Genomic DNA, 128,992 nt, shown 5'->3' on the forward strand with positions numbered 1-128,992 from the left:
CCTTGTCTCTTTCCTCCAGGTAGGTGGTAGGCAGGCAGGCATACCAGGCTCTGTAGGTGGGACTGTAGGGGGAAGGCGATGGGCTGGGTAGATACAGCAGGCTGGAGCTGGCCTGGAGCTAGGCTGGTCTCAAAGCCCACCTCAGTACATGCCTGTCAGGCAGCTTACCCCTGTGTGGTAAAACAGCCTGGAAGAATTCCTCCTTGGTCCTCCCCTCTCCCCTGCCCGAAACAGATGCTTGCCTTTTGATGTGCGGCGGGCCAGAGCAGGATCATTTGATGAATGATATCCTCCTCTTCATATGTTCTAGTCTTCCCCCTCTGAGGTAATGGTCTCCCGTCCTGTCCCGTCTCACTCCGACACGACCAACAGACAGGATAACATAATAAACCGTAATGGATTTATCCCAGCCGAGATATAGTAATAACATGTCTTCAGTATCATATATCAACAGCGAGTAGATGAAGTAGCAAGGCTACACGATGTGTGTTTACATGGCAGCGGCCAATCATTTGTCGTTAACCCCCAGGCTGATGTTATCAAGTCTTTTCATAGAGATTTATGTCCACTTCAGATGACATCACCACACTAATTCATAATGGGAGCCAAAAAAAGTCGTAGGATCACATAGCGACGGTGTAAACACCGTGGTGACGATACTCCGATAAAGAGAAACGATCATTACGCAACCACCGCTGTCGCCACAACACCCCTTAATGGTACGCCAAGCTCCAAGACTTAGTATACTGTATTTAGCCTGGTTCCTGATCGTTGTCATGCAAATGACCATAGGAGTCAGCAGAAACTGATCTGGAACCAGGCTAGCCTACTGTACTATGCTGTTATTATATAGTCACCAGGATGCTATGGAGTCAGTATGGACTTGATCTGGGAACAGAGACATAAGGATGACAATCCTCCTGTCCTATTATGACAGGCTGGAGTTGGCTTTGATTCATCTGTCCAGAATCCCCAGACATCCTGGTGTATATACCATTGTATTGCATTTTGCAGAGAAGAAGAAGCCTGTTTTTATAATGGCTGGCTTTGAATGGGAACTAGAACCAGATGGGGGGAAATTGAAGTTAAATGCAGCTGGAATCCATGTAAGCGGCAGAACCTTTTGGCAATGGAGAGGGGGTGTGATGTCATCATATGTGCCACGCATGGGTCACTGTGCAGCTCTATGGACTGGAGTATCTCTGGGATCGCAGAGATATTGGTGGATGTGCTAGAGGAGAAACAGAGCATCAATCACAAGTGGCATTACAGTACATTAAGCTTGCTGTACTATGGCATCTTGTTGCATTGCCCATGAACACCTAGTTGATCAGCTGGCCACTACTAGTTGATCAGCTGGCCACTAGTTATATGTAAGTCCTTAGATGTTACTTGAGTTGCATTTTTCCTTATTGCATTTGCCTCCGTTCTAGTATATGCATTGCCATTTTCTAAACTGCTTTCAAAGTAGATATACCACAGTATAGCACCTCCAGTCAAGTCTAGCATTTCTGGCAATCTCAAACTATACATTAAACTGTCTGGAAACAGTTTCAGCAAAGTTGTTGTACAGTTTTAGCCAAGATGACAAAAAGTAAAATGGTGAGATTCTCCTGACGATGTGAGACTGTAATTCAAGTCAATATGAATAAGTGAGTAGACAGACAGGTGAGGAGAGGTGGGTAGACAGACAAGTTAGGTAAGTAGACAGACACGTGAGGAGAGGTGGGTAGACAGGTGAGCAAAGGTGAGTAGACAGACAGGTACATGGCACAGTAACATTAGTAGAAGCATTAACATCTTTCTAGTAGTATATTTTGGGCTGGCAGCCAGCCATGTTGTAAAGGAATACTCTTTGGCAAATTTGATGAAATCAGAGATGACAAAAGTTCAAAGTCACATCTGATTAAAGGTAGAGCTATCTGAAAAATTGTCTCGATTCTTCATACAGATGAAAAGGAGTGATAGATGGTATAATCACTTTAATACAATGCGTGTGATCCATCTAAAACATCACAAGGGTTGAAGGGAATCTGCAGTATAACTCTGCACACCTGAAACCCCCCCCCCCAAAGAGAACTACACCCCCTCATTCCCTCAGAGAAAGTTAAAAGGACAACCAAAATGTAAGGCAAGCTTCCCAATCCCTACAGCATTCCTTCATTTACAGCTAAAAAAACAACAGCACTCCTTTGAAGAGGTATCGAGGTCCGAGCTTGATTACCATTTGAGATTGAACAAGGTCTGGCAACGCGGTGTAGAGAAATGACTGCTGGCAGCCAGGTCTATTGGTTACGGAGGTTAATGAGGTGGATTAGATGGAATATCCAGGGTCCTCCTGTCTGAGAGGGGCGACTTAAGGCCATGCATTAACCCTGTGTGTTCCACTTTCACAGAGCCCACGCATCTGGGCCACAGCTGGGATTTGGGACGGTGTGTGTGTGTGTGTGTGTGTGTGTGTGTGTGTGTGTGTGTGTGTGGAATGTGTGACAGAAACAGAGACGGAGGGAGAGACAGAAGGAGAGAGACGGAGCATGAGGGGGTCTGTCCTTTCCAGTATACAGTTGACTGACCTGTACCGTGATTGAGCAGTGAGCACAATGTACCGGGTCTGAGAATATTAAAAACAAATGGAAATTCCTATATAAAACGTGTGGACATGAGGCACTGAGACGTACAACAGGACCAGTTGAAACATTACAGGTTGTCACACATACGTCAGCACTATATGTGCCTGATGGGAGATGGCGGGGTATTTTAACGGTATACATTGGGAATGAGATCACCTACTCTGGTTTAAGTCAGTAAAAGCTCATCAATAGTAGTTATTTTTGAAGCAAATTAGACTTTGTTCTGAGTTAAACATGAATTCTTTGACACAGTATATTTGAGAGTCTGGAACCATTTTATTTATATGTAGCCATCGTGGCCTGTGGCTAACCAACAAAACATGAAACAAAATGTATCCATTTGCTAAAAATGGTTTATTGGAGAACATGGACAACAATATATAAACCGATATCTTTTCTTCCGGCCATACTGGCAGAGCAGACCCATGTTTGTACAGTAGTAACCAAATGGAAAATATTATAACTCAGTACAAAGAATATTAAAACAAGCAAACAAACTAAAATATATTGTGACAGACCACAGGGGGCTGCTGAGGGGAGGACAGCTCATAGCTGGAACAGAACTGGAATACCATTCCACCTATCCTGCTCCAGTCACTACCACCAGCCTGTCCTCCCCAAGTAAGATGCCACCAACCTCCTGTGTGATAAACATCAACTAAAAAAATAAATACTTATAGTTAACTAAAACAGTCATTGGTGGTGAACACTTCACTACATGCTACATACATCAAGGTAAAAAGATAAACGATGTTATCAGTATGGAGAAATAAAGCTAATGGTAAAACAGGAAGTATTTCTAAAGGTTAGTCATTAGTTCCGGTCTCATCTGCTTTGCAGATTGTTTCCTGGATCTATTGGACCGCTTTAACGTAACAGAGAGGCAAGTGGGAGAACGAACAGGTGTGTGTGTGTGCGGGAATACAATGTCTCTGTGTGAGAACGATTGACAAAAGACAAGGCACTCAACTTGACCTCAAACTCCAATTCAAACCACAGTTCCAGTCAGGCCAACAACCTCAGATGAGTTACCCACATACTGCAGCGACACAGTGATGGCTTGTTTTAAGATCACTAAATGAGTCTACGCTTTCCAGTAACTTATTTGAAGTGTGCATGGGGACAAAGGGACAAAGCCAAACACTCAAAAGAATCAATATGATCACATTAGCCATGGACACGGTAACAGTTCTAGGGTACATTACTAAGAGGGGCATTGACTTCCTACATGCATCATGTTTTCATCCTCAACTAAACCACATATTGTTACATAATGAGGAAACTTTTCGCATCATTCTCTAAAAAATAATCTTTGCCTCTTCACACCTTTTAAAATGAACATTTGAACCCACTTCCAGTTTAAAAACACATTTAAAAATACTGATAGTTGCACAATTAGAGAAACCAATTTCTAATGGTGAGTTTAAATAAAAGTACATACTCAGTGTGGTAAGACTGAAGACCAGTGGCAGTAGCAGCAGAATGAGAGAGAGGAGGAGAGGAAAGTAGGAGAATACAGAAGGGGAGAATAGAGGAGAGAATAGAGGAGAGGTGTGTGCGTTGGAGGTTGGACAGGGACATCTGGAGGCGAGCCACAGCGCAGGGAAGGAACGATAGCTATAGCTGTTGAGTGGTCCTTGTATTAATCTTTTAACTGTTTTAGAGGAGATAGCTGTGTCGTATTCATTAGGCACCAAACAGAGGGAAACAGACTGAAGCAGGGAGGGACTCTCTGGACTTGTCCAATGACAACCGCTTGTTTTCGTTTTTCTTGGTGACAAACGTTTGAAAAAGTTTTGCTATGGTGTGCCCTAATGAATACGACCCTGATGTTCCCCATTTTGACCTTTGACCACATTTGACCTTAGGTAGCCTTCTCCAGGGACTGATAGTACTCCACCAGTACAGCCCAGGCTTTGGGGGCCATGAAGCCTTCCGGAGGGTTCTGTCCTTCGCGAGCCATCTTACGCATCCGTGTCCCTGAGATGAAGTCATAGTCTTGATGGCTGAAAAAAGAAATGAAGAAAAGGCACCGTCTCATTTCAACAGCCTGACCCTGAAATGTTGTTTGGTAAGTGAGGAACGATCTTCTAACTTACTGTGTGGATGAATGGCATGACCAACTACATTCAAGGACACTTTAGGAAGAGTTCATTGAGGGAACTTCACAAAACGCACTTCATATGCTTGAAAAAAAGGCTGTGTATTTCGGTAATTGAACACGCACTCGAGCCCCCTTATGCTAGGGGACTTGGCACATCAAAAGAACCTCAGACACTTGAAACAGCAGTACATAGAGACGCTGCTTCAAGCCAGCGGCAAAAAAAGAAAGAAAGAGCGCAACCTAAACGTCAGACCTTCGCCATCAAATTCAAACCTTCTGTTAGACTTCTCAGTTTAAACAACTGGTTCAAAAATAAACACTGGCAAAACAAATGTCTAAACACAGCTAATTAGTCTCAAACCAAAATGAGAAAATTCCTGAAAAAAAAAAAACAGACTAGTCTAAATACAATCTTCCACGACTCCGCCACACACAAGTAGGGGATAAATGAAATATTTGTCAATGATTGGATTAATTAGATACTACTGTAGATTCCTTCACTTAGACAAAAGGGGGTAACATTCAAGCACATTCCTTCTCTCGCCACCGCTACAATGCACTTTCCTCATAATAATCACATTTGTCAAATGTGGTTTCGTTTCTCAGCGGTTCGCGGTCATGTGGACTGATGTGCGCAGCGGAGTGTCTTGTATGGATTTGTACTGTTAGCGCCGCAGCGTTTCCACACATTAAACCTTATCACGGATTCCTGACCAGCAGAGTTCCAGTAGGATGTAAACTCCAGTACCAAATGTTGTGCAGTGTCCTTTCCCGTCTACCTCACTCCTGAAACTATATATTGAAGCCAACAGACAATTTAAGGGTTGGTTTGGGGTTCATTTTCATTCAGACAATTTCACTTTTTCCCCTCCATTCTTGAATTGGACTTTAAATTAGTCAATGAATCTCATTCTTAAGGACTCTGTAGGTTCTGGGTTATCTATTCTTTGAACCCATTTGCTGATGTATATCAGCTGTTAGCTAAATCTGGTTCAATGTATCATTTGTCAAGTGTCCTGAAACATGTTTTTGTAGTACATGGTCCCTGTTCAAATCAACTGAATAGATCAATTAAATAAACTCCCCAATTCCTCCCCTAGTAGCTGAGTTATCCTCATGTTATTGTCCTCTGCCCAACAGTGAGTCCTGAGCCTGCAGTACAGTACAATGCAGACCAGACTGACAGCCAGGTGGCAGAACCCAGATCGTGTCTGACACTCCAGGTGTGCCAACGAGTCAGCTCCCGTTTCTCCATCTCCATAGGCAGTAATGGGATCACCTTCCTCCTGACCTCCGTAATGCAAACCCACTGTTGAACACATCTACTACTGTATTCTCCCCATACATTAGTGACTTTTGTACTGGATAGTCACACCTTTTTATCATATTGTCCTATTTTCGAATCAGATTTATAGCTCGGGCCATGGGGCTAACACTTGCTGGGAAGAAATACAAATTCTAGAATTGCCATCCAGTGAACCTGTTCTACTGTATACTACGCTCAATGTGTTCTGGTCCTAAAACTTTGATCTCTGATAGTGGAGGACTTATATTCATTACAATAGGTGGAAATGACAGGGCAGAGAGAGAGATACACACACACAGAGAGAGAGAGCGAGAGACACAGCAAGAGCAACACAGAGAGACACACACAGAGAAAGAGCACAAACTCCAAACTCGGTGGAGGAGGAACACTTAATATGTGGTCAAATGAGAAACAGCTTGCGCTGATTTTAGCCATTACACTATAGAGGCAGACTTTAAGGGGCGATCGCTGGCAATTAGGCCCAGCATCTATATTCCTCTCACATTTGGCAGCGCCGGCCGGCACAATGTGCACAAGGAGTGGCCGAGAACAGATGGAATGCCATACATTTCAGAAGGCGCCAACCAGAGCCTTTGAAATTGTGATTTACCCCCTTCCTCTCAGCTCTCCCTAGCTGCTAGCCTAGCACTGATACGGTCAGAAAGAGCCAGTCAGTGTGGCTTTGACATTTTCTGGCGTAGCTCTTTTCGGGTCTTCAGGTTTCATATTAATAAAAACAACACAATTGAGCTGAAATGAAGTCGCCTGTTATATAATGTTATTGTGACAGTCAGAAAACGGACAATTACTTTGCTGGAAGGAGTAGAATATAACGTGGTTAAGGTTCTTAACAAGCCAGACTGCTGACTCGGCAGTTTGTTGAGAATAGCACAAGGAGAATTCTAGTAGTGGTGACATAGTAACCACTATAGACCTTTGTCCCATTACTCTTACATTTCCACTGAGTCACACTGCAGAATTGTGTCACGCTTTAGCAGGAAGATTTAGTGCTATCCAAACGGTCTTATCCAACTGTAAAACTAGTCCAAAAACACTGGATAATGGATAGTTCAGCCACTCGAAGTAGAAGACAAGTTGATAAAGGAACAATCAATGAGTATTTCTCTATGACATACCAAATGGTTTTGACGTGAGCCTTTAATCAACATACTTGACTACTGGTATGGAAAGCCAGATTACAAAGAATATAAACAGTCTTGTCAGTTGTGGCTCTTGTCGAGTAATTCTCCTACTTTCAATCCATGAAGGAAATATCTCTGTGCTCCATTTCTAAATCCCATGCCTAGGTGAAACCTAACTAGGTGTGGGGAAATATTTCCTTTCAGACTAGTTCTCCTGGCGATTGTGGTATTCCCCCCCCCCCATATACAAAATCTTGTCAACTCAATTGATTCTGATATGGGGAAAAAAGGGTGTACTCCACCTTCTGATCAATCAGTTCCTACTTTTTAAGTCATCCTATTCCTTTAAATCAGTCAGATCAGTTCTCAGTCATGATAGTCTAAGCCAAACATGGCTATAAAGCGATAGCGTGGACGGTATTAAAGCCCATAGCACACAGAGGTTGCACGATTTTCGTTAGTCATCGGCTGCAGTATCCGTATACAGACTTTAATTAATAGCAGTTCTCGGTGATTTCCGAGCGACTTCAAAAGCTCTGAGAAAAGCCACAAAACTTTGTAAAGAGCATAAGAAAGCAAAGAAGTTCCTGTTATTCTTGGCTTTGCCGTAGATAAGAAAAACACATGGGAGGTTTCAGTGGAGAAGCTTAATGAATGATCAATTTGGGTTATTGGAGTTAGGCATGATAATGTTTACAGGCTGTGGAACAACATTCCTGCCACCGATGGGAAAAAACCAAGAACCACTCATTTGTTTTCCGTTGCGAAACGTTTTATGTTGTATGTTTATGAACACACCCTGCTTACCCACGTCAAGACTGTACGGCAGAATATACACGTTGATAGTATTTTCATATCTAGGTAAAAGTGTGACTAAATGTTGACTAATTCTGATTGGTTGAGAAAGGTCACCATGACCAGGACTCATCATCATGATGCTAACTTAGAAACATCTTAAAACCTTCAAGAATGTAACATTTAGACTTCATTACATCCGTTGTTGAAGAACACTGGTATTATGAGTGACATCCACTGATTACATTCTTCGAACCTTGAGAATAAAGATTTGTTTATAAAGACACTCATTATGGGGCAGCAGGTAGCCTAGTCGTTAGAGCATTGGACTTGTAACCGAAAGGTTGCTAGATCGAATCCCCAAGCTGACATGGTAAAAATCTGTCGTTCTGCCCCTGAACAAGGCAGTTAACCCACTGTTCCTAGGCCGTCATTGTAAATAAGAATTTGTTCTTAACTGACTTGCCTAGTTAAGGTTAAATACAAATAAATAAATTCCACTGGGACTAATCATCCTGTCCTTCACGCAAACACAACACACAAAATGGATAATAATCCATCTACCCCCTAAAAATAAAACACAGTAAAGAGATGGGACGGAGACTGAAAAACAAACGATGAGTGACATGGCTTACTTCTTGGGGTCGTAGAAGTCCATGGCCCTCTTGGCTTTGTTGTAGGCGGCCACCTTGAAGGGTACAATCTCCAGGGTGATGAGTCCAGGCGCCATGGTGAGGACCTTAGCCCCATGGGTTGGCTCGTACAGGTCCTTGCCCGTGGCTGGGTGGGGCATGCCCGCCGGATCGCGACCCACGATGTAGAAGTTGGCGCCGGCCACCATTCGGGCTCGGCAGTGCCACTGCACCTGTGGTTTTATGGTAAAACAAAAGACATTCGTTTTGAGTAACTAAGGCAAACGCTAAATGTTGGCATTTCAAATGGGTAAAAATACTAGGTGGTAATTCTGATTTAGCGCTAATGCTACCTTTTAGCATTTCCAATGGGAAAACCCCCTGGTCACTCAGAGAATGACAACATTTAGAATGTTTTAATCGGAAGCCAGGAGAAGGGGAAGCGGTTGGGCAGCTCTTTCAGTGGGTTGGAGAAACAAGGAAGCCTTGGCACAACAGGCACGTTGTGGTGAGACCGATGGGAAGGGAAAAACAGCACTTGATTACCTTGACTGATTCGTAATCACGTATGGTGGAGCACAATTACCCTAAATACGAGTGGACATTGCTCTCGCTGCTACCGCCGATGGACATGGAAGCAAGCCCCCTATAATTACATTACAAAGCACTTTCTTCAATAATAAACAGCCAATTACGGTAATGACGTTTGGACAGGAGTGCTCAAATCCCCCCCGAACGTAGCGCCCACCGTCGACATGCGAGAATCCGGTTTTACAACACATTACAGAAACAACAATAAACTGAGCTCTTTAGTGGAAGTTTCAAATGACTAAAGAAAACAAGACTTCATTCTTTTGGCCTATCCTACGATTTAACCACCCATACGCTCCCATCCTACTTTTAAAATTGGAAGTCAACCTTAAAACGCTAGTCTTAAACTAAAAGACCTTGATGAGAGAACAAAGGCAGTTAGGAGAAGAAAAAACGACAGTTAAACTCTGTAGGCAGTCTGGAGACGGAGGGAGGGATGGAGTGCATTGTTTTGTTAGCTGGTTGCCAGGTTGGAAGCGAGTCTTAAGATGGACACTCAGGGCCATGTGAACCCACTCCCTCCAACCTGGCAGCCATTCTATTTTTATGCCCCTCCCCGGCACATGTGTACATAGCCTACTGTGCCTTCCCTGTATTTATATTCCTGCTAAATGTACTAAACGTTTTATTACATTATTCTTAACTTGCTTCCTCTTAACCTTATCATGTGGCATCATGGATAGGGAACCTGTAAGCAAGCATGTCATTGTACTGCGTACCATGTGTATCCTGTGCATTAAGTGCCTTCAGAAAGTATTCACACCCCTTGACTTTTTCCAGATTTTGTTGTTATTACCTGAATTTAAAATGTATTAAATTGAGATTGTGTCACTGGCCTACACACAACACCCCATAATGTCAAGGTGGAATTATGTTTATTTGACTAACTAATAAGAAATGAAAAGCTGAAATGTCTTAGGTCAATAAGTATTCAACCCTTTTGTTACGGCAAGCCTAAATAGGTTCAGGAGTAACACGTCACATAATAAGTTGCATGGACTCACTGTGTGCAATAGTGTTTAACATGATTTTTAATGACTCATCTCTGTACCTCCACACATACAGATAATTGTAAGGTCCCTCAGTCGAGCAGTGAATTTCAAACAGATTCAACCACAAAGACCAGGGAGGTTTTTCAATGCCTTGCAAAGAAGGGCACCAATTGGAGGTTGGGTAAAAAGAGAAAAAAAACAGACACTGAATATCCGTTTGAGCATGGTGAAGTTATTAATTACACTTTGGATGGTGTATCAATACACCCAGTCACTACAAAGATATGAAGGACGCTTCTAACTCAGAAACCGCTCTGGGATTTCACCATGAGGCCTATGGGGACTTTAAAACAGTTAGAGTTTAATGGCTGTTATAGGAGAAAACTAAAGATGGATCAACAACATTTTAGTTACTCCACAACACTAACCTAACTGACAGAGTGAAAAGGAAGCTGTACAGAATAAAAATATTCCAAAACTTACATCCTGTTTGCAACAAAGCACAAAAGAAATACTGAAAAAAATGTGGCAAAGCAAATAATTTGTCCTGAATATGTTTGGGGCACATCCAAGACAAGAGGTAACAGAGTGCCACACTCCATATTTTCAAGCATAGTAGTAGCTGCATCATATTATGGTTACCCTTGTAATCGTTAAGGACTGGGGAGTTTGAGGATCAAAAATAAACCTAAGGGCTCTAAATACAGAGGGAAACCTGGTTCAGTCTGCTTTCTACCAGACACTGGGTGATTAATTACCTTTCAGCAGGACAATAACCTAAAACACAAGGCCAAATCTACACTGGACTTGCTTACCAAGAAGACAGTGAATGTTCCGGAGTGGCCGAGTTACAGTTTTGACTTTAATCTGCTTGAAAAATCTGTGGCAAGACCTGAAAAAGGTTGTCAAGCAATGATCAACAACCAATTTGACAGAGCTTGAAGAATTTTGAACAAAATAATGGGCACATATTGTACAATCCAGATGTGTAAAGCTCTTAGAGAATTACCCAGAAAAGCTCACAGCTTTAATCACTGCCAAAGGTGATTCTAACATGCATTGACTCAGGGGTGTGAATACTTATGTTAATGAGGTATTCCTGTATTTAATTAAAACATTTGCAAACATGTCAAAAAACACATTTTCGTGTGTGTAGATTGGTGAGAAAAAAAACATTTTTAATCCATTTTGAATTCAGGCTGTAACAACAAAAACGTGGAATAAGTCAAGAGGTATGAATACTTTCTGAAGGCACTGTATGACAAATAAACTTGACTTATGATGGATGGGAATATAACATACGTAGTCAAACGCACATAACATTTCATAGGGTGTTAGATGAGGCCGGAAAATCGTACATTTTCTCCTAAATGTATGGACCTGGACTGATCTTAAGCCTGTTGTATTATTTCGGGCAGGGCAAGTCTTTATAGTGTATGGGTGAAGTCCATCTGCTGAGAAAGGATCACTACCTCACTATCCAACAAAGGTGCACAAATTACAGAGAACATGCAGCAACTCTTGGAGGACAATGGAATTTCATTAAAACGTTTATTATTCTCAGAAGGCTCCAAAAAAGCAGAAATGGGTTGGTTCTACTTTTAACAATAAGGATGCTTTTGATGTCAAGCTGTAAGATCCCACAGACAGATGATGGGCCTTTTCAGGCTGCATCGTGTTCCCCAGAACAGAGCTCAGTCTGGTCCCAATGATCGTCTCCTCATAACCCTGACTACATGATTAAAGTTCAGCAGGAGACTTCAAACAGCTAGACAGGCGTCAAGTAAGGACAATACATAGTAGAGGTCAACCGATTATGATTTTTCAACGCCGATACCGATTATTGGAGGACCAAGAAAAGCCGATGCCGATTAAAAATCGGCATTTTTATTTATTTATATGTAATAATGACAATTACAACAATACATCAATAAAATGAATTTAGCCTCAAATAAATAATGAAACACGTTCAATTTGGTTTAAATAATGCAAAAACAAAGTGTTGGAGAAGAAAGTAAAAGTGCAATGTGCCATGTAAAAAAGCTAACGTTTAAGTTCCTTGCTCAGAACGTGAGAACATATGAAAGCTGGTGGTTCCTTTTAACATGAGTCTTCAATATTCCCAGGTAAGATGTTTTAGGTTGTAGTTATTATAGGACTATTTCTCTCTATACGATTTGTATTTCATATACCTTTGACTATTGGACGTTCTTATAGGCACTTTAGTATTGCCAGTGTAACAGTATAGCTTCCGTCCCTTTCCTCGCTCCTACCTGGGCTCGAACCAGGAACACATCGACAACAGCCACCCTCGAAGCAGCATTACCCATGCAGAGCAAGGGAAACAACTACTCCAAGTCTCAGAGCGAGTGACGTTTGAAACGCTATTAGTGCGCACCCGGCTAACTAGCTAGCCATTTCACATCGGTTACACCAGCCTAATCTTGGGAGTTGACAGGCTTGAAGTCATAAACAGCGCAATGCATTGTGAAGAGCTGCTGGCAAAACGCACGAAAGTGCTATTTTGAATGAATGCTTACGAGCCTGCTGGTGCCTACCACTGCTCAGTCAGACTGCTCTATCAAATCATAGACTTAATTATAACATAATAACACACAGAAATACAAGCCTTAGGTCATTAATATGGTCGAATCCGGAAACTATCATCTCGAAAACAAAACGTTATTCCTGTTACATTCCACAACCTTCAATGTTATGTCATAATTACGTAAAATTCTGGCAAATTAGTTCGCAACGAGCCAGGCGGCCCAAACTGTTGCATATACCCTGACTGCGTGCAATGAACGCAAAATGACAATTTCACCTGGTTAATATTGCCTGCTAACCTGGATTTCTTTTAGCTAAATATGCAGGTTTAAAAAGATATACTTCTGTGTATTGATTTTAAGAAAGGCATTGATGTTTATGGTTAGGTACAGTCGTGCAACGATTGTGCTTTTTTCGCAAATGCACTTTTGTTAAATCATCTCCCGTTTGGCGAAGTCGGCTGTCTTTGTTAGGAAGAAATAGTCTTCACAGTTGCAACAAGCCAGGCGGCCCAAACTGCTGCATATACCCTGACTCTGTTTGCAAGAAAAGTGACACATTTTCCCTAGTTAAAAGAAATTCATGTTAGCGGGCAATATTAACTAAATATGCAGGTTTAAAAATATATACTTGTGTATTGATTTTAAGAAAGGCATTGATGTTTATGGTTGGAGCAACGTGTACCTAAGCGATTATATGCAACGCAGGACAGGCTAGATAAACTAGTAATATCATCAACCATGTGTAGTTAACTAGTGATTATGATTGATTGATTGTTTTTTTATAAGATAAGTTTAATGCTAGCTAGCAACTTACCTTGGCTTCTTACTGCATTCGTGTAAGAGGCAGGCTCCTCGTGGAGTGCAATGTAAAGCAGGTGGTTAGAGCGTTGGACTAGTTAACCGTAAGGTTGCAAGATTGAATCCCTGAGCTGACAAGGTAAAAATCTGTCGTTCTGCCCCTGAACAAGGCAGTTAACCCGCCATTCCTAGGCCGTCATTGAAAATAAGAATGTGTTCTTAACTGACTTGCCTAGTTAAATAAAGGTCTAAAAATTAAAAACATTTTTTTTTTAAATACCGATTTACGATTGTTATGAAAACTTGAAATCGGCCCTAATTAAACCGGCCATTCCAATTAATCGGTCGACCTCTAATACAAAGTGACAGAGATTATATTGAATTTTCTAATTCTGAATGTAAATTGCCATCCATGTTAGATTAAGCTGATTTCATAAGTCACGTGTTGACTGTCCCATCATATTACATCACAGTGACAGTCAGGCAATTTAAGTATCCTCCAGTTCTTGAAGTGTACTCCCAAGTGTACTCATTACTTTGGCTTGTGTTACAGACTTTGTCAGGTCCATAGAAATAGAATCCATAGAACGGACTTGGCTGCCAGTCCTCCCATTATTTCAACCACTGACTTGAATAGGGAAGCCTGTTCTATGGGTTCTATGGTCAGGTTACTGCTAAGCTTACCTCAGTGGGGCCGGCGTACATCATGGGCGACGGGAAGATGGCCACGATGGTGTTTTCGGGTTTCAGTACGCCCTCGTCCAGCACGGCGGCATGCTGCTTCATGCGCCACTCCAACGGCACGTCATCGTCCTTGGTCCAGCCGCCCAGCGGGTGCAGCAGTAGGACGGGCCGGCGGTAGCCCCGTTCGATCAGACGCTTGTGGGTGTCCTGCATGAGGAGGGCGTGGCCGTTGTGCACCGGGTTACGCAGCTGGAAGGCAAACACCGCGTCTGGAGGGAGAGAGAGGTCAGAGAAAGACTGATTTAGATGCTGCATCTTTATTGAGACATCCTGGTTTTCTTCAACAGAGAGCGAAAGAGAGAGAGCAAAAGCGAGAGAGAGAGATCTAACTCTCTGTACCGTTACCTGCATTCATCTCCTTGAACTTGTGTTTGAGCTCAGTGGGGGTGAGTCTGTACTGGTCCAGGCCGTCATTCCAGCTGATCTTGTCCAGGACCTGCAGGTCTCCTCCTACCAGCCAGTCTCCACTCTCCATTACCATCTGGACCAGACAGAGAGACAACACTCTCCCATTAGCATCATACAATACTACACCCACTTCATTGTGACCCATATATTTCCCAGGGTTCCCACTTTTCGAAAAATATTTTCCCAGGACATTTCAATGACCTTTTTACCATAACTTATTTCAACCCGGGTATTGTGCAGATCTGAAAAGTCTGGATAGGTGTAAGCAATATGGTGAACATTTCAAATAGCCTATTAATGAAGAGAGGTGCAGTAATGACCATATTGCTTATAACTATCCAATCCTGTCAGAGGTACATGAAGAGCCTGCGGCTATGGGATAATTTGAAATTGATGCTAAACAAGTGGCTTCTCTAACTCCTCTACCATGTTCATACTGCAGTTATGACAGCCATCAAGGACTGTTTCAAACAGTAAACTTTCCCAATCTGGCAACCGCAGCAAGAGGGGCGGGATTATGGATAAATCAATAACACCCCCCAAACAACTTGAAATACAACATCTAAAAAAGTTGAGACTCCTACAAATTGGAACCCAGTAAGAATGAAGAATCCCTTTTGCTTTATGCCTTCGACCGCATCGCTCTCGACTTTAGCGAGAAAAAAAACTCACAAGGAACACAAAATATGATGTGTAATGTAATCCACAATGAGACACCATCCATGATGAACTCATGGACCGCATTGAAGCGATTTTTCCCCTTACAAGATTGTTCTAATGTCCCCAAAGTACTGCTAAACCCAGGCAAAGCCAGCTTTGTTTCAGGCTATAACTCTTGGTCTGCCTTTCTGGGCATTTACTACTGGTGCCTGTGCTGTAACCACTGGGCTCTTTATGGAGTACACTCTTTAGGGTAGGTACTAAAGCCATTAAAGCATCAGAACTATGGCAGGACCAGGGGGTGTCCAGAAGCATATACACAACTGTGTCTTATAGAGATGGCTATTCAATATTACTCAAGGAGTTGAAGTTAGAAAACAATACCAGCCTACTAGTGAGCAGTTCTGATGTCCCATATAAAAATGGTCACAGTGGCATGTCATGGTTTGGATTTAAAGGTGATGGGTTCCTATGGATGAAACTGTATGGGGGCTGAGTCTTAGATTTCACGCACTATAATCTATATTCCGAGGAGGATTCCACAGTAGCAATGAATGTTTGACAGACGTTGGTAGTGCATTTGGCCCAAGTCTTTGTAAGTTGTAGTGGGACGTCTTTCACAACAGATATGGAGCATGTATTATCCACAACATTATATACACACACACACACACTGCATATATCGTCGGTGTTCAATAAAACAATGAGAGAACCGAAGGCTGCTAAAACTCTGCCCTCTTGTTGTTATCAATAAGCCAGAGAGGAAGGATGGATGGAGTTCAGTGTAACGGTGTGAAGAGGTGCCTTTCATTCTACTTGATCCAACTAGTCGGATCTACTGGCTCCAGATCAGTGGCAAAGCAGATGAATAACCCTTACTTTGGAGACTGAGACAGAAAAGACCTGAGAAAAAAACGGTTTCAATTCAAAATCCCAAACACACAGTAGATCTTTTAAAACATTCTAAGATGGAACATGATAGTAGTATGCTAGCTCAGGGGTAACCCAAAGCTGCATTTACACGATAATACACACACTGTGATTTAGATATAAGGGGGACTCAAGCTAAATTAAACAATTCAGCATGCTGTAGTTTCCGACGTGAAGGCTCCCGTCTCCCTGGCGGCCCGGCCAGGAGTAAACAGGAAACGTGGATTGACCGCGAAGTAATACGGAGCAGGTTATTCCTAGTCTCAGAGAGAGACGGAGACGGGATGAGGGGCTGCCGCCTGCGAGGGGTGTGTTGACGGATCGGCTGCAGCGCAGGGAGTTAAAAATGTGTGTGTTAAACGAGTGACACCTTAATCATAGCAAGCTGTACACACACACACACACACACACAGCGGAGACAGGACAGGAGGCACCGCTGGAGAAACAGAGTGAGTGACAGGTCTGGGAGAACCCACTACCCAGCATGCATTGCCTGCAGCAGGGCCAGAGCAGCCAGACACAGACGCGCTAGAGGATTATGGGTAGCTGATGGACAGCCAACCACGCTGCTTTCTTGGTAAACTGACAGTGCCTACAACTGAACACCAACCCAGAATGGATAACAGATAGTGTTGACTGTTCAACTTTGTTGACTTGAAGAGCACTTTGGAGTGAAACAGGATATGCCTGGCGTCCAAATTCACAGCATCTCACCCAGCCAATGACTCAACAGGGCAGGGCTTTAAAATGAGCCACCGTGGTTGGTGTGTGTGTGTGGGTTTAAAATCATCAGACCGAGTTGGGCTGAAGACAATATATCACCACTCCAGCTCCCTCTGTCTGTGTGTGTGTGTGTGTGTGTGCAAACCCACACTAATCCATAATAACAATGGGAGCCCAAATTGTCCCGAGACAGACGGCAAAAATAACCCTAGCCCGGATCCTGAACCATCAGTCCTGAAGATAGGGTTTCAAAAATGCAATTTCACAATTGTCCTCCCCGGTTAAAGATCTCCAGTCCTGTTGTGTGACGTGGCGGCGTGTGTGACACTGCACTTGTGTGTGCGTATGTGTGATACAGCTTTCCCAGGTCTGATCCCTCGCCACGGCTCGGCTGGCGCCTGTAGTTTTTTTAGCAGGGGGTTGGGATCATTTCAGGACGCCATGAAGTCTACCTGAGCGCCCACTGATATAATAACAGTCCATATGAGACAGATGGAAACCATTGTTGCCATCTTTGCTCAGGTATATTTGGAATGGACGAGGTGGGTGGCTGCTGGCGAGGGGGGTAACGTGTTCAGCAGGGCCAGCTCCAAGTCCAGGACAGCTGTACTAAAAGTCCTGTGTAAATAAAAGCCAGCTTGAAGGGGCCAGATGGAGAGAGGGGGCCGAGAAAGCCTGCGATCCAAATAAAACACATGTGCGAATTGAGGGCGATGGAGCGATTACACAAGCACTTCTGACAGGGGAAGGAGAGCAGCAGCAGCTCACTGCTTTACGACACTACTCCACTTTATTCAGTCCTTCCATAAGCAGCACTGAGGAAAAGGGTCACCTAGAATCTGTCTTCTATTAGAATGAAAGTGTGTGTGTGTGTGTGTACGTACAAGGCCAAGGCGAGAGTTGGTTGGGTTGGTCATGGGGAGGGTTAAGGGTAACCCTCTCAGGGGTCATGCCTGCATTGTTCAGCATTATCACCAGGGTTCCATTTCATAATAACCCTCAGTGGGACATTCTAAACAGCTCTGGAGACTGGCGCTGTAACAGAAGGTATGGGTGTATGATAATAAACGTGGCGGAGAGAGGTGTGAGAACTCCAAGGCTCCTCCCTGTCACATGACATAAACTGTCACCTGAAGCTGTCACAAGCAAAGGTTTGAGCCAAACAAAGATAAACACTCATAGGAAAACAAACATTGTTGTTTTGACATGTTACATGACAGTTTTCAATAGTGACAGCTTTCGTCAGTGAGTCAAGACACCCCTTGCTGCGCAGTGGAACGGTCCGAAGCCCCCCTGCTCGTTTATGTGATCGGGTCTCTGGAACTAACCACTGACCTTGACGTAGGAGTGTTACTCAACAGTTTTCAACATTGACAGCTTTTGCTGGCACAACACCCCTCGCGGTGCAGTGGACCGGGCCGTGGCTGCCCTGCCTGTCTATGTGGTAGGGGTATCTGGAACTAACCACTGACCTTGATGTAGGGGTGGTCCTTGCAGGTAGTGCCCCACTGGCGGGCGCAGCGCTCCTCCTTGCGGTGCTCGTAGAACTCGGGGTTGCGGAGGATGGCCACGCGGCGGCCCTCGTACACCAGGGCCATGGCCGTGACGCCGTCCAGACGCTCCTTGTCCGCCCCCGACACCGGCAACACCACCGGCACAGACAGGTTGATGACGCCACCTATGGGACGGGAGGGGAACAGGTGGGTTGGTTCATGGGGGGGGGGTCAGAGGTTGAATAAAGGAAAGGAGACATGGAAGGTAGCCATGTTAGTGCTTTGAGACACAATAAATCAACGTCATACTGCTGACAGAGGAAGTTGATTGGCTTCCGACCTGACCGCCCCATCAGCAAAACTGCAGCATCACTTTAACTGTCTCTCTTAAGATAACTTCAAGTACAGCCCATCTACTATGCCAGGGAATATATAGATATTTTACATATGAGGTGATTAGGGAACAAACACCATCCAGTCTTGTGCATTCAGGTGGTTTCTGACCATTGCAGAAAGAAAGCAAAAAAGAAATGGAGAGAAAAAAGAAAGAGAGAGAGAGAGAGAGGCCCTGTGTTGTCATGACGTTGGCAGATTCATTTAGTCCTACACCTTGATTAAACCAACATGACCAGCTTTTCACATCCTATTGGATCATCCCATTGGATCAGATGGTGTGTTGCTGGATGGGATGCCATGGCTGCCAACCACCCCGCCACCACTCCTTCATCCTCTGTCACAGAGTTAGCACACACAGCTGGTTTCAATAAGACACGTGAACACACACATGCCCGCTGGCCCAGCCTGGCCCATGCCAAACCAGGAGCTGGCACAAACACATAACACAGTCATCTACCAGGGAAATGCTGGTGTCCTTGTCAATCCTACTAACTGGGACTCCAAATCAGGGACGGATTACAATGAAGTGGGTAGTGTTGCAAAATTCCGGTAACTTCCTCAGAATTCCCTGGTTAACCAGAAATCCTGGTTGGAGGATTCCCATATATTCCTGCTTATTTCCAGGAATCTTCCAACCAGAATTTCTGGAAAACCAGGGAGTTTTGGGAAAGTTAGCAGAATTTTGCAACCTTAAGTGAAAGTGCGGGTAAAAAGGGTCATTTAACTACAAATGATCTGAATTCTATCCAGTCACGTTTGGTTCAGTTGTGATTGTGTGGAACGGAAGCTCCTCCAGCTCTGTAAGGGTCATCCACTGTAAAATCCCTAGAAGGAACTGGAAACAGACAAATGATAGTTTGTGGAGGCAATCAATATTGAGGCTTCATCCTTTTCCTCCGCTCACATTTCCCTCGCTAGGACAAACAAGCGAAACCCGAGTGAGGGCATTGCACACGGACACGTCATTCAGCGTTCTCTACCAAGTACACAGGCCCAGTTCCGTTTATCTGCCACAGCATAGAGTCACCATTAGCTCTGGTCCAAAACATATTGAAATCATATCTAAAAGAAAAACCAAACAAGAACTGATCCAAAAATGACTCGTTGGTGCTGTGAAGAATAGAGAGTTGTTGCTGTAAGGAACACCTGTGATATCAGACAGCTAATGAAACACTGGCTTGGTTATCATTTCTGTTGTTTAACACATTTTTATGCTGCGTGTGTGCGCGCGCGCGCCAGTATGTACTGGCAACACATCACACACGTCGCCTTAAGGGTCAGTGTTATGTGGGCAATAAAAGCAAATTGACTCTTTTTTGGAAATTCAAACGCTGTGTAGGAAATTGGTGTAATTACACAGTTTCACCAATACCAAGACTGGGCCCCGCGGTGTTCCTTCAGCCCAACTCAAAAGGTACCGGTTCTATTTGTTTCCAGAGAATTAAAAAAAGTCTTGAGCCTGAAGTGTAAAAGGATCACGATGACTCAACACAATAGCATGGTAAGATTATCCCTCTGATTCCTTCATCTAAAATCAGACTTACTTTTGATTAACTAAATGTATTCGGTCATTTTGAGGTAATGAGCTAATCAAGACCACTTGTAAAGTTCCAACTCTACCTGCATGTACATATTACCTCGACACATTGACTCTGTTCCTGTACATAGCCTCGGTACTGTTATTTTACTGCTGCTCTTTAACTTTGTTATTTTTAACTTGTCTATTTTTTACTTAACACTTTTTTTTTTTTAACTGCGTTGTTGGTTAAGGACTTGGAAGTAATTTCACTGTAAGGTCTACACCTGTGACAAATAACATTTGATTTGATCTGAACATGTCCTTTTGAGAGCTTTCATCTCCCTCTAGTGGTCATTATAGAGCATAACATCCATCAATTGATTTGACTTCACGGAGAAATACACATGTATTTATCACTTCACCTCCTTCTCAAAATGTCAGTGGGAAGTGAGGAGAGGATTAAGGCAGGCAGACATTTTAAGAAGTAGGCAAGGAAAGGCCTCCAAGGCAGACATTTTGAGGAGAGGACAAGAGGAAAACATGAGGGATCAAGGAAAGATGATTGAGAAAGGGCCATGGTGCCGTCTTACCGTCCAGCAGACAGTCAAAGTGGAGACACTGCAGGAACGCCCTCTCCCTCATGAAGCCGTTCAGAGGGGTGGCCCAGCCCTCAGCAAGCACCTGAACCCACTGCATGTCCACCTGGGGTCAAACGGTCAATCAGAACTCAAATAATGGTTCAACAGCATTCAAAGTGTGGTCGAACATGGATCACACTTTCAGAAATGTTCCCTTATCACTTTCACATAGGCCTTTAGAATCTATCCATCCCCCGTAGACTCTCGGAAAATATCAGTAGGTGTTAGTAAAAATGGTATTTGAAGAGAACGGTTACCTTTCCAATCTGCACAGCAGGTAGTGTTTCAGCATCCGTCTTGGCCAGGTCCAGCTTGTTCTCCACTACGTACAGCTCCTTCACTTCATAGGAAGCATCCACCGGCACTATATCCTACAAATATTCATTCATTATACCAGTGAAAATGCACAAAACATAATGGCAAAACGAGAACATCCAAGAGGTTGATTGCGTTGGATAACAACTCAGGGGTGTGAAAGTGGGGGTTATTCAGCTGTGGGGCCTTAGTATTTTGGAAATGTGAATCCCAATCTGAAAGTGTGAAGACACTGCCCTCTAGTGGTGGAAATTAAATGTGACAGCATGCTTCCATGTTACAGGTTTCAATTCATCTGTTTATATCAAACCTCACCAATGGATGGATGAATGAATGGATGGATGAAAGAGGAGGTTGTTTCTCTCACCTTCTCATGTAGCAGGTCAATGAGCTGCTGTATAGACTCGTTGACACTGCAGGAGTCGGTCTTCAGCACCAGCTCTGGGGCCTCTGGTTTCTCATACTCCGAGTCTATCCCAGTGAAACCTGACACATGGAGAAAACAGTCACAATTCATTCAGAAAATAGATGAACTCAGTCCCTCAATTGGCATGAATAACAATAGCTGAATATGAAACATGTAATTTGCTAATGTCCAGAAAGGTTGTGACTTCATTAACGTTGCAGGGAAGGTAATATCTATCCACTGAGTCAGTGGTTCACAAACGTAATGTTATTGTACTGTATTGTGCTCTTCCCAGAGTACCCCTGAAGTACCCCCTCATGTGCATTTGAACAGCAACCCTATTGTCTCATGAGTCTTCTCAAGTACCCATGTGGATAGACCAAGTAACCCCAGGGGCCCTAGTACCTCTGGTTGGAACCACTGCACAAGTCACACAAATTAACTGAAATCTAGACAGGCTTCTTTTTTTACATGGTTCACACGGCTTATTATCCAGATTGGCTTGACTTGAAGAGACAAGATTCTTAATAGTGCGGTCTGAGGACGCACTCGAACTGGGCTGAATCCCACGCCATTCAATTAGTCACTCTACTACCTGACATATGGCACCTGGTAGATCAGGTCTTGACCAGTTGGACAGCTTAACTTGGCTTCACAGTATATTGTCTCATGCCTACAGCTCAGAGCTTAGCATGAAGGAACCTGCAAGTAAGCATTTCATTGGACTGTGCACACCATGTGGATACTGTGCACACCATGTGGATACTGTGCACACCATGTGGATACTGTGCACACCATGTGGATACTGTGCACACCATGTGGATACTGTGCACACCATGTGGATACTGTGCACACCATGTGGATACTGTGCACACCATGTGGATACTGTGCACACCATGTGGATACTGTGCACACCATGTGGATACTGTGCACACCATGTGGATACTGTGCACATGACAAATAAACTCGAACTCCGAGCTCAGCATGGTGCACTAGACTAGATGAAGATCTTGTCCCAGCAGCGTCCTTAGCTTGTGACTCACTGTTTCACTAAGCGATAAACGACACGGCACTTCCTCTGGTAACAACAGCCAAAGACATGAGATCTCATGTTCCTGCTGGTCAAAACCAACACACTTTACATACTTTCTCTAGAGACTTCTCTCTTCAACTTTTTCATACTTACTAATGCTATAAGAGTTATGGTAAAATGCCTATATGTATAAGCATGTGTTATTTATCTTGCCTTACCTCTGATCTCTCCAGCCCTGGCTCTCTTGTAGAGGCCCTTGACATCTCTCTGTTCACACACGTCAAGCGGCGCGTCCACAAACACCTCGAAGAAGGGCAAGCCTGCAGCCTCGTGGATCTTCCTGGCGTTCACACGATCCTGGACGATGAGACAAACAACGGGGTAGTTAACTCCTGACGATATGATGATAGTGTATTTGAAATCGTCAACTGGGAAATTACAGGCAAAACACAAGTAGCAGCACATTAACTCGCTCCATCTTTCTTTTTGCTCTCTTTCATCCTCCCTTTCTCATGACTTGTCACCTCTTCCCCTGTCTTCCTATATCCCCTTCTATTCTGTCTCTACCTTCCTCTCCTCTTTCTCTCACTTGTTCCCCCCCCCCACTCCCCCTCACCCGTCCGTAGGGAGAGATGAAGCTGGCGATGCAGACGAGCCCTGCGTCGGCGAACAGGCGGGCCACCTCGGCTATACGCCTGACGTTCTCCTCGCGGTCCTCAGGGCTGAAGCCCAGGTTCTTGTTCAAGCCCTGGCGGATGTTGTCTCCGTCCAGCGAGTAGCAGGGGATGCCGTGGCACACCAGGTACTCCTCCAGGGCCATGCTCACCGTGGTCTTCCCAGCCCCAGACAGACCTGGGTGGGAGAGAGTGGCGACGAATAGGGGTTGATGGTGGTTGGTCAATATTAGTATTGAGTGTAGCCAACTAGCAATACCCCATTTTAGCATTGCGTCAATATTAGCATTGAATGAATGACGAAAATGGTGGCCGTCAATATTAGCTTTGGATGCATGATAACAAACGGTGCCTGACAATATTAGCATTGAAGGCAGAGCGTGGATGAATGTGATGCATTCTTTAGAAATGCTACTGTTGATTGAATGCTAATATTGTATTTTGGTAGTACTTGAAACTTAAATGCATCAGTAAACCTTGTTCAATGGTGAGTTAGTGTGAGTGAATATAAAGTGACTGAAAGGCTTGATAAAACATTTGTATTTCTTTGAAGACTAACTGACAATAGCCTGGTCCCAGATCTGTTTGTGCCGTCTTGCCAACTGCTATGGTCAGTCTCACAACAACCAATGACCCTAGGAGTTGACAACACAGCCCAAACAGATCTGGGACCAGGCGAACTGAACTTTAGTCCTTCTGTATACCTGTGAGCCAGACAGTGCATCCACGGAAGCCCCCTCTCGTCCCCACCACCTGACCACGCTTGTTCCTGCTGACATGATGAGCCTGGTAGGTCACATTAGTCGCCCTCTGCATTCCCTGCAATCACAATATCGTTCTGTCCTTTAGTTTCATATCAAATTACACTGACTTAGCTGCAAATGCAAAGGAACAAATGGGACTAACACTGACTATGACTTTGCAACATACAGAAGCCACACTGACTTGCACTGAGTCCAGGTCAGGCACATTTCTTACTCATGAAGCAAAAGGTCATCAGCAATATTATGACAAAAACGTTGAAGGACTGGTTTGCACCTAATGTACAGTAAGGTGACATAGGCCTACATTCCAATGCATGTGCTCTGTCACTAGGCTCCTGCTGAGTAGATTAGCAAGAAACATTTTGAGAGTCACACAAAAATGTACATCAAGGGACACGGGTCATCATGATGACGACAGATCATTTTTGCAGCAGATACAGGATCTTATAGTTAGCTAGGTAACTGCAGTTGCTATATAGGCAGAACAGCTTGCTTTTGGAATGTCGTGCAAGCTATAGCTTGCTACAAATGGCTGTCTGTCTGGCATTTGGTGGCAAGACTAAGAAGCTAACTAGTTGCATTTCTCCAATCATAGGAACACGGCCATTCCGCGCAGCTAAGAAAGTATTGCGTCATTTAATTAATTATCGCAGTAAATGCTTTACTGGGAAAAGAAATTTCAGAAACAAGAGACAACATTGATAGTTTAGCAGCATATTGTTGACGTGGCAGCGGTCGCCGGGGTAGGAATGAATACAACTCACCCAATTCTCGCTGGACGCGTTGCTCAGCTTCGGTTTCTTGTGAGAGTTTCCGGAAGTCTCCATAACGGTCTATAATGAAAGCTTTCGTCACCAGTTACGGTATATGCGACCTACTAAATCAATTACTAACGCGTTATCTTTTTACAGACAGTTATCTCTTTGAATGGAGGAACCTCAAACAGGAACCGAGGAGGACGCCCTACGTCATCAGAATCGGAAGTGATGTCTATCGGCTGGTGAACCGTCTGTTTTTGGAAACTGATTTGGAATCAGTTTTATCCGCGCAAGTCTCAAACGACACCGTGATGACATCTATGGATGACATAGCTAGATTACATAACATATCCTGGACCAGTTATTAATTACCTGTGGTGTGCATCGCAGAGATAAATACGGAATGCACATTGGATAAACACATATTCATATTAGACATTTGAGTTTGTTGGCTCCAGTTCGATTTTTTTCCAATTCAGTTATATGATTGGAAATAACTTATTTAAATAACTATATCACGTACTGTGGCAAATCCTACTCATAAAAAAAATACATACAAAATATTATCCGACATTTAAAACAATTATCGTAAAGACAGACTTGATTAGAAAACATTAAATGCAATCTATGAAGAATTGCACTGTAAACTTAAACTTGGAGCCAACTAAATGTTGCATATGGTTGGCCCTGTAGTTTGCGTCTTTGGAAAACGCCTAACCCCACACCAAAGAAAGAAGTGTGATGATAGGCTATGCACTTATCCAATGTCCTCATTACAGGACAGGCCTGGGAATAAATAGCCAATTTTTGTTCATCATCATGTAGGCCTAGTTGGCTAAGACTAGGCTTTACCTCTTTTGAAGCGTGAACAATCTGGCTTAAATAGAGCATGTTTATTTTGTAGATGTTTTGTATGAGAGTTAAAAATATAAATATTTTTAAAAATAAATTGAATTGCAATCAAATATCCAGTTGTATACATTGTAGTCCTAATTCATTATTGAAACTTAGAAAAAGATTGAAATGCATATCTTGCATTTCAAAATGCTATGCAAGAAATCTTTGAATGGGTGGGTATTGGAAGGTTGCTTTATCATGTCTATCACCTCTGGTCAGGTGAAACAATTGTATGCTTGCTATTAAATAATCTTTCTACAAAGGAGTGGGCAGGTACGTAAATAAGTGATGTTTTTGGCGACAGTTTCTGCAGCTGACTGTAGGCTAGGCTGTACAGTAATACAGAGAGGGGTTGGACCACTGTATGTTGCGTATGGGAGGAGCGCACGCTCAAAGACAGAGTTCATTCCAGCCATGTAAACATTAGGAGTTTGGACGCTGAAAGAACAAGGCGCACAGCTGGAGAGGATCCCAAGCAAGACAGGTAGGTTGATAAACGATATGCTCTATATAAAATGAATTATAACCAAATGCACGTATGCTAGGCTACTAAATAGCCTAGAGTGAATTGCATTATATGGAATGAATATTACAACCTGTGAAGATAATTATTGTGATCTAGGTTGGTATCGCCAATATGTTATGTTGCCAGTAGGTCACGTCATTGTAGTTCGGCAACAAAATACGTTTTTCTTTCATTCACTGTGTAGCCTATAGTCATGGACAGTTCCAAATAGCCTAGTTTCCAAATTCAAACATGATCTTTCCCAATATTAAATAAGCAAGCAAAGATGCCTCCGTGGTGAAAGAATACTAGCCTAATACTGTGCACGAAATGATGATGTCATGTGAAGATACTTTATTAGGGCCAAGATAACAGGTTCGTTTTCATTCATTGGCAGCATGACGCGGGACAGGAAATACTGTAGACATGGCACACTTCTACAGGTGATATGTTATTTCTGAACGTCTAAACTATGCTAACTATACAGTATTTGAATAGAATACGTTTAATGTACAAGCCAATGATGTAGGCTACAGTAGATGTTCAAATGTTTCTTTGTCTAATTACATTACATTAATCCAATACCGCCCCACTTCCAATTGCAGCAGGTCTATGAAAGTCTGGAAATGGCCTTCCATTGAGTTACAAGAGACAGAACAGCTCATGGAACCCTTAGAATTAACCCTAACCCCTTTTAGAACATGGTGGTAAATGAAGGGGGGGGGGCTGTGTCCTACTAACTAACCAGGGCTGTTCCTGAAAAGTAAATGTTAAATGTGGAGACCTGCTGCTCAGCACACAGACACAACCCGCCCCGGCGCCCGCCCTGTAATCCTGGAGCCCTAGCAGTCTCCATACCCTGAAATTATCCACCAGGCACCCACCCATGTGTGGCTAAGCCACCAGGGTGTAACAGAGTGGTTTCAGCCGACCCGAGACCGGAGACCTGCCCATGTTGGTCTTCTAAGGGGAAAGGTTAAAGTTACTGCTATGTGCTGTTGGTGAATTATTTTTCCATGTAAAAGAGTAGGAACATGCACATGTTATTTGGTCCTATGTCTTGATGGAAGACAGGCTTGAACTTGTTTACAATGTTAATCAAATCAAGCTTTATTTGTCACATGCACCGATTACAACAAGTGTAGACCTTACCATGAAATGCTTACTTACAAGCCCTTAACCGACAGTGCAGTTCAAGAAGAGTTAAGAAAATGTTTACCAAATAGACTAAAGTAAAAAATAATAATTAAAAGTAACACAATAACAATAATGAGGCTGTATACAGGTGGTACCGGTACTGAGTCAGTGTGCGGGGGTACAGGTTAGTTGAGGTAATTTGTACATGTAGGTGGGGGTGAAGTGACTAGGCATAGATAATAAACAACGAGTAGTAGCAGTGTACAAAAGGGGGGGGTCAATGTAAATAGTCCAGTGGCAATTTAATTAATTGTTCAGAAGTTTTATGGCTTGGGGTAGAAGCTGTTGAGGAGCCTTTTGGTCCTAGACTTGGTGCTCTGGTACCGCTTGCCGTGAGGTAACAGAGAAAACAGTCTATAACTTGGGTGACTGGAGTCTCTGACAATTTTATGGGCTTTGCTCTGACACCACCTAGTATATAGGTCCTGGACAGTAGGAAGCTTGGCCCCAGTGATGTACTGGGCTGTATGCATTACCCTCTGTAGCGCCTTATGGCCACATAACGAGCAGTTTCCATACCAGGCAGTGATGCAACCCATCAGGATGCTCTCGATGGTGCATCTGTAGAACCTTTAGAGGATATGGGGACCCATGCCAAATCTTTTCAGTCTCCTGAGGGCGAAAAGGTTTTGTCGTGCCCTCTTCACGACTCTTTTGGTATGTTTGGACCATGATAGTTCGTTGGTGATGTGGACACCAAGGAACTTGAAACTCTTGACCTGCTCCACTACTGCCCCGTCAATGTTAATGGGGGGCCTGTTCGGCCCGCCTTTTCCTGTAGTCCACCATCAGCTCCTTTGTTTTGCTAACATTGAGGGAGAGGTTGTTGTCCTGGCACCACACTGCCAGTTCTCTGACCTCCTCCCTATAGGCCGTCTCGTCATTGTCGGTGATCAGGCCTACCACTGTTGTGTCGTCAGCAAACTTAATGGTGTTGGAGTTGTGTTTGGCCACGCAGTCGTGGGTGAACAGGGAGTACAGAAGGGGACTAAGTACACACCCCTGAGGGGCCCCAGTGTTAAGGATCAGCGTGGCATACATGTTGTTACCTACTCTACCACCCGGGGGCGGCCCGCCAGGAAGTCCAGAATCCAGTTGCAGAGGGAAGTGTTTAGTCCCAGAGTCCTTAGCTTAGTGATGAACTTCGTGGGCGCTATGGTGTTGAACGCTGAGCTGTAGTTAATGAATAGCATTCTCACATAGGTGTTCCTTTTGTCCAGGTGGGAAAGGGCAGTGTGGAGTGCAATTGAGATTGCGTCATCTGTGGATCTGTTGGGGCAGTATGCGAATTGGAGTGGCTCTAGGGTGTCCGGGAGGATGCTGTTGATGTGAGCCATGACCAGCCTTTCAAAGCACTTCATGGCTACGGACATGAGTTCTACTGGGCGGTAATCATTTAGGCAGGTTACCTTCGCTTCCTTAAACACAGGGACTATGGTGGTCTGCTTGAAACATGTAGGTATAACAAACTCGGTCAGGGAGAGGTTGAAAATGTCAGTGAAGACACTTGACAGTTGGTCTGCGCATGCTTTGAGTACACGTCCTGGTAATCCGTCTGGCCAGCAGCTTTGTGAATGTTGACCTGTTTAAAGGTTTTGTTCACATCGGCTCCCGAGAGCGTTATCACACAGTCATCCAGAACAGCTGGTGCTCTCTTGCATGCTTCTGTGTTGCTTGCCTCGAAGCGAGCATAAAAGGCATTTAGCTTGTCTAGTAGGCTCGCGTCACTGGGCAGCTCGCGTCTGGGTTTCCCTGTGTTGTCTGTAATAATAGATTTCAACCCCTGCCACAGCTGATTCAATCTAAATCCTGAATTGACGCTTTGCGTTTGATGTTTCGTCTGAGGGCATAGCGGGATTTCTTATGTACGGTCACTGTGGGAACGACGTTATCAATGGACGTATTGATGAAGCCGATGACTGAGGTGGGGAACTCCTCAATGTCATTGGATGAATCCCGGAACATATTCCAGTCTGTGCTAGCAAAACAGTCCTGTAGTGTAGCATCCTCATTATCTGATCCTTTCAGTATTGAGCGAGTCACTGGTACTTCCTGCTTTAGTTTTTGCTTGTAAGCGGGAATCAGGAGGATAGAATTATGGTAAGATTTGCCAAATGGAGGGCGGGGGAAGAGCTTTGTATGCATCTCTATGTGTGGAGTAAAGGTGGTCTAGGATTTTTTTCTCCTCTGGTTGCACGTGACATGCTGGTAAAAATTTGGTAAACTGATTTAAATCGTCCGACCTTCCAATGCTGTTACCGCTCCTTCTCACTCAACAAGAGGGGCATCGAAGAAAGAGAGCGATCTCTGTAATAAGAAGACTCAATGATAAAGAGCTAAAATCTAAGAAATATGAAGAAGGCAAAGTAAATGTGGACATTTGGAGTGTTTCTAAAAAGGTCTTATTAACAGACAACGATATGGCAATATTCCTCTGTTAGGCAGTACCTCATCTTGATTACTGTGCATTATCTATTCACTGACTGAACTTTATTTAAATCAAACGCATTGATTGGACAGTGGGAAAGGACATACACTGAATCCTGACCTATGTGATGGGACTTGCCATCATTCATTCCACTAATGTGTGCTGTGCCATAAAGCCTTCACAGTGTATGTAAACCACTGTCTAAAAATGCATAATTAACCGCTCTCACATAAACATACATCCATATTTTCGAAGCTGCATTTAGCATCATAGTCCACTTAGGGTTCCCCATAACATGTCTCCTCAAATATGATGCGATTGCTTTCCTAACATTTCTAAACTAAACTGCAAAGATCTTGAATAGTGTATGTTTTTTCTCTGTGGGAGCAGAAGCAGTGTGTGTGTGTGTGTGTGTATAAATATCCTCAAGTGGAGACATTTTGCCAGTCCCCACAAGGAAAAATGCTATTTTAGGGGTGGTTAGGGTTAGAATTAAGGTTAGTGTTAGGGGTTACGTTGAGGGTTAGGTATAGTTTTAGGGTTAGGGGTTAAGGGTTAAGGTTAGGGAAAATAGGATTTTGGATGGGACTCTTCACTATGATGAGCTCTGATCCGCCACAGGGCTGAGTCACTTCTGGTAGTGACTCTGCTTTATTTTAAACCCTCCCTTTGATGGTGAATCTGACAAAATAACTGGACAGCTAACATGTCATTATGTGGGCCCAAAATGGTGGCCGCAGTTTCACGACTCCTCTAGAGTAAAATACAGCTTTCATGGCAACTGGGGTGGCTCCTCTAGAAATAGCTAGCATTGCTAACATGGGGAGAGTGGAGTGCCATCCATTACTCAGTCTGTGGGATAGGTTTGGCTGCCAGTTTTCCCATCACCACCCATCCCTGTAGACTCAGAGAGAGAACTGGGTGCAGCAGTAGGGACTGGTGGATAAACAGGCTGTGTTGTGCACACAGCTGGGAGGACCAGGTGAAAGCCTCTCCACCAGGCTAGTTATCTGTTGACCTGCAGGTCATCTCCAATCTGATCTGAAAAATATTAGTTACAGTAAATACGAATTGAAAGAAATTATAGACTTGAAACTTATATTCACACCTTTACTTACTCATAGAAGCCCTGTAGCATATTTTAGCCCTTATGATGCTCTCTGCACTGTCTGTAACCTTGAGAGAGCATTGAGGTACCTGCCATTGATTGATAGCCTTGAGTGAAGCATGAAAACATTGAGTATTGGCCTAAGCGCTACAGAAGGAGAGGAGACGGAGAAGGCTTCTTGATAAGGACATGTTGCCTTTGATGTGCTTACTTGTCTATATAATTTACTGATATGGGATTCCTAATAGAGCTTTGTTCAGAGAGCAACAGTCAGGACCGTAGTTATTGGTTTACAGCCATCCTCTCAGAAGTTTGTTACATCAGAGAAAGCAAAACATCTGAGTCAGGAAGGTGGTGTTCTACCCGAAATGAGCTGATTGTGGTGACCCGTGGAATGTTGTCCCACGCCTCGTCAATGGCTGTGCGAAGTTGCTGGATATTGGCAGGAACTGGAACACGTTGTCGTACACGTCAATCCAGAGCATCCCAAACATGCTCAATGGGTGACATGTCTGGTGAGTATGTAGGCCATGGAAGAACAGGGACATTTTCAGCTTCCAGGAATTGTGTACAGATCCTTGCGACATGGGGCCGTGCATTATCATGCTGAAACATGAGGTGATGGCGGTAGATGAATGGCACGACAATGGGCCTCGTCACAGTATCTCTGCATTCAAATTACCATCTATAAAACGCAATTGTGTTCGTTGTCCGTAGCTTATGCATGTCTATACCATAACCCCACCGCCACCATGGGGCACTTTGTTCACAATGTTGACATCAGCAAACCGCTCGCCTATACGACGCCATACACATGGTCTGTGGTTGTGAGGCCGGTTGGACATACTGCCAAATTCTCTAAAATGGCATTGGAGGCGGCGACTTATGGTACAGAAATGAACATTCAATTATCTGGCAACAGCTCTGGTAGACATTCTTGCAGTCAGCATGCCAATTGCACACTCCCTCAAACCTTGATACATGTGTTGTGTGACAAAACTGCACATTTTAGAGTGACATTGTATTGTCCCCAGCATAAGGTGCACCTGTGTAATGTTTAATCAGCTTTGTGATATGCCACACCTGTCAGGTGGATGGATTATCTTGGCAAATAAGAAATGCTCACTAAGAACAGGGTTGAAATACAAATTTGTAGAAACATTTTTGAGAGAAATAAGCTTTTTGTGCGCATGTAACATTTCTGGGCTCTCGGGGCGGCAGGTAGTTTAGTGGTTAGAGCGTTGGACTAGTAACCGAAAGGTTGCAAGATCGAATCCCCGAGCTAACAAGGTAGAAATCTGCCGTTCTGCCCCTGAACAAGGCAGTTAACCCACTGTTCCTAGGCCATCATTGAAAATAAGAATTTGTTCTTAACTGACTTGACTAGTTAAATAAAGGTTAAGAAAAAAATCAGCTCAACACTTCACATGTTGCATTTATATTTTTGTTCAGTATAAGATGTATTTTGGAAGCCGGGGAAGCCGGAGATGCACTCGCACCTTTTAAAAGGCGGCAGAAGCTTTTGAAGTGCAGGAGAATAGAAAAAGGCCATTCCTGAAGTGCCCTCACATCATTAACTGAAAAGAGTACATTTTACTGGCTTTTTACTGGCATCCTTTTTGGTTCATGTCTCCTGTATTGGAATAGTGGAATACATGCTGTGTTGCGTTCTCTTTCTTTTTACTATACCACTCCGTGTTGCGTCGTGCCTAAGAACATCCCTTAGCCGTGGTATATTGCTCATATACCACTCCCCCTGTTCCTTTAACTTAAGAATAAACACAAACACAAGGTAAAATTATGAATTATTATTCCTCTATTTCCTGGATCTCCAAACATCCATGCAAGGTGGACGACACAAGCCAAGTGACATGGTGTACAGTGAGCAGCTTCTACACTGTAACTACTTGAAGCAGTCTTGCAGAACATATAGTCTATACATGTGAAGCCTGCATATCAATTCAGTTTCAATAAACAACTAAACTTGGAAACATGTTATAAACCAACCATTATTATCACCCCATTTGAGTCACTAAATCAATCCCAGATATATACACACTAGTTAGTAAGGACCAGGCACCAGGTTTAACACCTCAAACCTCATGGATGCTTTAAATGGGGGTCCCCTTCAACACAAAAGAAACAAGAAAAAAGGCTCAGTCCCAAATAAACTCATGGTCCTGTGTCCAAGAATCGGTGCTTTATTCTGGCGCGCGAATGGAAACCACTAGTCAACAGACCTGTGGCTTGAGGTAAGTCATGGTCCTTTGTTTTGGCTAGTTTGTCCACCTCTGGAAAGTTGACAGTAAACTATCTATTACTCCCACATCAAATTAACAATTCTTTATTTTTGTAGCTACAGTTGTTCACTTTTTGAGAGTTTAAGCATGTGGTTGCAATAACATTTTCTCTAATAAATAAAGACAACAGAGAAAAATGTACTTTGAATTTCAGAAGGGGACCCCTTGCTCTCAGTGTGTGTTTGTGCACCTGGAGGAATGTGATGCAGGAGAGGTGTCTGTCGACAGGTTTCAGTCAGTCTCAGGTTACACACACACACACACACACACACACTTTGCTCTTTGGCCGTGTGAATCTCGCAGGTACACTGAAGCCTCCCTATACTACGACTTTCATCTGTATCTGTGATAGAGGATACCAACTCCATGGTCTCAGTCATCCATCCACCCCCTGGCTGAAGATTTCATTTGTAGTAGGCCTTGGAGACAGAGGTTATACTTAGCTTAGGACTCAATCAAGCCAGATGCCCTCTCTTTGAAAGCTGGATAAGCAATGGATTGGGCTCTCTTTTCTTAGCTCAAAGAAACCTCAAAGTACAGTGCAGTCGGTGTAATGTGTCTATGTATTGTGTGTGTGTGTGTGTCAAATTACTAGCCCTGTGTGTCTTTTACCTGGATGGGCAGCTGGTACAATGGGATTGTGTGTTCTTGTGCATCAGGACAAAGCCCCTCTGATTGGTGTCCTCCCTTTATGAGACAGTCCATAGGTTCTAAGGCATTCCACAGACACCCCTCTCTCTCTTCTATCTCTCTCCTCCCATGTCTACCTCTCTCTACCTATTCTCTTTCCCTCTCTCCCTCTTTCCATCTGTGTCTACCTCCCTCTCTCTCCTTCCCTCTTCTCTCTTTGTTTACCTCCTCCTCTCTACCTATTATCTCTCTTCCTCTCCTCTCTCGTTCTTTTTTCCCCTCTTCCTCTCTAATTCTTCCCTCTCTCTCTGCTCTTTCAAGTCTCAGATCTAGCCTACAGTACAGTGACAGTCTGTCCGGCCAGCACACTTCATACAGCAACTACATACAGATGTACTACATGCATCTCCCAACCAATCTCCATTTCCTGTATCTCCAAACATCCATGCAAGGTGGACGACACAAGCCAAATGACATGGTGTACAGTTAGCAGCTTCTACACTGTAACTACTTGAGGCAGTCTTGCAGAACATATAGTCTATACATGTGAAGCCTGCATTTGGACCGCTCCTGGCTGGAATAGCTATAGTCAGACAAGAGGAGAGAAGAAGAGAGGAGGCTGGGGATATAAGCTCAGGCAGGGGAGGACAGAAAGAGAACTACATTGCCGTGGCGGAGCTACAAATGGTTTGATAAGCGTTCCAGATCCTCCTTGACAGAAAGAACACACTTGCAGTTCAAATAAAAGCACCAGGCCTGGGTTCAAATACTATTTGAAATCTTTCAAATACTTTTGAGTGTTTGCTCTAGTCTGCCTGGAATGCCAGGTGGGTGGGGTTTGCAGTTTTTGGACTATTCTATTGGTCCATTAAGCCATGCAAGCTCAATTAACCACAAATAAAGCAATAGTCTTTCAAATAGTATTTGAACTCAGGTCTGAGAAGTAGGCCGTTTGGTGCAATTGTCAGAGTCCCCAAAATAAGAGCCTTCAAATAGTAAATGAGCCAGTGCTTGTGGGAAATATCCAACTACAAAAGGTTCAAATAAACACTCACCCCAACACCCTAGAATAGCCTGCAGTTGTAAACACCACAAAGAACATTTTGATAAAAGGAACATTTAAGCTGATACAGCCAGGAACGACTAGTACAGTAAACGTCATCTCCTTAATTTGCTAATCCTAAATATAAAGAGTAGTGGAATCAAAGTAAACATCTTGAAGTTTCCACCACGTCCTTGCTTCTCGTTCATCCTAATCCTAAATATTAAGAGTAGTGGAATTAAAGTAACCATCTTGAAGTTTCCACCACCTCTCTGCTCATCATCATCCTAATCCTAAATCATCATTATGGAGCCATGACTTTTCATGTACTAATGTTCTATTGCATGAAAGCAAACCAGCAGCCTTGCTTAGGCTACATTACGAAAACCTTTGGGGAAGTGATTCCTATTTTGGTTCTGGCATCATCCCTGGACTACCTATTTTGAGAAACGACTATTTGTTTTTTTCCCCTGGAAGTTTGGCAGGTTTCTTGGGGAAAAAATGTAGTATTTAAACCCAAACTATTTAAATCACAGGACAGGAGCTGATAGTTGAAGAGTTAGTAATGAAAGGGACATACAGATATAGGATTTGCTAGTTTGATACAGCAGGAAGATAATCCTGCAGCAACTGGAAATTTGAATTATTATGTGGATTATATTTAATGGAAATGTTTAGGTTTTGATACATTTTTCGATAGGGAGAATCAAGTCTGAAATTTCAAATTGGAAATGACAAATTTCAGAAGCCATTTTAAACCTCAAATACACTACACATTTTAAATGTCCTGCATTGCAGGAAAGTTCTGCAACAGAGTGATCAGATTAAGATCCTACATCTGTAGCCTACTAACATTTCGCAATGATGACTTCCTTGACATCTGGTATTATTAATTAGTATCTCAGTTTACAACTGTCCTTTTGCTAATGTAATGGTGGTGGATATTAGTGTACTGTACGGCTGCTTGTTGTTAACTGAAGAATGAGAAGAGGTTGTCATGAGTTTCCAACAGACAGGTCTGTCTCCAGCCAAATTGAAGAAAATGAGGGAACATTAGCCAGTGATTACCCTCAGATAGGCATTCCATCCTTCCATTACGGCTCAAGTCTCTCCAGTGTCTCCTTTCTGTTTTCTCCTGCAGGAAACAAGCACACAGTAAACACCTTTTGAACCAAAATGAAACTGAAATCCTTACCTCTTGTTCTTCTTCAGGGGGAAGACATCTTTGCCTCAGTCAAACCAAATACAGGAGGCCCAACAACAAGGACTAATTCCTATTTATCCAGGGCCCTCAGAGGCACTAGCTAACTTTGGGTGAACCAGAGAGCTCTTCATTGGTGTGTGGACAGTAGACAGTGTTGGACCATGGCGCTCGTGGACCCGACTGCATCCCATCTGGACCCGGGCATGGATGGTGAGAGCGGGGTCCTCGCCAGTGTCTTTGGGGTCCTCCCCAACGCCAACTGCCCCAAACACGGGCAGAACACTCCGGAGGACACGAAACGATGCCTACGCAAGGTCATCGGGCACCACAGGGACTACGTCAAGATCTCGCTGCCCGACGCCAAGGGCAACCGGCTGCCCACAGAGTGGTGGAAGACAGCCATCGCGTTCTTCTACGCCATCTTCAACCTGGTACTGACCACCGTGGTCATCACGGTCGTCCACGAGAGGGTCCCGGAGAAGGAGAACAGCCCGCCACTGCCCGATAAGTTCTTTGACTACATTGACCGGGTGAAGTGGGCGTTCACAGTCACCGAGATCAACGGCATGCTCCTGGTGGGAATCTGGGTTATACAGTGGCTTTTCCTCAGATACAAGTAAGAGAACGATTATCTTGGGATATCTGTGTCAAAGGCTATCCCTGTGTATGTGAAATTCTAACCAGACTATACAACATTCAGGTTTAACAGTATAAGACAGTGATTGTAGGCTATATGAAGTGCTATGGTATGCTGAACATGACATTTTCATTATTATTATGTCACAGGAGGTTGGTGGCACGTTAATTGGGGAGGACGGGCTCGTGGTAATGGCTGGAGCGGAATAGGTGGAATGGTATCAAATACATCGAACACATGGTTGGATGCCATTCCATTGGCTCTGTTCCAGCCATAATTATGAGCCGTCCTCCCCTCAGCTTCCTCCACTGTTCTATGTCCAAGAGAAATGTTCCACAGCCCTTTTAACAGTGGCCTGTTTGATGACATCATTTATTTTCCCTTTGTGTGTTTGTTTCCAGGTCGATTGCAGGTCGGAGGTTCTTCTTCCTGATTGGCACCCTCTACCTGTACCGCTGCGTCACCATGTACATCACAACCCTTCCTGTACCCGGCAATCACTTCACCTGTGCCCCCAAGGTGTGTGTGTGTGTGTGTGTGTGTGTGTGTGTGTGTGTGTGTGTGTGTGTGTGTGTGTGTGTGTGTGTGTGTGTGTGTGTGTCTCAGCTGTGGCATGTGAACCAAGTCATGCCGTGATCTCATCCTGGCTCCCTCCAGAACTCATATCGATCTGCCTGCAATGCTCAATAGCTGCTCATAAAAAAAAGCCATTTTGGATTCGAACCCTGGAGACACAAACGTTATCACATCCGGTCTTGAGTTCGATCGGAAATATATGCCCCAGGGAATCGAGGTTCTGGGTATTGTGGTACAGTGATCTGATGGGAGAAAGATGACGACACTGGCAAGTTTAAATGCAATTTCATTGGATAGGTACAATTCTATCCATTAACACAGGCTCATATTAACACTTCCAAACATTTACAGTTGAAGTCGGAAGTTTACATACACCTTAGCCAAATACATTTAAACTCAGTTTTTCACAATTCCTTACATTTTAATCCTGGTAAGAATTCCCTGTTTTAGGTCAGTTAGGATCACCACTTTATTTTAAGAATGTGAAATGTCAGAATAATAGTAGAGAGAATGATTTATTGCAGCTTTTATTTCTTTCATCACATTCCCAGTGGGTCAGAAGTTTACATACACTCAATTAGTATTTGATAGCATTGCCTTTAAATTGTTTAACTTGGGTCAAACATTTCGGGTAGCCTTCCACAAGCTTCCCACAATAAGTTGGGTGAATTTTGACCCATTCCTCCTGACAGAGCTGGTGTAACTGAGTCAGGTTTGTAGGCCTCCTTGCTCGCACATGCTTTTTCAGTTCTGCCCACACATTTTCTATAGGATTGATGTCAGGGCTTTGTGATGTCCACTCCACTCCAATACCTTGACTTTGTTGTCCTTAAGCGATTTTGCCACAACTTTGGAAGTATGCTTGGGGTCATTGTCCATTTGGAAGACCCATTTGCAACCAAGCTTTAACTTCCTGACTGATGTCTTGAGATGTTGCTTCAATATATCCACATAATTTTCCACCCTCATGATGCCATCTATTTTGTGAAGTGCACCAGTCCCTCCTGCAGCAAAGCACCCCCACAACATGATGCTGCCACCCCCGTGCTTCAACATTGGGATGATGTTCTTCGGCTTGCAAGCCTCCCCCTTTTCCCTCCAAACATAACAATGGTCATTATGGCCAAACAGTTCTATTTTTGTTTCATCAGACCACAGGACATTTCTCCATAAAGTACAATCTTTGTCCCCATGTGCAGTTGCAAACCGTAGTCTGGCTTTTTTTATGGTGGTTTTGGAGCAGTGGCTTCTTCCTTGCTGAGCGGCCTTTCAGGTTATGTCGATAAAGAACTCGTTTTACTGTGGATATAGATACTTTTGTACTGGTTTCCTCCAGCATCTTCACAAGGTCCTTTGCTGTTGTTCTGGGATTGATTTGCACTTTTCGCACCAAAGTACGTTCATCTTTAGGAGACAGAACGCGTCTCCTTCCTGAGCGGTATGATAGCTGCGTGGTCCCATGGTGTTTATACTTGCGTACTATTGTTTGTACAGATGAACGTGGTACCTTCAGGCGTTTGGAAATTGCTCCCAAGGATGAACCAGACTTGTGGAGGTCTACAATTTTTTTTCTGAGGTCTTGGCTGATTTCTTTTGACTTTCCCATTATGTCAAGCAAAGAGGCACTGAGTTTGAAGGTAGGCCTCAATACATCCACAGGTACACCTCCAATTGACTCAAATGATGTCAATTAGCCTATCAGAAGCTTCTAAAGCCATGACATTTTCTGGAATTTTCCAAGCTGTTTAAAGGCACAGTCAACTTAGTGTATGTAAACTTCTGACCCACTGGAATTGTGATACAGTGAAATAATCTCTGTAAACAATTGTTGGAAAAATTACTTGTGACATGCACAAAGTAGATGTCCTAACCGACTTGCCGAAACTATAGTTTGTTAACAAGAAATTTGTGGAGTAGTTGAAAAACGAGTTTTAGTGACTCAAACCTAAGTGTATGTAAACTTCCCACTTCAACTGTACGTAATTTAGCAGATGTACTTGTCCAGAGCGATTTACGGTAGTGAGTCCATACTTTGTAATATTTTGTTTGTACTGGTCCCCCATGGGAATCAAACCCACAACCCTGGCATTGCAAGTGCCATGCTCTACCAACTGAGCCACATGGGAACATTGTTTGTTACTGTGATGTTACAATGATGTTTTGTACAATGTTCTTTACTCCTGTATCTGAAGCTGCTTGTATTGTCTGTCAAGCTGATCTCTCTCTCTCCTACCTCTTTCTCTCTCAACCCCCCCCCTCCTCTCTTTCTCTCTTTCTCCGTCCTCTCTCTCCCTTCATCTCTCTCTCTCAGCTGTATGGAGACTCTCACGCTAAGATGCAGCGTGTGCTGACGTTGATCTCCGGCGGCGGTCTGTCCATCACCGGCTCCCACCTCATGTGTGGTGACTTCCTCTACAGCGGACACACCGTCATGCTCACCCTCACATACCTGTTTATTAAAGAGTGTGAGTACTGGATAAAATATCACACACACACACATCTAAATACTGTTAATTATTGATAACTAACAAGTATATCATATTCTCATCTAGGTTAGATTATCTGTTAGGTCAAACAAGGTCCCATAGCTACGGCATCATGATCTCTGAACATTTTCTGGATTAGGTAGTAATGTTACCGGGCAGATATACATTTTGTTGATGGAGGGGGGACCCCACTCCCCCCCCCCACTCCAGACTCATGTGTTTATATGGCCGTCCACTTAACATTGACCAGGTTAATGAAATGAAAGAACCTCCTGTGTGTATTTTGTCTCGTCCAGACTCCCCGCGGACGTTCTGGTGGTACCACCTGATGTGCTGGCTGCTGGCTGCTGTGGGAGTGGTGTGTATTCTGGTGGCCCATGAACACTACAGTGTGGATGTGGTGGTGGCCTACTTCATCACCTCACGCCTCTTCTGGTGGTACCACACCATGGCCAACGTCCAGGTGACATGCTGATACTGTAGAATCTACAATGATGCTGATACTAGATATAGTAAAGGGGTGGCAGGTAGCCTAGGGGTTAAGAGGGGTAGGCCAGTAACTGAAAGGTTGCTGGTTGGAATACCCAATGTGAAAATCTGTCTGTGTCCTTAAACAAGCCATTTAACCCTAATTTGCTCCAGTGGCACCGTACTACTTTGGCTGACCCTGCAAAACAACACATTTCACTGCACCTATCTGGTGTATGTGACAGTGAAACATCTTAAAAATAAATGACACATTCTCTTCTGGTCATCCAGGTGAGATATTGATCAGTGGAGGCTGCTGAGGGGAGGACAGCTCATAATAATGGCTCGAACGGAACAAATGGAATCCCCTATTCTAGATCACCCATCCACCTATTCCGCTAAAGCCATTACCACGAGCCCGTCCTCCCTAATTAAGGTGCCACCAACCTCCTGTGATCTAGATAGAGTAATCGTTTCTCTTCTGGTGGTACCACACCATGGCCAACGTCCAGGTGACATGATACTGTCATGTAGTAGAAGCAGATAGATAATACAGCAGATGGACAGAGATGATAAAGTAGATTCTTGATGATACTGCAGATGGACTGATACTATCCAGCAGAAACTGCTTACCAGTCTTCAGAACCTTCAAACTCAACTCTGGACCTGGAAGCCAGCTCCACTAGCATTTTTTCATTGTTCCCCAAAAATCAGGGGCTGATTTAGACCTGGGACACCAGGTGTGTGCAATTAATTATCAGGTGGAACAGAAAACCAGGGGCTGATTTAGACCTGGGACACCAGGTGTGTGCAATTAATTATCAGGTGGAACAGAAAACCAGGGGCTGATTTAGACCTGGGACACCAGGTGTGTGCAATTAATTATCAGGTGGAACAGAAAACCAGCAGGCTCTGGGTCTCGTCGGGTCAGAGTTGAATACTGCTGCTTTAGAATCTTCTTTTATAAGATTAATTTAATTACACCCACCAGTGAGAATGAGACAAAGTACAAAAAGTGTCCCTTTTGACAAGCAGCTTGTTCAATCTCTACTGCTTTCTCTGCAGACCTCTTGGTGGATGTGCAAGAAAATACTGACAACACAGCAGTTTAAAAGGCCCAGTGCAGTCAAAAACTTGATTTACCTGTGTTTTAAATATATTGTGACACGAAGGTTGGAATAATATGTTAAATTGTGAGAATTATGATAATGCCATTGTAATGTAAGAGCTGTTTGAAATTTCAGGCAATTTTAGTGGGATGTAGTTTTGGCCTGCCTGATGAAATCACCAGGTGGTAAATTAGTTAATAGACCAATAAGAAATAGATCCAAACCAGAAGTCCCCACAAGAATGGTAAACAAGCAATAATTTGACCAACTGGTGACATGTTGTTAGTCCCCACGTGGTCAATTGCTATTTCTAGGGGGTTTAGGGTTAAGGTTCGAATTAGTGTTAGGGTTAGAATTACATTAAGGGTTTGGGTTAGTAGCTAGGGTTATGTGCTAGGTTTAGGGTAAGGGTTAGGGAAAATAGGATTTTGAATGGGACTGAATTGTGTGTCCCCACAAGGTTAGGTGTGTGTGTGTGTGTGCGCGTGCAATGCCAGAAGCACTCACACACACACTTCTGAACCACCTACCACAGTGTTTACACGACTCAGAGTACACCCTCATCCTCATCCATTAGGCCTAGCTAGGATCATGATGATAGATGGCTGTACCCACCCTGTGAGATTCACCTCAAGAGAAAACCGCTTTCTGCATGTTTACATAATGATTAACCTAATATTAACGTAAGGACATTCATGTTTCAGGGAAATGTTGTGTAAACCTCTCATAGTTCTGTGAATTACAAGTGTGAACGTTTGTTTGATAGCAGTGTCATCACAATGAGTAGATTATAGAAGTGGTATAATGTGTTGGCATGGTGTTACTCCCTCTGCTGGACAAAACTAAGACTGACATAATAGGGCCTGACATTTACTGTTACAGCTCCTTGTAGTTGTGTCAATTGCGTGACTGTCAACAATTTCATTGATTATTGAATTGCACAAAATGAGATGTTCTACATATCCATATTACTAGTATTGATAGATGCTTATGCCAAAGTTTACAATTGTTTTTGGCTGGGTAGTAGCCTAGCGGTTAAGAGGTTGGGCCAGTAACTGAAAGGTTGCTGGTTCCATTCCCCTAGCTGACTAGGTGAAATCTGTTGATGTGCCCTTGAGCAAGGCACTTAACCCTAATTGCTCATGTAAGTTGCTCTTAATAAAAGCATCTGCTAAAAGACAAAAAAATAAAAGAGGACTATTTATTCTTCAGTAAGGCTCTTCCTTGTCTTTGTTTGTTGTGCTAATGCTCCCGAGTGGTGCAGCGGTCTAAGGCACTGCATTTCGGTGCAAGAGATGTCACTACAGTCCCTGGTTCGATTCCAGGCTGTATCACATCCGGCTGTGATTTGGAGTCCCATAGGGCAGCGCACAATTGGCCCAATGTCATCCGGGTTTGGCCGGGGTAGGCCGTCATTGTAAATAAGAATTTGTTCTTAACTGACCACCACAGTCATCCTCTGCACCTCCATGATGGTGGCCTCCGTGAACGGCAGGCTGCCTTTATCAGTGAGAGACGGGACCCTGTCTGGGCCCACCACCGCTTCCATCTCCGCCTGCACCCTCTCTGTGGCGTAAACGGGTACAAATGACATGGAAAACATTATTACATTATTACGACCATGTAGAGGATCATCCACAGCACTGTCTTGGTGGTGGATTCAGTACCAGCGATGAAGAGGTCTCCTATGATGTAATGCTCACGTTTAAGTTGCCTGTTGTTTTTGTTGACAGGCCCTGCGGTGCTCACCCAACAACTACCTCACCAACACCTGGTGGAACCCCGTGTTCAACTTCTTTGAGAGGAACGTGCAGACCCAGGTGCCCTGCTCCTTCTGCTGGCCAATCACCTGGCCCCCTGCCTGCCTTAAGAACTCCTGTAAGAAGTACAGTGCAGTGCAGAGCCTGCGGGAGGAGTAGGGACTCCACCCCAGTTCAGGGTCGTGTTCGCCAGGCATTCACCGCCAGTGTTGCTTTGAACACCCCAACCTATTTTGTATTCATGCAGTATTTATTGTCTATTATGTGATTTTAAAGTATTATGTGAAGGATATTTCATTGTATGTGAGGAAATGGTCATATAGGGAAAGTATGTGAGAAGAATAACATAATCCACATTGGGTCCTTGTGCACTTCACCACTACAATGTATCTTATTTATGAGGTCAAGTTGCTCAGTTTATTTGAAAATGTTCTTTATTCTTGTGAATGTTACTGTAACAAACTCAACGGAGGTCAACATGTTGCGATGTCATGCAGCGCCTTGCCACTGGCTTGCAGCTTTACTCAAAACGCCAACCTAAAAATGGAATTGTATCGAGCTATACATTATTACGTTTACATCAATTTGATTTCATGAATATTAAATACTTTAAAAATATCTAATTTCCAAAATGTGCCTTTAAATACAAATGCATGCAATTTTAAATTGCAAACTTTAAGATGTTTGTTTTCAATGTTTTATATTAATTGTGTATTCATTTAATTTGCATTCAATGTGCATTTAGTCTTTAGTCTCATATGATGTGTGTCCTAATGTACCATAATTTATACCTTCATAATAAAAAAAGAACACGTTGACTTCAGTTTTGTCCAATCAAAGTGCCGATACTAGGAGAAGTATGAAGCTCGCTCGGGTCTACCCCTTTGCCTTCGTCGTCTATCAACGCACCAATCACACCACCCGTTCTCTCACCCACCAATAGGAAGCTAGGACTCGCCATGCGTCGTTTGCTTACACAAACAAATAAGATGGCAGACCCTTCTGAAAAGCATATTCTTTAAACTTTCAGAATATACTTCGAATATTTTGACGAGTCTAAATATTCTACTCGTTTCCAAGGATTACGAGGTATTTTTTTTGGTGCTTTGCAGCCGATATAAAACCCATGGTTATGGAATTATGGCACGAGCTCCCAGGCACTTCTGCGCTGTCCCATGTCTGCATTCTGGCCTTGACAGTATTCGTGGCCGTCTATTATATAATGCACACATTTCGCAAACACCAGGATTTCTCCAATATTCCTCCTGGTCCTAAACCATGGCCAATAGTTGGCAATTTCGGCGGGTTTCTGGTTCCCAATTTCATCTGGAGGAGGTTTGGAGGCTGGGGTGGGGAGGACGACCCAAAGTCAAAGACACGAGCTCTAATTTCGCCTCAAGTTATTATCACGGAACAAGCTAAAGTTTACGGTAACATCTACAGCATGTGGGTAGGGAGTCAGCTGGTAGTAGTACTGAACGGATATGAAGTGGTCAGGGATGCCCTCTCAAACCGGGCAGATGTGTTCTCCGACAGACCAGAGATTCCCACCGTTACCATCATGACAAAGCGGAAAGGTAAGTGCTGCTTCTAGACTCAACCTGTGCGTAATAACGCATGAAAGCACAATAGTCAATAGATTTTGCTGAGGTCGATTTTACTCATCGTATGAGCGGTCTTGGATGAGCGTTTTGCCCGGTGAATATTCTATTGTTCTATAAAACTAAAATAAGTTGATGCCGGATAGTAAACAATGCCGTAAAGCCTTTGTGCAAACGAACTTCCAGAAGTAATCAAGGCACTCTCATGTAACAGGAAAATGTAGACGCCTTCATTGTGGCTTACACCTACGTGTTGCGGCAATATCAGCCTTCATCAGGGTGGCAAAGAATAGTGGTGTACAAACAGGTGTATATCCCAACTCTCACAGGAAGTGACTCACTTTATTACCATATGTAATTGATAAAGTAAAAAAAAAAAAATGGAGGGGGAAACACATTCAAGATACCAAGATGAACAAAATAAACATGACATAACAAGAGAAAGAAATGCAATATCATAAAAGGACAAAACTGTGTACACATGAGCTCAATGTTACCAAACTTAAGAATGGAGAACCCAAAAAATAAACCACATATTTTACAGGAAGGGAAAATAATCTATTTCCTCATTTAGACATGGCAATACAGTGGCCCTTAGTTTAAATGGTACTGATACTTGTCGTTAGCAGTCATTATAGCACAGGCATGTTCAGACACCCTGTCCTTGGGCCTTCTCTTAGTACGTCCGAAGCACCCACCTGGGCAGGCGGTACACCACATAGGCAGCCCAAACTCTCTGAAAGCCATTGCCATTGAAGTGGTCCCCAGTACTCGCAGGGGTCTCAAACACCTCCTACAACGCAAAACGTTCTGGATCTTTAAACTAAGGGCCACTGTATTGCCAGGTCTAAATGAGGAAATGGATTATTCTCCTTTCCTGTAAAATATGTGGCTTATTTTTTAGTTTGGTAACATGAGCTCACGTGTACACAGTTAGACACAGTTTCCTTTTATGATATTGCATTTATTTTGTGGTGTTGCATTCTTGTTATTCCATGTCCATTTTGTTAATCTTCATATCATGAATGTGTTTTCTTTCTCCATGTTTCTTTACTTTATCAATTATATACAGTATGGTAATGAGTTGAGTCACTTCCTGTGAGAGTTGGGATATACACCTGTTCACCACTATTCTTTGTCACCTTGATGAAGGCTGTAGCCACAACACGTCTGTGTTTAAAATTTTTTATTGCCACGCATAAGCCGTAAAACATAAATGCTTTAAAAAGATTCCACGACATGAGAGTGCCTTGATTGGATGTTTTTTTGCACAAAGGCTGTTCTGGCATTGTTTACTATCCAGCATCAACTTCTTTTTGTTTTATAGTATTTCATCCCATGATCAAAGAGCACCTCACGGATTAACTATAAACCAAAGAAGCCCTCCTCTCCTTTGTCTCTATTCTATTGTTCGATCATATTGTTATATTCTATTCAATTGTTCTATTGTATTGTTCTATTGCTCTATTCTATTGTTCTGTTCTGTTGGTCTATTCTATTGTTCTCTTCTATTGCTCTATTCTATTGTTCTGTTCTATTGCTCTATTCTATTGTTCTCTTCTATTGGTCTATTCTATTGTTCTGTTCTGTTGGTCTATTCTATTGTTCTCTTCTATTGGTCTATTCTATTGCTCTGTTCTATTGCTCTATTCTATTGGTATTTTCTATTGTATTGTTCTATTGGTATTTTCTATTGTATTGTTCTATTCTCTTGGTATTTTCTATTGTAGTGTTCTATTCTATTGGTATTTTCTATTGTATTGTTCTATTTTATTGGTATTTTCTATTGTATTGTTCTATTGTATTGGTATTTTCTATTGTATTGTTCTGTTATATTGGTATTTTCTATTCTATTGTTCTATTGTTCTATTTTAGTGTTCTATTCTATTGGTCTGTTGTATTCTATTGTTCTATTATATTGTTATATTCTATTGTTATATTCTACTGTTATATTTTGTTGGTCTGTTCTATTTTTCTATTGTTCTATTTTAGTGTTCTATTCTATTGGTCTGTTATATTCTATTGTTCTATTCTATTGTTCTATTATATTCTATTGTTATATTCTATTGTTATATTATATTGGTCTGTTCTATTGTTCTATTCTATTATTCTCATCAAAAGTCTTCCAAGCAGAAAAGGAAAGAGAAATGTAAATAATTACATATGTGTACTAGTGCATAGTGACAGCATTATTAACCGTCCTCACCTCTTATCATTTCTCTGAACCTTAGGCATAGTTTTTGCACCTTATGGACCAGTATGGAGAAGGCAGCGCAAGTTCTGCCACACCACGCTACGGAACTTTGGCCTGGGCAAGTTGAGCCTGGAGCCTTGTATCCTTGAGGGGCTGGCTGTGGTCAAGTCTGAGCTGCTGCGTCTCAGCGAGGAAGATACTGAGGGTTCGGGAGTGGACCTGACTCCTCTGATAACTAACTCTGTGTCCAACGTTATCTCCTACATCGCCCTGGGCCAGCGCTTCCACCACGCTGACCGGGAGTTTGGCGCCCTGCTGGACCTGATGGCCCGCGGCCTAGAGATCATCGCCAACAGGTACCCTAGAGGTTAGAGATGTGGATCAGTAGCCGGAAGGTTGACTGGTTCAAAGACGTGGGAACTGAACTGGTAACTGGAGGGCTGCTGGTCTCTGATCTCAAGTAGAATTTCCTGCTGTGTGCCCTTAAGCGCTTAACACATTTCAGTTTCTCCCAGAAAACAGGCAGTAACGTATCTATTCTACTCTATTCTATTCTAACAGCGCGGCGGTCCTCATCAATGTCTTCCCCCTGCTCTACTACCTGCCCTTCGGTGTCTTCAGAGAGGTACGGCAAGTGGAAAGGGACATCACTGCCTTCCTGAAGCAGATCATCACCAGACACAGGGAGACGTTAGACCCAGCCAACCCCAGAGATCTCATAGACATGTACCTGGTAGAGATGCTGGCCCAGGAGGCCGCTGGGGAGACGGACAGTAGCTTCTCAGAGGACTATCTGTTCTACATCATAGGAGACCTCTTCATCGCTGGTACTGATACCACCACCAACACAGTGCTGTGGATGATCCTCTACATGGCCGTGTTTCCAGATATCCAAGGTACTACATCTTCAAACAGGGTTCCTGAAATGCAGGAAGAGGGGTGTGGAGGACCAGTTCAATGTGACCTAAAGAGAACTCCTTGTTGTAGCATGATGTAGTACAGTACCCAATCATAATGCTATGTGTAACATATCCAGTGTCCTGTTTCCCAATGCTCGTTGCTTTGTAATAATGTTTTCCATGTCATTTGTACCCGTTTACACCACAGAGAGGGTGCAGGCGGAGATGGATGCGGTGGTGGGCCCAGACAGGGTCCCGTCTCTCACTGATAAAGGCAGCCTGCCGTTCACGGAGGCCACCATCATGGAGGTGCAGAGGATGACTGTGGTGGTCCCCCTGGCCATCCCTCACATGGCCTCAGAGACCACAGGTGAGGAGAGAGAAACCCATACTAGTCATTCTAATTATATGGTAGAACCTGACTCTTCCATTATGCAGTCAGATCAATAAAGTTGTATTGAATTGCTTTCTCAACAACTTGGTCAGTCAGTTCCACCAGACCAACACTACAACAGGGACTGGGCTGCTGCAGCAGAAACAGGAAAGTACATTCGCTATGGTTCGTCTGTTGTTGTCTTGCAGAGTTCCGTGGCTATACGATCCCTAAGGGCACGGTGATCATCCCCAACCTGTGGTCTGTCCATAGGGATCCCACTGTGTGGGAGCAGCCAGACGACTTCAACCCCTCTCGTTTCCTAGACGACCAGGGGAATCTCCTGAGGAAAGAGTGCTTCATACCGTTCGGAATAGGTAGGTTGTAAGGCAGTCTCTCTCGACGGACGTATGTGGGTGTCCCATTAGCGACTTGCTCTACGATTGGCAAACGGGAGTGTAGTCACACGGTATACACTGAGAATGAAGCCTTTCTACTGTGGACATTTACAGTTAGGCTCCTGTAAAATCCACTGAAACAAGGTTGAAAAGGTTAGTTCACAATCTCACTGGATTGTTGAAGTCCCACACTGCCCCTACCTGAGTATGAAGCAGTTAGGCCACGACTGAACATTTCAATAATTTGATTTCACAGTCTTACTGGATTATTGGAATGCACGTAGTATGACCATGACTTAATGTGCATCTTACCAGTGTTCTCTCCCTCTCTTTCCCAGGACGCAGGGTGTGTATGGGCGAGCAGCTGGCTAAGATGGAGCTGTTCCTGATGTTCACCAGCCTGCTGCAGGCCTTCAGTTTCAGCCTGCCCGAGGGGCTGGCCCCTCCTCCCATGCACGGGCGCTTTGGCCTCACCCTGGCCCCCTGCCCATACACTGTGGCTGTGAGGCCCCGGCGGTGAGGCCACCAGACGAACAACACCCCCTGACGCCGTAATTAAGCCATAAGGCACAAGAGGCAGTGGTGTATCATGAATCCAGTCACAGGTAAACGGTGTTAGTTAGTCAACTCATTTGTCTGTGACTGTATTCATGATACTGCCTCGTGCCTTATTGCTTTTATAACACTGTTACTAAAATTACAATGAATTACATATTTTAATGAAAACATTATTTTGATAAGTCAATTCATACCATTTAATTCTTCCACCAGAAGATATAGTCCAGACAAAAATCAGGTTGTTAGTTCTTTTGGTCCTGTTGCTACAGACGCCACCCAGCCTTACATTTTTTTGTTGCAAAGTTGCTATGCAAAAGTACTGGGAGTCCATTCTAAACAAAATGGGTGCAATGCAGGGGGACCATGTCTGTTCCCAGGGCCCTATGTTCCCAGGGCCCTATGTTCCCTCTGCCCATTTTTTCCCTCTGCCCATTTTTTCCCTCTGCCTATGTTCACTCAACCTGTTTTTTCCTTCAGCTCTATCTTCTAAACAAGGCAACAGTAAATATTGAAGACAAAAACCTTCTGTTATGTGATAAAATATTTTACATAGCTTATATTTTTCTTACCCTATGGTATTTTGGTGTGTTAATCCACTGTTACTGATGCCCAGTGTTTCTGTTACATGTTTTTGAAATACGTATTTCAATTACTTGAGTATTTTGTCATTTGTATTTCACTGGCCTGAAATAAGTTTAAAAATCTAAAATTATTTTGATTGTCTATTGCATTATGGCAATAAAATAAATCAAATGATGATCTTGATGTGCTTTAATGCAACTGTTGCACACACTATTCTTGTCTTGTCAGTAGAAAGTGCTATTGCATCCTATCAAACTACAATGGTATTACTGACTCGTTCCTATATCAGAGCAGTAGTAGGAATCTCTAATAAAACGCACCACATCAAAACTGTGTGAAAGGTCATGGAATGGGCTAAATAGTCACGTGACCACTGCCACACAACGACCTTCCTACTTTACATGGTGTCTCTGAGTGTCAGTCTGACTACGTTCAGCCACAGCCAGCTCCTTCATTCTGGTGGGGTCCTCTCCGCCTTGCAAACCATGGCTTTCTTCACTCACCAAGTCATCAGAGGTCTCTCCTCTTCTGCAGTCCGAAATGCAGCGATAAAACACGTTACGATCATCGGGGGTGGACAGATGGGTGCAGGTATCGCACAGGTAGTTAACGTTAACTGTTAATGACAAGTTTGTTTGCTAATATTAGCTTGCTAGCTAGCTTGCTACAGAGGCTAGCTAGCTATCTTGTCAGCTAACGTTGCAAAACTAGCCAACAAGCCAGTTAAATATAGCAATGAAGTGCACGAACTTACCGACTTGTTAGTTAACCGCTAGCTTGCTATTAGCTAACTAGTTAGATACCCACTTGAGAAGCCAACCAAGGCAATTCCCCTGATGCAGGGGATGAGTTTTGCAGGCTAATCAGTAACACAACTCTGTATTATAAGCAATTGTTGTTCATCTCTGGGTAAGAAGTACAGTATGTCTCACAAGCTGTCCCAGGTTGATCAGTGCAAAACACAGATGGCGAACATGGCTGCATGAGGTGGCCTTTAACCTATAGTTACTTTAACTAGCTAGTTATATGAGGGTTTTTGTTACCTACCTGAAATGTCCTTCAATTCAGGAGTTATATTATTGACAGTCAAACCTGGTGAACACCTGTCACTCACGACTCACACTTGTGTTCCCCCTTTCTAATAGGTTGCTGCTACAACGGGCCATTCCGTGGTGCTGGTTGACACAAATGAGGAAATCCTGAAGAAATCCGCCAAGGGAATAGAAGGCAGCCTGAAGAGGGTGGTCAAGAAGAAGTTTGCTGACAAGCCTGATGTTGGTCGCTGATATGTTAATGTTGCTGTTTCCAATGAGGAAATGTTGGCAGAACTTCATTTTATTAACACCATTGATTCAAACAGGGGTTTGACCGTCATCATGTATGTTTCAGGCAGGAGCAGAGTTTATTGCCAAGGTGATGGCCAACGTGTCGATATCGACAGACGCAGCGTCTGTGGTGGGGAGTACAGACTTGGTGCTGGAGGCCATCGTGGAGAACCTCAAGATCAAACAGGGACTTTTTGGTGCTCTGGACAAAGTAGCACCAGCGTAAGTATGCCTGACTAGGGCTTGAACCTGTGTCTCCTACACACCACAAGACTGTCTTATCCCACTGAGCTGAATCCTAGGCATTAGCTTGTGGGTCCAACCCATGTCTTTGGTCTCAAGGTTACCCGCCAAGCGAGTGTGGATCCAAACCACATAAGCACTGTCCTGTCTCCGCTGTCAGCGACTTCGTCAGTAGTCAGAGGAGTTAGCTATCGATGGCCAGTGTTGAAATGAACATCAAGCCAGAGCAAGTGCTGTTTGATTAGAAACATTTGTTGTTGCCATTTTGAATGTGTAGCCTAAATATCAAAATTCCTTTATCTTCATTTGAGCTTTTTTTTCTATACTTACTATAAAGCTATGCTGGTATCCTTGAAATGTGCTTAAAATAGACTATTTTTAAAACTATTCTAATTAAAATAAAATATTTCAAAAGGAAGGGCATTGTGTATCCCACATAATTTATGTTACTAATTGGGATGTACCTCATGGGGGTTGCTTGCTGCTCGTTGCCTAATGTTTTTGGTTCCTCTATTTTAAGACACACCATTTTCGCCAGCAACACATCCTCTCTGCCCATCACCGACATAGCCAGCTCCACCAGCAGGTTGGACAGATTTGGAGGGCTGCACTTCTTCAACCCCGTCCCCATGATGAAGCTGGTAGAGGTAAGGATCAGCAGTGCGGTGTACATTTTAGGACATCTCTCTCTATATAGTCTCCCGCAAAGCATTTTTTTTGTTTTTTTATGTGATGAAGATGTTTAAATTAGAAACATATGTAAGTTGCTTTAAAATGACGCTGGGCTTGCTCTCCTTATCAACAAGATTCAATTGAAAGGTGTTAAGTAGTTTACGTTTCCTCTTCAGGTGATTGGAACATCAGCCACAAGCCAGGAGACCTTCGATTCCCTCCTGGCTTTCAGCAAAGCACTGGGAAAGACGCCAGTGTCCTGCAAAGTAAGATCCTCGCTTATTTGAACAAATATAAAGTATTTCTCTAGTATTGTACACCTTTAAAGATAATGCAGTGACATACCATATTACACCATACGTTATCTTCATCATATGCCGTTCAGATACGTCATAAACGGTTCACTGACGTCAGTACGTTATGTTCATCTTCAGGACACTCCTGGGTTCATTGTGAACCGTCTGCTGGTGCCCTACATGATGGAAGCCATCAGGCTACATGAGAGAGGTACACCAGCCCTGCATGACTGAAAGATAGTCAAACCTTTTGCCTGTATATGAATGAAAATGGCATCAGAGGGATGTGACAAACGGTTGTGTATGAACATCTGTGGTTAACAAAACATAGTTGTCTGTATATGAAACCGTTGTCACCCTTCATTCAGTGTGTGTGTGTGTGTGTGTGTGTGTGTGTGTGTGTGTGTGTGTGTGTGTGTGTGTGTGTGTGTGTGTGTGTGTGTGTGTGTGTGTGTGTGTGTGTGTGTGTGTGTGTGTGTGTGTGTGTGTGTGTGTGTGTGTGTGTGCGCTCTTCTCGTCAGGCCACGGGTCAAAGGAGGACATTGATATTGCCATGAAGCTGGGCGCTGGGTATCCCATGGGGCCCTTTGAGCTGCTGGACTACGTAGGACTGGACACGGCTAAATTCATCATGGACGGTGAGTGTTGGGCTGCTTCACAAGTGTGTTCCTATTACAGACTGATTTCAATACCAGTTAAAAGAGGACTATATTAGCAGCTAGGAACAGGCCCAATAGAAATAACTGCATGTCATATGGCACAGGGGAGGAGCACTGTTTTGGTTATAGAATGGTGAGGTGCCGGTGGTCTTTAGAAAATGGTGATGAATATTTGAAGAAACAAAAACATCAAATGAAGTAGATGCAGATAGTGTAAAACCAATGCAAAAGTAGTTAGTTAAAATGAAAAGTTTGTGTTTATAACTTGATTCCAGGCTGGGTTGAGAAGGATCCTGACAACCCGCTGATGCAGCCCAGTGAGCTGCTGAACAAGCTGGTGGCCGAGGGCAAGTTCGGCAAGAAGACCGGAGAGGGCTTCTACAAGTACAAGTAACCCCGCCCCAGCATCAACACTAGCTGGAGCCTGTTCATTAAGGCACGCCGTGACAAAACGGAAAATGAAAATAAGCGCTTCCGATTGGACAAGATCATGTAGTCCCTCCCAGTACTGATAAGGGCATGAGTGATAATAGAAAAACCGCTGGTTAATTTTGACAACGGTAGAACAGAGATGCAGCTGGAACGAATCTGTGCCTTCCTGAAGAATGGTAGACCGGTGTTATCAATTCAAACCTGTCTTTTGACTGTATATTCTGAATGTCATCTTTACGTGTGGTTTGTAAGCAACTGAGTTTGTGGAATTAAACTGACTTTTCCAAATGCTTCCCATAGGTTGTTCTGAGATTTCTATTCATGCAGTTCTTTTCTAGGGATGGATTTGCCTCTGGACCTTTGAGCCAACACACCCTGCCATTAATGATACCCAGTGATACAGTGCATTCGGAAAGTATTCAGACCCCTGGATTTCTTTACACATTTTGTTACATTACAGCCTTATTCTAAAATGTATTAGATTTGTTTTTTTGTCCTCATCAATCTACACACAATACCCAATAACGACAAAGCAAACACAGGTTTTTATACATTTTTGCAAATGTATTAAATAAACTGAAATATCATATTTAAGTAAGTATTCAGACCCTTTAGTCAGTACTTTAAGCACCTTTGGCAGCGATTACAGCCTATTATTCTTTGGTATGATGCTACAAGCGTGGCACACCTGTATTTGGGGAGTTTCTCCCATTCTTCTCTGCAGATCCTCAAGCCCTGTCAGGTTGGATGGCAGCATCGCTGCACAGCTATTTTCAGGTCTCTACAGAAATGTTAGATTGGGTTCAAGTCCGGGAACTGGCTGGGCCAAACAAGGACATTCAGAGACTTGTCCTGAAGCCACTGCTGTGTTGTCTTGGCTGTGTGCTTAGGGTCATTATCCTGTTGGAAGGTGAACCTTGGCTACAGTCTGAGGTCCTGAGCGCTCTGGAGCAGGTTTTCATCAAGGATCTCTCTGTACTTTACTCTGTTCATCTTTCCCTCGATCCTGACTAGCCTCCCAGTCCCTGCCGCTGAAAAACAGGTGTGACACTTGGCATTCTTGTTTCTCGTGGCCTGAGAGTCCTTTAGGTGCCTTTTAACAAACTCCAAGTGGGCTGTCATGTGCCTTTTACTAAGGAGTGGCTTCCGTCTGGCCACTCTACCATAAATGCCTGATTGGGGGAGTGCTGCAGAGATGGTTGTCCTTCCTCCACAGAGGAACTCTAAAGCTCTGTCAGAGTGACCATCAGGTTCTTGGTCACCTCCCTGACCAGGGCACTTCTCCCCTGATTGCTCAGTTTGGCCGGGCAGCCAGCTCTTGGAAGAGTCTTGGTGGTTCCAAACTTCTTCCATTTAAGAATGATGGACGTGACCGTGTTCTTGGGGACCTTCAATGTTGCAGAAATGTTTTGGTACCCTTCCCCAGATCTGTGCCTCGGCACAATCCTGTCTCAGAGCTCTACGGACAAATCCTTCAACGTTTTGGCTTGGTTTTTGCTCTGACATGCAGTCAACTGTGCGACCTTATATAGACAGGTGTGTACCTTTCCAAATCATGTCCAATCAATTGAATTTACCACAGGTGGACTCCCAAGTTGTAGAAACATCAAAGATTATCAATGGAAACAGGATGCTCCTGAGCTCAATTTTGATTATCATAGCAAAGGGTCTGAATACTTAAGTAAATAAGGTGTTTAAAAAAAAAAAAAAATGTATAACCTGTTTTCGCTTTATCATGGGGTATTGTGTGTAGATCGATTAGGGATATATATTTTTTTAATTCATTTTAGAATAAGGCTGTAATGTAACAATGTGGAAAAAGGGAAGGGATCTGAATACCTTCCGAATGCACTGTATGTCAGTCAACGATCCCTGCGTGTTCAACCCCACTGTTAATTTCTAATATTGTTTCAAGAGTTCCTTTGATGTTATCCCTATTACTCAATTCAAAAATCAAAAATATTACCCTCTTTATATCCCGGCATTAAATTGATCATCTTGGATACATGAGACGTCACATCCAGTGGCGGTTCTAGACCATTTCAACTGGGGCAGCCAAGCTGGGGCCAGTTGTACTGTTAGAGGGGCCAGTTACATTAGACATTGTTTTCTTCACTGCATTGCAGGCATTAGCAGGCAAAAGACCATGTTCATAGTCATCATCGTTGCCACTGTCTAATAACGGATGTAAAAAAAGAACGATAGCAAAAATTTATGTAAAAATTATTTCATATTCCACATTTAGGGGGGCCACAAGGGGGTCCAAACTTGTCACGCCCCCCCCAGAACCGCTAGTGGTCACGTCTCACCTTTTTCCATGGATTTCACATTTAAGAGCAGCTTCAATACTCAAGATGTAGATTTCCCCTTTTGGCATAGCCGTAATACTGTATGAGCGCAACCTCAGTCTCGGCATGCTGCTGGAGTTTTAATTGGTCGGTTTTAGAGCCTTTTGAAGTTTCCCCTAGAGATAGTCAATAATTCGGCTTGGTAGTTCTATTTAAGACCACTAAGTGGCAGTGTTGTCAAATGCAGAATTTCTGGATATGAACCATATGATGGGCCTACTAATGATCACAAGCTACAAGATTATTGGGCTTGTTTCCTGGACAGAGATTTAGGCCTAGACTAAAAACAAAGCTCAATGAAGAATCCCTATTTAAATAGGTTTTTAGACTAGACTAAGACTTGGCTTAATCTCTGTCCCGGAAACCAGCCCTGTAAGTAAGGTATAGCTTCTATCACATAAATCTGGTCGGGAGATCAAATGAGCCAATGCCTTTTTATTTTTCTTTAAAAAAACAAAACATGTTGAAACTGTTAAAATGTGGCCACTTGGGAAGCAAAGTGCTAATACCAAGATGACAGTGATTCAAAATACGACAATGAATAAAAAATGCATCAAGTAATACTAAAAATAGAGCATGAAATCAATAAAATGTTACAGAAATGCATGAAATAAACAACATAGGCAAAAAGACCACAGTTACCAGATAGAGAAGAGAAAAGTCCATCCAATCAGGCTTGGGGTCAATTCAGGAAGTACACTGAAATTCCAACTCCAACTTCTCTTCTATGCTTTCCAATGAGGAAAATGTTGATTTGCAATTGGAATTTGGTTAACTTTCTGAATTGACTGGAATTGACCCCAACCCTGATCGCAATAAAATGAACACTGCCAAGTGCTGGGGTAAATATATATCTGCTTCATTTGTCAGTTTAGAACAATAAAATATAGGCCTCTGAGCAACCACTTGCCTTTGTCCTAACGTTGCCTGCAAAAATACCAAGAAAAGTGACATATCCTGACAGTTTCTTAAAAAGTACACATACTGAGCTTTATTTTACATCTGAGCAAGACTCGAGTCAAGGTCACTATTTGTTACAAATAGTATCAAAAGAAGCCTTAATTTTCATTTTTCTGCCAGACGCTTTAACAAGAAAACAAATGGCTTTCCTGTGTTCAAAGCTTATTTTCATATATACCAGTATATATATATATAAAAAAAAAAGAACAAAAAAAAACATTCACTGAAAATATACACCGAGAAATTTAAACCAAGTTCAAAATACAAAAAAGCATTCAATTAATTCCAACTCAAAAGTAAAAGCTATAATCATAAAACGTTGATATTTTTTGCACCAACTGGTCGTTATTAAAAACAAAATGGAGGATAGGAGCCTTGAGAGGATGTTTCCTTGACAACATGTGATTGACATCCCTCCATCTTCCTTGTGATAGTGCAGTCAGTCTAAAGAGGTGTTGGGTCAGGCCGCTACCCAAACATGTGGTCTGAAATCCAGTGAGAGAGGGGAAAGGGGAGTGTTGAGGGTCGAACATAGTGGGCTGTACAAAGGAAAGGAACGGAGGTGGCAAATAACTTAGAAATAACTTAGAAACAGGTGTTGGGGTATGTGTGGGGAGGTGTTAATTGTGTTTGACAAAGTGAAATCGCTGAACTGTTTTCAGTGCAGTGCCTTGGATTGAGATAGAGCTGCTTGTAAGAAGAAAAAAAAGGTGTAAGGGCCTAGGGAGTGAGGGGGCTGGGGAGTGAGGGGGCTGGGGAGTTTGCATGCGGTTGGTTGATGGTCTTTAGTAGTGATTGTCTTGTTCAGTTCAGTTTCTACAGCAGATAGGAGAGTCACTGCAGGAGAGGAGTATAAAGTCAAGTTCGGGGGGGGTATTCCTCTGAGAACGGGAGTTGAGGCTTGGGGGTCGGGGATAAGGTGGAGGAGGGTTCATTGAATCTAGCAGGCCTCCATCTCTAACAGAGGGGCCATAGCTGCTGCCTTCGCTTTGCACGACGTGGAGAAAGCGTTCCGTTTTCCTCCTGAAGGACAGAGAGAGAAACATGGTCAGTTCAATGGGCAACAACAGAGGCCCTAAACGTGTCCATAGTGACTGCTGTTATAGGTCATTTGCGAGTGCTGGCTGTCTTTTTCATACTGGTCAGAAACAGGGAGATGCAATGAACATATAACCCGTTCAGTCTGAGGGAAAATCCCTCACTAACTAAAAAGGAGCTTAAACACATGAAACCACAACAACACATTGCTGTAAACGTCGTCTGAAACCAGACAGTCTCACACATCCCACATACAGTGAATGAGTGCTGCATCCTCACAATGCTACACACACACACACACACACACACACACACACACACACACACACTACACAGAGGACCTGGACGAGTGAAGGAGCACTACAGTTCTGCCGTCTTCAGAGAGCAGTAATAGCGTTTCCGACTGAACATTAGGTCGTAGGTTAGTGACAGGATGTGGGTTGGCATTAGCTTTGATCTCACTCTGACATCAGGTCACTGTGACCCAAGCTGGCTCCATCTGCTCTGCCCCCCTCTCTGACTGACACCCTGATGTCATCTACCTACTGCTACCGCTCTCTCTCTCTGAACGCAACCAGCCATCTAGCTGGAATACAGCTTCTGGTTGACATTTATGCTGCCACTGCTGTGTGTGGGCTGTGAGGAGGTAGAGAGAGTCTTCTCACGCTGAGAAGGCACTTTACAGGGCCTTCTAAAAAGCCCCGCCGGCCACCATCCACCCGTCCATGCATGGGAAATTGTTTGTCAAACCACAAAAGTGGTTTTTGCTCAAAATACTGGTCTGTGGCGAGCGTAGCTAACAGAGTCAGCTTCAGTTATTGACGGACGGGCGGTGTTGGTTATTTTCCAGCATCAAATGGAATCAGTGATCAAAGGGAGAAGGGGAAGAGATACAGAGGTAGATGTCTGACCGGGTAGGGAGTGAAAGATGTGAGGAGAGAAAAGAGAGAGAAGGTGTATTAGTGGAAGGACCGCTCCCTTGTGGTGAGGTCAGAGAATAAGTGTGTTTTTGTGGGTTGAGAAGTCAGCTGAGCCCTGCAACTCCACCCTGGCACCACACACACACTCTCCCCTCCCTCCAGATTGCTTTACCACATGTGGATGAAAGGGAGTGGGACGGAGGCCGCCTTTCCCAGGGATGGCTGACCCTGAGCCGCCCGGGCGAAGGAGAGGAGGTACTGTAGTGAGGGCCGCAGAGAGAGACAGAGCCTCTGTCGCTGTTTATTTACCTCCACTGCCCCCTTTTTATCCCAGGATCTGAGAGCCCAGCCCTCAGACCCAGTGCCCCCTTCCCTTCCTGGGGAGCTTTTTCCTTCCCTCCCGGCCACAAGATGAAAAGCCCTGGCTTAGTCCTTCCTGTCTTGGGAAAAAGCCTGGGGGGTTGGGGGTGGAGGGGGCGATGGAGGGGTGTGGTGGTGGTGGGTCAGGAGGGGGCATCAGGCCAGGGCTTCACAGCAGACCCACCCGACACCAACACACAAACGCCGGGATTCAGGAGCAACTTGACCCCTTCCCTGCCCCCTCTCCCTCTGCCCACCTCCCCTCCCCTCAGTTAGCACTCAGGAATGCCGGCTGGACTTCTTTGCAGGAAATGAAACGCTCCTCTGTTCCAGTGGAGGCCGGGTCCTGGCTCTGGCTCTCTCTCTCCTTGGCCCAGGGAGGGGATGGGAGGTGGGGGGAGCGACTGAGACCAACGGGGCCCAGGCTCTGGGTCTTTGAAGCGTGGGAGGTTAAGATAACTGGCACGGCCCCGCGTCTCTCAATCGCCGCCTCCACCTTCCCGGGGCAAATCAAAGAGCCCGCAGCTGGGCCCGTCCCGCCTGCCTTCCACTACTCCTCCCTACTTCTCCCTCCCTCCCTCCCTCCCTCCCTCCCTCCCTCCCTCCCTCCCTCCCTCCCCCTCCTTCCCTGAGCTGCAGCGGCGCTCTGGGATTTCTTTTCGTTCCATGAAAAAGGAAAACACAGCCGACAAATTACTGAAAATAAGCCAAATGGAGCGAGGCGTCTCCAACACAGGCAGGAGTGTAGACTTTACCATGGCAGAGGGAGAGAGGGAGATTTGGAGGAGGAGGAGAGGAAAAAGAGAACGACAGAGTTCTGGGAGAGAGAGGAGAGGAGGAAATGCCAAATCAGCTGACTGTTTGTTGCCATGTCTGTCTCGACCACAAAGTCAGCAACCTAGACAGACAATGTTCTTATTTTATGAAATATGGATTCAGAGATCAGCTCCAAATCACTGAAACCTGGGAATTTGCACATCTAGACTGAAATTTACTCCAAGATGGCATTAAAAGCTGGAAATAAACCTGAAATTCTCATGATTTTCTCTGTCAAGTTTCAGAATCAGGTTTTAACACAGCATTGGCAGGATGGAAAGAAAAGGAAAATGGCGGCTATTCAAATCCAACCAGGGATTGAGACAACGCATTAAGTTCAGGAAACAAAGTCAGTCGACCAGAAAAAAACGGAGATGGCCAACCTTTGCACTGACTTGTCTTGGTGAGATAATCACCTTGCTGTGAAGAGTGTAAACTATGGTTTTGTTTGGCGACACCCTCTCGGCTCAGGCAGTCTCACTTTCTCTATTCGATTGTGACACTGACACAACCGGAAATCGTCAGCTTGAGAAGGAAGAGGTAAAACCAAAGAAGAAAAGGTGTGTTTTAAACAACTGGCTTCATCCTGTCAGCACTTTCTCTTGCCGGGAGACAGAACATTAAAAGGAAAACCTAGAATAGTTGTGTCTGTCATTTCTAACCGCCAACCAAAAGTCAGGGTGGTTGAGTGGGAGAAACGTTGTTCATGTCCGGGCTGGAACACCGACAGTGGTATTGTTGATAACGGTGGGATGTTTGGGGGGGTTCAGTTAAAACAGAACGAGGGAGAGGGGGATGAGAAGAAAAGAGAAAGGGAAGTGGATAAAGGAGGTTTCTGTCTATACGAGGCTAGAGGAAGGGAGAGGGGAGGGTTTTTGGTTGTGGGGAGAGGAACGGTAGGGGGTAAGGCTCCCGCCCACCGAGCCACCGAAAGCCCAAACCTCAGGCATGTGCTAGTGAGACTGGGGTAGAGCTGGGGGTCTGGGGGTAGGAGCCCTGTCTCCTTACCCCTCTACCCACATCTGATGCGCCGTCGCTGGGGGCCCGAGCTGCTGAAGTCTGGCCAAGCGCGGCGTAGTGTAGTGTGGTGTGCCCCCGCAGTACTGCACAGCTACAAAGCTGGAGCTGGGGGCTGGAGGCCAGGGCGGCACTATCAAAGGGCTCGTACAATGACTGCTCCCTCTGCTGCGGCGCACTTCAAAGGAGCTCCACCGCCACTCAGACTCACCATCGGATGGGAGGGAGGGAGAGGAGGGAAAAGAGGGGAGAACGGGGAGGAAAGACGGGACAGAGAGAGAAAGAGAGTAGGAGGAAAGAGAGGGAGAGAAACCCCCCCCTACAATAGGAGCCACATTTTGTTCAGCAGAAGTAGAAACTCAGCACATCTCAAAACAGAGTTTCGTGTTTAGAAATAATTAAATAGAGAGAAAGAAAAAAGAAAAAAACATCTTCCTGCGACCCCTCTCCCCTTCCTGTCGCTCCCCTTCCCGTCGCTCCCCTTCCTGTCGCTCCCCTCTGTTACCTGCGGGCCTTTTATGATCCAGAGATAACGACTCAGAAGGGGGGACGTTTTACAAGGCAGCACACCCCCACCACCCCCTCAATCTGCAGAGTCTCAAGGAGCCACCGGGGAGAGACAGAGAAGGTGGGAGGGAAGGAGAAGGAGAGGAAGTAGAGAAGACATGACAAAACCCAGCAGGGAGGGAGAGGCTCTACCCTCATACGGTCGCTCCCTGCAGCTGGCCAGACATCGCCACAATAGGCCAGTGACTCAACCAAAACAAACCCACAGACCCAGTCTAAACAGAAAGCCCCACTTTAGGTGATTCACTGTGTCCCAAATGGTACCCATCCCAAATGGCACCCTATTCCCTTTATAGTGCACTACTTTTGGCCAGGACCCATAGGGCTCTGGTCAAAAGTAGTGCACTATAAAGGGAATAGGGTGCCATTGGGGATGCACAGCTCAGTCGCACACGTAAACTAGAGGCCCCCAAGAGCCCCTAAGAAGTATCAAAGAGAGACCTTTTCTCTGAAGGAGGAGAGGCAAGAGATTAAGTCCAGGGTTTGACTAAAACCTACGCGGTAGACTCGGGCGGGCACACCTACATAGTTTAGACATTCCACTACAGCTGCTACACCCCTGGAAGGCCACAAGTGCTGAGGTTGTCTTTTTCTCCTTCACAGAGCTCTGCTTTGTGTGTGTGTGTGTGTGTGTGTGTGTGTGTGTGTGTGTGTGTGTGTGTGTGTGTGTGTGTGTGTGTGTGTGTGTGTGTGTGTGTGTGTGTGTGTGTGTGTGTGTGTGTGTGTGTGTGTGTGTGTGTGCGATTGAGAGAGAGTGAGCGAGCGCGAGAGGGGACATTTCCGTTTCAACTTCCTAACCCACAGTAACATTAGCCGGTGGCTGTCGCCCTGATTTATGCCAAGGCCGCTCTTTTTTTCCCCTTCTTTGTGAAGTGTAGTTTTAAAGAGGAGGCAGGAGATGCCTCTACTCTGCTGAGCTGAGACGCTCAGAGCAAGACCCTGAGTGTTTCACAGACCCCCGAAACCATTCCAATTATCCCAGGTCACTAATAACGCTGTGGTGGTGGGGTGTGTGTGTGTGTGTGTCCTCCACTTGTGGCCTTAAGGCAACCAGCCCCAAATCAAACCAGCTCTGGAACTGAAGGTAAGACTCTGAACCCGGAGAGTACGACTGGCTGTTTGAGAGAGAGGGGGAGAAAGGGAGGAGAGAGAGGGATGAGGGGCAGAGAGAGAGTGGAACGACAGTTGGGAGAAGGAGAACTCTTAAGCACAAGAGGGATTTTATTTTTTGCCCTCCCTCTCCCTCCCTCCCCCTTGCCCCCACCCCCCGCTCATCAAAGCCTGACAGCTGACTTCTGCCTCCACACATCACAGGAAAACACACGGGGGCTAGAGAGAGAGAGAGAGAGAGAGAGAGAGAGAGAGAGAGAGAGAGAGAGAGAGAGAGAGAGAGAGAGAGAGAGAGGCCACTACAGTCAACGCTCCGTACAGCACTAGTTCACCAGCTACTGACACAAACACACCATCTTTGGCCTCCACTTTTAGTTAGGGCAGTTGAAAAAAAAGACATTCAAACAGCCAAGATGAATCCCCCACCCAAAAAAACCCCACTAAAATGCAAAACGTAGAGCTACATATTTACTGACTCGCACGAAAAAACTGGGGAAATTCAAGTTTGCTCTCACAGAGCTATCCGGTTACCGGGTGGAAACAAAAGAGCACGTTCATAAGAGTTGGACTGAGATGACTCCGTCAGTTACAACGCTGGGGAGTTTTTATCAACGTTTGTGACTCATGGCCCACGCTGTTCATCAGATTAAAAAGGCCACCTTTGTTATTAGTCGTCTCCCTCCCTTTGTGACACATGCGCAGTGGCTGAAAAGTAGATAGCCTTAAGGACGTGTGTTTCCCAACCAGATACACATCTCCCTGTGAATCAGACAGGCTGAGTCAGACAATGAACAGGGAGAGAGAGAGAGAATGAGTCAAGAGCGACAGAGTGAAAAGTTATGAGTGTCAGAACGAAAGTGTCAGAGAGAGAGGAACAGCAAACGTGTCAGAAGAAGAAAGAAAGTGTCAGAGAGAGAGAAAGTGTCAGAGAGAGAGAATGTGTCAGAGAGAGAGAGAAAGTCTCAGAGAGAGAGGCACAGAGAGAGAGAGAAAGTGTCAGAGAGAGAGGAACAGAGAGAGAGAGAAAGTGTCAGAGAGAGAGGAACAGAGAGAGAGAGAAAGTCTCAGAGAGAGAGGAACAGAGAGAGAGAAAGTGTCAGAGAGAGAGCGAGAGGGAGGGAGGAAATACACATTTCACAATGTCAAAATAATAGCTGGATTCCCAGAGAGCTATTTAACTGCAGGTTCAGAGAACCATCTGTTTGCTGGGTCTGGTGTCTGACCCACTGGGGATAACAAACAATCGACTCCAAGAAATGAAACACTGTTGAACTGCTGCACTCATTGGTGTGGCCTTTCCAGCCAGACATTTAAATCTGTACAGAAGAAGAGAAAACAAGGAAGTTGTATTGATCCTTACCCTACTCTCCTTTAAAAGGGTTTTCTGATTAATCATGCCCTGCAAATTAATGTGCAAACAATATCAACAAAAATAAACACGAACATCCGGGGTGTCCTTTCAGAGTGAATAGATAGACGCACTCCATTACAAAACCATTGCAATCGAGGCGAGGGCGGATATAAAAAGAAATAGACAAATAAGTTCATTTAAAGATGTTCGCTGCCTGAAGTCTGCCGTGCCAAACGCTAACCTCAATCCAGGCTCTTTGGGATCTACATAAATTGAGGAGTTGTGGCAGTCCTCTCTGGTATTATGCATATGAGTTTAAGGTTGTCACAATGAATCAGCCGTGGTGTCCATCCTGCCTCGGATAGACCCAGCTAATTATTGGATCACGGATAAAGTCTCAGGCAGAGGCGAAGTGCGGCTGGTGAATAAGAGAAAAACGGTCCAATTTAGGTACAGAGCGGGAGCCACCGGTCAAGAATCAATCAAGCGGAAAACCTTTGTCTGGTTCAGGGTTTGATTTCATTGTAAGATTTGCCTCAGAGAGAGAGAGAGAGAGAGAGAGAGAAAGAAATAGAGAGGGAGAAAGAGATAGAGAGAGAGATAAGAGAGTGAGAGAGAAAGAGAGAGAAGAGAGAGAGAGAGAGAGAGAGAGAGAGAGGATGCCATAAAAATGCAGACAGCAGGATGCTATAAGATTAACCTCAGACAGAGAGAGAGAGAGAGAGAGAGAGAGAGAGAGAGATCTAATGGTAGAAAGGTAGGCATTAATTTATTTCACCCAGTTTAAAGCCTGGTGACACTTTGGTCCAAAAGCTCTACATGTTTGTGTCTGTTACTGGCGCTGGTCACAACTTACCCAATGGCAAACTGATGCTTTTCACAAAGAACAACCCCAACCAAATAAACCCCACAACATTTGACTGATTACGTTGTGCTTTATGTGTTATAGTGCTCGTACAGCACAGCAGGACCCTTCACACTTCACACCAAACCGCCAACAAATCTCTATCAAATGATGTGATTTGACAGTATTCTAGTGGAGCGTGGTGTTACATAGCTTTCCTGAGCCCAGATGTAGTCTGGAAGGTCTAGTCTCCATTCAGTGTCGGGTAGAACAGAAAACATGCAACTAGAGGTCGAACGATTAATCGGAATAGCCGATTAAGTGGGGCTGATTTCAAGTTTTCATAACAGTAGGTAATCGGTATTTTTGGCCGATTATTATTATTTTTTTTATTTTTATTATTTTTACTACACCTTTATTTAACTAGGCAAGTCAGATTAAGAACACATTCTTATTTTCAATGACGGCCTAGGAATGGGGGTTAACTGCCTTGTTCAGGGGGGATTCGGGGATTTGTTTTTGCAACCTTCCGGTTACTAGTTCAACGCTCTAACCACCTGCCTTACATTGCACTCCACGAGGAGCCTGCATGGCAGGCTGACTACCTGTTATGCGAGGGCAGCAAGAAGCCAAGGTAAGTTGCTAGCTAGCATTAAACTTATCTTATAAAAAACTATCAATCTTAACATAATCACTAGTTAACTACACATGGTTGATGATATTACTAGTTTATCTAATGTGTCTTGCGTTGCATATAATTGATGCGGTGCCTGTTAATTTATCATCGAATCACAGCCTACTTCGCCAAACGGGTGTTGACTTAACAAGCGCATTTGCGAAAAAAGCACTGTCGTTGCACCAATGTACCTAACCATAAACATCAATGCCTTTCTTTAAAATCAATAAACAAGTATATATTTTTAAACCTGCATATTTAGTTAATATTGCCTACTAACATGAAATTGTGTCACATCTCTAGCGTTCATTTCACGCAGAGTCAGGGTATATGCAACAGTTTGGGCTGCCTGGCTCGTTGCGAACTAATTTGCCAGAATTGTACATAATTATGACATAACATTGAAGGTTGTGCAATGTAACAGGAATATTTAGACTTAGGGATGCCACCCGTTAGATAAAATACGGACCGGTTCCGTATTTCACTGACAGGAAAAACTTTTTGTTTTCGAGATGATAGTTTCCGGATTCGACCATATTAATGACCTAAGGCTCGTATTTCTGTGTGTTTATTATGTTATAATTAAGTCTATGATTTGATAGAGCAGTCTGACTGAGCGGTGGTAGGCACCAGCAGGCTCGTAAGCATTCATTCAAAACAGCACTTTGTGCGTTTTGCCAGCAGCCCTTCGCAATGCATTGTGCTGTTTATGACTTCAAGCCTGTCAACTCCCAAGATTACGCTGGTGTAACCGATGTGAAATGGCTAGCTAGTTAGCGGGTGCGCGCTAATAGCGTTTCAAACGTCACTCGCTCTGAGACTTGGAGTAGTTGTTTCCCTTGCTCTGCATGGGTAACGCTGCTTCGAGGGTGGCTGTTGTTGATGTGTTCCTGGTTTGAGCCCAGGTAGGAGCGAGGAGAGGGACGGAAGCTATACTGTTACACTGGCAATACTAAAGTGCCTATAAGAACATCCAATAGTCAAAGGTATATGAAATACAAATCGTATAGAGAGAAATAGTCCTATAATTCCTATAATAACTACAACCTAAAACTTCTTACCTGGGAATATTGAAGACTCATGTTAAAAGGAACCACCAGCTTTCATATGTTCTCATGTTCTGAGCAAGGAACTTAAACATTAGCTTTCTTACATGGCACAAAATGCCCTTTTACTTTCTTCTCCAACACTTTGTTTTTGCATTATTAAAACAAATTGAATATGTTTCATTATTTATTTGAGGCTAAATTGATTTTATTGATGTATTATATTAAGTTAAAATAAGTGTTCATTCAGTATTGTTGTAATTGTCATTATTACAAAATATTTTTTAAATCGGCCGATTAATCGGTATCGGCTTTTTTGGCCCCCAATAATCGGTCTGGGTCTAGGCTGCATGCCTCCCAAATGGCACCCTATTCCATGTAGTGCACTAGGCCCATAGGGGTATGGTAGTGCACTATGTAGGGAATAGGGTTCCATTTGGGACGGAATCTCCCAATCCTCCAGGAATATCTGCTGCTATGAAGAGGCCAGACCAGAAAAAGGTCTGTTTTGTAACATCTTTCGATAATGCAGAGCACTTTGTCCATTTTCGTGTTGGAGTTACATCTAATAAGGGCATCAGTTTGGACTTAAGACAGGACTCATCAACAACAGTTTCTCAGCCATGCACTGCAACGTTCACACAGAGGATTCAGATGGTCATCTCACTAGCCAGAAAAAAGGCTGTCAATGGAGTGGCAAGGTCAATATACACCCAGAACACAATCACACACACACACTATCTCACACACACACACACTATCACACACTCACACACTATCACACTTCACACACACACACTATCACACTCACACACTATCACACACACACACACACACACACACACACACACACACACACACACACACACACACACACACACACACACACACACACACACACACACACACACACACACACACACACACACACACACACACGCCACTCCTTGAGACTTAACACCATTGACACCACAGGAGGTTGGTGGCACCTTAATTGGGGAGGAGGGCTCATGGTAATGGCTGGAGCAGAATAAACAGAATGGTATCAATTACATCAAACACATGGTTTGACGCCATTCCATTCGCTCCGTTCCGGCCATTATTATGAGCCCTCCTCCCCTCAGCAGCCCCCACTGATTGACACAATGACCATGGTGAGTTTAGGGTGGACCCTGTAGGATTAGTCTGTAAACAGTCTACCAGACGGGCATGACTGGAGAGGGGGGGGGGGGTCTTACCATTTATGCTCAGATGTACGCCGTTTTCATTCTCTGGCCTGTACCTGCAGAAAATGGCATCTTTTAACATGTTTGTCTTTACATAAGGCATGTCCAGGTGAGGAAAAGAAAGCCAATTGGGCTAATTGAACATCTCACCACAAACTAAAGCAGAAATTCAATCAATCTAATGTTTTTATAAAGCCCTTTTTACATCAGCAGATGTCACCAAGTGCTGTATAGAAACCCAGCCTAAAACCCCAAACAGCAAGCAATGCAGATGTAGAAGCAACTTGATAATAGGTATGGAAATGGTAATATAGCACGCGGTCTACATTATAGCTGGACCAACAGCGATAGTGATTAGATTTCTAAATATAGATTTTCCCCCAATAGGTTCCTACACAACGGTACAGCGTTTACATAGAGCTTTAAGCTAAGAGCACAGTGGCAGAGACATACAGCAGGTTAACCAATAGAGTGCAAAGCCCAGAGAGCAGTTAAGAAGCCAACCAGCATTTACAGACTAATCCCAAAGTAGGTGGAGGGGGGGGTGGATGTATGTATGGATGGATGGAGAAAGGAGAGAGGGAGGGAGTACAGAGGAGAGGTGCAGGTTGAGTGACACTGGTACCTGCATGGTGGTTCTGAAAGCCCACTCTAGTGAGGGCGGAGGGGTCGAATGGAGTTCTATGGGGGTCTGGAGAGGGAGGAGGAGGGGAGGGGTGGTTATGGGTGGATGGGGCTAAAACGTTTCATGCATAATCCAGGTGAAACTACCCACATGGTCAAAGTGGGGCCTCTTGATTGGTTACTTCTAGGGAAATGCAGCTATAGCTTCCCCAATACTGTATGACAAGCATGGCACAACACCTGGCTATGATTATTTCAGCATTACAGGGGCCTGTTTCACAGTGACAAGACCTTTTATTGCTTGAGGTGCATGTAAGTGTTAAAATGACTAGTGTGAGAGACGAACACAAAAGAGACTGCATGGAGAGTTTGTAAAGGACAAACTGAACACTCATCACCTCATAGAACAACAATCGAGCGGAAAAGGGGAGAGTGGAAAAGACAGGGAGAGAAAGAGAGGGAGAGAAAGAGAGGAAAGGAGAGGGAGAGAATTAGAGGGAGAGAAAGAGAGGAAAGGAGAGGGAGAGAATTAGAGGGAGAGAAAGAGAGGAAAGGAGAGGGAGAGAATAAGAGAGGGAGAGAAAGAAAGGAAAAGAGAGGGAGAGAATTAGAGGGAGAGAAAGAAAGGAAAGGAGAGGGAGAGAATTAGAGGGAGAGAAAGAAAGGAAAGGAGAGGGAGAGAAAGAGAGGGAGAGAAAGAAAGGAAAGGAGATGGAGAGAAAGAGAGGGAGAGAAAGAGAGGAAAGGAGAGGGAGAGAATTAGAGGGAGAGAAAGAAAGGAAAGGAGAGGGAGAGAAAGAGAGGGAGAGAAAGAAAGGAAAGGAGAGGGAGAGAAAGAGAGGGAGAGAAAGAGAGGAAAAGAGAGGGAGAGAAATAGAGGGAGAGAGGAAAAGAAAGGGAGGAAAAGGGAGGAAGAAAAGAGAGAGAGAGAGAGAGACAGAGCGAGAGAAAGAGAGGGAGGAAAAGAGAGAGAAAGAGGGAGAGAAAGGGAGGGCAAGAGAGGGAGAGAGAGGGAGAGAGAGGGGGAGGAAAAGAGAGAGAAAGAGGGAGTGAAAGGCAGGGAGAGAAAGGGTTGGCGCAAGAGGGAGGAAAAGAGAGAGGGAGAGAAAGAGAGGGAAGAAAATAGAGGGAGAGAAAGAGGGAGAGAAAGAGACAGAGAGAGAGAGGGGAGAAAAAGATAGGGAGAGGGAGAAAGAGGAAGAGAGGGAAAGAGCAAAATTGGAAAAAAGAGAGAGAGAAAGAGGGAAAAAGAGAGGAAGAGATAGAGGGAGGAAAAGGGGGAGAGGTTGGTTACCTGCAGCCGGTTCCTGGATCTTCTCCCTCTTCCGCTTCTTCTTCTTTCCCTAGAAAATATCGAGGTGAACGCTTAAAGTGTGGCTCCAGCACTCACCCTCACTCCACCACGCTTAGTCCTGCTGCCGTTTGCCCCGTTCACTCATCCCCCGCCAGGCAGCCAACCAGCACTCCTCGCTCTCTGGGCCTGCAGCCAATCACCACGCTGGGATTGGTCAGAGGGGCTGACCATCTCTACTCCCTGCCTATGAGAGCTGGCTGTCTCCATCCTCTCCACACCTGACTTCAGTATAGTGTGCTCTCTGACAAACAGACATGTTTGGTAGGATCCATTCCAGAATGTTAGGTTTTGAACCCCACCCTTTGCCTTCCAATCGGAGCAAGTAGCAAACTTGGTTGTCCTCTCCTCACCTGTATCAGTGTGTGCTCTCTAACAACCTAGAATGAACAAAACGTCCATCACCATTCTTTTATAAAGACTTAAAGTGTAGCAGCAGCAGCGTATGTAGTCTTTTTCAGTCTCCTAATACCAAACATCGATATGTAATTAAAATGTGGCTATATATTACTTGGGAGAGCTGGTCCTCGACTGATTACCATGGAGAGCATCAGTCAACCCCCCCTTCAGCGAGCGCTGATCACTGAGCTCCACTGTGAGTAAGTGTGTGGATTTATAGCTTATACCCAAATCCCCTAGGGAGGGGGACTATAGGTGGAGATAGCAGCATAACAGTCATTCTAGTCAAATATGAGCAGCACTTTGGTTTCCTGCTGCAAAGTCTACTAATCCACTTATTTATGATGAGCTAATCTGGGTTCCTCTCACACCGCTGTGGCAGACAGAGAGAGGAGGGAGGGAGAGAGAGGGTGGGGCAGGTGATGTGTACAGTAGTCTATGACAGTGAGGATGTGTGTGTGTGTGTGTGGTACAGTACTATGAAGGGCTTAGTTTATGTCAGAGGGGTGCTTGGTGTTAAGTGTGTGCTCCTCTCTATGAGACTCATAAGCTGTGTTCAAATACCCATAAAAACATACAGTATACTACATACTTAATGAGTATATACTACATACTATATACTATTAGTTCATTTGAGTCAACTGTAAATGAACGGCATCCTTTCAGTTGAGCGTACTAGCGCTTCGCCTGTCTACCGGAAGTTGATGCTGTTGCTATGCAACCGCTTGTTAGCATAACAAATTACTAGCCAGACATCTTACGATTTCGGGTGTGTTCGTAAATTCAATCTGGAGTGCCAGAGAGTGCTCTGGGCGTTCGTAAACTCAGAGCGTTGTCAGATTGTTCGTTCGTTAATTCAGAGCGCTTCGCACTCGGAGTGTTCAGAGCGCACACTGGACGCTCTGGCCGAGGAGTAGGGTTGATATTCAACAGGTGTTGAGCGTCCGTAAATTCATCGTTTATTCTGCACTCTGGCACACTCAGACGAGAGTGCTCTGAAATCGGAATAGATAGCCAGCCCATTGAGAACACACAACGACTATACCACTTAGCAAAGCTAAGAATGCTGTGAATAATCAAGTCAATGTTGGGTAGTTAGTTAGTTAGCATATAGTTAATATACTGGCAAGTTCAACAATGTATTAGTAGCCAACTAACGTTAGGTAGCTAGCTAACATACCGGTACATACTGCTGTAATGATATGCTATGCGGTTCGTAAGGTTAGCCTAGCTAACAAATTGTCAGCCAGCATAACGTGTAACATAACTTATTTGAAAAGTAATTACTTTATTACATTGCTCAACATTTTCCTACCATTGGTCATAATTAGTTAAAGCAATGCATTTGTATCCACTCTCGTCAGACTTCGGCATATTTTCCGCCATTTTCTTCAAATCTGAAAAGCCACGGCCATTTTCTGAAGAATTTCATTATGGGTTCTAAAAGCACAGAAACAGTGTCCACTGCTTGTATATTTCGTATTTTGGTGAATTTAGTACGACATCCGGGAACTTTTGGCATACTAACTCCATACTATGACCAATAAGCATACTACATACTCAATTTACGTCACAATAGTACGGTTAGTGCGGTTAGTATGAGTATTCGAACGCAGCTATAGGGTAGTAGAGGCCATCAGACACCATGAGGTCATCCTCTACTTCCTGGCTTATTGCTTTAGCCTATCAGATCAGTCCTTTCAGATCTGTCAACACCAATGGGGTAAGGGCTAGAGACTAAAGTCTGTACTGCATTGTATTGTCCTGCCCTATGCCGTCCTGTCCTCTACTCCCTGTCCGGCAGTGTTTCTCCCAGCGTGGTGTGGTGGCGGCGGGGCGGCGGAGGCAGAAGGTGAGAGGTGCTGAGCGGGGCTGTCCAGAGAGGAGGCAGATGAACACTACAAAGAGCCCCTGTGGTGGTGGAGTGAAAGTGAGTGCTGGAGCCACACTTTTTAACAACGGCAGGCGCTAGCATACAGTCACACACACACACACACACACACACACACACACACGGAACAGTCTCAAACACACATATATGGAACAGACAAACACACCTAGATGATCATGACATATTATTAACATAACAGGTGCCCTGACAGACACACACACATCTTGTTGCTGTGCCATCTGAAACCACACAGTAATCTAGTCGTCACTAAGTGTCTACGCCCCTGGGTAGGGGCATCAACTCTGTTTACATATCCAAGGCTTCCATGTTGATACAGAACATCAAAGACTGGCAGCACCATCACAGGCCACTATTCTCAGCGTCGCATAATACTGAGTCTGATACTAGAATCCTTTATGGTGGTAATAATAGCATGGAAGTAGAGTGCTATGAATTACACATTGGGCTGTAGCATAGCAGCTAAAAATGGACACCATTATCATGGAAAAGGCTAATGTTTATTAGAGTGTTGTAGGTAGCGTTGTCTTTAGGAATCCAACACAGAATACTAGCTACTGTTCTGAATTTCATAAACAACTTATAGCCTATATCAAAACTGAACAGGCCTGGGTTCAAAGAGCATTTTCAATCTTTTAAATACTTTAGCGGTGCTTGATCAACCTTGCCTGGCTAAATATGACCAATGGAATAGCCCCAAAAGTGCAAACCCTGCTCATCTAGCACTCCAGGCAGACTCAAACACTCAAAAGTAATTGAAAGATTTCAAATACTATTTGAACCCCGGCCAGAAAAATACAATCCCAGTTGACAAAATCACACACACAACACACCTCTCCGCTGCCAATCCGTTTCTATATGATACTTACATAATTATCTCTGGCAGACCAGCCGGGGTAGAGCTGCATGTGGAGCTGCCGTTCCTTGCGGGCTAATTCGTAATACTTAGCTTGCTCTTCTCTGGATAAAGCATGCCACTGATTCAGTACGAGAGAGAAAAAAGGAAAAACAGCACACAGTCAATTACTGGTCTGCACTTTCAAGTTCCCTCCAAAGATCCCTCCAAAGACATGGGTGCTAGTGTTTTGCTACAGAAAAAAATCCTTTATAAAAATGTACAAACGCTTGGTAAAAAAAAAATAGGGAATCATTTTTTGTTTTTAAAGGGGGCGAACATGATGAAGAGATTAGCATATGGGCAAGAGAGAGGAAGAAAGAGAGAAAAAAATACTTTGATTTCATATCAAAACACTGGTTCCAATTTAGCGGCGCTTTTGCTTCAAACTATGTCAGCGGGCAATTACCAAACACAGGCCGCAAACAGAGCTTTGCTGTGGCTGGCTGGCCCAACCACCAGGGCTTTCTGTTAAGGCTTTAAACACGTTCCATTGGTCTCTTTCTCATTCACTTTCTTCTACTCCCATTCTCAAAAGGAACACATTTTGTCATTTCCAAACCACACTATTATTATCTACGGTAAGTTTGAAGAAAAAGCCAATTTGGTTGAATGTCCGCTAGTCAGTCAGGTAGGAAGTGGATCTGTCTGATGAGGGGAAGTAACAGGCTAGGACAAGGACATGGTCATCGGGATTAGTCCCTTGAAGGACCTTGATGTAGAAGAGTTGAAGGAACATCTCAAACATAGAAAGCGGATCCAGAGAAAGGGCTTGGAACCTCTAACCAGTCCACCTATTATGACATCATTTGTATTTATTAGGGATCCTCATTAGCTGTTGCCAAGGCAGCAGCTACTCTTCCTGGGGTCCAAACGCATTAAGGCACTTACGTTACATACGAAACAAAAGAGAAAACAGTACATCATATAACATTATTACACTCTCTCCATGATTTGCATGGGGAGGCCCGTTCTATGGATTCTATTTCTATGATCTCGAAGCCCTCTAGCTGAACGAGAGATGCTGTCAGGTGGTTATGGTTAACACAAGAACACAAATGGTGTCTTATGGCCATTTCCCTAGCACACATCATCACATTGTCAAGGTTTCAGACCCTTGACTACAGAACAGGGGGCGGTTAACCGTTCTCCATCCCAGTCAGGGTGCTCTATCCTGGGTTCTCCCATACGTACCCTCCGTCCCAGGATCTGGTTGATGGCGGCGCTCTCCTTGAGCGTGCACTCTGCCACCACGTTGGCCCTCATCTCCTTCATGTACAGCATGAAGGCATTCAGCGGCTTCTTGATGTGGGGTCTCTTGGGCTCCTGCTCCTTCCTCTGGTCCTGGTGCTGAGGCTTCCTGGCAAAACAATTGGCGAGAAAAGAACAAGGGAGCGAGGTAAAGAAGAAGGAGGGAACGGCGGCGGTGCTAAAAGACGAAGAGGGGGACGGAGGAGGGAGGGTTGCGACGGAGAAACTGGGCGCCTCCGGAGTGTGAGAACAAACGGCAAGGGGTCTGTTTCGCCTCAGCCAATTGGGAGCGAGGGTGTGTGCGTGCGAGGCGTTGCCAGCACGCCAGGAGTCTTTAATCATGTACAGTCACACAGTCTTGGAGCTTTCAAGCGGAGAGAGAGATTACTTCACCAGTAATGGCAACTAAACCTTCCCCCCCAGCACACACACTGCCAATCACTTAGTAGCCCCAGCGCCACAGGACCTTGATCTGTGTGGTGTGTGTGTGTCTCTGTGTGTCTCTCTGTTTCTGTGTGTGTGTGTGTGTGTGTGTGTGTGTGTGTGTGTGTGTGTGTGTGTGTGTGTGTGTGTGTGTGTGTGTGTGTGTGTGTGTGTGTGTGTGTGTGTGTGTGTGTGTGTGTGTGTGTGTGTGTGTGTGTGTGTGTGTGTGTGTGTGTGTCTCTGTTGGTATGCATGTTGTGATGCCAGGGGCCAAATGAAGCGTGGTGGGGCCCTTATCAGCTCTGTGAGGCCCTTGTTGCTTATCTCCTCACATCAAGGTGATAGGAGAGCAGGGAGGCTGGACTGCTGCGTTGTTGGAACATGTGGTTGAGTGGCCAAATACCTGGAAGTATCCTGAACTCAATGTGCTGCTAATACCATGAGGATTAGAATAGCGAGGTGTGTTTTGGTAGGAATGTGTGTTTTCAGCGTAACAGTAGAGAGGGACATATGAGGGTTTGTTTGAGCCCCCCACACTCTACTCACGGCTGGCCCTGTGTGAAGTGGACCCAGACAGGGCCACTGTTTGGGGGACTCACATGTGCATCAGGTCGTTGTCGTGCTGGGGCTCGTGTTTGACCTGGGGGTTGACGATGGCCGGGTGGGGGATCCCTGTGGCGTGGGGGCCGGGGGGACCCGGGACCATGTGGTGGGAGAACCTGGAACAAGAACCCATGCATTAACTTTAGAACCTCGTCCTCTCTCTCTCCCCAACATACTCACACTAGGAGAAATAAGAGTTAAAATATATTCAAAGAAAACACAGGAGAGATGTTTGAGTAAAGTACAGTAGGGAAGAATCTGGGTGCAAAGCCTCTCCTGTCAATACCAGGACTGTCCTGGCATGTACCAACCAGAGAAGGGGGGAGAGAGAAATGAGAAGGAGAGAGAGATATGGTAATAAAGAATCCAGGGGAGAGAGAGAGAGAGAGAGCGAGGCCTCATATGAGAGCTACCGACATAGTGCAGCTCAGAGGCAGCCGCTGACACAGGGAGTCTTTTGAGCAGCTAAATAGACAGCTGAATATGCGTGAGCACGTATGGGGCAGTCTGCTGAACATGTGCTGGGCACAGGGAGAACCAGTGTGGTGAGGCCACGGCACTGATGAGACAGAGTCCAAGGCCTGGATTTCCCCTCTGCGTGTCTGTCTGTCTGTCTGTCTGTCTGTCTGTCTGTCTGTCTGTCTGTCTGTCTGTCTGTCTGTCTGTCTGTCTGTCTGTCTGTCTGTCTGTCTGTCTGTCTGTCTGTCTGTCTGTCTGATCCACATGTATAGTACTGTATATAGTTGGTCTCAATCTTCCCTTGTTGATTGGGTGGTTGTGTGTGTGTGTGTGTGCGTGTGTGTGTGTGTGTGTGTGTGTGTGTGTGTGTGTGTGTGTGTGTGTGTGTGTGTGTGTGTGTGTGTGTGTGTGTGTGTGTGTGTGTGTGTGTGTGTGTGTGTGTGTGTGTGTGTGTGTGTGTGTGTGTGTGTGTGTGTGTGTGTGTGTGTGTGTGTGTGTGTGTGTGTGTGTGTGTGTGTGTGGTCATCCTAAACGTACCATCCTAGTGGGGGCGTGATCTGTCCCACTCCTCCAGGGGAGAGGGGGTAGAAGTTGGTCATGTCTGGCCCGGGGTGATGCCGCTGCATGCCTGTAGAGAGACAGGATGAGTGGTACTGTCCTGTATGAAAAGGAACAGAACATGCATTCAATGACCCGACCATGAAGATGACGCGTTGTCCCAACGTTGTTGAAACGTTGCTGTAATAGACACCATATTGTAACAGTGTTTGGAGCCTTGCTTGTTATTGATACTGTACATTATTGTTAGAACATTTAATGACCGTGAATGAGGGGTAACCACCCAATAATATTTGGGTGTGCGTGTACACTCCCATCTTTGAATGGTTTGATCCTGCATGTCACTGACATGACAAGGACATCTGTGCCAGGCAGCGTTGGAATTCAGTGTATGAACTGTACGTGTGTGTGGCTGTGTGCCAAGTGTGTATTATTATAATAGATACAGAAAGGTTCACATTAGCCCCCATGTAGCCCTCCAGTCCCCCCATGTAGGCCTCCAGTCCCTCTAGTCCCCCCATGTAGCCCTCCAGTCCCCCCATGTAGCCCTCCAGTCCCCCCATGTAGGCCTCCAGTCCCTCTAGTCCCCCCATGTAGCCCTCCAGTCCCTCCAGTCCCTCTAGTCCCCCCATGTAGCCCTCCAGTCCCTCCAGTCCCTCTAGTCCCCCCATGTAGCCCTCCAGTCCCTCTAGTCCCCCCATGTAGCCCTCCAGTCCCCTCCAGTCCCTCTAGTCCCCCCATGCTCCAGTCCCTCTAGTCCCCCCATGTAGCCCTCCAGTCCCTCCAGTCCCTCTAGTCCCCCCCATGTAGCCCTCCAGTCCCTCCAGTCCCCCCCCCATGTAGCCCTCCAGTCCCTCCAGTCCCTCTAGTCCCCCCCATGTAGCCCTCCAGTCCCTCCAGTCCCTCTAGTCCCCCCATGTAGCCCTCCAGTCCCTCCAGTCCCTCTAGTCCCCCCATGTAGCCCTCCAGTCCCTCCAGTCCCTCTAGTCCCCCCCATGTAGCCCTCCAGTCCCTCCAGTCCCCCCATGTAGCCCTCCAGTCCCTCCAGTCCCTCTAGTCCCCCCGTGTAGCCCTCCAGTCCCTCTAGTCCCCCCATGTAGCCCTCCAGTCCCTCTAGTCCCCCCATGTAGCCCTCCAGTCCCTCTAGTCCCCCCATGTAGCCCTCCAGTCCATCTAGTCCCCCCATGTAGCCCTCCAGTCCCTCCAGTTCCTCTAGTCCCCCCATGTAGCCCTCCAGTCCCTCTAGTCCCCCCATGTAGCCCTCCAGTCCCTCTAGTCCCCCCATGTAGCCCTCCAGTCCCTCCAGTCCCTCTAGTCCCCCCATGTAGCCCTCCAGTCCCTCTAGTCCCCCCCATGTAGCCCTCCAGTCCCTTCAGTCCCCACATGTAGCCCTCCAGTCCCTACAGTCCCTCTAGTCCCCCCATGTAGCCCTCCAGTCCCTCTAGTCCCCCATGTAGCCCTCCAGTCCCTCTAGTCCCCCCATGAAGCCCTCCAGTCCCTCCAGTCCCTCTAGTCCCCCCATGTAGCCCTCCAGTCCCTCTAGTCCCCCATGTAGCCCTCCAGTCCCTCCAGTCCCCCCATGTAGCCCTCCAGTCCCTCCAGTCCCTCTAGTCCCCCCATGTAGCACTTCAGTCCCTCCAGTCCCTCTAGTCCCCCATGTAGCCCTCCAGTCCCTCTAGTCCCCCCATGTAGCCCTCCAGTCCCTCTAGTCCCCCATGTAGCCCTCCAGTCCCTGCAGTCCCTCCAGTCCCTCTAGTCCCCCCATGTAGCCCTCCAGTCCCTCCAGTCCCCCCCATGTAGCCCTCCAGTCCCTCCAGTCCCTCTAGTCCCCCCCATGTAGCCCTCCAGTCCCTCCAGTCCCTCTAGTCCCCCCATGTAGCCCTCCAGTCCCTCCAGTCCCTCTAGTCCCCCATGTAGCCCTCCAGTCCCTCTAGTCCCCCATGTAGCCCTCCAGTCCCTCTAATCCCCCATGTAGCCCTCCAGTCCCTCCAGTCCCTCTAGTCCCCCCCATGTAGCCCTTCAGTCCCCCTAGTCCCCCATGTAGCCCTCCAGTCCCTCTAGTCCCCCCATGTAGCCCTCCAGTCCCTCTAGTCCCCCATGTAGCACTCCAGTCCCTCCAGTCCCTCTAGTCCCCCCATGTAGCCCTCCAGTCCCTCCAGTCCCCCCATGTAGCCCTCCAGTCCCTCCAGTCCCTCTAGTCCCCCCATGTAGCCCTCCAGTCCCTCCAGTCCCTCTAGTCCCCCCCATGTAGCCCTCCAGTCCCTCCAGTCCCCCCCATGTAGCCCTCCAGTCCCTCCAGTCCCTCTAGTCCCCCCGTGTAGCCCTCCAGTCCCTCTAGTCCCCCCATGTAGCCCTCCAGTCCCTCTAGTCCCCCCATGTAGCCCTCCAGTCCCTCTAGTCCCCCCATGTAGCCCTCCAGTCCCTCTAGTCCCCCCATGTAGCCCTCCAGTCCCTCCAGTCCCCCCATGTAGCCCTCCAGTTCCTCCAGTCCCTCTAGTCCCCCCCATGTAGCCCTCCAGTCCCTCCAGTCCCTCTAGTCCCCCCATGTAGCCCTCCAGTCCCTCCAGTCCCTCCAGTCCCCCATGTAGCCCTCCAGTCCCTCTAGTCCCCCCATGTAGCCCTCCAGTCCCTCCAGTCCCTCTAGTCCCCCCATGTAGCCCTCCAGTCCCTCCAGTCCCTCTAGTCCCCCCATGTAGCCCTCCAGTCCCTCTAGTCCCCCATGTAGCAATCCAGTCCCTCTAATCCCCCATGTAGCCCTCCAGTCCCTCCAGTCCCTCTAGTCCCCCCCATGTAGCCCTCCAGTCCCCCTAGTCCCCCCATGTAGCCCTCCAGTCCCCCTAGTCCCCCCATGTAGCCCTCCAGTCCCTCTAGTCCCCCCATGTAGCCCTCTAGTCCCTCTAGTCCCCCCATGTAGCCCTCCAGTCCCTCTAGTCCCCCATGTAGCACTCCAGTCCCTCCAGTCCCTCTAGTCCCCCCATGTAGCCCTCCAGTCCCTCCAGTCCCCCCATGTAGCCCTCCAGTCCCTCCAGTCCCTCTAGTCCCCCCCATGTAGCCCTCCAGTCCCTCCAGTCCCTCTAGTCCCCCCATGTAGCCCTCCAGTCCCTCCAGTCCCTCTAGTCCCCCATGTAGCCCTCCAGTCCCTCCAGTCCCTCTAGTCCCCCCCATGTAGCCCTCCAGTCCCTCCAGTCCCTCTAGTCCCCCCATGTAGCCCTCCAGTCCCTCCAGTCCCTCTAGTCCCCCCATGTAGCCCTCCAGTCCCTCTAATCCCCCATGTAGCCCTCCAGTCCCTCCAGTCCCTCTAGTCCCCCCATGTAGCCCTCCAGTCCCCCTAGTCCCCCCATGTAGCCCTCCAGTCCCCCTAGTCCCCCCATGTAGCCCTCCAGTCCCTCCAGTCCCCCCATGTAGCCCTCCAGTCCCCCCATGTAGCCCTCCAGTCCCCCCATGTAGCCCTCCAGTCCCCCCCATGTAGCCCTCCAGTCCCTCTAATCCCCCATGTAGCCCTCCAGTCCCTCCAGTCCCTCCAGTCAGAGTGTTCATTAAGGCCTGTCTCTCTCTGTGCTTCCTGTAATGCTCCTTACAGAGAGCATTCACTGGGGCCCTGCCCTGTCACTGGGTCCTCAACACAGCTAAGCTCTCCCTCTCTTCATCAACGCTAGGCCTCTTGGGCTTCAAGGTCAAGGGCTCTCAGCCTACCTCCGCTTGTTGTGGAGGCTGGCGAGAAGTTAAACTGGGATGGAAGGATGGAGAGAGGGAGGAGGGTAAAGGAAATTAAGGACCCTAGTAAATGGATCTGTCAGACTGGGAGCTATGGTCAAGGGAGTGCTGTGTAGGCCCGTGTAGAAGGCCCTGCAGTGACACACACACACATAGAAGAAGGCAAATGCCTCCAGATTAACACCATCTCCTAATCCCAGATGGATCCATGCTTCCCCCCCCCTCCTCTCCACTCCCCTCTTTCTTCTCAGGCTGCAGTCTGATGGGGTCTAACTCCTTCGGAGCGGCAGAGACAGGAGGCTTATCTCCAAAGCCACTGTAGCAACGCTGGATTCCAGCACCCCCAGCCCACTTATTCACCACCCCAGTCTCAGGGTGCTCTGTAGGGCACTAGGGAAGGAGGGAGAGGGAGCGAAAGGTGGGGGAGCGTGAGAGAGAGGAATGGGGGATGTAAGGAAGGGTAAGGAGCATGGGGCGGAGGGAAAGTGAGAAGGTAGTGAAGGATAGGAAAGTCAGGAGGGAAGGGAGAGATAGAGATGGAGTGAGGGGAGCTCAGTGTTAACACTGTCACTCAAGGCACTAAAAAGGTGCAGAATTACTCGCTCACGTTCACATCAACATCCTTCCCACCATTTTACCCTGCTAGCCTTGCTTCTGAACCATTTTCATAACCTTGTCCACATGTAGACATAACTTGTATTTCAAAATATGATCTCGTATTAAAATATATTTTAAGTGTTACATTTTTATCATTGTAAATTACAATGTGAAGTCTGAAGTCTGTTCAAAGGGCTCCGGAGTTTGACCTTTGAGCCGACGTTACCGCCCGGCACATATTAGAGCTTATTATGACCCATAATGAGAACATCCATGATTTCTTAAATAATTAACGAGAAGATCAAAGTCCTGATTCCGCTATGGAGTGCAGCGAGTCGATTGGCTGATGAAAATGAGAGCGAGAGAGCGAGTGAGCAAGAGAACAAGAAGGCAAAAGTGTGATAGAAAGAGTAAGAGAAAGAGCGAAAGAGAAAGCACAAGAGAGAGAGAGAGAGATGGATAGAGACTACCCTCTCTGCTTCCTACATATCTTTATCTCTTCTACAGTACCTAGACCTGGAAATGCCATGGGACTTCATTTACAGCTAATTCATCTAGCAGATCTCTTCTACATGGACCAGTCCAGGCTATGGGAGTGTGTGGGTCGATTCAGACTCAGATCTCCTCCAGCGGTTTCTTCATATAACTCCATCCTGTGCTATGTTTATCATCAACTCTCATACTCAATCCCTGGGAACTACTCAGACCAAAATGTATGAGGACTGTAAATGAGGACCAAAATGTATTAAAAAAACGGAGCCCTATTGAAGGCATTACTGTAAAGAAATCCTGTAGCTACAAGGGAAGTGAATGACTTTCTGGGACAAATGCAGCCTTTCACTAAATCCACAATTCAGTCGTCCTGCTGTGTACCGGTACATAAGATCACTACAGTGTCTGGATAGATCTGGTGTATGGCGGCCATATTGGATTATTTACTCAACTGCTCCGTCATCACACATCGCATCCTGTCTGGTCTGCCTCCTGCTTTTAAGTGGGGGCCGGTGCGTGGCAGCCCGGAAGGAAGAGGGGAGGAGAGGAGAGGGGAGGGGAGCGCATATGGAGGGCCGGGGCCAAACCAGTACAAGACTTATGAACCTCTGCCAAAGTCTCACCCTGACTGTGCCTGGGCTTTCCAACTGCCTTTATGCTCTAGCGCCTGTCAGGGGTTTTACTGTGACGTTTTTTACCCAGACAGACAGTCTGTCAGGAGTTTTACTGTGACGTTTTTTACCCAGACAGACAGTCTGTCAGGGGTTTTACTGTGACGTTTTTTACCCAGACAGACAGTCTGTCAGGAGTTTTACTGTGACGTTTTTTACCCAGACAGACAGTCTGTCAGGAGTTTTACTGTGACGTTTTTTACCCAGACAGACAGTCTGTCAGGAGTTTTACTGTGACGTTTTTTACCCAGACAGACAGTCTGTCAGGGGTTTTACTGTGACGTTTTTTACCCAGACAGACAGTCTGTCAGGAGTTTTACTGTGACGTTTTTTACCCAGACAGACAGTCTGTCAGGGGTTTAACTGTGACGTTTTTTACCCAGACAAACAGGGAAATAGTATTATATAGGGTGACGAATGGAGGGGTAAAAAAAGAGTAGAGAAAGATAGAGAAGAACGATAGAGAGGAAATAAAAGGGGTTTTCAGCAGTGCAGTGTGGTAAGGCCCTGACAGCCGTGCCTGTCTGAGGAGCTCTCTGCTTGATTCAGGTAGGTGGGGAGATGCGGTACGCTGTGTGGAGGAAGGTGTTCTACTTTTCTTTCTCTGAGACAGAACGTCACACAACCACCTTGTGTAGGTGGCTGGGTGAACTTCTGCGTTACATTTCCCTCTGAGGAATAGCTTTGGCTTCATGCCTCTTTGTGGAGATGGGTAGTGATGAATACGGTGCGATGTGAAAATCTTTACTACACTGAACAAAAATATAAAAAATGGGCAACAATTTCAACGATTTTACAGAGTTACAGTTCATATTAGAAAAATCTGTCAATTGAAATAAATTCTATGGATTTCACATGACTGGGAATACAAATATGCCTTTGTTGGTCACAGATACCTTTAAAAACAAGAAGGTAGGGGCATGGATCAGAAAACTAGTCAGTATCTAGTGTGACCACCATTTGCCTCATGCTGTTGATTGTATCCTGTGGAATGTTGTCCCACTCCTCTTCAATGGCTGTGCGAAGTTGCCGGATATTGGCGGGAACTGGAGCATCCCAAACATGCTCAGTGGGTGACATGTCTAGTGAGTGTGCAGGCCATGGAAGAACTGGGACATTTTCAGCTTCCAGAAATTGTGTACAGATCCTTGCGACATGGGGCCGTGCATTATCATGCTGAAACATGAGGTGATGGCGGCAGATGAATGGCACGACAATGGGCCTCAGGATCTCGTCACGGTATCTCTGTGCATTCAAAATGCCATCGATAAAATGCAACTGTGTTAGTTGTACGTAGCTTATGCCTGTCCATACCATAACCCCACCGCCACCATGGGGCGCACATGTTGACGTAAGCAAACCGCTCGCCCACACGACGCCATCTGCCCGGTACAGATGAACCGGGATTCACCTCTGAAGAGCACACTTCTCCAGCGTGCCAGAGGCCATCACAGGTGAGCATTTGCCCACTGAAGTAGGTTACGACGCAGGACTGCACGAGCTTCTCTGAGACGGTTTCTGACAATTCTTCGTTGTGCAAACCCACAGTTTCATCAGCCGTCCGGGTGGCTGGCTTCAGACGATCCCGCAGGTGATGAAGCCGGATGTGGAGGTCCTGGGCTGGTATGGTTACATGGGGTCCGCGGTTGTGAGGCCCGGTTGGACGTACTGCCAAATTCTCTAAAACGATGTTGGAGGTGTCTTATGGTAGAGAAATGGACATTGAATTCTCTGGCAACAGCTCTGGTGGACGTTCCCGCAGTCAGCGTGCAAATTGCACGCTCCCTCAAAACATGAGACATCTGTGTCATCGTGTTGTGTGACAAAACTGCACATTTTAGAGTGGCCTTAGAATGACCCCAACACAAGGTGTGTAATGATCATGCAGTTTAATTAACTTCTTGATATTCCACACCTGTCAGGTGGATGGATTATCTTGGCAAAAGACAAATGCTCACTAACAGGGATGTAAACAAATGTGTGTACAAAATATGTGTCTCCTTTGTGTTACCATGGTTAATGATGTCCACTGCTTTAGTGATTTGAGGGGAGGAGGGCATTGGCTACCTTGTTTGGGGTTGACGTCCTGGGGGTGGTGTCCGGAGTGGGGTCCGGGGGCGAAATGTTCGTCGCTGTATGTGATGAGGGGGGTGAGCGGATGGACCGCATGCGACGGCTGCACCACCGGAACCTTATTGGACTGGAACGGAGAGGGAGAGAGAGAGAGAGAGGAGGACACCATGAGAGAGGCAGAACACATTAAACAAGGCATTACATTGCCTTTCCTCAATTCAGCTAGCAGCTAGCATTTCCACAGTTTTCCAGCGCTAAATCAAGTCCCGGCCCTCTCTCAAATGACAAGGGTACGGCCGTTTGGTGATTTGTGTAGCCCACACACACACCCACACCCACACACACAGAAAAAGGAGTTGGTAAGATGAAAGGGGTGGTGCAGTCACAATTTTCCTGTTTTTAATTATATTTCCACACCATGGGGTCGAAATAAGACTCTGAAATTGTGAAAATGCCCTTTTAGTGTAAGAGATTTTGGATTTCAGCCTGTTCAGGTGGCATGGAGTTTCTGGCCCACGGCATGACATCACAATCTGATCTGATTATTCTGACCAATGACCAGTAATCTTTTATTTACACATGTATCCTCCATACTTTGAAGGGGTAACTGCGGTAGGCTCTAGAGTCTCTAAACGATCTAATCCGCCAATCAGGGTTGTGTATGTAAATATATTTAAATTTGTATCAACACGCCCACACGATCAGACTGAGCATTTCAATGGCATAAGGAGGCTCAGGGAAATAAATGATTACAAATATATTTTGCTCAAGTGGCATGGAGTTTCATTTTCATGAAATAAACAGTGATTTATTAGACATATGTGATGCTAAAAAAGAATATATAAAAAAACTGCATGGGGGCTTTAATGGAACAGTAAAAAATAAAACACCTTCCCACAGGGCAGGTCTCAATGTACTCCCCTTCCAGCTTTTCCCCAACACCTCAAAACTTTGTTTAGCCGTGGTCCGTGAGTACTGCCCCTATTTCCTGCCTAAGGGCAGAGGGGGTTGGAAAGAAGGGGGAGAGTGGAAGAGAAAGCCCCACAGGGTAGAGTTAGAGCAGAGGTCTTAGCAGTGAGATCAAAGGCAGTCATTAGCCGGTGAATAAGAGGAGTTCATTACAGAGCCAGAGCCGGGGGAAGGAGGAGAGAAGGAGGGATGAGCGATGGAGGAGGGGTGGTGGAGAGAGAAAAAGATAGGGCAAGAGAAAGAGGGAAGGATGACAAGAGACAGAAGGAGGACGAGAGAGGGAAGGAGGACGAGAGAGAGAAAGAACATGTTTCCCATGCCGATACAGCCCCTTGAATTGAAAGAGAGAGATTTGAAAGAGAAGGACAAGAAAGGGAAGGAGAGAGAAAACGAGAGAGAGGACGAGAGAGAGATATCATAGAGACGTCTGCAGTAGAACCAAAAGGCAGGGTTATTCACGTCAGCAGTGGTCTGGCCACAGCACCCCCTTTCCTACCACCCCCCACCCTTAGGATGACTCACAGAGGCCTGCACCCCCCCCTCCCCTCCAACCCGGCCAGCCCCCCAGCCGCTTACACGCTCCAACAGCACTGAACACATGGTACTGCTTAGTCATGCTAAATCTACTACTCACAATCAGAGCACCCAGCACTGACCCTGGACCTGCTTGACTTGTAGAGTCAAAACAGCCTTTCTAAAGGATATATGGCCTTGTCTGAAAAAACGATCACTCTAATCCGGTGTGTATAAGAATGATGGGTAAACGTATAGCATGATATTTCAAAAGGCTATACGCTTGATCTGACAGTCATCCATCAACCCATCCTACACATTTTGACTACACCCAATCTTGCCCAACATATAACAAATGCTATCCCTAAACAAACAAACAAACATACGCATATATATATATATATATATACAGTTGAAGTAAGAAGTTTACATACACTTAGGATGGAGTCATTAAAACTCGTTTTTCAACCACTCCACAAATTCCTTGTTAACAAACTATAGTTTTGGCAAGTCGGTTAGGACATCTACTTTGCGCATGACACAAGTAATTTTTCCAACAATTGTTTACAGACAGATTATTTCACGTATAATTCACTGTATCACAATTCCAGTGGGTCAGAAGTTTACATACACTAAGTTGACTGTGCCATTAAACAGCTTGGAAAATTACAGAAAATGATGTCATGGCTTTAGAAGCTTCTGATAGGCTAATTGACATCATTTGAGTCAATTGGAGGTATACCTGTGGATGTATTTCAAGGCCTACCTTCAAACTCAGTGCCTCTTTGCTTAACATCATGGGAAAATCAAAAGAAATCAGCCAAGACTGTTTGGCCATAATGACCATCGTTATGTTTGGAGGAAAAAGGGGAAGGCTTGCAAGCCGAAGAACACCATCCCAACCGTGAAGCACGGGGGTGGCAGCATCATGTTGTGGGGATGCTTTGCTGCAGGAGGGATTGGTGCACTTCACAAAATAGATGGCATCATGAGGGTGGAAAATTATGTGGATATATTGAAGCAACATCTCAAGACATCAGTCAGGAAGTTAAAGCTTGGTCGCAAATGACCCCAAGCATACTCCCAAAGTTGTGGCAAAATGGCTTAAGGACAACAAAGTCAAGGTATTGGAGTGGCCATCACAAAGCCCTGACCTCAATCCTTTTGAAAATGTGTGGGCAGAACTGAAAAAGCGTATGCGAGCAAGGAGGCCTACAAACCTGACTCAGTTACACCAGCTCTGTCAGGAGGAATGGGCCAAAATTCACCCAATTTATTGTGGGAAGCTTGTGGAAGGCTACCCGAAACGTTTGACCCAAGTTAAACAATGTAAAGGCAATGCTACCAAATACTAATTGAGTGTATGTAAACTTCTGACCCACTGGGAATGTGATGAAAGAAATAAAAGCTGAAATAAATAATTCTCTCTACTATTATTCTGACACTTCACATTCTTAAAATAAAGTGGTGATGCTAAAACAGGGCATTTTTACAAGGATTAAATGTCAGGAATTGTGAAAAACATATTTAAATGTATTTGGCTAAGGTGTATGTAAATGTACGACTTCAACTGTGTATGTATATATATATATATATATATATATATATATATATATATATATATATAAATAAATAAATAAAACACCACTAGGTGACTTTCATTGGCTTGATTTGCAGTGAGGCGATTCGTGCTAAGGTGACATTCTCAGCATGCTAATTTGTGGCAGGGCCACTACTCCCCCTGGAATTTCCTGTGTTGCCGGACCGGACCCCTCACAGACTGGCACCAAACTACCCCCTCTGGGAATGTCCTAACCAGGGGTTTAGCAGTAGGGTGGGGTGGATCTCAGCTATGCACACCTTACTAAAAGGGCCTTCATGTGTGTCAGATTCCGGAGCCTGGTTAAGCATCAAGACCCCCAGGTCTCAGCCCTCTCTCTTTTGCTCTCTCTCTCTCTCACACACACACACACACACACACACACACACACACACACACACACACACACACACACACACACACACACACACACACACACACACACACACACACACACTCCAGCATCAAACATATCAAGTACGTTTGGCTTGACCACCTCTTACGTAATGTTGGATCCTGCCTCAAAATAGTCCAACATTTTCAGAACTAATTTGCATAGTAATGAAAAACACCAAAAAGGGGTTCTGATCAAAAATAGAGTGAGCATCAACTACAAAAGATTATCTCAATCCAACTTCAAACAAAATTAGCTCACTCATAGCAACTAATTAGTCCCTAAACCCTGGCTCTACAGTCCTGACGTCTCAAGCCCTGGAGAACCCAGGTCAGCCAGGGTCAAAGGTCAGGGGATAATCTGTGTGTTGGAATAGCTTTAACGGCACTTTATCCCACCAGGCTGAGGACCGAAGAGGACTCCCAAGTAGAGGGCCTGAATTGGGCCTGGAGCAGCCAGGGACATGCCTGTACTAGCTGGGGCTAAAATTATACCATCCTCACCCCTCTTCTCTTAATTGTTACGCCTTTCAGCTCACATTTGCTTCCCTGCGGGAACGAGATAAGAACCTGGATGGGGGATTTTCATTTAAGCTCTCCAATCTTCGGGTTCTCTTCTCCGACAGAGGGAGAGAGAGAGGATGGAGAGAGGGAGAGAGAGAGAGGATGGAGAGAGGGAGAGAGAGAGAGAGGATGGAGAGAGAGAGAGAGAGAGAGAGAGAGAGAGAGAGAGAGAGGATGGAGAGAGAGAGAGAGAGAGAGAGAGAGAGAGAGAGAGAGAGAGAGAGAGAGAGAGATGCAGTCATTGATGCAGGTACACACACAAACCCGTGCACACACTTCCCCCAATATCTCCAGCTCCATCCCATGGCAGAAAAACCAACACGGCCCGCTTGCTGACGGACTCTCTGGCACCTGAGAAAGCCGGGGAGCTTTAGAAATGCCCTTGCCTCCACCATATTGGAGAAGACCTCTTTTGTGCTCTTCCAGTTGCAGCTGTCACAGCCCATTTCTCTCAACTTCTTAATAAACTGTGCCTCCATTGTGTGCCGTCCTTAAGGCTAAATCCACCAGGGGAAACCTGGGGGCTTCTGTGACCGACACAGCTTTTACTGAATCTAGGAGGCACATATGCATCCTCTACCTAAACCATAGCTCTACTACCAGCCAGTACCATCCTCTGACTAAACTGTAGCACCACTATTAGCCACTAGCCAGTACCATCCTCTACCTAAACCATAGCTCTACTACCAGCCAGTACCATTCTCTGACTAAACTGTAGTACCACTATTAGCCACTAGCCAGTACCATCCTCTACCTAAACCATAGCACCACTATTAGCCACTAGCCAGTACCATCCTCTACCTAAACCATAGCACCACTATTAGCCACTAGCCAGTACCATCCTCTACCTAAAGCATAGCACCACTACTAGCCACTAGCCAGCACCATCCTCTACCTAAACCATAGTCCACTATTAGCCACTAGCCAACACCATCCTCTACCTAAACCATAGTCCACTATTAGCCACTAGCCAGCACCATCCTCCACCTAAACCATAGTCCACTATTAGCCAGCACCATCCTCTAACTAAACCATAGCACCACTACTCTCCAGCACCATCCTCTACCTAACCATAGAACCACTACTCTCCAGCACCATCCTCTAACTAAACCATAGCTCCACTACTAGCCAGTACCATCCTCTACCTAAACCATAGCACCACTACTAGCCAGCACCATCCTCTAACTAAACCATAGCTCCACTACTAGCCACTAGCCAGCACCATCCTCTACCTAAACCATAGCACCACTACCAGCCAGCACCATCCTCTACCAAACCATAGCCCACTACTAGCCAGCACCATCCTCTAACTAAACCATAGCACCACTACTCTCCAGCACCATCCTCTAACTAAACCATAGCTCCACTACCAGCCACTAGTCAGCACCATCCTCTAACTAAACCATAGCACCACTACTAGCCACTAGCCAGCACCGTCCTCTACCTAAACCATAGCACCACTACTAGCCAGCACCATCCTCTACCTAAACCATAGTCCACTATTAGCCACTAGCCAGCACCATCCTCTACCTAAACCATAGCACCACTACTAGCCAGCACCATCCTCTACCTAAACCATAGCTCCACTACTAGCCACTAGCCAGCACCGTCCTCTACCTAAACCATAGCACCACTACTAGCCAGCACCATCCTCTACCTAAACCATAGTCCACTATTAGCCACTAGCCAGCACCATCCTCTACCTAAACCATAGCACCACTATTAGCCACTAGCCAGCACCATCCTCTACCTAACCATAGCACCGCTACTAGCCACCAGCCAGCACCATCCTCTACCTAACCATAGCACCACTACTAGCCAGCACCATCCTCTACCTAAACCATAGCACCACTACTAGCCACTAGCCAGCACCATCCTCTACCTAACCATAGCACCACTACCAGCCAGCACCATCCTCTACCTAAACCATAGCCCACTACTAGCCAGCAACATCCTCTAACTAAACCATAGCACCACTACTCTCCAGCACCATCCTCTAACTAAACCATAGCTCCACTACTAGCCACTAGCCAGCACCGTCCTCTACCTAAACCATAGCACCACTACTAGTCAGCACCATCCTCTAACTAAACCATAGCACCACTACTAGCCACTAGCCAGCACCGTCCTCTACCTAAACCATAGCACCACTACTAGCCAGCACCATCCTCTACCTAAACCATAGTCCACTATTAGCCACTAGCCAGCACCATCCTCTACCTAAACCATAGCACCACTATTAGCCACTAGCCAGCACCATCCTCTACCTAACCATAGCACCGCTACTAGCCACCAGCCAGCACCATCCTCTACCTAACCATAGCACCACTACTAGCCAGCACCATCCTCTACCTAAACCATAGTCCACTATTAGCCACTAGCCAGCACCATCCTCTACCTAACCATAGCACCACTATTAGCCACTAGCCAGCACCATCCTCTACCTAACCATAGCACCACTATTAGCCACTAGCCAGCACCATCCTCTACCTAACCATAGCACCGCTACTAGCCACCAGCCAGCACCATCCTCTACCTAACCATAGCACCACTACTAGCCAGCACCATCCTCTACCTAAACCATAGTCCACTACTTGCCACTAGCCAGCACCATCCTCTACCTAACCATAGCACCACTACTAAATCAAATCAAATCAAATTTATTTATATAGCCCTTCGTATATCATCTGATATCTCAAAGTGCTGTACAGAAACCCAGCCTAAAACCCCAAACAGCAAGCAATGCATGTGAAAGAAGCACGGTGGCTAGGAAAAACTCCCTAGGAAAAACTCCCTAGAAAGGCCAAAAACCTAGGAAGAAACCTAGAGAGGAACCAGGCTATGAGGGGTGGCCAGTCCTCTTCTGGCTGTGCAGGGTGGATATTATAACAGAACGTGGTCAAGATGTTAAAATGTTCATAAATGACCAGCATGGTCAAATAATAATAATCATAGTAGTTGTCGAGGGTGCAACAAGCACGTCTGGTGAACAGGTCAGGGTTCCATAGCCACAGGCAGAACAGTTGAAACTGGAGCAGCAGCACGGCCAGGTGGCAGCACCATCCTCTACCTAACCATAGCACCACTACTTGCCAGCACCATCCTCTAACTAAACCATAGCCCACTACTAGCCAGCACCATCCTCTACCTAACCATAGCACCACTACTAGCCAGCACCATCCTCTAACTAAACCATAGCCCACTACTAGCCAGCACCATCCTCTACCTAAACCATAGCACCACTACTAGCCACTAGTCAGCACCATCCTCTACCTAAACCATAGCACCGCTACTAGCCAGCACCATCCTCTAACTAAACCATAGCACCACTACTAGCCACTAGTCAGCACCATCCTCTACCTAAACCATAGCACCACTACTAGCCAGCACCATCCTCTACCTAAACCATAGCACCACTACTAGCCAGCACCATCCTCTACCTAAACCATAGCACCGCTACTAGCCAGCACCATCCTCTAACTAAACCATAGCACCACTACTAGCCACTAGTCAGCACCATCCTCTACCTAAACCATAGCACCACTACTAGCCAGCACCATCCTCTACCTAAACCATAGCACCACTACTAGCCAGCACCATCCTCTACCTAAACCATAGCACCACTACTAGCCAGCACCATCCTCTACCTAAACCATAGCACCACTACTAGCCAGCACCATCCTCTAACTAAACCATAGCACCACTACTAGCCAGCACCATCCTCTAACTAAACCATAGCCCACTACTAGCCACTAGTCAGCACCATCCTCTACCTAAACCATAGCACCACTATCAGCCAGCACCATCCTCTACCTAACCATAGCACCACTATCAGCCAGCACCATCCTCTAACTAAACCATAGCCCACTACTAGCCACTAGTCAGCACCATCCTCTACCTAAACCATAGCACCACTATCAGCCAGCACCATCCTCTACCTAACCATAGCACCACTATCAGCCAGCACCATCCTCTAACTAAACCATAGCACCACTACTAGCCAGCACCATGCTCTAGCTAAACCATAGCACCACTACTAGCCACTAGTCAGCACCATCCTCTACCTAAACCATAGCACCACTATCAGCCAGCACCATCCTCTACCTAACCATAGCACCACTATCAGCCAGCACCATCCTCTAACTAAACCATAGCACCACTACTAGCCAGCACCATGCTCTAGCTAAACCATAGCACCACTACTAGCCAGCACCATCCTCTAACTACACCATAGTTCCACTACTAGCCACTAGCCAGCACCATCCTCTAACTAAACCATAGCCCACTATTAGCCAGCACCATCCTCTACCTAAACCATAGCACCACTATCAGCCAGCACCATCCTCTAACTAAACCATAGCACCACTACTAGCCAGCACCATGCTCTAGCTAAACCATAGCACCACTACTAGTCAGCACCGTCCTCTACCTAAACCATAGCTCCACTACTAGCCAGCACCATCCTCTAACTAACCCATAGCACCACTACTAGCCAGCACCATCCTCTAACTAAACCATAGATCCACTACTAGCCACTAGCCAGCACCATCCTCTAACTAAACCATAGCACCACTACTAGCCAGCACCGTCCTCTACCTAAACCATAGCTCCACTACTAGCCACTAGCCAGCACCATCCTCTAACTAAACCATAGCACCACTACTAGCCAGCACCATCCTCTACCTAAACCATAGCACCACTACTAGCCAGCACCATCCTCTACCTAAACCATAGCACCACTACTAGCCACTAGCCAGCACCATCCTCTACCTAAACCATAGCACCACTACTAGCCAGCACCATCCTCTAACTAAACCATAGCTCCACTACTAGCCACTAGCCAGCACCATCCTCTAACTAAACCATAGCACCACTACTAGCCAGCACCATCCTCTACCTAAACCATAGCTCCACTACTAGCCACTAGCCAGCACCGTCCTCTACCTAAACCATAGCTCCACTACTAGCCACTAGCCAGCACCGTCCTCTACCTAAACCATAGCTCCACTACTAGCCACTAGCCAGCACCATCCTCTACCTAAATCACAGCACCAAGATGTCTGTATACAGATGCAAAAATAAAATGCTAAATTGTCACAATATTAAATGTACACGGAGAGTTTTGGGGGACTTGACTTGCACAAGGAGAAGGAAGGGGTATTTCTGTTCCCCCAGAAAACAAGTCATTGGAGAAAACAAGGGGAAAGCAAGTCATTGGAGGTGACCGGGCACAACTGAAGGAGCTGCCATTTTAAAACTTTATTAGTTCAGGTGGTTTCTTATGGACTAGCCGCACCTTCCTTCCTTTAAACCACTCCCTGCTTCAAGTTTACAAAGAATACAATTTTTTTTAAATACTTTTGTACTAAGCTCTTAGAGGAAGTGGTTGCACAGCTCTGACTTGACCACGACCGTGGAGGGTCATGCAATGTCGCCGCGATTTGATCGCCCCTTCTTATCCCCCGTGACGATGGCTCAAACTGTGGCGGCAGCGTTCTTTTTTAATGTCAGGGAAGAAATAGGCTTAGGTTCTCTTCTCTATTCATATTTCACACACAGAGACAGAGAGAGGGCACGGATTTGGAAATAAACGTTCCGTTTGAGAATTTTATAACCAGGCTTGGCCGGGCCCTTTTCAAGCGGCCTCAGATGTGGTTTGAAAAGAAATTCATTGCGCAGAACTGGAGCTGGCAGAGAGCCACGGTGTTTGAGAGGAGAAACCCTAGCGCCAACGCTTTGCTTTGTAACAGAACAGGGAGGCTCAATGCCTTGGCGTGCTGCTCTCTCTCTGTGTGTGTGTGTGTGTGTGTGTGTGTGTGTGTGTGTGTGTGTGTGTGTGTGTGTGTGTGTGTGTGTGTGTGTGTGTGTGTGTGTGTGTGTGTGTGTGTGTGTGTGTGTGTGTGTGTGTGTGTGTGTGTCACAAATGGGGGGTGCTGCTTGGGTAAAGGAAACTGGTGTCTTGTGTGAAGAGGGTTGGATGGAGGTTAGATGGATGGGTGGTCGGATACAACCCAGTTCATTTCCTGGGTGACCCCACTGCTGTTAGATTTATGGTTGTATTCCACACAGAGTCAGGATCTAGTATGGGTACCATTGTGAGGGAGCGTAGTCATTCTGCTGGTACAGATCAGTGTGTCTGTGCACACAAGTGCATATTTGTGTGTGTGTGTGTGTGTGTGTGTGTGTGTGTGTGTGTGTGTGTGTGTGTGTGTGTGTGTGTGTGTGTGTGTGTGTGTGTGTGTGTGTGTGTGTGTGTGTGTGTGTGTATACCTGTATGGGTATGCAGATGTCCGATCTTAATTTGATCAGTTTCTCATAGCAGGAAAAAAATCCTGCAGCAACAGCAAATGTGAATTATTATGTGGATTATAATTACATGGTCATTTTTGTAGGGGTTGATATATTTTTCAGTAAGGATTAATCAAGTCTGACATTATAAAGTGGAAATAACTAACTTTTTAAGTAGAGATGAGACTTTTTAGTCACGAATCTGGTTCTGGAGGCAGCTCTGCAGTGGTCACTAGGCGACACAGCCACAAAGTCCTAGAATCTGATTTTAAACCTAACCTTAAGCACACTGCTAACCCTAATGCCTAACACTGATATCGCCACCCCTTCCCTTGCATCGTGTACAGCGCTAGTCGACAGTTGGCTAACCCTGTCGTACAGTCTCAGATGGGAAGGGATTCTCCAGCCCTCACCACCTTTCCTTCCCCTACTGCCTGCTTGGCATCTCTAACTCTTCTCCCCCCCCCCCACCACTTGCCTTTTGTGCTCCACTCAATTATCCCTCGTCTGCCAAGTGAGGGGGGAGGGAAAACGAAAAAAGGGGGAAGTTTATAATAATCGCTTCCCACTTCTGTAATTTATATGCAATGAGGACTCAGCGTGCCCGTAGCTACAATCAAATGTGTGTCGGCGTTTCCACAAACCGTCGAGGACGGAGAGACTAAAGTGGCAGATTCCCATGATTCCCCATGCTGCTAAATCCGCTGACTGAAAAGCCCTTCCTCAGCTCCTCGCTGTTCTGTTATGCAGCCAGGGCCCTTTACCAGCCACACCTGAACATACACACGGTTACTGATTGAGTCTGGTCACGTACTCTGGGAGAGAGAGAGAGAGAGAGAGAGAGAGAGAGAGAGAGAGAGAGAGAGAGAGAGAGAGAGAGAGCGAGAGAGAGCGAGCGAGAGAGAGAGCGAGAGAGAGAGAGAGAGAGAGAGAGAGAGAGAGAGAGAGAGAGAGAGAGAGAGAGAGAGAAAGAGACAGAGAGAGAGAGAGAGAGAGAGAGAGAGAGAGAGAGAGAGAGAGAGAGAGAGAGAGAGAGAGAGCAATATGTGACCTGTTGCCACAAGGGAAACCAGTGAAGAACAAACACCATTGTAAATACAGACAGACAGACAGACAGACAGACAGACAGACAGACAGACAGACAGACAGACAGACAGACAGACAGACAGACAGACAGACAGACAGACAGACAGACAGACAGACAGACAGACAGACAGACAGACAGACAGACAGACAGACAGACAGACAGACCAAAGGTATAACCACAGACAACAGAATGTGTTGGCACCCTTAGATGGTTGGAAGAAACAGGAAGCATCCCGGTTTTCAGGGGGAAAGCAGAGAAGAGGTGAAGCCTGAAAACCGGATGCTTCCGGTTTCTTTTGAGCCCGCTCAGGCCTTTCTTTTACGCCTGCTACGTTAGGTTAATGTTCTGGTTAGCTTGACGATTACTCTTCTTGGCCAGTTCACACACATAATCCCGCTGCGTTATCCAGATGTCTGGATTGCTGCACACCTGCTTGACCACACGTGACCTTTTGGTCTGTGTTTCAGGCAGGACTGTTTGATGACAAGCTACACACAATCTGTCTATGAGTCAGTCAGCACATACTAGCATGTTAGAGGACAATCAATGTAAATACATACATTACAGAGGAAAATCACAGTGTATGCATACATACATTACAGAGGAAAATCTCAGTGCATACATACATTACAGAGGAAAATCACAATGTATACATACATTACAGAGGAAAAGCACAGTGTATACATACATTACAGAGGAAAATCACAGTGCATACATACATTACAGAGGAACATCACAGTGTATACATACATTACAGAGGAAAATCTCAGTGCATACATACATTACAGAGGAAAATCACAGTGCATACATACATTACAGAGGAAAATCTCAGTGTACATAGAGTACAGAGGAACATCACAGTGTACATACAGTACAGAGGAACATCACAGTGTACATACAGTACAGAGGAACATCACAGTGTACACATACAGTACATGAATGTAGACTCGATCGTCATGACACTTCAGCCTCTACTGAAATTATATCAGTCTTTCTCAGCTGAGAGAGAATTCATCTTGAAGTAAAGAACGGGGAGACCAACCAAGACGAGAACAAAACCAGCCCCGATCCTGCCTCTCCTAGCTTGTTTAAACACTTGTTCTCAGACGCAGTGCCACTGATGACTCCGTACAGGGCTACTGTAAAACGCTGTGAACACAAAGGCATTAGATAGAGAGAACTGTGGGCGTGGGGCTTACTAAAGCCCTATGGAGACATACATAGTCTGGCCAGGTGTTCCCTCTCAGTGGCTCTGTGTGTGTGGAATGCCTGACCTTTGCACTACAAAGGTGAGCAAACACACCCCCTCCAAAAACGGCCCCCTCCCAGTGTCTCTCCGTTTATAGGCCACAGAAAGAAAGGGACCACCACTCTCCTCTACCTCTCCACCAAACACACTACCAACCCGGGTGAAGTTTAAATAAATAACCAATTACTATTCCCAGAGTGGTTTGAACCCCCAGGAAGTCAGTCAGCCAGCCCAGCTCTCGGTGAAGTGTTAAAAATTGAACGTTTTATTGGCAGGATGGCCTTTTGGCCAGGGGGCTTAATGTAACGAAACCCAATTAATAAGAGAAGAAAGCCAGGCCGCCAGCGAGGGATGGAGGGAGGAGAGGGAGGGAAAGGGGGAGCGCCACGCGCCCAGGGTAATGAGAGGAACGAGGGGAGCGGAGGAGTGAACGAACGAGGGGATAGAGAGGAGTGGAGGAGGAAATGAAAGTCTGCCCCGGAGAGAAATGTACAGCCATGAACTGGAACCCCCCCCCCCCCCATTCCCCTCACCCCTGTCCTCAATCTCACAGCGTCAGTGACAGTCCAATAGTTCAGCCTAGTCTGAACTAGTTATTCCAAAACCTTACATTAACATTGACACCCCTGTTTTTTGAACTCTCAGCTTAAACTTCTCCCTTAACATATATTTGCATTGACCAAAACCCATTTGTCAATGCGACAGTGATGTTGACTGAATTACAGTGGGAATCTAACTCGCGAAGAAGCAGTCACTGATCATAAAACCTCCCTTAAACAACAAACGCCACCGTGAGAACATACAAACACCGTACATTAATGCACAGCGAGACACCACACGACGGGCACATAGCGAAACGCTAGACACACACAGCCTGCAAAACAAACACTAATGTACACACACACACATTCTAGGTTAGAGACTCCCATGTGTACACAGCCACCCACCCCCCCTCCCCCATACCCACAGTCATCCTGCTCTGCCTGCGTATGCAAACAAAGGGCCCCATTTACAGCTAAGTGTCATTTCTCCATATCACCAAACAGAAGCTCTGAATAGGACACAGATGAATTAGGAGGTATTACCCAACATCCTTGAGTTTTCAGATTGAGGATTCAACAGAGGCTGAATGGGAGGTTTCATAACCCAAACTCATTGACCCCTCTGGCTTCAAGTGTATTGCCCCAAGCGAACCAATCACTCTGGCTCGCACTCTCCTCTTATGAAGGTGCCAGTTGGGATAATGTGTGTGAAATAGGCCCGCTCTGATGAAAAGACCCAGGTTTCATTTTCTCAAAGTGTAGAAACTCCGTTCTTTCCTTGTGTGTTGGGGGAACTATGCCATTAGAAACACTGAGTTCTAACAACAAAGTCGCTGAACTCTCTATGGGGAAACACTTAAAGGACTATAGAGATGATCGTCCCCATCAAATGGGTTAAAGATGCTCTACAGCAATTTTTTTTACATTTCCTGTTGAAAAACAATATCCCAAGTACACATACAGTAATGTACATACAGTTGAAGTCGGAAGTTTACATACACCTTAGCCAAATACATTTAAACTCAGTTTTTCACAATTCCTGACATTTAATCCTAGTAAAAATTCCCTGTCTTAGGTCAGTTAGCATCACCACTTTATTTTAAGAATGTGAAGTGTCAGAATAATAGTAGAGAGAATTATTTATTTCAGCTTTTATTTCTTTCATCACATTCCCAGTGGGTCAGAAATTTACATACACTCAATTAGTATTTGGTAGCATTGCCTTTAAATTGTTTAACTTGGGTCAAATATTTCGGGTAGCCTTCCACAAGCTTCCCACAATAGGTTGGGTGAATTTTGGCCCATTCCTCCTGACAGAGCTGGTGTAACTGAGTCAGGTTTGTAGGCCTCCTTGCTCGCATACACTTTTTCAGTTCTGCCCACAAATTTTCTATAGGATTGATGTCAGGGCTTTGTGATGGCCACTCCAATACCTTGACTTTGTTGTCCTTAAGCCATTTTGCCACAACTTTGGAAGTATGCTTGGGGTCATTGTTCATTTGGAAGACCCATTTGCGACCAAGCTTTAACTTCCTGACTGATGTCTTGAGATGTTGCTTCAATATAGCCACATAATTTTCCTCCCTCATGATGCCATCTATTTTGTTAAGTGCACCAGTCCCTCCTGCAGCAAAGCACCCACCACAACATGATGCTGCCACCCCAGTGCTTCACGGTTGGGATGGTGTTCTTCAGCTTGCAAGCATCCCCCTTTTCCCTCCAAACATAATGATGGTCATTATGGCCAAATAGTTATATTTTTGTTTCATCAGACCAGAGGACATTTCTCCATAAAGTACGATCTTTGTCCCCATGTGCAGTTGCAAACCATAGTCTGGCTTTTTTATGCCGGTTTTGGAGCAGTGGCTTCTTCCTTGCTGAGCGACCTTTCAGGTTATGTTGATATAGGACTCGTTTTACTGTAGATATAGATACATTTGTACCTGTTTCCTTCAGCATCTTCACAAGGTCCTTTGCTGTTGTTCTGGGATTGATTTGCACTTCTCGCACCAAAGTCCGTTCATCTCTAGGAGACAGAACGCGTCTCCTTCCTGAGCGGTATGACGGCTGCGTGGTCCCATGGTGTTTATACTTGCGTACTATTGTTTGTACAGATGAACGTGGTACCTTCAGGCATTTGGAAATTGCTCCCAAGGATGAACCAGACTTGTGGAGGTCAACAATTTTTTCTGAGGTCTTGGCTGATTTCTTTTGATTTTCCCATGACGTCAAGCAAAGAGGCACTGAGTTTGAAGGTAGGCCTTGAAATACATCCATAGGTACACCTACAATTGACTCAAATTATGTCAATTAGCCTATCAGAAGCTTCTAAAGCCATGACATCATTTTCTGAAATTTTCCAAGCTGGCACAGTCAACTTAGTGTATGTAAACTTCTGACCCACTGGAATTGTGATACAGTGAATTGTAAGTGAAATAATCTGTCTGTAAACAATTGTTGGAAAAATTACTTGTGTCATGCACAAAGTTGATGTAATAACCAACTTGCCAAAACTATGTAAACGTCTGATTTCAACTGTACACTGAAGTATTTTGAGCAAAATGGTGTTGTTTTTTTACAACTGTTGACCATTCAAGGAGTTTCTCTTATGGGTTTACTCTGTTCATCCGCCACCCCTCTTGCTTGTGGGAACTATAGAGGAGCAAAGAAAACAGAAGAGGAAAGGCCCACCCCTCCCCACTAGTGCCATGTCATGTCATACCTGGACTACCTATTGAGATGGGCCTTTTGTTAGGTGAATCAGCTGAGGTGGAAAGGAGACTGGAGTGCATCTTTAAGGGGTGGTTAGAGGTTGTTTCAGGTGAGAGGTGGATGTGAGTTTAGAGACTTCCGAATGGTTCTGTGGAGGTAGGGTAGTATTTGGGGAAAAGGTGTGTGTTGGAGTTGGGCCAATGTTCTGAAGCTTAATGGTGGTTGAGTTATGTGAAAGTTGTGTTTGGGTTGTGTTGAGGTTGTGTGGGGATGTGGACCAGTGTTTTGAAGCTCAGTGGTGGGATTTGTGGTGGATGTGTGAAGTTTGTTTGAGCGATGTGTTGTGGGTGTGTGTGTGGGTGCACATGATTGTGCACGTGCGTGTGTGTGAGTGTGTGTGTGTGTGTGGGGGCAATGCTGGGCCAATGTTTTGAAGCCTTTTAGTGCCTTGCCTGGTAGTTGTGTGAAGGTTGTCAGAGCGTTGTGTGAAGGTTGACAGAGCGTTATGTGGGGGTTGGACTGGGTGTGTTTTGGCAGAGCCCGGGGCACCCTGCAGGATGTTCACCTTGCGACGGGGTGCAGGCCTCATTATCACAGCAGGACCTGGTCACATCAAAGAGCTGAGGAAAGGGCAAACATTCCACTGAAGTGCCACTGTCAGCAGGCCTGGCTACCCCCTACCAGCTTGACCAAGACCAGCAAGCGTGCTCACACACACACACACACACACACACACACACACACACACACACACACACACACACACACACGTTTTTTTGTTACCTATATAACGTAATCGCCACTTATCATGTACGAGCCCAGGCAAACACAGTGGAAAACCCCACAATGAATGAGTCACACAACAGACTGCAGTTCTTCTTCCTGGCAGAGTTTATTGGAGAGTGAGAACACACAAACTCTCCCACACACCCACTTCACCTAAAATGTCAAGCAAAATTGTGATTGACCATCTAGGGATCTCCACAACACATTTTTTTATAGAGTAAAATCTAAAATCGAGTGTACATTTTTTCTAGTTGGCTACAATATCAGCTAAGATGACAGAAATACTGGTTTCTAATGAGTTTCTAATGAGGTGATGGAGAGAAATGGAACTCTAGAGACCTCTGGTCTGAATCGGGTAACCGGTAAAGCTGACAACAAGTACAAGTTGTGCACCCGAATCCGGCACCGCTCTTTATTTTTCTTATTGAATCAAACGGCAAGTCTTTTTTTCTCCTCGTCGATCCATTTTTAGCTACTACCCCACTGCTGCATGAACACACTGCATGGTATATCACTAGAAACCTTTTGGACTGCCGAGTTGCTACATTCGTGCCAAGTTATCGCCACATTCACAACAACGAACGCTAGCGAGCTAGGACCCTTGGAGAGGCACACAAATGAAAACGCAGCGCAAGCTAATGTTTAGCGCTCGCTAAAACCCAAGCCTGAGTCTTCATAACACAATAACAGAAGGGGTAAATGGAGAGAAAAGAGAGAAAAACACCACAGAATGATTGGGAGAAAAAGTGCTGAGAAAGTCAGCCTCATGCGCCACGTTTTAGAAATCAAGGAACAAGAGAGGATTTGCCTGCTACACCTAGATAGTGTCCCCCCCCCTGCTCTCAGCCAGGTATTCTGGGCATGAATGGCTGTCAGTTTGGATTTGGGAGCTCAGCGTTGAGGCGGGAGAATGGAGTCTGGCTGGAGTTGTGGGGGTCTTTGTGCCTGGCTCTACCTGTGGAGGAGAAAGCTGGAAGCAGCAGACAGCTGGCAGACCCCTCTCAGAGCGCTAGCTAGCTCCATGCTAACAAGTAACTAACATTTGATATTGAGAGCTGTAGGTAGTTAGCAGACCGCACTCAAAGCGCTAGCTGGCTCCATGCTAACTAGTAACTAACATGTGATATTGAGAGCTGTAGGCAGGTAGCAGACCGCACTCAAAGCGCTAGCTAGCTCCATGTTAACTAGTAACTAACATGTGATATTGAGAGCTGTAGGCAGGTAGCAGTTCCCCCTCAACACGCTAGCTTCATAATAACTCATACAGTAACACTAGCCTAACATCTCTAAGTATAGTGGTTCCCACTGTACTTGAGAAGAATAATGAGACCATAGGCCTTCTGGTTAAAATGAGGGGGTACTTCAGGGGTACTCTGGGAAGAGCAGAATTCAGTTGGTGGTACAATAACAGGTTTGGAACCACTGACTCAGTAGTCCTCTTTGACAGTGCTAACCAGCTTCATGCTAACTAGAAAACACAAGCCATTGAGGGAAAGGGTAGTTAGCTTAGCCATAGGGTCATGGACAAGGTGAGAGCCAGTGGGGGGGCAGATGGCGACAGGCTGGCGGGGAGTGAATGTTTACGAGGATGGTTTGAAACGGCACGCGTTGAGGAGAGGAGCGTGTATCAGGGGTGAGTGATTTGAATGGAAGCCGCTTGAGCTGGGGAGTGTACTGACCTAGTTTCACTTGTGCGCGTGCACGCGCGCGCACACACACACACACACACACACACACACACACACACACACACACACACACACACACACACACACACACACACACACACACACACACACACACACAACCTTGGGGAAGTAAACACTCTGGCACAGTGGTAGGTATGGTATCTAAATTCAATGACAACAGAGCAACAGTGAGCCAACTGTGTGTATGCTAATATATATTTATATTACTAATCTAAAAAGGCAGTGAAATATGAGGTCCATACATATACTAATGTAGAAAAATGTGTTGTGTGCACACCTATTGTATATTAATGAATATTACATAAAAAATTATTTTGCTGACCAGCATTTTGCTCCTGTTTTAACCATAGCAACTCAGAGGATCCATTCTTCCCCAGAGTCATGACGCCTGTGTCCTAGCGATCTTACACGTGAACTTCTGACCCCATAGTCACATGATCAATGGCCTTTTCACCTCAGCGCACCTCTGCTTTTTGAAGACCAATGCCTCCTAGCCGTCTACTCCCACTGGCTAGGCAGCTAATAGCCAGGTAATGGACTTCAGCAGGCTATTGGATTACCTATAGTGAGTCATTTCAGCTTCATCGTCAAATATGAAGGATAAACTGACAGTCAGTCAACATTTTTTTTTTAAATGCATGTTTTGATAAAAATGTGGGTGTTTCTACATAAGGGGTTTTATACTACTATATATCTTACTCTCTAGCCCTGTATCAAGATATAGTATTGTAAGCCCAGTCATCGTTACTATAAGCCAAAGCATTCATCATTGTGGATCTGGTTACAAACCATTCTTGTCTTTTATAAAGTAAAGGACAGAAGTACAATAGGTCCGTCTAGCAGCCCAGCTGTTGTTTAGGTGCAACTCCTCATTTTTAAAGGATTAACCGGTGAGACACTAAACACCTGCTTTTCAGCCTGGAATTAGTCATTAAAACCCCACATTTTCAGCTTCTCTCTCTCTCACACACACACACACACACACACACACACACACACACACACACACACACACACACACACACACACACACACACACACACACACACACACACACACACACACACACACGGCCAGTCTCCTCAGATCTGAATGAAAACAAAGCTATTCTAAAAGGCGTAATCCCTTCAGAACAAATGGCTATTCTCCACTCATGTATGACTAGGGCTGTGTCCTAAACGACTCCCTATCCTCTTTATAGTGTATTACTTTTTAACAAGGCCCCTGAGGCTCTGGTCAAAATTAGTGCACTATATTGGGAATAGGTTGCCATTTGCAATGCGCACGAGGGAACACTTCAGCCAGCCTTTCTAGGATCAACCCAATCACAAGAAAAGCTCCACCCCTATTGGTTACTTTTGTGAGACGCTTTTGTAGAGACGTAAGGCAAACCAAAACAATGACCGCGTTAAAACATGGTCCCTAACAACGGTCGAACCTTTCTCTCGACCACCCCTTAAGAAATGGTAATCGTTTCACTTTGTCATGATATATTCCAATCCTGACTGTAAAGAAAGAAACTGCATGGGCCCAGGCCCAACACGTGTAGCTTCGAGAGCACCATTCATTCATCAGATACTACACTTGAAATAGATGCAGAATGACAACAAAATGAACACAACACAGTTATAATTCAATTCCGTTTTCTGTGGCTCTTGAAAATAATGGACTTGTACAGTATTTCCTTTGTGTATCAGAGTCTCATTTGAGACTTAGTGGGGGGTAGCTATGTTCCCATCAGTCCAATCGTCACTCTTTACACTACAGGGCCTATCTCGTATGAGCCAATCGTAGTGTCTCTCTTCCAGCATGGAGAGAGATAGCGTGAGATCAACAGAGATTCCCAATATGTAATTGTATTAAACCATTACAATGGTCAAAAGCTTCTGTGGTCTGAATATGGTCTATACACAGGAACACAAAGAGAACGCAACACTCTGGTGGGCGACTAGCCTAGCATTCGCTCACACCTCTTTCCAGATCTCCTGCCATGTCAGAGATATGAATTATCCAAAGCCAGGCTTGGTGCGCCGTGGACTTTTATGAAGTCAAAGAATCTCAGTGAAACGTCTATGAACCTGTCATATCCCATCATTTTTATAGCTGTCCATCTCTGTACAGAGAGAAGACCCTGTCTGTGTAGAGGGTTCACATGAAGGGTGGAGTGGGATTGAATAGCAATTGAAGCGTCCCTCTCTCCACCAAGGCGCCCACCTTGATTCCTATTTTCTTGGTGGATGAAGAGGGGGATGAGGAGGAGGGATAGGAGGCGGTGGGGGGGGGGGTCACTTGCTTTTTTTGTCCCCTTTCATCTCAAAGATAGGTGCGTGGTGGGGGCAGAGGGGATGAGGTTGGGGCTCTGGATCGATATGATATTTGGATGCATCGTTTGATGACGGGGAGCTCAAAGCCGAGCACGTCCCTCTGAAGTCTCTCCTGACGGGAGACATGAAAAGTCTCACCTGGTTCCCCGAGCGAAACGGAGGGTCTGTGTACTGAGGTCGGTAGATTGGGCAGACAGACAGACGCTACACCAACTGAGCCATTTCTTTCACTGTAGCTCCCTTCAATCTTCTCATTTTAGAGCTCAATCCTTGTCTCACGTTGCCTATTAATAATTATAAATCCAAACATATATGTTCCAATATTTTCAATACAGAATAGCAAGACTGTCAACACTTAGTTCCTAGTCAATCCAATCCGTTTCATTTAATCACCATTTAGGTTTGTCTTTATAAAACAATCAGCGTCATCATGTAATCACTGGTACCCCCACTCTAGAGCTGGGACGATAAACCGAAAATGATCGACACTGACCAAACCAACCACTTATCGTGGACATTTTGCTGATATTGTTCATTAGGATAAATAACCTCTAAGGCCCAACTAGAGAAATGTGTTAAATGCTAATATGGGTGATTGTTAAATGGGAGAATCGATAGCGACAACATCCAAAGTAGTAGTAAAAGCAGTTAAGGGTAATATAAAATGTCCAAAAATGACTTTGGTGTGCGTTAATGTTATACGCGCATCGTTCAATTGATCTTTCTCATGTGAATTCAGTCGATTTACCGTAATATGGATTTTTGTCCATATCGGCCCAGCTCTACTCCACTCCTTGTCTTAACACCAGTGTAAATCTAATGTCCTTAATGTGTGTGTGTGTGTGTATATCCCCAGGAGAAAATAACAGCCTTCCCTTCCATCACCACCAGACTAGCCCCAGATTAAAATGATGATCAAAGGAAATAGACGAGAGAGGAGGGAGGAGAGGAGAGAGGAGGGAGGAGAGGAGAGAGGAGGGAGGAGAGGAGGGAGGAGGGAGGAGAGGAGAGAGGAGGGAGGAGAGGAGAACAGAGTGTAGCTCATCAGATGAACAAACACACTCTTGCTGGATATCTTTATGGGTTTCATCACCCTGCATCAAGTGACTCTCCGCCGAGCACAGCCAAACAAAAGAGCTGTTTTCGTCTTCATGAGAAAGAGAGAATATCTTTCCCTTTAAATGAGGTCATCTGTTCCAATAATAGACGTCTGGTATATTGTGATGTTTGTCAATTCTAGTGGTTACAGAACACTAATCAGAATCAGGTAGCCATAATCACTTCAGAAGAGGCAAAGATTCACATCGTTTCAGCATCGTTCCCCAACAAAACATGACCCAGGAACCAAGACCTGCTGCTAAGTGCCGTGGTGTGGTGTGTGTTGCATACTGTAGCAGTGGTATGGCCCAGACCCATAGCAAGAGAGAGGAGAGAGAAAGAGAGAGGCACTAGTTCCATTCTACTCTGTTTTTCTCTTCTCTCTGTGACCCGCAGCCATGCAGACTATCTATCCAGCTGCGCTCCTCTCTCCAGCCACGGCAAATTGGGTGCCCGGGGTGCGAGCCTGGGCCAAGCCTGGCATTTGGGGGCCATCCGAGGCGCCGGGCATGAGGGGTAGAGATATGGCACTGATGGGGGACGGCGGGAGCAGCGGGTCGGTGGTGAGGGGGCGACACCAGGCACGAGCCCCAACACAAAGGGAACAGGGCTCGTTAGAGAGACGGAGCTAGCTAGCTAGAGCTCCACGGCAATCACTGCCTGCCTCTCTCCCCCTCCCTCTCTCCCTCCGCTCGCCTCAGTCATAAATATGGCTACATCTGCAAGTGTAATCACTCCATTGTGGCCCGATTTTCTGCTCTGCTGGACGGCGGCATGGCGGCCTGCTTTTCAGCACCTCTCCCTTGCTCTCCTTCCTTCCCTCCCCTGTCCGTGACCCAGTGGTGACTTCTCCTGGCTGGCTGGCGAAGGCCAGTCGGTGAGTCTCTGAGATTACAGACACGCAGTCAGTCACTCAGGTAACAGAGTTACTAATCTGGCCCTGTTGAATTACACATAATTGCCTCGGCACTGTGATTGATTTCAGCCCTGGAAAGGAAAAGACGACCCCCCCCCCTCTCCTCTCTTCCCCTCCGACATGCATACGCCCCTCCTCCCTCTCTCCCCTTCTCCGGCGCTCCAGCGTGAGCAGCAGCCAAGACTCTCCAGCTAGTAGGAGGCTTTGAAGAGATCAAAGCCGAGGCCGGGAGCAGTTGCGCACCCTGGGAATACGGATACGGGGAGGCTCTCTACTCCTCAGACCTATTTTCCAGCGTCACGTCGGATTGCAGCTGTATTGCATTTTGCCAGTTTTCTTAATGCTCTTGGTTTTTACTTTGACATCAGTGATTCCCCCCCCCGTAGGTTTCTTCAAAAACATGGGGGAGGAAAAAGAGAGGGAGTGGGGGAGGGGGTGGAGGAGAAAGAAGGCAGGAGAGAGGGGAAAGGGAAATGGGGGATGGAAAAGGAGGGAGAGAAAGAGATCTACGGCAGATTTTTTTCTTCACAACTCCATAATAGGGCCGTTGAAATGAGAAGGGGGGAGAATGCTGCATTTGTTTTCAATTCCGAGGCCGATATCAAAGGAGCGGCAAACTTTTATGGGTTTCCCAAAAATTAAAGACCATTCAAAGAGCTGTTTTTTTATTTCTTTTTACAGCCAAGACCACACAAAATGAATTGACAGAAAACCCCTCCTCCTGTCCACTCTAGTTCTGCAAGCTCCAACAGAAAGGAAAGGGGGATACCTAGTCAGTTGAATACATTTTGAATGCATTCAACTGAAATGTGTCTTCCGCAGTGTGTGTGCGCACGCGCTCGTTCGCTCTCACACTCCAGCCAGTATATGTACAGTATATGTTGGAAATAGTTAAGAGGGGACAAAAAAAATGACGCAGTCGATGTGCGCTAGCAAAAACAAAAGAAAAGAAGTGGAGGAAAACAGAGTTATATCCATCTATCCATTTAACAGCTTGGTTAATAAAGCCTGGTGATGAGGCAAGACGAGCAGCACGGACCCCTTTGTACAGTAACTATACCGGCCCTATACCCAACCTTCTACACTGAGGAGCATTCATCTTCCAGCGCTGTCAGACACACACACACACACACACACACACAGAGCATGTGAGTCTCTTTAGCTCTCACACCCACCACAGCACACACAAAGAAATAACGAGCATCTGAAAAATATAAAGGAGGAAAAAAAACAAGAGTAACTTGACGGTAACAGAGCGACTATTGACCAAGACCGTCACACAAGGACAAGCCAGGGCTGTTTGCTGGTTCTCTCTGTGTTTCACCCCTGCAGCTCCCACTGTCCCGGTCACAGTTACTGCCTGAACTACATGGTACAAAGCACCAAATATAGACCTGGTTATCACTAAACTAAAAAAAGGGATGATTTTATGATAATGTTACGACAGCGAGGAACTATTTGGGGACTAAATAAAAGTAATGGCATCAAAAGGGTTTCAGCTACACCACTTCAAAAGCCTCCCCATTCATCTCCAGTTGAAGTGCGTCAATGTGGGAAAACAACAGTGTTTTGCTTGGCGTCTTGGCTTTGTGGTGGAGCCAGTCTTATCAGCAGTGTTTAGGTGGTGGAGGGAGGCTAGGAGTCGGGCTCCGGTCCCTGTGTGCCAAACTGAGCTCCCACAGAGTGGCTTCAATAGGAGCCACGCAGCCTGGGGAGTGGAGGGACTTTCACCGGGGGCCCTTCTGCGGGCCCGGGAGTCAAAACAACAAGCTGGAGTGACGACAACCGACTCCACACGGAGACAAAATAAAAAGCCACTATCCTGTCTAACCCTCCACTCCCACCCACCCAACCCCCCCACCTCAACTCAAGCACACGCCTGTCCCCTCCTTTCAGTATCCCCTGGTGGTCATGAGGCAGGCGGTGAGGAGTGAAGCCCCACTCAGCAGGTGCTGTGGCTGGGGCCCGGCCTCGCCAGTGCAGGCTGGCTCCATGGAGCAGAGACGGGCTATCTTTCCCTCAGTAGGATGGATGAACGAGGGAGAAGAGAGGAGGGCGTTTTACCATATTCCCACAATGCACTGTTACACGTTTCGTCAAATCAAGTCAAAAAACATGACACACTGTCCATATAGTCAAAACATGAGCGACCAACATACACAGTCACACAGTCCGTCAGCGTCGTAACACAAATTCACACCACATTATGCGAACACTTGGTGCATCCTTGCCGGGACTTATTTTGTCTTCTCATCTTACAGGGAGAGAAAGAAAAAAAAACACCAGTCGTTTCAATTTAGGGAGAGGATAATTCCTCCCAGCTCCACTTAACAAGATGAAAGACTTTGATAAGGGGATTGCAACCACATGGAATCATTACCGTGGAGGGAACGCCATATGGAATAAATGTGTCGGCCAGCCTCCTCGCCATGTACCATACAGTACAGTAGTTTGACGCACGCTCCGTGTCAATGATACTGTTCATAAAGATCTGAGACGCAGGAGCACACAAAGGATGAGAGGATGCTGGAGCTTTCTGTGAGGTCTACACAGTGTGACACACACACAGACACACACACACACACACACACACACACACACACCCCTGCTCTTCGTCAGACCTGCACAGCAGATGACATCAATGCTGCAATGATCCTCTGATGGTCCTTGAAATTTACCCCCCCCCCTCCCCCTCCCCCAAAATGTTAAAAAAAAACTGTCAAATGATTTACTGTTTTCAAAATGTCATATTTGGTCACAAAATATAGTAATATTGTTTGTAGGCCAATTTTAGTCAACGACATCCAGCGGCAGACTCATGCATCAAATAGATCCCAGCTGCTTCACAAATCACAACTAAACGCTCTGCTCGATTCAGCGCCTCAAACCGCTTTACAACCCCGCAGTCGTGGATAAAGAACTACACATGGCGCCGCACGTTGTCGCAGACTACACTGCGCGTGGACATGAAGGGCTCCTGGGAAATGTAGTATTCTCATAACAGGGATCGGTGCTGAATGGGGCCAGGGTTTGAGAACGTGAGGACAGATACGCATGGCACTGGGGGTGACGAGGGGTATGTCTCAAATGGCACCCTATTATTAGTGCGCTACTTTTGACTAGTCCTATGGGGCCTGGTCTAAAGTAGTGCACTATATAGGGAATAGGGTTCCATTTGGGACGTACGCGAGAAAAGGGGAGCGCGGTAAATCCCGTTAGGTAAGCCCGGGTTAGTGATTCCACACCGTCGCGCAATGCCGCCAAGGAGATCCGTCACGTTCTCGCTGACATCAAAGGGGAACCGCAGTCTCCCCCCACGGGCTCTCACACACCACAAGGACCCGCCACCGAGGGGGAAGACAGGGGGAGGGAGGTATGGCCTGGGAGGAGCAGCAAATGGTTCCCTCAGCTCGCTGCACACCAAAAGCCCAGCTTAAAATCAGCTATGGCGATTCCATCTTCACCGACTGCTGTACTGACAGGCTGGAGACTGGATGCTTGGAGATCCTCGACTTACACTCGGAACGAGGTAGTGGATTCAAAGTTATAGTTATAAATGAAGGTAGTGTGTGAAAATGGCTTCCACCGTTACAGGCTTGGTGGTTCCAAGTTAAAAGTTGCCATGCTCAAATTCAGATGTTTGATGAGAAGGTGACAGAAGTTTCAACTATGACTGGATCCAGAGAGGAGCATTCTATTAAAACCACAGTGATCCTGAAGCTATACATCTGATACAACGACTCAAATAGCATTTCTCATTGACTCCAGTGCACAAGTTCTACATACACGTTCTACAGTCAGAAAACACAGGGGTCGAGTTAACGCACATACAGGAATGTGTTAGCTCGCTAAGTCCTAGATTTTATCCAGAGAGACGTGAGAGCTCGATTCCAAGCTGCCAGCCCATCCAGACATCGAGCGTGGTCTTCACAAAGACTTAACAGAGGCCAGAGTAGGGAACACAATCCCCCGTCTCTTCCCAGAGTTCTGTACGGTCTGGCCCTCTGGCCATGGGAGCTGGAAATATGAGCCATCTCACACGCACAGTCACTTTAAATAATCCAATATGCAACAGTCAAACCTCACACGACCCTACTTCTGAAGACTCGAAGAACACACACACACACACACACACACACACACACACACACACACACACACACACACACACACACAAGAACATGTCACTACAGTTCTCACTGACACCAATATACAGTATAACCGTAGATAACACTTTAAACAGAATAGTAAATGTATTTACTTCACTAGGCTGCTGGGTAGACTAAATAGTGGCAGGCAGGGTTTTCAATGGATTCCTCTGGAACAAACAACACCAACCAAGAGCCAACAAATACTGCTACAAAGTGTAAACTCTTTATTGACAATGTCATGAGCAAGTAGAAAACCCTAATATGACACAACCCTCACTTTCTCTGTTATAATAAAGATCAGAATAATAATAATAATAATAATAATAATAATAATAATGAAGCATTCATTTTCATTTCACCATGTAAGCTTTAGACCTGGGGTGGCAGGTAGCCTAGTGGTTAGAGTGTTGGGCCAGTAACCGAAAGGTTGCTAGATTGAATCCCCGAGCTGACAAGGTAAAAATATGTTGTTCTGCCCCTGAACAAGGCAGTTAACCCAATGTTCCCCGGTAGGCTGTCATTGTAAATAAGAATTTGTTCTTAACTGACTTGCCTGGTTAAATAAAGTAAATAAATAAAAAAAGACCTCAACTGCACTCTAAACCTGGACAACCACCTCCAGAGATGAAGGGATATCTGAGATCCTCTCGTCCTTCCACAGAACTTTATTGAATCGGCTACACAGAGACAATCTCCATACGTGCTACTGGTCGTGGTGACTCCACCACACTAACCCTATGCGTAGCTGAACTACTCAAACCCTCCAAACCAAGGACATCCATTCCTTCTCCTTTTAAAGATCTAGCACAACTCCTTAGAGGTCCTACAGCTCACGCCTTGCTTCCCTCCCAACAATCTGCTGACAATCAGCAACTCTGAACAGCTCTGTCAGTTGGGCCTCATGCACAGGAATGCCATGGCCAATGAAAATCAATCTAAACTGGAGAGGGGGATGGAGGGAGGGAGGAGGGAAGAAAGGGAGAGAACGTGGCTTTGATCTGGGTGAAAACTGATCCTAGGCCTGCAGATACTGTGGCTGCGGTGGCCGGCAGGCTTGATACAACAGCCAGGCAGCACATACACATTTCACATCCAGCCAATCAACAGTCAGGCAGCACATACACATTTCACATCCAGCCAATCAACAGTCAGGCAGCACGTACACATTACACATTTCACATCCAGCCAATCAACAGTCAGGCAGCACACACATTTCACATCCAGCCAATCAACAGTCAGGCAGCACATACACATTTCACATCCAGCCAATCAACAGTCAGGCAGCACATACACATTACACATTTCACATCCAGCCAATCAACAGCCAGGCAGCACATACACATTACACATTTCACATCCTGCCAATCAACAGCCAGGCAGCACATACACATTTCCCATCAAACTAGAAGAGAAAGAAGAGAGGACTTGTGTTCCAACTTCCATGACTGCACCGCCACCAACCGTATCCATTTTATTGGATAAGTGAGAGAAACGTACATAAAATTGACTAACGATTTATTGAAGATGGGAACATTTGGCAAAACAAAAAGCGGGCGGCGGCCACAGTGAATGAAATGAGTGTTTAAAACGGTCCAGGCAGCGAGCGGAGGGGCCAAATAACAAGAGCAATTTCTTTATTTAAAGAAGGTTGGATGGAAGCCCCTCAGTACTTGAGAAGTTATCCATTCCATAAGTATGCAAAACAATTATATTGGAGCGGAAAATTGTCTGAAGAAATATCTACGGTCAGAGGACTCCTACACAAGAGCAAAGTGGGTACCGCTGCCACGAGATCAGAACACCATTCACTTTGTATTGTCAGCCATATTCACACAGTCGCTACACAGACTTCAAACCCTTCAAGTGAATTTCATGATGAAACCAACTCAGACACACAGGCAGACATAAAGCCAGAGTCTTTGGTCCTTGAACAATACGTGTAAGTCTGTGTCCTCTAGTCTATGTGCTAGCAGGGTGCAGGGACAGGCTTTGGGAGGCACCGAGCCATAGCGAGACTGGGTGTATTCACCACACACACACGCACGCACGCACGCACGCACGCACACACACACACACACACACGCACACGCGCACACACACACACACACGCACACACATACACGCACGCACACGCGCACACACACGCACACACACACACACACACACACACACACACACACACACACACACACACTAAACAGGATTAGGGTGGACAGCTGCTGGCATGCCCTGGCGTTTTGCGTCTGTCTTGCTGGTAATGTTCAAAAAGGGACAGACACAGGAAGCCAGCCACCAGGCCTACAGCCTGAAATGTATACTGTTATGTTATAGGGACTACAAGCATGGTGACATACGGCAACCCTGGCTATTTCCCTCTTCAAATGGGATGTTGCCGTTAGGCCTCCGCGACCATGGCAGCGTAATCGGTGGGCTTACAGTCGATATGTAAACAGACATTGATTAAGTTAACAAGACGTGAGAAATAATACATACTGTAAATGTCGTTAATCTGCTGGAAAGTATGAGGCATGTGGGGGAGACTAGATCACGTGGTTGCCAAGGGAACAGATCATCACAACATTACTGGGGCGTGTTATATACGGCTATCACAAACCGGCTACATCACACTAGGAAGGCGGTCGAAGAGAGGAAAAGAACATTCTAGAGTTGAAAAGATGGTAGAAAAGATGAATGGAAATGTCCATATACAGGTATATTTGAAAAGAAATCGCCGTTTAAGCAAGCTCTTTTTAGGGGTGTAGACCTGGTTAAGTCTTTAAGGTCGAATCAAACTTGACGCAGTGAAAATGCACTAGACACAAACTGGGCTAGCTAGCTTGACAGACTGGTGGAAGTGATTGATTGATGGAGGTATAGTGTAACTAGACTCACCGTTCTGGGCATGGGCGGCGACAGGGAGCCGTTGTTCATGTAGGAGTCGTTGTTCATATTAGTCATCATGATGTAACCTGGGTATCCAGAGTACGGATGACCTTTGTTGTACATGTCTAGGTGTTTCCCTGGAAACGGGCCCAAGAGACAGAAAAGTGTGAACTTGAGGCTTGGTGCAAATCGTACATTTACGATCATTAATGGAAGATGTTTTAGAGAACTTGAGTCAAGCACATTCATCTCCATTAGGATTTGGGCCTTTTTATAGAATAGCATCTCTAAGCAAACAGTCTGATCAAGTAACATAACAGCAATGTTCACCGCCATCATAACTTCAGCAGTTCGGAGTCATTGGGAAAATCTCCTGGAGTTTATAGCCTATTAATACATGCATGTGAATAGTCATCGCCAAGTTACAGTCTCTAACAACACTGGGTCCACCTGGCACTATCACCATCGCATCATCGCTCCATGCATGCCTCTTGATGGCGTAATGATATCGCTGTCGACCGCTGTGATCCGGCACCCCCCGTTTCACCAGTCTTTTGTCTCTCGTGTCTTGGAGAAAGGGGAGAGGGGGGCTGTACCATACAGAGTAACAATGGCGTCCCTCCGTGCCAATTAGCGTCAATTAGGAGGAACATACAGACTGTGTCAAAACAAGAGACGCCCCTACTGTTCCCCACGCCTCTGACCTAAAGAGAGAGCATTTGTTCGGGTCCGTCCCCCTGCCTGAATAGAAACTCGCGACAAACTATTTGGTGGCTATTGGTTGTCGCTTTCTGGGGAGGGGGGGTTGGTGTATGTGTCTGGTAGATTGATAGCAACATGGGCTTGTTGTGGGGAAAGGGAGTGTTTGGTTTGAGGGGGTCCTATTCAGGGCTGCTGGGGGAACAAAGAAGAGCCACTCTTAACAGAACATAGGTCCAGTGATGACCCGCAGCTCTATCTGGGGTCAGAATACAGCCTGGACCAAATAAAGACGTCAAATGAGCCTGGTGCTGTCGCGCAGCAGCACGACGTTGTACAGGACACAGAGAGACAGAGAGAGATACAGCGACAGAGAGTGTGTGTACAAAATTAGCCAAGGAGAATATTAAGCGTCACTCACTAGTTTCTGATGACCAGGCAAGGGGCCGCAGCCATTGGGATTATTCAACAATTCTCTGCATAAATAATAACATTTCCCACGGACCACAAAATACTTACATATATATAACTTTTTTTCCATTCAGTTTCTACATGTCCTGAATAGAATCAATTCAGATATCATCTCTGCATCAGAATGAACTGGGGTCAGATAGGAAAAAGGACCATAGTGTGACTGATCGGTTCTGAACAGAAAATGAAGTGGGTAGAAGCTTTTCCAGTCTACCATCTTTCTTTCCTTTAAAAATAAAAATGTAATAAAAATCGCTCAATAATTAAGCCTCCAGAAACTGATTTTAATATTGTACCGTTATCTTGGCTCGATGTGACCTATATATAACTGCAGATCTCTAAAACATGCGGATAACTGACAGGATCATATTTAATGTGATGTGTGTCACTTACCATCGTCGTGATGGTCTCTGTGTTTTTCATGATATGAGTCTTGGGATATTTGGGATTGTCTAGTTCCCTGTGAGAGACGGAGACAGAAATTAGGTTATTAAATTCGTAAAAAAATCACCAACACACACACACACACACACACACACACGCTGCTATGGCCTGTTCTTTCAGCTTGTCCCCGGATTTAAGAACACATACACGGTGAGGCGAGCGCGTTGGGGAGAGAAGGGTTGACGGAGCGGTCTGTATCAACCCCTCAACGAGCCACTTAATTAAGCTGTATGTCCTTAAGGAGCTTAAAATTAACTTGCATCAGTCTGCTTTCATTTTCACCAACCAATTTAACCAAAAGCTACAACCAAATTCAAAATCAAATGATGCTTTCCAATACAAACGTGCTCTGCACAAAATAACTGCGACAATAGAGAAGAGGGGGTGATGTTTACTGTGTAGTCGACTGCTTTTCCAAAATACCGTGAACCCCTTCACATGCATCTCCTTTCCCCATCCCCCCTCGAATGGGAACGCGTAGAAAGACCTCCTTTTGGAGTTCACTTCCCCGAGGGTGGCTTCCAGCAGAGTCACGGAACAACACTGGATTCTCAATTAACATTCAACCTCCGTCTTATTTGCGTCTGTGACAGCTGTAACTATATGAGCTCGGCCCAAAGTCAGTAGGTACCCTAATTCCATTAACACAGGTTAATGACAAATGGCAACAACTAATTGCGCTAGGTTTACCTTTGTATACATACAGCATCCAGAGCTAGAGACTTAGTAACAGCTGCCTAGCCCAGATTAAAAAAAAGATATATTCAGGCACAAAGTTAAACTTACTATTGAATATGAAACTCACTGCACCGAGGAGGAATGTGACAATCACAGTCTAAAACGATGTAAGCTACACTTGTTACAGCTCTGATAAATGCATTAGATACATGATTGAGATAAAGGAATGACAGATGATTTAAATGCATAAGCAATGTGAACAAAACAGCTACCAGCATTACCTTCAAACCTGTACTGTGGCAGTGACATTTCTTTCATATTTCAAATACGAATACAATCTATATCAAAACTAAATATTTCCATTAATACCCCCCCCCCAATTTAATTCCTTCCTTTAACAATGTGTTGTCTCTCCATGAAATGGCCATAATCTCCACAAAACATGCAGAAATGTGTTCGCTTTATTTCCCATTGGGAGCATGAGTGTCACTGGAATCTAGAGGTGCTACATTTTGTAAGGTGACGTTTTCATTCGAAGATCATTTCATCTGGATTTCCCTTTGGAAAAAAAAACATTTGTTTTATATCAAATACGAATTTGATAATATTTTATATTATTCATAGTTTACATTATCCAACCTGGTGAAACACAGTTTAATTAAATCACCTAACCCATAGCAATATTGATATTGTTACTGTAATAATTAGAAGTAGGCATACTTTTTTTTTTTTTATCAAGACAATGATTGTTATACTAATAATATTTCTACTAATAATAATAACTATAATTATAATAATAATTCAATAGGGCTAATTTAATATTGCAATAGGCCTAACAAAATAATTCAAAATGTATTCACGAATTCATAACCTACTGTGTAATATTTAATTTAAAATATCAAATAACCTCGTAAAAACTGTACAACAGTTCTCTGAATTGTGTACAAATATTATCTCACATGAAATTGTTCTGTACGTTTTGACCTTTGGTATAATTCGTCAACAATGTTTTGAAAAGCTCTGCAGCCACGTGCAGCAGATTTATTTATGAGCCTCTGTTTCCAACTGATTACAAACAGAACATGGCTACTATTTACAGATAGAAAAATAGTCATATTATACACATATAATATTAGGCTACACATCACCTTGTTGATTATAACAAAACCAAACATAGTTTGGGCACATATCCAGTCATTTTATCAGCTTTTCAGCTTTTATCAACTTTCATAAAATGTCCAACTGACTCCCCTGAAATGGGGGCTATTATTTAGGGACAGGTAAACTTGAATGAATATGTTGTCGTTAGAAATTTGATGGACATTTATTTAGGCTAGCCTATATAAAAGCTTGGCAACATGTAACACTAGACTTAAGTACAAGAGAGGAAATACTTACATCATGGTTGCTGTTTGGACTCGTCTCTGACTCATTTACTAAAGATGACTTGATATCTGCCAAGTCTCCCTCGTCTTCCTCTGAGTGACTGAGTTCTGCGAATATTTGTTCTTGGTCTCCCTCATCCTTGAACGGAATCATTTCGTCGGTGGCACAAAGCTCAGGGTCCCCGCCACCACCACCGCCTGCAAGTTGTGGCATTTTGATTCAGTCGAAGTACTCGCACTGTCCAAATTGGAGGAACTATCGAAATCCCCAAAAGGCAACCAAAAATGTTCCTCGAAACGGCTTGAAGTGTTGCGCTCGGAACCCTGGAGGAAACTGCGTGCGATCACGTTTTTTGTTTGAGCTAAATTAACAGGAGATCCTTTTTGTCGTTGTTTTTCGAAGTATTATGGATTCTTACAATGATTCAGATTCTAAATATCCGAAATTGAAGATGTTATGGGCAAAAAGCGGATGTGTAGTGCACGCTCAACCCGCGGCACTCGCCAGTTCGGCTCTTTAAAATGTCAGAAGTCAAAACCTCATCACGAGAGTCAGATGTGCCGTCAGATTTGGCGGAGGAGGGCACACACCCGGGAGCTCCGCTAACGGTCAAAGCGCATGGAGAAAAAAAAACTTCTGCTTATATTTCCTCGTTCTGGGGTCCTGTGAGAGTTGCAGTCCTTTCGTGGAAAAAATAATAATAAGGAAAAACAGAATTAAAAAAATGCGTCTCTGAATCTCGTGCAGCCTGTTTGCCACAAGTAGAACACTATTTATTTTCCCCACCTAAACAATACTGCGTATCTATCCCTATTAAAATGAACATACATCCTTGAACTGAATAACGGCTAAATGAAACGTAATAAACGATATAAAAGATCGAGGAGTGCGTTATAAACCGATACAAACTGGAGCTCCGTAAGTAATGTAGCTCTCCTTCCCGGTTCTGTCTCTTCTCTCTCTGCCTTCTCCCTCGCAGCGACTGGGAGGATCGAGATGAAAGGGAAGCCGCCGCTGTGATTGACACCACACCGATTGATAGTCCTAAGAGAGCGAGGGGTACGGAGATTTATACATACTGTAGCTCACAACAAATGGGTAGACAGGGAAGGAGTGAGGGCGGGTCGAAGTGGTGATGAAGCTGACGCCAATGCATATGATAGACTAGGGCCTAAGAGGCTATAATAGACAGATTCACTACTATGACGTTAAAACAATAACAAAGAGCAAAGGGTGACGTTTGGATACACAGAATTACTGTTGGATGGTGACCACGGTGGACTATGTGATTGAGGATAACTAATTCAAATGACATGGCAATGCATCACCTTTCTCCTACTTTTTATGTAAATATTCTAGGGAGCACATGTATATCATAAACAGACTATATATTTAATACTATGTGTATTTTAAGGTGGTTTAATTCGTGCGCAAAGTTCCTGAATCCATGATTTTAAAAAGCATGTTGTCACAAAGAATATTACAGTCGAATCAATAGTACCGTTGGTTTGTTTGTTTGCTCAAAATAGTCTATATAGTAGCCTCGGCTATTTCCTAAAGTAGTCAATTGGTATTTTAAAGTACTTTGATAAACCAAACGTTTGTGTTTGGTCCACTAATCAGAGCGGTGAGTGAGAGGGCGTGCATAATTGATAGAAAATCGACTAATTTGGCTAAATTGGGGTCCATTGTTGTCGGATGTTCTTTCAATTACTTGGAACCTAATAGTACATTTGAAATATGTTACATAATGTTATCTCATATGAGATTTTCCAATCAACAAAACAATATTTTCACCCACTCACAAAACAAGACAACTCTTTCCCCCTTACTTTGAGTTTAATAGATTGTCCCGTGACACATTTAGCCAATTGAACCATAATGGTGATCTTCTCTTTTGTATATTTTGCAGTAGCCTTTTGCCGTGATGTTGTTCAAAGGAGAAACAGCGCTCTGTAAGTCGACTGCAAAGTATGTCGAGATTTTATTTCACTGGACAATGGAGACATTTTGCAGTGTCTGGATAGAAATATAATGCATACTACTCGTGAACATGATGTATTGCATAGGGCATAACTCAGCCGCAATGTTTCAATACACAGCCAGCAGGCAATCTGATCGTTTCGAATCGTTATTTTTACAGTTTGCGCAGTAGCCTATATCATTCATACAACAGTTCAGAGTTGTATAAAGCAAATTAATTACATGGGGGCTTCTTCGAGTCGGAAATGTTTCATGAGAAAACAAAACAAGAGAGAAGAAGAAAAAGCTAAAGTAACGTGTTGCTGCTGCGGCTCGCTGTGTGTGGAGAGATTGCGTGAGAATAACTTTGGAGTAGGAGGCAGATCTTTATAAAGCACCGAGGTGGGGTTAGCGGGCGGAGCCGCCGCATCCTTTCATCTTTCTGGCGGCTGGCTCTTTCATCCCGGGTTTCCCCCCTCGCGCTCCCTTCACCTTTGTGTGACTAAATTTGGTATGAGTCTGGAGCCGGGCCAATATTTCCACGTGTGCGTTCATCCCAGCTGAGAGAGAAGGCAAGAGTTCTCTTCCGGGTAAGGAGACAGCGAAACAGATCAAAGGCTTTGGATTTGGAACGGAGTGTAGATTCGAAAGAGCCGAGACTGGCCGCATTCCAGCGTATAGCGGAAAACACACACACACACACACACACACACACACACACACACACACACACACACACACACACACACACACACACACACACACACACACACACACACACACACACGGGCACACATAGTGAGTTAATTAGTAAGATTTCACACATACAGACAGACCTGAATACAACCAAACCTTTCATTAAAAATCCTCTAACGTTTTATTTCTTGTTTGAAACCCTGTGAATTTTCCGTGTTTACAATCATCTTTCTCTCTTTCCCCGCTCTGCATTCCTTGGAAATTGCCGGTTCTATTTCCATATAGAATAAGGTCCTTTAACTGTATTAGTTTGTCAAAAAAAAGAACCTAACTTTTAACCGAAAATGTTCATATCCTGGCGTGAACCACTGCCAAAGAGAATGATGGATTTATTTTTTGGAACAGGCCTGCCATGTGCAATTAGATTTTCTTTTAAATCAGCCTTTCTACAATTTTCTAATTCTCTGCCCACATTAAAATATAAATTGTTGAGAACCTATGAAGATGCCAAAAAAATAGCATTATTTTTCTATAGTGAAATTCTAAATGTATTGTCCACAATATAACAAATACACTGGTCATATGAGGACATATAATACAAGTCTGAACTGATATCAAAGTTGAATGTTTTAGATGTTGCCTAAAATGCACTGCTTCACTATTTAAATGTACTCAATCTTTTTTTCTGCAGTGGAATTTATTCAACCACATTCTGTCTGGATAACAACTAGGTAAAAAAGGTTCAAAACAAAACAAAGCATACATTTAGTATAGTTCAATATCATCAATGATACCAGCATCACTTTCTTACCACTAATGTCAGATGCTTGGCACTTGCACCATAAACAAGTTATTGGTGCATAAAGGGTAGAGAGGATCATCCAGTAGCCAATGGAACGTTTCACATGGTGGCTATGTCCTTCCCTGACATCATCAAGCCTGCAAGGAAAGAACAGTATCTGGAGAGAGAGAGAGAGAGAGAGAGAGATGGAAAGAGAGAGAGAAACTTTTGTGAGTGTAATGTTTACTGATAATTTTTTATTGTTTATTTCAGTTGTGTTTATTATCTATTTCACTTGCTTTGGCGATGTTAATTAACATATGTTTCCCATGGCAATAAAGCCATTTGAATTGAATCGAGAAATGGAAAGGGAGTGGATGGCCTATGTATGAGCCACCTGTGGACCTGCCATTACAGGGATGCTCTCTTGGCTATGATGAAAGGCCACTGGAGGATCATGGCCCCCTGAGTGGTGAGTGCATTGAAGAGGGCTCCTCAATTGTTTGGTCCTAAAATAGAGTTCACTATCACTCTCGCAAAAGGTATAAGGGAACGGAAATCCTATTCAGATCAAAGATTGCAGAACACTCTCTATTAAATATAAATGTGAAGAAATGGATAGGCAAGGATAGGGACCCCGCCATGTCTTGCTAACAAGGTAGAGAGAAAAGCATCATCCTCTATTGGCTAACATTGACGTGTCATGATGCTGTCACCAACACACACACACACACACACACACACACACACACACACACACACACACACACACACACACACACACACACACTCACCAAAGGAGGCTGGTGGGATGAGCTATAGGAGGACGGGCTCATTGTAATGACTGGAATGGAATTAATGTTTGATGTGTTTGATACCGGTCAATTTACTGCGTGCCAGCCATTACAATGAATCCATCCTCCAATAGCTCCTCCCACCAGCCTCCTCTGACACACACACACACACACACACACACGCTGTCACCAACACATTTCACACACACTTCACACTCGACAACAGCATCCACTGAGGCGCTTCACCCTATTTCAGTCTGAATGTTTAAAAACAGCAGGCGAAAGAGGGGATGGAAAAAGAGGAGGGAGGAAAAAGAGAAGAGAAACATTAGCATTTCTCTCCTAATGAGGTCATAAGAGTGACCCCTCTGGATCTCAGATGAAACGGAAGCCTTCCTGCTGTGTTGTGACCTGAATCTAGTTGTCTCTCACGCTGGGGCTACTGCATTTAATATGTTCTATAATAATATTATATATAACATTTACGTCATTTAGCAGACACTCTTATCCAGAGCAATTAGAGTTAAGTACCTTGCTCAAGGGCACATCGACAGAGCCTTGACAGCTCAGGGACTCGAACCAGCAACCTTTCAATTACTGGCACAACCTTCTAACTGCTGGTCTACCTGCCGCCGTATAATGAAGGGAGGAGGACCAGGAATATATACTGAACAAAAATATAAACGTAACATGAAACAATTTCAAAGATTTTACTGAGTTACAGGAAATGAGTTACTGAGTTAAATAAATTCATTAGCCCTCAAAACTTGAGACATCTGTGGGATTGTGTTGTGTGACAAAACTGCACATTTTAGAGTGGCCTTTTATTGTCCCCGGCACAAGATGCACCTGTGTAATGATCATGCTGTTTAATCAGCTTCTTGATATGCCACACCTGTTAGGTGGATGAATTATCTTGACAAAGGAGAAATACTCACAAACAGGGATATAAACAAATTTGCACACAACATTTAAGGAAATAAGGTTTTTGTGCATATGGAACATTTCTGGGATATTTTATTTCAGCTCATGAAACATGGGACCATCACTTTACATGTTGCTTTTATATATTTTTGTCAGTATATATAAATATATCATATATATCCACATCTATGTTTGAATTTCTAATCTGAGCAGGAGATTTGAAAAATAATCTGGGGTAGATTAATATTCATTTCATTCAATGTGAGATGATGAGATGATGAGAGCGCACGCTGGTGTATTCCTAATATTGATGAGGAATCAGGTTTCAGATTTTGATTAGCTGATAAGTTGTAGGTTTTTTCCATTACTCAGTGGTGGAAAGTACTTAAGTAAAAATACTTTAAAGTACTACTTAAGTCTTTTTTGGAGTATCTGTACTTTACTTTTTATACTTTTACTTCACTACATTACTCAAGAAAATATAGTACTTTTTACTCCATACATTTTCCCTGACAACCAAAAGTACTCGTTACATTTTGAATGCTTAGCAGGACAGGAAAATTGTCAAATTCACACACTTATCAAGAGAACAGGTGGTCATCCCTACTGCCTCTGATCTGGTTGACTCACTAAACACCTCTTTTGTAAATATGGTGTGTTGGAGTGTGCCCCTGGCTATCCATACAGAAAATGGTGCCGTCTGCTTTGCATAATATAAGATATTTTAAAGGATTTATACTTTAACTTTTGATACTTAAATATATTGTAACAATTACATTTACTTTTGATACTTTTAGACTTTTACTCAAGTAGTATTTTAATGCCGGAGATTCACTTTTCCTTGAGTAACTTTCAATTAAGGTATCTATACTTTTACTCAAGCATGAAATTTGGGTACTTATTCCACCACTACCATTACTAGAGGTTATAATAATAATAATCGGAGTGGCAGGTAGCCTAGGTTACGGCATTGGGCCAGTAATAGAAAGGTCGCTGGTTTGAATACCCAAGGCGACCCAAGGTGAAAATCTGTCGATGTGCCCTTGAGCAAGGCACTTAACTCTAATTTGCTCCAGGTGTACCATACTACTATGACTGACCCTGTAAAACAACACATTTCACTGCACCTATCTGGTGTATGTGACCATTATTTTTTTATGTGCCATATATGCAAATGGTTTGTGGGTAGCTGGATTTATCAGTGTTCTCAGTGTTCTGAGTAACTGAATAATAATAATTTGTATTGTGTTAGACAAAATACTGGCTTGTCAACTATGGAAAAACACTGATTAACAGTTAATCAGTCAAGGTTTTCCTTAAATCTATTATTATCTAATTTATTTTTATTTTAATTTCAAAGAAGACACTTCAAAGAGAAATTACCCATAAACATTAGTGTGTGTTTGTGTGTGTTTGCATGCGTGTGTGTGTGTTTGTATGTGTGCACACATTCGCATGACTGTGTGTATCACCTTAAAGCGAGTGCGTAGTATTAAGTTCGTTTGATGACTTATCTCAGACTGTATGTCACCTCTACTGGGGGCCTCCACATCCTCTTCTCTCCTAACCGTTATAGAATGTTGGCACTGGACTAGAATGTTGGCCCTCCTAGATTCCACCTGCTGCACTCATGACAACTCCTCGTGATCTATAAATTATAGCTCTACGCTCGCAGCCATCTCCAAAATAAAAGACAGGAAGCAAACATCAAATTAAGATGAAAAGAGACATGCAATTAAAGATTTTAAAGTGAAGGAGCCCCATTTATCAACAGTAAAGAAATCAAAAAGGAGGGGAGGTCCTCTGTGCTCCTCTTTGATTGGTGAGACTGAAGACAAGTGGATGTTCTTGAAGTTGAGGAAAGTGTCTTGGGGGTATGGGGGGCGGGAGGCAGGAGTCGAGGGGAGAGGAAAAGACTTGTGAGCTGGTGATTTATGGTAGACACCGGCAGGAGGCTGCCTGAGAGACACGCTGTTATTAAAATTAAATTATCCCCTTGATGGAGAGGGAGAGCAGGGGAAGGAGGGTGGGAGGGGATGGTTGGGGAATTTGTCATGAAATGCATATATTTTTTTGGAGGACTTTGATTTGTGAGATGGGTGTACCTTGAAATAACCCAAAGTGGTATCCAAAGTGAAGTGTTTTCACAGGAACATGTGGACACACACACACACACACACACACACACACACACACACACACACACACACACACACACACACACACACACACACACACACACACCCAGGGGCGGAAATCCCGGGGGGACGGGGGACACACGACCCCCCCCATCCTGGGAAAAATATGATTTGTCCCCCCCAATATATCACTGAAACATAACTATGTAATTTAAATAATATTAATAATACGCAATGAAAGCAATTGTGCTGATTATAGACACTTAATAGCGCGTTTTTAAGTTTCAAAAGATTGCAACCCCCCCACCCTTTGCCTCACAATGGTTTGATCCACTGCCAGTTCCTTAGCTTGCGAGGTAACGTAGAGGTCGTATCTACTGTCTGAAAGGCACTCAATGCACGTAACTGACGTGAGGTTAATCCAGTCAATCGCGCACACACACTAGCTGAATATGCAGAGCTAGCGCGCAAATATTAACTATTAAGCTAGCTAGTACCTATTCCATTTATGTGGCGTCGTCAAAGATGGAATCTTTGCTATCGTCAATTTATTCCAAGATCAGCATGCATGTAAGTTAGTGCTTCAAAGTCCCTGTGATAAGGTTAGTGATAAACTGAACAGAACTACACTCTCTTCTACCATTGTTTTAAATATATTTAATGGTCTCGTTGCAAAAGCTAAATTGTCGCAAGGGAACTTTTATTTATATATTTTATTTCACCTTTATTTAACCCGGGTAGCAAAGATTATAGCAAACACCACTGAATTGGTGCTCGCTAGCTTTGCAAATTCAGCTATTGTTAGAAGCCAGCCAATATGAAACAAACGATTAAAATTACAAAAGGTTGCAGCATATGTTGTGTAAATGGTGAACTCATACAGCTGTCAACTCTTGTCATTGCAATCCGTTTCACATTTGCTAGCTACCTTTTAGATCGAAGCCCAAATAGAATGATAGAAGATAAGATGATAGAAGCCCATCTCCTACTGTAAATAACCTACATACTGTGTGTGTGTAGCCAACCAGGTAGAAAAATGGCAGAGACGGCAAAGACGGACATCAGAGTATTTTTCAGTACACCAAAACGCAAAGTAAGAACCCTAGTAGCCTAATATCTCAAAGACTACTTGATAAAATGTTCATAAGAAAGAAATGAAATTCTAATGGAAATGTTTCACAATGATGTCATTAGGCAGAGCAGGCAACAGATGGCACACAGACAGCAGAGTTGGGGACAGATATGCAGGGACAGACTGGCAGAGACAGGGAGTCTCAGGTAAGTTTGTTGAGTCTTTGTTTGGCAACATTATGAAAGGTTCTCAATTTTTTTTAGTTGTAAAATAGGAACATAATTGGAAAATGCCATGGATACCCCCACTCTCAACTTAAACTGGTGACTGAACTAAGATTTGTTAAAGGCAATGGTATTGCTGTTGTGATTAGTTGTGTAGTTTTGGGTACCGGTAGTTAGGAGTATGGCAAACACCTTATTTCTTTGGTTCCTCAATATACATTTACCATATTAAACGTAGGCTATGTGTTACAGCACTACTTTTGGTGTCCCCCTCAGGAATTGCTCTTGAGAAAATGTAATGTAATTGTCCCCTCCAAAGTTGATATCAGATTTTCGCCCCTGACACACACAGTACACCAGGATTTTCACACACTCATACCAACACCATATTATGATATGTGTCTATATGTGAAAATATGTTGTTGCATTTTAAAAACTGATCGTACACACAAGACAGATCTGTAGTGAACAGAAATAAAACAAAACCAAGCCCCTATTCTTTCATCCACACAGATAGCCAATGATCCACTTCAGCTAGCTCCAGACTCCACCTCTCCAGTCAGCACTCTGTGATGCATAACACAGAGAGACACTGAGTAAGCTTTCTCCTGGAGAGAGAGGTGTGTGTAAGGATCACTCCTTCTCCCCTCTGTCTTGGCCCGCTCTCCCAGGCCAGACGGTATTGGGTTACATTCTCCAGGCTTCAAAAAGCACCGTCGCTCAGACTGGCCTACGCAGGCACACACAAACACACACACACGTACACGCACGCACGCACACACACACATACACTTTCCCGCTTTCTCTGTCACACACACACAAACAGACACACACACACTTTCTTTCTCTCTCTCTCGGACACACACTCCCACACACACGGCACGGAGCATTATCCCCCTGTCACTTGTGAAGACGAATAGGCAGATTAACACTTGGCTGACCCAGGTGCTGTGAGAGGAACAAGGGGCCTGGCTGGCTGCGAGAGAGAGAGGGTATTTACCTACTAACTTCACCCAGGTGGGGCACCACACTACAGTACACTAGGCCTTTACAGCAGTGGGATAATGCAAGCTTGGAGGAATGGACTGTATGCACATCAGCAGAGCTTGTGCAAGGTTGTATGGCTCATATGGACAGCCTTTTAACCCTTTCCTTGTCTGGCTCCATTTATAGCCTCCAAGGCCAAACTTACATGGGTGAAAGTACCAAATAGTCTGACTAACAACTGCTGATAAGTTCAGGGTTCCTAAAATGTTTATAGTGTCATGTACTGCAGTTTTTATTAGGGCTTTGGTGCTATTTTCACAGGTATGTGGTACATTTTCACAGCACCAAACTGGTCACACTTGTAACACAGCCAGTCTTTCATTCAAAACCTGTCATTGTGCGTTCATTTGGATTGTAAACATCTCTCACCACACAACCATTGATTCATAATGTAAGTTTATTGTGAAATGTAATGAGAACAGCAGTTTAATCACCAAAACACAATATAATCATATCTTTTCAATGTAATTATAGTGTTGATGTATTATGTGTTATAACCTTCAAGGTTGTTTTCATCATAGTCTGTCTACTTATATACTGTCTCATACGGATGTATGATCTTCATTTGAGACAGTTTGCTACAGCAGGAAAATACAGTGGCTTGCGAAAGTATTCACCCCCTTGAGATTTTTCCTATTTTGTTGCCTTACAACCTGGAATTAAAATTGTGAAACAAACAAGAAATAAGACAAAAAACAGAAAACTTGAGCGTGCATAACTATTCACCCCCCCAAAGTCAATACTTTGTAGAGCCACCTTTTTTCAGCAATTAAAGCTGCAAGTCTCTTGGGGTATGTCTCTATAAGCTTGGCACATCTAGGCATTGGGATTTTTGCCCATTCTTCAATGAAAAACTGCTCTAGCTCCTTCAAGTTGGATGGGTTCTGCTGGTGTACAGCAATCTTTAAGTTATACCACAGATTCTCAATTGGATTGAGGTCTGGGTTTTGACTAGGCCATTCTAAGACATTTAAATGTTTCCCCTTAAACCACACAAGTGTTGCTTTAGCAGTATGTTTAGGGTTATTGTCCTGCTGGAAGGTGAACCTCCGTCCCAGTCTCAAATCTCTGGAAGACTGAAACAGGTTTCCCTCAAGAATTTCCCTGTATTTAGCGCCATCCATCATTCCTTCAATTCTGACCAGTTTCCCAGTCCCTGCCGATGGTTTTCTCGGGGTGATGAGAGGTGTTGGATTTGCGCCAGACATAGTGTTTTCCTTGATGGCCAAAAAGCTCAATTTTAGTCTCATCTGACCAGAGTACCTTCTTCCATATGTTTGGGGAGTCTCCCACATGCCTTTTGGCGAACACCAAACATTTTTGCTTATTTTTTTCTGTCCACTCTTCCGTAAAGCCCAGCTCTGTGGAGTGCACGGCTTAAAGTGGTCCTATGGACAAATACTCCAATCTCCACTGTGGAGCTTTGCAGCTCCTTCAGGGTTTTATTTGGTCTCTTTGTTGTCTCTCTGATTAATGCCCTCCTTGCCTGGTCCGTGAGTTTTTGTGGGCAGCCCTCTCTTGGCAGGTTTGTTGTGTTGCCATATTCTTTCCATTTTTAAATAATGGATTAAATGGTGCTCCGTGGGATGTTCAAAGTTTTGTATATTTTTTTATAACCCAACCCTGATCTGTACTTCTCCACAACTTTGTCCCTGACCTGTTTGGAGAGCTCCTTGGTCTTCATAGTGCCGCTTGCTGGTGGTGCCCCTTGCTTAGTGGTGTTGCAGACTCGGGGGCCTTTCAGAACAGGTGTATATATACTGAGATCATGTGACAGATCATGTGACACTTAGATTGCACACAGGTGGACTTTATTTTACTAATTAGGTGACTTCTGAAGGTAATTGGTTGCACCAGAGCTTATTTAGGTGCTTCATAGCAAAGGTGGTAAATACATATGCATGCACCACTTTTCCGTTTACATTTTTTTAGACATTTTTGAAACAAGTCATTTTTTTCATTTCACTTCAATTTGGACTATTTTGTGTATGTCCATTACATGAAATACAAATAAA

General features: G+C 45.0%; 5 protein-coding genes across 23 annotated transcripts; 3 read left to right on the forward strand and 2 right to left on the reverse strand.

The window, feature by feature from the left end:
* Positions 1-2,965: 2,965 nt before the first annotated feature.
* LOC106602291 (bifunctional 3'-phosphoadenosine 5'-phosphosulfate synthase 1) lies at positions 2,966-25,242 on the reverse strand. Its single transcript, XM_045716470.1, has 12 exons — positions 25,007-25,242; positions 24,183-24,297; positions 23,421-23,656; positions 23,023-23,161; positions 21,733-21,851; positions 21,308-21,421; positions 21,003-21,114; positions 18,477-18,682; positions 14,629-14,764; positions 14,224-14,492; positions 8,613-8,842; positions 2,966-4,636 (listed from the first exon to the last, which is right to left on the reverse strand). Exons 1-12 carry the CDS (start codon positions 25,067-25,069, stop codon positions 4,495-4,497), a joined length of 1,881 nt encoding a protein of 626 aa, XP_045572426.1. The 5' UTR covers positions 25,070-25,242; the 3' UTR covers positions 2,966-4,494.
* Positions 25,243-26,167: 925 nt separating this feature from the next.
* Positions 26,168-44,170, forward strand: LOC106602292 (phosphatidylcholine:ceramide cholinephosphotransferase 2). The gene is made up of 6 exons (XM_014194827.2): positions 26,168-26,381; positions 36,320-36,927; positions 37,350-37,467; positions 39,836-39,989; positions 40,307-40,473; positions 43,321-44,170. Exons 2-6 carry the CDS (start codon positions 36,473-36,475, stop codon positions 43,504-43,506), a joined length of 1,080 nt encoding a protein of 359 aa, XP_014050302.1. The 5' UTR covers positions 26,168-26,381; positions 36,320-36,472; the 3' UTR covers positions 43,507-44,170.
* Positions 44,171-44,300: 130 nt separating this feature from the next.
* On the forward strand, positions 44,301-50,127 carry LOC106602293 (cytochrome P450 2U1). Of its 3 annotated transcripts, none has more exons than XR_006769550.1 (6): positions 44,301-44,924; positions 47,180-47,498; positions 47,704-48,038; positions 48,250-48,411; positions 48,688-48,791; positions 49,151-50,127. XR_006769550.1 is itself a non-coding variant. In XM_045716471.1 (6 exons), exons 1-6 carry the CDS (start codon positions 44,474-44,476, stop codon positions 49,330-49,332), a joined length of 1,617 nt encoding a protein of 538 aa, XP_045572427.1. In that variant the 5' UTR covers positions 44,301-44,473; the 3' UTR covers positions 49,333-50,127. The 3 variants fall into 3 exon arrangements, 2 of the variants coding, with proteins under 2 accessions (XP_045572427.1, XP_045572428.1); XM_045716471.1 differs by having other exon boundaries at positions 48,624-48,791; XM_045716472.1 differs by having other exon boundaries at positions 48,688-50,127.
* Positions 50,128-50,297: 170 nt separating this feature from the next.
* On the forward strand, positions 50,298-53,871 carry LOC106610339 (hydroxyacyl-coenzyme A dehydrogenase, mitochondrial). Its single transcript, XM_045716473.1, has 8 exons — positions 50,298-50,554; positions 51,098-51,226; positions 51,342-51,499; positions 52,041-52,167; positions 52,369-52,458; positions 52,627-52,699; positions 53,010-53,126; positions 53,423-53,871. Exons 1-8 carry the CDS (start codon positions 50,354-50,356, stop codon positions 53,539-53,541), a joined length of 1,014 nt encoding a protein of 337 aa, XP_045572429.1. The 5' UTR covers positions 50,298-50,353; the 3' UTR covers positions 53,542-53,871.
* Positions 53,872-56,347: 2,476 nt separating this feature from the next.
* LOC106602294 (lymphoid enhancer-binding factor 1) lies at positions 56,348-118,473 on the reverse strand. 17 transcript variants are annotated; one of them, XR_006769554.1, is made up of 12 exons: positions 117,352-118,473; positions 115,225-115,291; positions 113,671-113,798; positions 83,872-84,004; positions 76,310-76,400; positions 75,310-75,429; positions 74,231-74,396; positions 73,011-73,118; positions 69,777-72,143; positions 68,484-68,549; positions 67,871-67,914; positions 56,348-57,910 (listed from the first exon to the last, which is right to left on the reverse strand). XR_006769554.1 is itself a non-coding variant. In XM_045716481.1 (12 exons), exons 1-11 carry the CDS (start codon positions 117,550-117,552, stop codon positions 67,880-67,882), a joined length of 1,164 nt encoding a protein of 387 aa, XP_045572437.1. In that variant the 5' UTR covers positions 117,553-118,470; the 3' UTR covers positions 56,348-57,910; positions 67,871-67,879. The 17 variants fall into 17 exon arrangements, 13 of the variants coding, with proteins under 13 accessions (XP_045572437.1, XP_045572432.1, XP_045572433.1 ...); XR_006769553.1 differs by having other exon boundaries at positions 74,231-74,405; positions 117,352-118,472; XR_006769552.1 differs by having other exon boundaries at positions 76,310-76,430; positions 117,352-118,472.
* Positions 118,474-128,992: the final 10,519 nt, after the last annotated feature.

This window comes from Salmo salar, chromosome ssa04 (genome assembly GCF_905237065.1).
Source record: "Salmo salar chromosome ssa04, Ssal_v3.1, whole genome shotgun sequence".
Classification (NCBI taxonomy): domain Eukaryota; kingdom Metazoa; phylum Chordata; class Actinopteri; order Salmoniformes; family Salmonidae; genus Salmo; species Salmo salar.

Coding starts and splice junctions, on each gene's coding strand:
- LOC106602293 (XM_045716471.1), top strand. CDS start 44,474: ATGGTTATGGAATTATGGCACGAGCTCCCAGGCACTTCTGCGCTGTCC. Junction 47,499..47,703: donor CTAGAGATCATCGCCAACAG/GTACCCTAGAGG, acceptor CTATTCTAACAG/CGCGGCGGTCCTCATCAATG. Junction 48,039..48,249: donor CGTGTTTCCAGATATCCAAG/GTACTACATCTT, acceptor TTTACACCACAG/AGAGGGTGCAGGCGGAGATG.
- LOC106610339 (XM_045716473.1), top strand. CDS start 50,354: ATGGTGTCTCTGAGTGTCAGTCTGACTACGTTCAGCCACAGCCAGCTC. Junction 52,168..52,368: donor CCATGATGAAGCTGGTAGAG/GTAAGGATCAGC, acceptor TTTCCTCTTCAG/GTGATTGGAACATCAGCCAC. Junction 52,700..53,009: donor CATCAGGCTACATGAGAGAG/GTACACCAGCCC, acceptor TCTTCTCGTCAG/GCCACGGGTCAAAGGAGGAC.
- LOC106602294 (XM_045716474.1), bottom strand. CDS start 117,552: ATGCCACAACTTGCAGGCGGTGGTGGTGGCGGGGACCCTGAGCTTTGT. Junction 76,431..83,871: donor GGACGTCAACCCCAAACAAG/GTAGCCAATGCC, acceptor CTTTTCATACAG/GACAGTACCACTCATCCTGT. Junction 69,826..73,010: donor GGTCTGCCAGAGATAATTAT/GTAAGTATCATA, acceptor GATATTTTCTAG/GGAAAGAAGAAGAAGCGGAA.
- LOC106602292 (XM_014194827.2), top strand. CDS start 36,473: ATGGCGCTCGTGGACCCGACTGCATCCCATCTGGACCCGGGCATGGAT. Junction 36,928..37,349: donor TGGCTTTTCCTCAGATACAA/GTAAGAGAACGA, acceptor GTTTGTTTCCAG/GTCGATTGCAGGTCGGAGGT. Junction 40,474..43,320: donor ACACCATGGCCAACGTCCAG/GTGACATGCTGA, acceptor TTTTGTTGACAG/GCCCTGCGGTGCTCACCCAA.
- LOC106602291 (XM_045716470.1), bottom strand. CDS start 25,069: ATGGAGACTTCCGGAAACTCTCACAAGAAACCGAAGCTGAGCAACGCG. Junction 18,683..21,002: donor CTTTGACTGTCTGCTGGACG/GTAAGACGGCAC, acceptor CCCGTCCCATAG/GTGGCGTCATCAACCTGTCT. Junction 14,493..14,628: donor GTTCAAGGAGATGAATGCAG/GTAACGGTACAG, acceptor CTCTCCCTCCAG/ACGCGGTGTTTGCCTTCCAG.